We start from the raw sequence: 144179 nt of genomic DNA, 5'->3' as shown, positions 1-144179 counted from the left end.
ACCTACAAACTCTTCATTTCTAATCTAAAATCAACCACGTTTGAAAATTGGCAAAATTTCCACTCAACAGAGACCGTTAGATTGTCATTTCAGACATATAGACATACAGACATATAGTCAATAAAGCAAGCTATATGCTCAGGTCACATCACACAAAACACAATATGAAAGACTATGACAATATGTCCCTCACCACTACCAACCCCCCCCAAGTAAAATTGTTCTTCAATTAGAATTGCCTAGATGAACTCCAAGACAGAGAATTTAAGAGAAAAATTATAAACATGATAAAAGAATTCAAGAATTGTACAGAGAACATGAACTATTGAATGACCTTAAAGAGGAGAGGGATAAATTCCTGGTAAATGTCCAAGAAAGCACAAACATACCGCTGAATGAAATGATGGTGTCTTAGTTAGGGTTTACTGCTGTGATCAGGCACCATGACTGAGGCAAGTCTTATAAAGGACACCATTTAATTGGGGCTGGCTTACAGGTTCAGAGGTTCAGTCCATTATCATCAAGGTGGGAGCATGGAAGCATCCAGGCAGGCATGGTGCAGCCATAACTGAGAGTTCTACATCTTCATCTGATGGCTGCTAGTACTAGACTGGCTTCCAGGCAGTTAGGATGCACTTCCTCCAGCAAGGCAGGCTCCACCCTCTAAGGTTCCACAACCTCCCCAAAGAGCACCACCCACTGGGTGGGGGGTGGTCAAAGAGATGACTATGTACAACCAAGAGGCTACAGAAAGAGAAAAGAAAAGAAGTAATTACTACTGAAACACAAAATAGATCTAAGGACACAAACTGCAAAAGCCCACACCCACAGTGACACACCTACTCCAACAAGGCCACACCTCTGAGTAGTGCCACTCCCTTGACCAAGGATATTCCAACCGTGACAGATGGAGACTGTATTAGTTACTGTTCAGTTGCTATGATGAAAATACCATGACCAAAAGCAACTTACACAATGAAAGGTTTGCTTTGGGTTTACAGTTCTGGAGGGTACAGCAAGAGTCTATAATGGCAGAGGAATCATGGAAGCAGGTGGCCAGAGCAAGAAGCCGAGAGAACCATAAACATGAAGCAGAGAGAACAAGCAGAAGTGAGGCAAGGCCATAAACTCACAAAGCAAACCCTGGCGATGCACTTCCTCCAGCAAGGCAGGCTCCACCCTCTAAGGTTCCACAACCTCCCCAAAGAGCACCACCCACTGGGGGGGTGTGGTCAAAGAGATGGCTATGTACAACCAAGAGGCTACAGAAAGGAAAAAGAAAAAAAGTAATTACCACTGAAACACAAAATAGGTCTAAGGACACAAACTGCAAATTGCAACAAAATAACCATACCTCACAAAATGACAGCAATCAAACTTTTTCAAAAATAACTTTAAATATCAGCGGTCTCAATCTCCCAATCAAAAAGAAGTCCACTGACTGGGACTGAGAAATGAAAATCCATCTTTTTGCTGTCTATAAGAAAACCATCCAACCTTCAAGGATAAGGGCCACCGTAGAATGGAAGGACAACTAAATGGTACCTAGAAAAAGTGGGCATTGCAATCATAGTATCTGAGGACATGGGCTTTAAACCAAAATGTCTCAGAAGAAATAAACGTCTCACTCTGATCACGCGAGCAGTTAACCAAGAAGACACTACAATCCTAGATACCAATGTTCTAAACTCTGGTGCCTCCAAATCCGTACAAAGCATGCAGGTAGACTTCAGGACCCAGATTAACCCCAAATCAGGAATATCAGGGATTTCAGTACTCCACTTTCTCCACCAGACAGGTCACCTGGACAAAAATTAAATAGAAAAACATCAGAATTAAATACCGTCTATCAAATGGATCTAACAGGTATCTACAGAGCATTCCACCCAAACACTCAAGAATGCACACTTAAGTCAGCAGCCTGTGGAAATTTTTTCTAAAATATAATACATATTGGGACAAAAACAAATCCCCAACACAGAAAAACGTACAACGTCATGTATCTTATCAGACCACAATGCATTAAAGCTTAAAATCCATGGGTAAGTGTAGCTCTCACCCTCAACAACGGAACCTCTTTTTGCAAAATATGGAAGCTACTGGAGAGATGTGCAACTGGTCAAATGCAGAGAGTAAGTAAGTGGGTTTGGGTGCTGGCCCCAGTGGGTACAGCTAAAGCACAACCTCCTCGTGGAAAAGGGGACAGAAAGACTGTAAGACCCAAAGGACCAGAATGCTACTTTCTAGACATAACACGGACGTGCTACTCCCGAAATCTCAACAAGATCGTTGCCGGACCAGAACCTGCACAATGACACCATCAGTCGATATGCCAACATGGATGGGGGAAATTTCACAAGGCCCCATCCTTAGATGAAGAGCTAAAGGCGGCCAATGTGAGGAAAGAACCAGTTTTCTCCAGGAACCCTGATATGTTATCCATTCCCAGGTGGTCAACCCTAAGCACATGTACATATAAGCAACTAAACAGACTCAACAGGATCTGTGTGTGTGTGCGCGCGTGTGTGTGTGTGTGTGTGTGTGTGTGTTTATGTAACAATAATAATTATAGAAGAGGTCATGAATTCGAGAGGGAGGTGGGGGATAAGGAAGAGGTTGGAGGTGGGAATAATGTAAATATAGTACTCACGTGTGAAATGGTCAACAACATTGCATTTTACATTGAAAAGAGACAAAGACCATTCTCTAGGTCATAGCAAGAGAGTCACACTGTTCAAGAACAGCATGGTCATACCTGCCCCTCGTTTCCTACCTTCTGGCCTTGGTGCAGTTTAGTCCAGCCTCACTAGGATACACCATTGCAAACTACTATGCATAAAGGTGATGACATAGTCCCTGGCCTCAGGGGACTGGGGCCGGGGGGAGGGGAGCACAGACAGTTACTCTCCAACAGAAGCTCAGCAGATATTACGGGGAAGCCCAATGTTCGGAAGTTTCCTGAATACTCCAGAGACAAGACGCAATGTTAACGCACCCTCTAAGACAGCAGCACCTCCAAATGAAGGCTTCCAGATCTGAGCCTGTCACCTGAGGAAAACTGCTCACAAATGCGCCCACGAGAACTGGGGCACAGAGATGGTCTTCCACCTTCCTTGAGGCAGACGTGTGAGAACAGTGCTGCAGCTTACCCTCCAGAGTAACTTCCCTCCCGTAGAATATTACATTATATTAAAGGCGAAATTTCACCTTTTTTTTTTTTTGAACTATCCTTACCTTCTATCCCTGCGTTGCAGTTTTAGCCCAGCAGCATGCTGCCCCCTTCTGTTCATCTGTATTACTACAGCCTGCTGCAATGGGTTGAGGCAGAGCAGAGGGTCTGAGGTCCTCACTGCTTCACAGACAGGAGAAAAGAACTGACATAAGATGAAGTTACCAAAAGCATACAGATGGCAGCCATAATAAACTAGAATGTAATCCATCATTCTTTTTGTCCTCTAATGGTAACTTTTGATCAGGATAAGAGCTAACACTCTGTTCGTTACATATCATCATTTAATCCCCTCAATGTCCTAGAAAGCTCCCTACTAGTTTCTCTGCACTTATATCTATTTCAAAGGGTGAACGCATAAAATATCACATCATAACAAAGATCAATGTCATGCGGCATGCACAAAGGATTCTGGGACATAGGACCACATGGAGATGGTCAGTGTTTTGTTGATGTTATGTTAGCTGTTGTTAATAATGTCTGGCTAGGCTTGGGAAATGCAAGTTAAAGTGACATAGAGATCTATCCCGTCCCAGTTAAAATGGCTCTCATGACAACAAATGACAGCAGATTTGGTGAGGATGCTGGGGAAAGAGAGCCCTTAAATCCTACTGAGACTACAAACTCTCCCATGGAAGTTGGTGTAGAGATTTCTCAAAAAGTTAAAAATAAAACTATCGTGTGATCCAGCTCTTCCGATTCTGGGCATACACACAAAGGAACCTATGTCCTACGACAGAGATGTTTGCATATGCATACTCACTACTGCCCTGCTCACCAGACCCAGGGAGTAAGATCAGCTCAGATGCCGATGATGAATGAAAAGGTAGTGTGTGTACACAATAGAACTTTGCTCAGCTATGAGGAAAGCATGAAATTTGCAGGTAAATAGATGGAACTGCCTGTGCTCCTTCATTTGTAGATCCTAGTTTCAAGTTTTCAAAGAATGTGTTTGGTTTGGTGCCTCTGCAATAATCAGGAAATTAGAAAGGACGCATGATGGGCAGGTAGGCCTTGGGGTGGAGGAGCTAGTATGACACCCACGAGTTGGAAGCAGAGGTCGGCACTAAGGCTGTTAGAGGGTTAAGTACAGTGCCTTAGTTGCTTTCCTATTGCTGGGATAAAACAGCATGACCAAGACAGCTAGGTCTTCCTAGTTTGTAATGAATCCTGGGAACAAGGTCAGGCAACCACAAGGGGGCATCTTTTTCTGTCAGGGAGGGTATCTAAGCAGCTGATTATATGACTAAATTACAGAAATGAGACCTCTGCAAAAGAAGGCAAAGAAGTTCTGAGACATACAACGAACACGAAACGCCCTGGTTTCCTCACAGGAAGCAAAGGCTGAGTGGAGTCCACAGAGTTTCAGGGTGGGGAGAGTGGAGAGAAGGAAGGAAGAGGGCGTGGTGGGCACGGAGATCTGGGTAGGTATGGGGGTCAGGTGGTTAACCAATGTGGCCACCATGCATAGCTCAAGGGAAAGAAAGGCAGAAGAAATGAGGCACCTCCTGCAAGGTATCACAACTTGTGTTCCCATCTCAACTTCGTCCCCATACAATGCCAAGGTTTAGTTTCAAATTAGCAAATTGAGATTGGAACCAGGTATGGCAGTCACATATTTAATCCCATCACTGGAGAGACAGAGGGGATCCCTGTTTATTTAGGACCTGCCTGTTCTACACGGCAAGTTCCAGACCAGCTAAGGCTGCATAGCGAGACTCCGTTTTGGGGGAAAAAAAGTAAAAAAGAATTAAGGTTGTCTTTGCAACCTGAATTGCAGTTCCAGCTGTGCTCTGAAGGATGCAGAGAGACACAGTAGATCATTCAGGAAATGATAACACATTCGGGATGGGCATGAATAATTTAAGTCTAGATTTGAGGGAAAATGAGAAGACATATTATAGAATCTCGGTGAATGATTAGGTTTGCAGCTAGAAGTCAGTCGGTGTCGGGGATGACTTTTTCACTTAGACAATTTCTAGGTTCTCTTCCCCAGCACTGGGGAAGTTGGGAGTGGGAGACATTATAAGTGACAAAGAACTCAGTCTCTGCTCCTAGATCCTTTGGGCTCCACTGCAGCTCCTCCTTCTGTACCTGTGAGGGGATTTTCTTATTATTATTTTATTTATTTATCTATTTATTCTTTTCACATGTATTCACGTGTACAGGTGAATGGAGATCAGAGGACAACTTGTGGAAGCCAGTTCTCTCCTTCCAGTAGGTGGGTTCCAGAGATCCAAGTCAGGTTGTCAGACTTGGGACAAAAACACCTTATCTACTGAACCACCCGGCCTCATGCAGTTTGAGTGGGATGCTTGAGCTCTCTGTGTCTCAGTTGCCTCATCTGTAAGATGGAGAAAAATGAAGTCAGAAGGCTAAATAATAGAGTGCACAGAAAGGCTGAATTTTGGATAGAATCACTTTACAGAATAGAGAGAAAGTAGTGCCCATGTTATATAAGCTGCCTAGTGTGTTCCTCTTTGTTACAGCATCCCAGAAGAACTGAGACAGAGATGTTAGTGACTGTGGACTCTTCCTGTAACTAAAGTAACAACAGTAGTAAATGTATACATACCAAAGTAAAGTACGAGAAAGCTCCCAGCCCGGCTTATAATAGCCCTCGAATTGAAAATGACCAAATATTCATTAACAGAAGAACTGGTGAATAGTGATAGTCACATAAGGAATGCTTGGGGCTGGAGAGGTGGCTTGGTGGTTAAGGACACTTGCTGCTCTTATAGAGGGCCTGGGATTGAATCCTAGCTCCCACGCCCAAAACAAGCTGAAATTCCACTTGTGGCTTTCTCCACATACAGACATGCATGGAAGCAAAAAATTAAACAAACAACAAACAAACATTGTAGCAGCAAAATAAAAAAAATATATCTTAAAGGAAAACAATGAGATGAACTCTTTATTCTTGTCCTAATGAGTAAACTCTACGTTCATTGTGCTCTCCTCATCAGAGGCTGGAGAAATGGCTCAATGTTTAAGAGCACTGGTTGCTCTTCCAGAGGTCCTGGGTTTGATTCCCCATGGAACCCATATAGATGTGCATAACTTTCTGTAGCTCCAGTTCCACGGATCAGAAGCCCTCTACTGGCCTCCACGGCCCCAGGCACACATATGATGTGCATGCCTACATGCAGACAAAAATCTACACATAAAATAAAAATAAATATATCTTATTAGTTAATACATAAAATCCCAATCAAAATGTTCTGAGAGCTATAAAATAGCATGCAGCGGGGTTGGGGATTTAGCTCAGCGGTAGAGCGCTTGCCTAGTGAGCGCAAGGCCTTGGATTCGGTCCCCAGCTCCGAAAAAAAAGAAAAAAGAAAAAAAATAGCATGCAGCATATAGATTTGGGCACTAAAGAGAAGAGAGATTTGTTGCAAGGGATGTTTAAGCGAGGGCTTTGCATTCCTTTCCAGAATATCCCAATGGAATCAGCAGAGGAGTGAACCTGGGAGTTCAGTTGACCAAGCGTGATGGGTTATGACCTTTTCATTAGTTACTTTCTGTCGCTGTCATAAAACGACATGACCAAAGCAACTTATACAAAGAAGATGTCTTAACTGGGGTCTCTATTGCTGGGAAGAGGCCCCATGGCCACGGCAACCCTCATAAAGGAAAACGTTTAGTTGGGGCTGGCTTACAATTCAGAGGTTGAATCCATTATTGTCATGGCGGGAAGCATGGCAGCCTACAGGCAGACACGGTGCTGGAGAGGGAGCTGAGAGTTCTATATTCCCATCTACAAGCAACAGGAAGAGACTAAAACGGGAGGCTTTGTTTGAGCTTCTGAGCGTCAAAGCCCCACCACCACTACCACCACCACTGATACAACTCCTCCAAGACCACACCTATTTCCACAAGACCATACCTCCCAAGAGTGACAGTCCCTGCAAGGCTCTTTTCACTCAAACTACCACAGAAGGAAAATCTAGATCCAGGGAAGTGCACCTGTGCTTTCTATCTGAGATATATATGGATTTTTAAAATGGCAACTGAGGATCTATACAAAATCTCTTATAATTTTGAGTGGGCTTAGAACAGAAAATGAGAGTAAACTCCAATCAAGAGTGGGAAAGAGGGGTTGGGGATTTAGCTCAGTGGTAGAGTGCTTGCCTAGCAAGCGCAAGGCCCTGGGTTCGGTCCTCAGCTCCGGAAAAAAAAAAAGAGTGGGAAAGAAGGCTACTGGCCCCACCGAGTCACTCCAATGTAGAGCCTGCTGGGCTACGTTTTAAACCCAAGGATTACATAGAAACAGATGAAGCTTTGTTTCAGCTTCAAATCACAGCAATCACCCAAACAGAGCTGGGTGATCATATATTATTTCTTGTTTCAAGTATGCCTGCGTGCCTTCCTAGGAAAGTATAAGTCTCTCCAAAGGAAGATTATATAATCCCCAACCTCTGACTGCCACCAGAAGCAGGGAATGCAGCTAACGGTAGCCTATAGTGTGGCTTGACAAGCCTGGAGTCGGGTAAGGCTGCTACTTGGGTACAGCTAATCTGCCCAGTAACAAACCTCAAGATGGTTTGGAATGGATCAAACTTAGAAAATTTATTGATAAAGCAGAAAGACAAGACCTATATGAAGAAAGCCATGTGTGGATGTTAGAAGACAATGGATTGAGTGTCCCAGCAGGAGCAAGCTGCATGCTTGGGGCTTTAATAGTATCTGAACTAAGTTGAGGTTTTAGGAAAAGTGTTTTTCTTATTCTCAGTTTTAGCCTTGAAGAAAGACCTTTACGCTCACCGTCTCAGGGTGGAGAAGGGAGTCCTAGTGGACATAAATCACTCAAAGGGGTTTTAGTGATAAATAGGTGGCCAGTAGGTTAGGCAGAAGGCATAGTTGACGAATCATTCGCAGCCTCACTTGGGGAGTTTGTCTGAACCGGGGATACAGACAACCTTATCAGTTATGTCGAAATTCCTGGGTGTCAACCAGGGAGAGGTCGAAATCAGACAAGGAGAGGGAGAACCATTTCCATTCAGGTGTCCCTTCTGTTTCTTCATTATGGTGCCCTGAAATAGTCATAATTTTATTTCAATAACATCTGGTGTATAAGACAAATAATCAAGTATGCAAAGAGATATGGCTACGCAAACAAAGACAATAGAAAGAGACCTAGAGGATTCAAGACACTGGAGACACATAGACACAGACTTAAGGTTTGTTGCTACATAACAAACTTTCCCATTTCTTTTTAATTGAGGTAATTCACTCTTCCATAGTTGAGCTCAGATGTTCTGATGATCAGTTGGCTCATCCCCGTGGCTAGCTGGTGTGCACTGAACATCTCTCTCCTTTCCACTCAGCTGGGTGACACGCTGTTCAGTTGAAGGGCCCTCAGCTGCAATCGTTTGCCTCTGCTCCACATGGACTAACCCCACAGGGATCATCAGTCCAGGCTCTGGCGCCTGCTGTTCATGGGTAAGACTCCCTTTGCACGGGTGCTGTCCAGCTTCTCTTTGGCATTTGCTAATGCACTTTCACCAAAGCAGATCCAAAGAGCAGAGAAGTGGGGGGCGGGGAGGACAAAGTTCTATCACAACGGAGTGTACCAAAGGGAGGAGAGGCATTTGTGAACCTTGCACCAGACCGCCCAAGGGCTTGCCCAGAGCACTTGGAAACCTCTAGGCCTGGCTCTCCTAGAAACTCTGGTTAGAGTGACAAGCAGCTCCAGACGCAGTACACCCTATTTAAAAGGGAGAGCTGGTCCCACCAGTGACGCGCCATGGAAGGTGACTGGAATTCTAGGACTGTGGGGCAGTGCACTGACTCATCAGCCAAGGCAGCCACAATGAGAAAATAAAAGGTTAACTGCTCTGACCTGGTGAGCACAGTTTCACTTACCAACCAGGGGAATGGGGCCATCCTATGTGGAAGTCCAGAATGGCAGTCTATGTGGATAGCTTTGCTTGGGAAGGTGTGTGTTTCATCAAAAAACAAGAGCTGATATATCACACACACACACATACACACACACACACACACATATGTGTATATATATGATATATATCATAGATATCAATAATGAGGCAGCTTACACTACCAGCATACGTGTGTGTGCGTGCACACAATCATTATGTATCATTAGAACTTGCCTTAACATGTACAAAATTTGTCAAGTTATAGACCTATAAATTGTATACATCTCTACATACGTAAGTTACATTTTTTAAAAATATCTTCTGTGTTGATCATAAGTGGTCCAAGGACACACAGAACATGATTTTGTGAAGGTGACATGACCATAGAAACCAAGGAACTTAAATTCTAGTTCCTATGCTGCAGCTAGTTCATGGATGAGAAGAACTGTCAGGCTTTGAGTCCTGCTCATTCAGCTGTGAAATGTGGGGTTATGCTAAGTTTGACCTAAAACCACTGCTTAGTCTTGCTGTGATCTATCTGATTTGATGAGCTACCACCAGGGCCACTGACGTAGGCAAAAGAGTGAGATATATTCACTTCCTATCCTTGTGGCACCCACAACATAGAAACAACACAGCAAGACAAACGTATAAACACTCAGACACTACAGATGATCTGTGCTCTCTGACAGGAACAACAGCAAGAAATGGTCTTGGGGATGTATCCTGGAAATCACAAAAGACAAATAGGTGTTAGGTGGGCAAGGCACAGAGAGAGCGGCATGCATCAGGACGGTTATTTAAGATGGCGTGGCAGGTTTCAAGAAGACAAGACCTCCACAGGAACTGAACACAGAACTAGATAAGAGACTTAAGGAACGTGGCCCATGTATGGTCCTAGTTCTCGCTGACCCATCACACACACACACACACACACACACACACACACACACACACACACATCACTGACCCACACACATACATACACACATACATACACACACCACTGACCCACTCACACATACACACCACTGACCCTCCACACACACACACACCACTGACCCACTCACACATACATACACACCACTGACCCACTCACACATACACACCACTGACCCACTCACACATACATACACACCACTGACCTACTCACACATACATACACACCACTGACCCACTCACACATACATACACACCACTGACCCACTCACACATACATACACACCACTGACCCATTCACACATACACACCACTGACCCATCACACATCACACATGCACACTCACACATACATACACACCACTGACCCACTCACACATACACATCAACAATGGGTCAGTAAAGATGTTCACACCGCCCATACTCCTGAAACACACATACTGTGCTGTGTCCAGCTTTAGCCTCATCATTAAACTCACCCTACGGTATAACACAAGCTTGTAAAACTCCAGCACGCTACCCTTGAATGCCAGGGCCTGTTGCACTATCAACAGTTAGAACGAAGAAGGGAAGTAAGCTGCTGTGACATACATATCTGAAATGTTGACACTCAGAAGAATGAGGTGGGAGGGTTGGGAGTTCAAGACCAGCTTCACTTACAAAGTGAGGCTCTGTCTCCAAAAAGTAAATTTGAATCATTTACATAAAAAGAGTGAAAATAAAAGGTATGCCCAGAAAACAATAAAATCCCGTTTATATTACACTATCATAGGTGCTATGCCCTGAAGTCTTCTCATAATATAAGTCCCCTGATACCAGTCCTTAACTAAATTGTTCATTTTCAAGAAACTTGGCAGAGTTCACTGGGAAAGAGCTTGTGACCACACTGCTACTTTTCTCTCATGTATAAATACTCTCAGGTACTCATTCCCTACGGCTATTAAACCTCTTTGCTTTACCAAACTACTACTACTTGTGTTTCTTATTACAGGGAGGTTGTATAACAAGACACCTGCATGTATGGTCTCCATCCTGTCGTCTGCTCACCGTGTGTCCAGAGACAACCAAAACCATACATTGAAGACTATGTTTACTGTGCTAAGGGTTCTTTATACACAGTCCTGCTTCCTAATGTGACTCTATTACTCCTAAGGAAATGGTTGGTATTAAATGATATCTTCAGTATTAGGCTCTGGCCTGACAGGATTGCCTCTTACCTGAAACCCCTCAATCATGGATTCTCAGCCTCTAGTACTGGGAGAAAAAAAAATGTTCTTGAAGCCCCTATTTTATGGCGCTCTGTGGGCCCACATCCCACAGGGTTTGGAAAGGTTGGGGTGTTTGGATTGCTTTTACCCTGTGTCGATGCTGTTGGGTGCTGGGCCCCAGTGAAGCACAGATACACACTCAGGGGGGTAAGAAACTGCAGCCTAGAATGTGGGAGGCCAAAGCTGGGGTTCCCTGACTCCCCGACATCCAGTCACTGCTGGAAAACTTCATGGAGGAGTTGGGAACAGAAGATCAGGAGTCCCCAGGCCTGTGATGAGGAAGCCCTGTGATGGCCAGGGGCTCTCAAACTCCTGGACATCCAGGCACTGCCAGGTCGCAGGTAGTTGGGAACAGAGTTGGGGGCCCCACAGGCTGAAGACAATGAGCTCAGCCTGGGAGAATGGAGAACTCCAGCTTAGTCAGGAGTGAAAGTCCTTAGCTTAGCAGTGGTTGTCTGGGAACACAGAGAGGCCTTCTGCAGGAGACAGAAGCTGTGACTCTGTAGGTGAAGGCCTTCACCATGCTTCCCATGGCAGTTTTGATAGAAGAGACAGCTCTGTGTTTCAAACCATTTATTGATTGTTCATCATAGAAGATGGGTGCATACAACTTCCTCAGGCAGACCAGAAATTAAATAAGTTTTGCAGGGAGAAATGTCCAGGAAGGGGAGCTTATTGGTTAAACCTCAGGGCCTCTAGGTACCTCATTAGTGTGGAGAACTCTGTTCTGGGCTACATGACCACAAGTCATGCTTCCTTATGTGGGAAGTGTGGCACATGTTTCAAGCCAGGAATATGGTAAGGAGCAGGGAGCCGCCTACCATCTCAGGTGGGTGCATAGGTGCCAAGGACTCTGAAGCCGCTCAACTCATCAAGTTTCGTTGCACAGTGCACTCTCTCATAATGCTCTGTGAGCAGATAACAGTATACTCTGCTTTACTCCATTACAGAATACAGGATTCAAGAAGTGAAGGGCTTCGTCCATCTACTTCCCTGTTGTATCCTCAGAGTCTGAAGCACAGAATTGAATATTTGTTGACTGAATTCTCTAATTGAATGTAAAGTACTATGAAATAAATTTGGTACTTGTACTTGACATAAAGATTAATAAACTATATGAGTGTATTATAAGGTCATGATAAGCAGGGAAGGGCAAGATGTAAAGCACATACAAAATAAGGAGAAAGATGATGGGGAGAAAACATCTGCATATGTTAGTATTGGCTTCAGGAGAGCTGTGGGTGGGTTTCTCTTTTGGTTTCCACCACCTTTAATGCATTACCAACTTTTTCTGTAATGAGCATCTCTTCCATTTAATAGCCAAGGCTTTGGGTTGCAAATAGTCCAACCAGGTGATATCAGGTGATGGCTAACCCCACACTGAGTACTGCTTCCTACTCAGGAGTCCAAGCTCCAAGACAGTTTCTGGTATAGCTATCTCTCAAGTCTTCTGACCCCCTCCCCTCCCTGGGACCTCCCTTCTTATGACAGGGAACAGGAGGAATCAACAGAAACACTTGGATATTCTGTGTTATACGGACACATTGAAACTCTATATTATAAGAAGTCTCCATTGCATGTCATTAATAGCATGTCCACACTGTTAATGGAATGTTTGTTCTGAGTTCCATTCCCTCTGCCTTGGAAATCAGCAAAAACTAAACTCTGAATTTTAGGAAGTGCCTGAGCCCGGGCATCCCGGGCATGAGTGAAGAAATAATCCAGGGGGTGGCAGTGAAAAGACACATAGACAGAGCATAGACACAAGTCTCAGAAATGATCATCTGACCAGAGGACAAGCCCCAGCTCCAGAATGACTGACTGCCTTTGTTCTCCTTCTCCCCGTGTATCCTAAGGGCGACAAGAAAGATCTCCAGGGTAGAAATCCACGGCCAGTTCTGTGTGTCTAGCAAGCAGTTTTGGAGTCGATTCTTCTCTGCTTATTGGCTTATCAACTCATTTACTTTCTGTTCTTGGTCTACATCTTGTCTTTAGTTCTAATGTCAAGCCCAGATTCATTACCCTGATGGCTTTAACTCTTTGGATTTGAAAGCCTAACTCTGTCATCTTTGGGCTGTCTTTACAGTAACAAAGAAAGAGATGCTCTTTGTATCACAAGTGAATTATAGTTTCAGTTAGGGTCTGTAGTCCCAATAGTCTTTTCTTCCTGCCTTTGGGCTGCATTGCGGATATATTTGGGCATTAGTACAACATCATTCTATCAGGTTTCTGCGTTACCTGATTCTCTTGTGTCCTGCCAAATGCAGTGAGACCATTAAATGGGTTAGTTGAAGCTAGCAGAGGGTATTGTTAAACATAAGCCACACCCTCCTCAGAGGGACCCCAGCTTACAAAAAGTGAAGCCCTCCTCAGCAAACATCAATCATGTTTTCTCCTGCTGTGCATGCCTGTCTTTTCAGTGGGGGCAACTTGTGGTGATAACCAATAGTTCTCTGACTGGACTCAGGGCCTGATCAATAGGGGAGAAATCTTCCCTGCTACTGGAAAACTAGCTAACTACCTGAGTCAGTGAGGTCACGGCTCCTAGAGAAGAAGCTATTTCCACCACCTTACTAAACCAGCAGGATTACTAACTGCGTCCTAATTCCCCGTGCCTATACCCACAAATAAGTGTGGTTTTCACCCCTCATTAAAGAGAAGTCTCTTTGCAACAGACATCGTTGCAGAAAACCACAACTGTCCGAAAAGAGGACAGTGATTATGGGGTGTCCAATTCCCTGAAGGATACATCCATAACCTAGCCCCTGTACTTATAGTTCAAGGAACAGGGCAGAAGGCTGGAAGAGCCAAAGGACCAGGAAATGGCTGCAAGAGTGCATCTGTGTCTCATAAAAATGACAAGGAAGCTCAACAATGCGGAGAGGTCTACGGTGCTCTGCACACCACCACCAACTTTGAATTGTACAGAAATCGAGGTCTGGCCTTTCTCAAAGTACTAGGAGTAATGAGAAGGAAACAGCACATGACAACAGAGTGTCTTTAAACACATGGGGGCTTATCTGAAGCTCTCGAGACATTATTTTATAGATTATAGAAATTATCAGTGTTTTCTAAACAGAATTATACAGATCTACAAAATGAAATAAAACACAGTATCCATTTTCCAAAACAAAGTAGCTGAACAACCAGCCGAAACAATCAGCTAAGTAGAAAGGTACTGGCTGATAGTTTTCAATTTACCCATCAAGGGATGAAGGCTTGATCATCTCAGTCATGTAGCTTGCCCAATCTCAAGTCCCAGATCCTGGGAAGACACTGGGAAATGAGATTGCGGAAGAGCTAGATGATCCCTGGTCAGAAGGACAAGAAAGTGACATCTGGGGAAACAAGGCCCTGCTCTTTGTGGAAGGAGAGTCCCTAAAACTTTTTAAAGGAAGCTGGGAAGATCTAAAAAGGAATACTCTTTAAATATAGCTTACAGTGTAATTGGGGAAATGTAGCCGTCATAGAACCCATCCAGAGGCAGGTGGTCTTGACTAAGCATACCCCACACACACCCTCCAAGTCTCTCCCACAGCTTGACTGCACTCAACGATCTCTGGAAAGAGAAACAAAGCTGTCCCTTTACATGGGTTACTTCCCTATACAGAGGGCCAGTTGAATTTCCGGACCTAAGAGTGCTTACAACACGAGAGCGCTCTTAGTAGGACAGAAGCTCGGTTGTAAGGAGCATTCCGCAGGCCCTGGGCTCATTCCCTAGCACCCATTCCCAACGTTCTAAAACTGTCTGAATCGGACTTCTTAAAGTCCCACCTACTGCTCTCACTCCCAAACCGCACAAGGTTTCTGGAGCGCGACTTCCTGCCCTGAGTCTGATGTGCTGCTCTCCATGGTCCTGTCCGCCCACACTTGACCTTTCTTCCCAAGCCACTCAAACATCTGGACTGCCTCACTAGCCTGTAGCAAGCATTCCATTGGCCTTGGAGACCTTCCAGTCTTTCAAAAACATTCTGTGCAGTTTCTCTCTGCCCCACCCACATGAGTATTGGACCTCTTCTGCCACCCACTCCCTGGTCTATATTCTAATGCCTGTGACCTTGATGAACCCTGCCAAGTAGTTAGGTACTCTTGACAGCTACTTAGGCAGGCTTTTACCTAGTGTCCTGGCTCTCCACCCAACAGAGACCTGGCTCACAGGAGTGCTTAATAAATATAGAGTCGAATTAGCAGCCATAAAAATAATTGCTCAGTGAACCAACCACAAAACGGGACCATGTGTGTTTGTCTAAATGAAAACAAACGTTAAGGCCACTGTGCCACCACATAGTCTCCATCATGGAGTTGCCCTGCCTTCCGAAACATGAGCAGCTCCTTAGATCCTCTCCCAAACCACTTTGGGGGAAGTCTATCCTCAGATAGGACCTTCCAAAAATGTCACACTGCAGTTAAATTCAGTACCTCCACGTCCCTACTGTGGCATTCCCAGTGGTCTTAGACTATGTCTAAAATTATAGGCCATTATTCCATAATAATCAATACCCACAAATATCTTAAAGGCATCATCGTTCCCAGTTTCCCCCCAGAAATAGACTAGCAGAAGTCAAGTGAAATAGCAGAAATCACGCTTAGTGACTCACGGGCCTGACCCTGGGCATCCAATGAGTGAGTCAACCAGATGTCCACCATGTTTTCCTGGATACCATCTTTAGTATGTGCAAATATTGTACACAAAAAAAATAATTTAAAGTAACATAGAAGTGTTTTCTATTTCCAAAACAAAAGGATGGATCAAGTAATCAACCAAACCAGGGCTAGAGTAGCCCAAAATATCTCAGCAGCAAAATATACAGGACGCCAAACAACAGCAACAGCAGCAGCAAACATAAGATAATGTAATCATAAGTCAGCAAACTACAGACCAAAGGCTGGTGTCTAATATCATAAGCAGAACTTTACTGTAATTTCCAAAAGGCATTCTTCTACTAAAAAATCAAATTCACAGTTCCCTCAGTGCCAAGTGACATTGTGGGTATTGGTTCCCAGAAGCCACATCCTCTTAAAAATCGAGAAGGGCTGACTCCAAGGAAAGGGAGGTTGCTTCTTTGCCATCTGGGAGGGGCTCAGAGACCTTGAAAGCAAAGGCAGAAAGAAGGTTAGCTCTGGGGGGGAGTGAGGGACCACCTACCACCGGGAGCGCTAAAGGGGTCCTGTGGCTTTAAACCCCCGAAAGGTCGAAAGGTCGTAGGTTGCCCTGGGAGACAGACGCTCAACCACTGAGCCTTGCGGGGCTGCCGGCAGATATGTGGCGTCAGGGGTGTGCAGAATCCTGGAAAGAGCAAACCCAAAGTTAAAGGAGCAGAATGAAGCGTCAAAGGGGAAAGAGAAGATGGTGGAAGAGAAGGAGCAGGGGACGCAGGGGGAGCAGGGAGCATGGGAGGCACAGGGGATACAGGGGATACAGGGGGAGGGGATACAGGGGGAGCAGTGGGAGCAGTGGGAACAGTGGGAACAGGGGGAGCAGGGGGAGCAGGGGGAGCAGGGGGAGCAGGGGGAGCAGGGAACAGGGGAGCAGGGGGGGGAGCAGGGGAGCAGGGAGAGCAGGGGGAGCAGGGGGGAGCAGGGGGAACAGGGGGAGCAGGAGGAGCAGGAGGAGCAGGGGGGCAGGAGGAGCAGGAGGAGCAGGAGGAGCAGGAGGAGCAGGAGGAGCAGGAGGAGCAGGAGGAGCAGGAGGAGGAGGGAAAGCAGGAGGAGCAGGGAGCTCGGAGGAGGGATGATAGGGTGAGCATGCAGCAGTCAAGCCTGAGCGAGTTCCCTGAGTTGTTGATGGACGATGATATCTGGAAGGCGGTGGACCTCAGTGGAGTCTTTGACGAAGACTCGGGGGAACTTCGTCCCCGCCTAACTAGTGTGTCCAGCCCCAGCCTGAGCTCTACGTCCCCGCCCAGCCCGTTGTCCAGTCCCTCATGGAGCGAAGAAGAGCTGCCCCCGCCACGCAGCGACGGTTCTCGTGTTTCCAGCAGCATCTCGGTCCACAAAAGTAGCGTTGGGCTTCTCCTCCCTTGGGATCCTGGCCTGAAAGGCGGCCTGTGCTTCCCCCTCCCCCACTGCTCTTACACTATCAAGTCTTGGCTAACTGCTATGACAGTTCCTAGTGCAGGATGTAAAGGAAATCGTTCAGCAAAAGTGAAAGGTGGAATGTGGTCATCCTGGGGCACTAGTGCCTGTGGGGTGCTGAACTACTTACTGAAGCAGTTCTGCTGTAACACGGCCGCTCTCTCCTGTGCACTGAATGAACTCCCTTGCTGGGATCTCTGTCTTATTTTAAAGGGAAGCAGAGCATTTAGAACGAGCTTCTTGAACTCAAAGTTCACATTTTACTGTGGGCGGCGTATCTTTACTGTTGGGGGAAAGCATGGTGTCCTTGTGCATTCTAGGATATTTTGTTTATCAGCGTACACAAATCATACACACACCCCTGTGACAAGCACGCTGGTACAGCCCTCACCAAATGTTCTCTGGGAACAAAACTTGCCTTGGAGAAACTGTGGCACGAAGTGGCTAAACTGTTTAATGTTTCATTTGACAGGCTATCCCAAAATATTTCAAACATTTAAGAAAGACTTGTCTGAAGTGACTGTAGATAGGTAAGAAAATGTTTTCAATTGTCAGTATTTTTTTAAAGCAGATAATTGTTTACCTTTTTAGATAGACTTGTTATAAATAATCCAAGGAACTTACAACTTGCTTACTCAAAAGTGTTGGTTTTAGTTTTGGTTTTCCCAAGCATGCTAGGACTTGCTGTAATCCCAACGTTCCAGAGGCCGTGGTAAGAGGATCCCAAGTTTCGGGCCACTCTATCTTACATAGCATGAATCATGAAACGTAAAAACAAACAAACGAAACCCCTTACACTAGTAGGCACTTTGTAAGAGATAGAGATGACGTTCCTGTCTCCACCTTATTACCCAATTGTATGTTTGATGTGTCTGCTTATCAACGTGATCCAAAGTAAACGCATGCTGTGCAGACAATAATAAGTCGTGGGAGTGGAAGAGAGCTCTTTAGTTAGGAGTAGATGGAGTTGAGTTTCCAGCGCCCACCTGAGGCATCGCACAACTGCCTGTAACTCCAGCTACAGGCTCCGGCAGGGTCTAAAGCCTCTGGTTGCAACAGGCACCTCCACTCATATGTCCTCCTGAGTGTGTGGGTGTGAGATACATGTTTCCATGTGTCTGTGTTAATGCATAGGCCAGTGATCACCTGAGGTATCATCTTTAGGTGCTGTTTGACTGGCCTGACCTCAACCACTAAGTTAGGCTAGCTGGCTAGCAAGACCCAGGGGCCCATCCATCTTTACCACCAGCCTTTTAGATGTGGTCTGGGGTTGGAGCTCACAGCCTTGCATTTGCAAGGCAAGCACATTACCAGTTAAGCTACCTGTCTACCCCTTCAACTATAATTTTAAAGAACATTTTCAGTCGATTTATCAAATTCTGGCTTAAGTCTGGGCTTCCTTTCCATTTTTTTCTTTTCCTTTTCTTTTTTTTTTGATATTTATATTACTTTTAATTTCCTAGGATTCTGAATTGTAAAAAATTTAAACTTCTACTTTTTGGTTTGTCGGCATTAGTGACGATTTATAAAATATTAATACTACATCCACTACTGCTTTCTTCTATCTCTTCTCATTTAGTTTTTTTTAAATTAACAACAAATTATAAATATAGAGAGAGGAGTGCTTCCAAATTACATTAGCTACACGTTCATATGAAATTCTATTACTTTGCAGTTTTTATATTATACTACTTTTATAATGTGCATTGTTTTGTTAGCTACAATCGATCAGTAGTGCTTCGGGAACAATTTGCATTTAAAAGTTGAAGGGTAATAAACACACTCAAGTGCGTGCTGAGAAGCCAATATATTAGGTCCAAGGCCGAGAGCATGAAATCTGATGTTAGCAAATCCTCTTGTCTGAAAAAAAGATTTCCCATTCAGTTGAGTTCAGTTGCCTTCGCTTTTTCTGGGCTGAGCCAGTAGCTGCAGTCCATTGACTCCCAGCTTATCACCTTTCTGTTTGCTGAGGAAATTCTTTAGGCACATTTTTTTTTTCATGTAGTTTGAGTACTCAAATCTCTATAAACTCTTGTCTGCCTGGAAATGTCTCCATTTCACCCCTATGCTTTTACTTACTCTATTACTAACACCACCTAGCATCATGGAATGTGATTTCAAGCGTTGTCCTTCGGAGCTCTGAAGACACTGCCTCTTTGCTTTCCAGGATCCAGTCTTGGTGATCAGTCTAATTCCCTTCTGGTTTTCATTTCCTTCCTGTTGTCTCTCTTCCTCCCTTCAGAATGCGCACTGTGCCTGTTGGGTAGGATTCTCCGTCCTTCCTTTTTATATTTTCAGTATCTTCAAGATTTTTGATGCTTAAACGTTAGCGTATGGCATGTGCATGGACATTTTTATTCTGCGATTCATGGTTGTCATTCTGAGAACCATTGATGTTCAGAACGCTTTCTGACTGTTCTTTACTGTCTTTGAAGGCCTGATAATATATTAATATGTCATGCTAATGTACTTTTATTCCTTTTTCCATGATCTCTTTCTTTTCTGATATCAGTTATTTTTAAGTAATGACAGTCCTTAGTTATCTGTTGACATTTATAAATGAATGACTGGCAGGCAGCTGAAATGAGACCTTCCTACAGTGAGTGAGTACTTCACTTTTCTAAGGTAGGACAGCTTACAGGAACCCTGGGCAGATGAGGGAGAATATCACAGCTAGCATTCTCATTAGTCTGTGACCCCACCATTAGTGAAGTTAAGAAAAGGATGCTATATTTTGTAGTTAAAATTCTTTATGGTGGGATGCTCAATCTTCTATCTGCTCCCCCTCCTTCCCTTCCTCCCTCCTCTCTCTCTCTCTCTCTCTCTCTCTCTCTCTCTCTCTCTCTCTCTCTCACCTTCCTTTCATCCTAACTTTCTCCTTTCCAGTCTTTCTTTCCTAGAGCTTGTTGAGTCAGCAACTATATTCTCTGTTTCTCATTCAAGGGGAAAACTGCCCAGGTATATGACCATTTTTCAGCAACCACATTAACAAGCCGTTCTTTCCTTTCCTTTAGAAATAAAACTACTAGATCTGGAGAGATGCCTTGGAGGTTAAAAGTACTTGCTGCTCCTGCACAGGGTTCAAGTTCCATTCCTAGTATCCATGTAGTCCCTAACAAGCACCTGTCACTCTCTCCAGTTCCAGATGCCCTCCCTCTACTGGTCTCCAGGGACACCAGGCACACATGTGGTGCTCATGCATACATGCAGACAACTCACTCAGACACAAAAATATTAACATAAATTTTATTTAAAGAAAACTGACACCAGTTGCCTCATATAATGGGAGAGCAGGGAGCTTTGGGGGCTGGATTGTCCGGGGTCATTTCTTGACTTACGGTCACGATAGCCACCATTCATTTGGTTCTATGCTTGGTTGCATGAAGACCGAAATTTCTCAGAAATTCCCTTTTGGGAAAACCTCTTGTCTTAAGCTCCTGTACCCTCTGCTTTAGCTTTCCTCCTTTCAAAGCTAAGTATTACTTATATACCAATTAGAGCATATTTTTTAAGGCTGGACATTTAAGAGTCTGGTGTTTGTTTCAGTAAAATCTTCAAAGGGGAAAGAAAGGATTGTACACTGTGCCACCTTGTTGCTGTGCTTTTCAGCCATGCTATTTCAAGTCCATGGGAAGCTCTCTCTCCCAGACAAGCTTCTTGTGTCTCATAAATCTTTGTAAGATGATGGCTTAAAAGCTAAACACACACACAAATGTCAAAGTATTCTTTGCTGTGTGTGTGTGTGTGTGTGTGTGTGTGTGTGTGTGTGTGTGTGTGTGTGTGTGTGTGTGTGTTTTAATGCCCTAAAAATGCGGCCAACATCAGTTCAACTCTATTTTCACTTGCCTTACTGCTATTCTCACTGAAACAGGGCACTTTAAAGGGCAAATTGTGGTGGTTTGAGCGAGAATGGCTCTATAGGCTCACATATTTAAATGCTTAGCCATCAGGGAGTGGAGCTGTTTGAGAAAGATTAGAAGGATTAGGGGGCGTGGCCTTGTTAAGGAAGCGAGTCAGTGGGGGGCTATGAGGTTTCAAAAGCCCAGTCTCCTGTCCTCTCCTCTCTTCCCTCTCCCCTCCCGACTCTTCTACCTAAGAATCAGGATGTAAAGCACTCATCTGCCGCAGCATGCCTGCCAGTTTCCCACCATGTTGATCATGGACTAACACTGATTTATAGGCGTTGCCTTGGTTACAGTATCTCTTCACAGCAATGAATAGATACCTAAGACACAGGTGAATGCGACAAAATAAGTCTTGGACCCAGACAGAAGCCTTTCTGACTCTTTTAGACATCCCTTTGTCTTCATGGGCCTCCATTTCCTTGCCAGTGGAAAGGAAATACTAAGGCCTTGGTTAGCTTTTGTGAAGGTAATCAAAATATCGCAGGTAAAGCAGTATTCATTCCTACCTAGTATGCTCTCCACAAAGTGAATTCTGTGGCCATTCTCATTTATCTTCCACCCAAAAATTCCATGCAAAAACGTTGGTAGAAGACTAAGGAAGGCATGAATGTGTTCATTTTTGTTAGCTATTGCACTGGGGGTTGGGGATGGGGGAGAATACACAGCAAATGTCTTGAGATTCCCCTCTCATGTTGCTTTACTGGTAGTACCCACAGCTTGTCTCTCGGGAAGTTTAGATAAACAAGATTCCCTCAGAGACTTGCATAAGTGGCCTCCACAGAGGAGCTCTTTGCCTATTCCAGGACACAGTTGCTTCAGAACTGAAAAACAAAAAGCGCTTCACTGATGCAATGTGCCAGGAAACAAAGTGTCAAAATGACAGGGGAAGATACAGTTGAAGTCTGCAGGAAAAAGTAACAATGCTAAATTGAGGAACTGAAATAATGTTGTCTGATCATTTCAGAAGATGCAATGATTTAATTAAAATGCCAAGAAATAAGGGAGATTGGAAAAACTCATTTACTTGTTATCACTAGAGTTATTAAATTCTTACTTCCCTGCATTAATCAAATAGCTGATTAAACTACTCAGATAAGGAAAAGAAGTCTCTTAATTACAACAAGTTTGCCATAACACCAGCACTTTAAAAGTCTATGTAATGTCTTAGCATTCAGGAAATGTAGGCAGCCAAGTTCAAGGCTAGCCTGATCTGTTGAGCAAGTTTCAGGATAGCCAGGCTACACAGAAAAACCCTGTCTTGAAAAACAAAGCAAGGCAGCCTGGCCAGAAAGCTCAGCCCTCTGTAATTTTAAACTAAAGAAAATGAACACACTGTGCTAATTTAAATTTACGTAAATGTTCAAATGTGCACATCACTAGCACAAGCAAGAGAATTTTGCACATGCACAGATATAGTACTAGTAAATCCCTCCATGAAAAAAAACTCTGGGATCTAGAAAGTGTTAAGTTTGAGCTGGGCCTGCTGAGTCTATGCACACCCATGGCAGTCTCTTTCTCTACCTTGATGGTTGCCATGAAAGAAATGTCAGGGATTCTCCTGTGGCTGACTATGAGTCTATGGACCTCACTTCTTCAGAGAATGTTTACTAAGCATCCTAAGCAACCAGGAGCAACAGGTCACATCCTTTTTAATGGATAGTCACTGAAAAGCTAAATCTTTCCCACTTTCTCTGCTTCTTGAAAGTCAAACACAACCAATGTGCACTATGGTCTGCTTGCCACATCAACTCCTTGTTATGGAGCCTTCCCTCCCCCACTTAACCTCATGGGCCTGAATATTTTTACAACTCCCACCATTCCTATCTATGACATTACATAACTCCTAATAAAACTTTTACCCAAAAGGCCAGTTCTCATTGTCCTTCGTGGACCTCAAATCTGAGGACTTTCAGGAAGATTTTCCAAAGAATTTATTTGATCGAACATATCATGTTTAACTTTACTGAAAAGATAGGAACAGAAGAAATTATTTTAAAAGAAAACATCAGGACTTTCCATGGGCATATGTCATTCAACTAAAACTATACTATCTAGAGTAGACTTGCTAACAACCATATAATTACACTCTAACATTTTGATTTAAATTTCAGACTTATGTACCCAAGTTTCTATGAACGAGTTCAGATATCGATACAAACGGAAGACCAAAGTTGGCTTCAACGAATTTCTGCTAGAAAGCGAATAAGTGAGTCCCCTGATTATTTAGGTTTTATTGGGAGGCTGACTTGCAAACTGCAAGTTCAACTGGTATCGAACAGCAGTAGAGCTCATGCTGAATCTGGGCAGTCCACGTAAACATTGAGATACTGGGCAACATCTGTTAGCCAAGAAACAAGCCCTCCTGTGACACCAAAGCACTTCCTAGCATGCTGTTATAGCATCCCAAATGGACTAAGACAGCATGCCACCGTTCCACATCAGGAGTGACTGTTCCTCTGAAGTGACTACTTGGTAGTCCACTCTAGGGGCATGAGATGCTCCAAGGTTAGTTGTTTTATTGAACCCAAATAAGGCCTTAATGATAATTGTTGTGCATTGATTTTTATGCTTGAACTAGCACTTCTGTTTGTTGACATAATGCCTTAAAAGTATATTTAATGTTTTCTTCAGATAACACACACTCTCCCTGACAGATCACCTTCTAAGATCTAATGACTCTCATTGTCCCTGGTTGCTCTGGGACAGAGAGGGCTGTTACCTCTCAGGGCCGTCCTCTTGGTCTCTGGATTCATAATTCCAACTCTAGCTGCTTTAAACCTAGGAATGTATGCAGAGTGGTTGGTGGCTGCTCCCATTGTTCACCATTTCGGAAAAGGAGGGTAAATTCAAAATGAAACAAACACAGGCACTGGCTTCTCTGATCTTTTTCCATAGTCAACTTTGTTTCTCCTTTTTCAAGATCGATGATAAATACATACTTTGTTGTTTTCATTGTTGTTGTTGTTAGAAAGAATACCATCCATTGAGATAACAGAAGCGCCCCAAGAAAATCTGGCTTCTAAGTTAAGAGGTAAACAGTTGCTTGCTTCATCTTCTTTTGCTGGAAAAGACAGATTGTCAGTAAGGAACAAACCTGTCTTGCACAGCACTGGGGACGTACCCTGGCAAGCAGTGTGAGTGAAAGGGGCAGAGGTGCACGTATATGAATGTGTGTGTGCATGGGCATGTCGGGCATGCATGTGTGTATATGCATACCTATTTGTGCTTGAGTCCTAGTGGGTTAGGATGGGGGAGAATCTCTAAAGTGGAGAAAAATAGAATACAGTGCAAAATGGCTTGCAATTTTCCATCTTCATCCATACTTTCTCTGCAGAAAACTGGGTAATTAATCCTGAGGAGCCCAAGCTAAGCATTTTATGTGAGATGGAGGTAAGAGCTATTGGTCGTGATAACGAATGCATCGTTCTTGTAAAGTGACTTATTCGATCTCTAATGATTTTCTCTCTCTCTCTCCTTAATTTTTAGTTTAACGAAGACTTTGTAAATTTTTTTGAAACTTCTCTAAGGACATTACCCAGCATTGGGCCACCAACCATTCTGTCATACAGAAAAGAGTACTCCTGTATGGATGTTATCTTGAAGGTACTTCAATTCATGTGCTTTACTATTTCTGTAAAGGGCCATATGGGGCTACACAGTGATTTGTACAGTAGACGTGATTATACTTTAAAAGAATCAAAGCAAAGGGTTCCTTTACTTAAAATAGCACATGGGGTGACTTCCTAACTCCTCTCATCTGAACGCCGTAAAACAAAAGAGCCTCTGCCCTATGGTTCAGAAGGCTACAAGTCTGAATCCGGTTATCAACAGGGTCACCACTGTGAGGAGAGTCTCTTCATGTTCCTGACTTTATGATCTGGTGGACAGTGTGTAGCCATCCTTGGCTGGCATTTGTACCCTGCAAGTCTCTGCCTCAGTATTCACTGGCTTCTTGTTGGGTCCCTATGTCCAAAGGTCCTTCTCTACTGGCAACACCAATAATACTAGATTAAGACCTATCCCAATAACCCCATTCTAACTTGGTGGACTTCATAAAGACCAAATAAATCACATGCCCAGGTAACCAGAGGTTAAACAGTCACTGTACGTTCTGGGAAGGCACAATTCAACCAACAGTAGTGGCCACAAAGCCTGCAAATACAGGTGAACCTTTGCCATATTTAAGGATATTAAGGAACCAGTTAATGCCAGTATTTGACAAGCTAGATAAGGGTTTCCTTAGTAATTCCATGGGCCAGAGTGGTAAAGGAACGGCTGGAAACATGGCCATTGCCAAATCTGGGATAATATGTGACCATGTGAAGAGAATGCACACTCCCAGACCCAGATCCCCTTAATGATGTCTTTTGAGATGTACTAGGTGATGTCTTGTGCATAGTAAGAGTAAGTGCAGGGTTTTGTCCCAGTATCACAGCACATATGGGAATGTCCTGAATGTATCGCCATTATGCATAGCAGTTGAACTGTGTGGTACTAACAAAGGCAATACCTTAGACACCATATAACCTAACACCAACAACTATTTGATAGGCTGTTTATTCTGGTTTGGAAACCTGATAGTCACTCCATAGACTCTTCAGACCTGAACAGAGCAATCCCCTTCCTCTAAGCCGGAAAGGCTTATGTCCTGAGAGTTCTCTTGAGCTGGTGGGTCATACTCTTCCTCTAAGACTCAGCTACTCACTTGCCCAGAATCCTCTGAAATCATAGCTGTAACAAATACCAACATGGCCTGAGTGTAGTAACCTCTCATAGTTACCTGACTCATCCTGACTTCTGTTTTGTTTGTTTCCCCTCATCTGCTTCCTCTCCTCCTGAATTGCCCTGTTGCATTCAGAACTCCAAGCACAGGTACCCCAGGAAGGAAAGACTGGCTTACTGTAGAAAGTTGGCAATTGTACACGGTGAATGTCAGATGTCCCCCATAGGCTCATGTGTTTAGCTACCTGGTCCCCAGCTAATGATGCTGTCTCAGAAGGCTGTGGAACCTTTAGGAGGTGGAGTCTTGCTGGAGGAAATGGGTCCCTAGGAGTGAGTCTCATGAGTCACATAGACTGTCCCATTCAGGCCCTAGCTCTCTGCTTCCTGACTGCTGAGGCAATGTAACCAGTCACTTTGCATTCCTGTTACCAAAGCCACAAGGTACTACCTACTGCTGCCATGCCTTACTGCCATGATAGACTGTATCCTCTAAGTCACAAGCCAGAAGAAACCCTTCTTCATTAAATTTGAGTCTGTCAGGAATTCTGTCATAGAGACAAAACAGTATCAAACATGCATACAGTAATGACAAGGCTTTTTCTTACTAGCTTTTATGGGTTACGTAGCATATACTTCTGTCCATTCCAGAGGACTCTGACGTCATCCTTTCTGTAGCTTTCTTCTCCCATTTGCATATCGCCGAAGCACTTGACTTTGCTGTACAGAACTGTGCCAGAAAGCAGCAGTCAAAGTGCACTTCAGGGCTCCTTATTCCCTTCTAAGAGTGGAAATGATGTCACGTGCTAGACCATGCAGATCTTGCCAGCTTGGTCCCATCAGCTACAAAACCTCAGACCCTTAAAAGTTCTCCATCAAGTATTTCTGTTATGATTGTTCTCAAATAAATTGGCACATCTCCCATTGCCTTCATGGCCCTGCTGAGCATTCACAGCCCCACTCCTGTTACCCCTAAGCTGGCTGGGCCTTAGGACACTTCTTCACTTTCTCTCGCTTTCTCTGAAGGATGAACAAGAACTGGGAGCCACGTGTGAATTCTGCGGAAGTGATCTACAGTCACTGTTTTTTAATATGGACACTTCCCTTGACGATGCTGGAACCAAAGGGAAATCACATGTAAGTTAGTTCTAAATAAGATTTGACTGAGGAACGTGTGTTATTTTTAAACAGATGGAGTATTTTCTCCTGCTTCTTTCTCTTACATTATCATTCTTAAGGGTTAGGTGTTAACTGTCAAAGAAATGCCAACCACAACCACATCGCATCCACTAGGAAGCTATAACTTAAAAGACTGATAATAGTGTATTGACAAAGCTCCATAGGAACTGACAGTAGGTTTAGCCTGGTGCTGTGGGTCATACACACCATTCCAGGACTCAGGAGGTAGAAACAGGAAGGCTAAAGGTTTGAGGCCAGCTTGGTATACATAAGGCGCTGGGGGTGGAGGGGATGGATAGAGGGAGAGAGGAAAGAAGAGAAGAGCTGCCAGCCAACTTGCATCCCTCTGGTCCTTCAAGAAGTTTCACAATGGAGTAGAGAGCCTTGAATGTGATAGATTCAGTGATGGGGAGTCAGAAGTTGAGAATGACCATTTAAGGGCAATTATCAAAGCTTATCATCTCATGGCTACAAGTGAAGCTGACCAAACCAAACTAACCAACCAACCAACCAAACAAACAAACAAACAAACAAAAAACCTCAACACAGAACATTCAAAGGTCATTAGTTCATTCCACATTTGAAATAAGTTGGAAAGGTGGAAAAAAAAAACAACGCAGTAAGTGGATGCCCCATGAGAAAATAAAGAAGGAGGAAAAAGAGGAAGAGGAGGAGGAGGAGGAAGAGGAAGAAGAAGAAGAAGAAAAGAGAGATAGATAGATAGATAGATAGATAGATAGATAGAAAGATAGATAGATAGATACATACATACATACATACATACATACATACATACATACATGCATGCATACATACATCATTTTGAACTGATTCTATGCAACCTCAACAAACCATTTCTCAATCAGATGTTGAGAATCGAATAAACGTGGAATGTATCACCAACAACCAGGGATACCCAGCTTTGTGGCTAGACAAAAAAAAAAGTTCCAAAATACTTCTTAAAGGTACACTTACACCAAATAAAGGTCATAGCCAAAGTCACTGATGAGCAATCTGCTAGTGTTTTTGAATCTAGGTGAAACCATTGTACCTGAAGTGTGCCCAGTAAACTGGTAAGATGTTAAAAAAAAAAAATCCTCTGTTGCCATTCAAAAGTTGAGTGAATTGGGCTAGGAAGTTTTGCTTCATTCACCTGGGCCCTTGCCAAGTGACTGACACATCTCTAAACACTTTGACAACTTTTTCAGGAAAAACACTTCCACACTCGACATAATTTCTAAGAGTTTGTTGAGCACGGATTTTTAAAAATTATTTACTCTTCATTTAGATATTATATCCCGACTGCAGTTTTCCCAATCCCCTCATGCTCAACCGATACCTTAGATCCACACCTCCTCCATTTCCCTTCAGAAAAGGGCAGGCCTCCCAGGGATATCAACGAAATGCGGCATAACAAGTTACAATTAGACTAGGCATACAGCTTCATAGCAAGGCTGGACAAGGCAACCTTGTAGGAAGGAAAGGTTCCCAAAAGAGCTGATCGGATGCAGGGGATTATTTCAATTTTGCTGTGTCTGGAAATTGATTAACCTTTTGATACAAAGACACAAATGCCATTCTTGGAACAAGCAGCACAGAACCATTTGTAGTTAAGGTAGGGCAAAGAAGCCGGTTCAATCATGAAGGGAATGAGCCTGGTTTGTCTTTACTAGAAGATGGCTTCTACGCCTACGATCGAGGCAGGCTGGCTCTTCGCGTGGCAGCATGTGCTGTATTCCCAGTGCTTGGAAGGAGACTGAAAAACAAAATCACAAGTTCAAGGTCACTCTTGGCTACACAAAGTAGACTTGGATAAATCAGTTGCTGGCTCAAAAACAAAGAAGCAGATGTGTGATTTGTGGCCGCTCTGAGGATGGGGGTCCACTGTTGGTGGGTACAGGTTTCATCTGAACTGACTGGTGATGGGTGCTCTCAAGTATTGAAAAAACAGCTGAGGTGAATCTTTGAGGCTTGTGGGTTGTGTGGCGTGTGAACGTCCTCTCAGCAAAGCTAATAGAGGAAAGAGGAGTTTTAGCCTCTTGTCACCTATACCTCATTTGGTTTGGGGGCTTCATCCCCTGTGACCTTACTAACCATCACCGTGATGAGAGCATGGTCATGGTCTTTGTTTTTCAGAGGACCTGCTGTCTTCAGTTTCAAAACCTCCTTGATTATATCACTGAGGAAAGGCTAACCACCAAAAGCCCCGAAATGGAATTAATCAGTATTTCGCCTCACGCAGCGCATGGCAGTGATGCCGACAGACTCAAGGCAAAGGAGAAGGCTATGCAGAGGTAATGCAGGCCCTGGTGCTGAGCCAAATGGGATACACTGACTGAAGAGCATCTCATAAAATGAGCCTTGGTTTCTCAAAACACAGAATTATGAGAATATGTTCCTTATATAGAAATAGAAATGAGCTAAAGCAAGCACATTATAATTCCTGGTTGATGTTATGAGATTCAAAAGTTCCCACAAAAGCCAGGGATACAGTTCAGTAGTAGAATACCTCCTTTGTGTATACAAGGCCCCAAATTAAGTCCCTTGCAACACACACACACACACACACACACACACACACACACACACACACACAGATACTAAATAATAATAGTAATACTGATGATGATATTAGAGAGAAAAACCTAACAAGTTCACTGACTTTAAGTAGAAATTGTCAAACATAAATCAATTCAGAATTCTTATGCTGGAGAAATTTGCCTGTAGGTCCACTTGCAGGCTCTGACCACGTAAACTGGATTCATAAGTGATAAGAGATTAAAATAACAAAGCACGAGCAGGGGAAATGTGTAGGGCACTATTTCCACTCTGAACCGAGACATGGATTTATGCTTGGTTGTTTCGGTTTTGTAGGAAACAAGAACGTCAGATGGCCAGGCATTTCACAATAATACCAGAGCAGAGCCCCGTGGGAACTGAGGATGGTAAGACTTTTGTCATGGATGCCCTGCGTCATCAGAAAGCTCACATGCTGGGCCAAGGCATCAAATTGGCATATCTTAAAATAATGCTGAAAATGTTCATTCACAAGTATCATGCAGCCTGTATCTGGTAAAATGGGTCAAGAGATCTGGGGTCTGGGCCCTCTGGCTTTTAGAGGTTTTGGTCTCTGTCCTGTCATTGTTAGTTGAAATAAATTAGCAGCATCTCAGAATGCCTCTTAGATAGTGGCTGAGTACTAGCAAGTTTGTCTCTGTGTTAGGGAGCATCCATTGCACTCTGATCTCAAACTTGTATGTGGAAAATCTGTTGAAGGACCCCTGAATACTTCCTTCCCGGACTCACCAGGGCCGGTCAGTATAGGTCAGAACTGGAGCATTTGAAGGAGAATTGAATTTAACATCAGAAATCCTAGCTTTATGCATTTGATGGCCTCCTCGTGGACCATCTAATTTGGAAGAAATAACTTAGATTTCCAGTCAGCATCACGTTTCTTCTGTTATGGAAAAGATACTTAAGGTAATCAGTTCAGTTTGTATTTTTGTAACTAAACATGTAATATTGTAGGGGGCTTCTTGAAATTCACTGTTTCATACAGAAACTAAAGTCCACAGGCATGGCAGCGCACACGTCTAAATTCCAGCCAGGCAGGTCTCTGGGTTCTTGAGACCACCTTGGTCCACATAGAGTTCTAAGCCAGTTGGGGCTATATGGTTGAGATCCTGTCTCAAAAAAAAAATACAGAAAAGAAATGAAAGAAGAAAAGAGGAGGGACAGAGAGAGGAGTGGGAGAAGAAGGAAGGAAAGAGGGAGGGAGGGAGAGAGGGAGGAAACAAGAGTCTAGGAACTCCACATAATGAAAAATCTCTTAGAGGAATGTTCCTTTTTTATTTAATAGAAAATTTCATTCATTTTTAATCAATGAAAATGCCTCTCTAATTTTAATTTAACAAAGGTCCTTGTTTTTCATCCTTTAAAACAAATGTTAGATAATTCAAAGCATTTGCAGCAAGGGTTTGAATTTTTATTTTATTATAGAGCTTTTTTTTTTAATTCAAAGCACAAATATACCTTCTTGCCATTCTCCCAATAGATATGAAGCATTTGAAGACAATTTCTTATCAGCTTTCTGGAGATTACCTACAGGCTGTGCGCACTGAAGAAGTTGATTTTCAGATCACTAACATCTCCATCACTTGCTGTGATTCCTGGAAAATATGTGGGAAGGTAATTCTCGTACAGTTTTCATTTGTGACCTTTTCAAAAGAGATCAGTTTTGATTAGAACATATAGTTCTTCTTGTGGAGCCTCACAGGTGGCCAATGAGCTATCTCTCAAAAAGAATTAGTTCAGCCTTGATATTGCAACTGCTTCTACACTTTATACCTTATTAATGTTCTTAGTTAAAGCCTTTTGGCCTTAAAATTTGACAGCTACACATACATTAAAGACCATCTCGATAGCAAAAACTATCCTCAACAATAAAAGAACTCCCTGACCTCAAGCTGTATTACAAAGCAATAGTGATAAAAACTGTATGGAAACTGTATGGTATTGGTACAGAGACAGGTAGGCAGGTCAATGGAATAGCATTAAAGACCCAGAAATGAACCCACACACCTATGGTCACTTGATCTTTGACAAAGGAGCTAAAAACATCCAGTGGGGAAAAGATAGCATTTTCAACAAATGGTTTTGGTTCAACTGGAGGTCAACATGTAGAAGAATGCAAATTGACCCATTCTTAATGTTCTGTACAAAGCTTAAGTTCAAGTCAATCAAGGATTTCCACATAACACCAGATACACTCAAACTAATAGAAGAAAAGGTAGGGAAGAGCTTCGATCACATGGGCACTGGGGAAAATTTCCTGAAACACCACCAATGGCTTATGCTCTAAGATCAAGAATCAACAAAACTCATAAAAGTACAAAGCTTCTGTAAGGCAAAGGACACCGTCATTAGGACAAAACAGCAACCAACAGATTGGGAAAAGATCTTTACCAATCCTACATCTGATAGAGGGCTAATATCCAAAATATACAAAGAACTCAAGAAGTTAGACTCCAGAGAGACAAATAACCCTATTAAACAATGGGGTACAGAGCTAAACAAAGAATTCTCAGTTGCGGAATATCAAATGGCTGAGAAGTACCTAAAGAAATGTTCAACATCCTTAGTCATCAGGAAAATGCAAATCAAAACCACCCTGAGATTCTACCTCACAACAATCAGAATGGCTAAGATAAAAAAAAACCTCAGGTGACAACAGATGCTGGAGAGGATGTGGAGAAAGAGGAACACTCCTCCATTGTTGGTGGAATTGCAAACTGTACAACCACTCTGGAAATCAGTCTGGAGGTTCCTCAGAAAATTGGACATTGCACTACTGAGAACCCAGCTATACCTCTCCTGGGCATATAACCAAAAGATGCTCCAACATATAACAAAGATACATGATCCACTATGTTCATAGCAGCCTTATTTATAATAGCCAGAAGCTGGAAAGAACCCAGATGTCCCTCAACAGAGGAATGGATACAGAAAATGTGGTACATCTACACAATGGAGTACTACTCAGATATCAAAAACAATGACTTCATGAAATTCATAGGCAAATGAATGGAACTAGAAAATATCATCCTGAGTGAGGTTACTCAATCACAGAAAAACACACATGGTATGCACTCACTGATAAGTGGATATTAGCCCAAAAGCTCAGATTACCCAAGATACAATCCACAGACAACATTGAGCTCAAGAAGAATAACCAAAGTGCGGATGCTTCAGTCCTTCTTAAGAGGGTGAACAAAAATATTCATAGGAGGGGGATACAGAGACAAAGTGTGGAGCAGAGACTGAAGGGATGGCCATTCAGGGCCTGCCCCACATGTGGCCCATATACATACAGCCACCAAAACTAGACAGTTTTGATGAGGCTAAGAAGTGCATGCTGACAGGAGCCTGATATAGCTATCTACTGAGAGGTACAGCCAGAGCATGTCAAATACAAAGGCGAATGCTAGTAGCAAACCATTGAACTGAGAATGGGGTCCCTGTTGGAGGAATTAGAGAAAGGATTGAAGGAACTGAAGGGGCTTGCAACCACATAAGGACAACAATACCAACCAACCAGAGCTCTCAGTGACTAAACCATTATCCAAAGACTATACATGGACAGACCCATGGCTCCAGCCACATAGGTAGTAGAGGATGGCCTTGTTGGGCACCAATGGAAGGGGAAGCCCTTGGTCCTGCCAAGGCTGGACCCTCCAGTGTAGGGGAATGTCAGGGGGGAGTCGGGAAGGGAGATTGTTGGGGAGGGGGAATACCCTTATAGAAGGAGGGGGGATGGAATAGGGGGCTTATGGCCAGGAAACCGGGAAAAGGAGTAACGTTTGAAATGTAAAAAAAAAAAAAAATCCAAAAAAGACCATCTCAAACTCTTAAATAATTAAAAGGAAGAAAAATCTCCAAAGTTCTAACTACTTCCTCAAAACTGTGTTAGCATTTGAAGTGTTTATGTTTGCGGTGGCCCTCTATATCCCTGGAGTTAAAGAGGAAGAACTTTGAAGGGGACATTCTCCTCTTAAATGATCCAATGAAATCTCCACAAGGTTCTGAGAAAAGTGTGTTTTATGTGTATTGAGGGAAGTCTTCATAAGTTGCTTTTCAATTCTATGTAGACATATAAAGAACCTATCATTTCTAAGACACTCTGGAAGAAAACCAAAGGGAGATGTAGAGCACCACAGAGAGTGGGGCTTAAGCCAGGGGAGGGATTACATTGGGGGAGAAAGAATCAGGGCCACAGAACAGTCTATACCGAGACTTCACCAAGCAGCATCCCTGATTGATGACAGCTGTGCTGCCGCACGGTAGTGATGGAAGGATGTCTCTCTTACGTGTAGTTCTGGGCCAACCCCGACCGGACAGCCATATGCTTTATTAATATAATTGAAAAGACTACCTTGTACCATCATATCATATGTACAAATAAATTTTAAGGAGATCAAGTACCTAAATACAAAATACAAAACTATAAAGACCTTTTTATTTTTAAAATATATTTTTAAAATGCACTATTGGTGTTTTCATACATGCATGCGGTGTGTTTTGGTCATAGTCATCTCAGGCTCCTCCCCCTAACTCCTCCCCAATCCAGTCCTCATCCCTCATCCCTCATACCTCCCCACTTCGTGTCTTTTGTATTTAACAACTCAGTCCAGTTTCTGCTGCCACAAGGTATTTTTTTTAACATGGTAGAATGGATTTAGTCTTAAAACCAGTATTTGCTAAGGATTTGACTAATTAAAATTTAAAATTATTAAAAAGCTAAAACTGAAGAATTATTTAAATTACATATGGTATATCTTTATATATCTTATATCCTACATTTCTGAAGAACTTTTATAAATCAACATTAAAAAGTTCACTTTTCCAGATGTGGTAGTTAGTACACGCCTTTAATCCCAGCATCTGGAGGCAGAGGTAAGCAGATCTTGAGTTCAAGATCAGCCTTGTCTACATGTCAAGCTCCAGGTTAGCAAGGACTACGTAGTAAGGCTCTTTCTCTGCGAACAAAGTGAATCCAACAGAAAAGTGGACCCTTTCTCAAAACTTGAACAGGAACTTTTCACAAGTGAAAATGCAGACAACCAAAAGCACATGAAAGCCTGCTCAACCACTTAGTCACAGAGAAATGAAGACTCGTTCCATGGTAACCATGCTGGCAAGAATACAAACTCTGATGGTACTGAGCTTGGGGAGAGGAGCAAACAGTAGCTGACCAGCATCTGCCTGTGACATGCAATGTGACAACAAACCATAAAGAACAGTGTCCCACAGGAACTTACCACCCCCACGCACGTGTATGAATGTTCTCCTTAACCAGGAGAGACCCAGGGCCCCTCACCCACGATGAGTACTGACAAACACAAATAGAAAACCACAGATCACTGTACTGTAGCTACGTGCTCAGGGGAGGAGGGATCTTTCTTTGACAGAAAGAAGACACTACAATATTCAACAGATGAGCCCAGGCATGGGACATTAGAAGTGGGAGAAGCTAAGTGATGAACATACAAAAGAAAAAGGCACAAAAATTACCATAAAACCATGCTGCCAGCTACATCTTGGCTGAGTGTCGATACCGGGATTCACAAACTGGGGTGAGCACACTGGTCTGGGCACACTTGGGTGAGCACACCAGGATGGTTTTTATCCATTTGCCGGCTTGTGAGGCATTGGCTTGAGTGTTTGTTTCACAATTACCCACTGTAGAAATAGTGCACAGAAGAGCTCATCTAGAAAAATTCCCTATTTGATAGCTTCAGACATGAAGGGATGGGGCATCATTTCCAGATGGAACAGTAGGTTTGCAAAGTAACTGACACAATGTTTATCCAAAAACTTAGTTCATTTCACTTAGTTCTTGTGTCCATTTCAGTACAAATCAAGATCGGCAAAGAATTAAACCAAATCTTCCATTTATCTTAAATATTATCAGATACAAATTCGTTTCCACCCTAAATTCCCACATAAAAGTGGTTGAACTTAGAACCATAAGAGTCATGCACCTGTCTTTCTTCTGTGTCTCATAAAGAACAGAACAGCCCTGAACAGACACCAGGTGCTGTATGTTAGCCTCAATTGTTCTTCTCTTTATTCTACAGACAAGCTTACTGCTGGGGATGTGGTTCTGTGGAAAGTGCTTGCCTACTATGTGCAGGGCCCTAGGTTCAATCTGCAGCACAGAAAAACAAGAAACAAATAAACAAAAAACCTGAACGTATGAATACAGTAGGTCAGGTTTACGAGGTAATACTTAGATTTTTGTTGTTCCGCTAAGCACTTCCACAGGTGTATAAAATCATTACAGTCAGGATAGGAGTGTGATTGCTGTAATGTGACTGGCTTTTGCCCCCCTTTTCTCATGGTAATACATATGGAGCAAAAAATAAAAATTGTAAATAGGTGAGTGATAACCGAAGGGCTCATTACGTTATACGGCATGCATCAGGGACCGTCTGTAAATGATTGCTGCACACCAACCATCCATGCTGTTAAAGCAAGGCCAAGCACATTAAGTAAACAATCAGTTTGTATCACTGGTGCTCAGTGCATTCGCCCAGCGACTGGCAGTTACTGTTGCTCTTTTGTGCCTGTAGGTCATGGGGAATGAGCTCCTGGAGAAGCACTACAAGCACGGAAGCAAGTTTCTCACTTCCTTTCCTGATGGGACGATACAAATATTGTATCCTTTCTTTTCATACGTCACTGTATTAGTTTTACTTCACAAAAAGAAAACCAGGCAGGGCCTGATGGCATAGGCTCCTAGCCTGAGCTACTTAAGTGGCTGAGGTGGGGGAGGCTGAAGCAGGAACATAACAAGTCTATGACTTGCCTGCCCAATTTAGAGTGAGCCTATCCCAAAATTTGAAAAGAAGGGGGAAAAAAAAAAAAAAGAGAGAACTAAGGAGGAGGCCTTTGGTAGAGCACTTCACACGTGGAGAGGCCTTAGTGTCAATCCCATTACAGAAGGAAGGAAGGAAAGAAGGAAGAGGAAAGAAAGAAGGAAAGGAAAGAAAGAAAAGAAGGAAGGAAGGAAAGAAGGAAGGAAGGAAAGGGAGGGAGGAAGGAAGGAAGGAAGGAAAAGAAAGCAGGGGAATACAGGAAAATACATACTCTCAGAAAAGCTGGTAACATTTTAAAATGCACCTTCCTTTGCACTGCCTTCCCAATCTTCAAGCTTACAGTATAGTTCTTTGAAATCAACTCAAGCATATATTTAATTTTACAACTGGTTCTTTCATGTAACATTAAGAGTATTTAAAAGGCAACAAACACTGAGATCCAGAACTTTCTGTACTGCACAGTGCTGCGAGCCTGTTCCAGCAGTCAGGGGACAGCTCTCTGCCATCCCTGTTCCAGACTTACAACTCACTTCCTTGAATTAAGTATTTAGGAGGAGACCGTCTAGATAAGAAATTTGGACATTTTCCAGCTCTGGTATATCTTGACCCCTAACGCCCATGAACAAAAAGTCACTAGCCACTTCATCATAGGACATTGATAGCCAGGCCATGGAGTTTGGGCATAAAAGCCATCCAGTATCTCTTAAAAAATAGAAAACAAAAACAATTAAAAACAAAAACAAAAGAACAGAGACCCTTTTCACAGAGTGCCTTCTCATGGAACAGAGTCCTTTTTAGTTGATGTTCCAAATGTTACTCAAACCCAACAATAAGCCAGAAAAAATGAAGTCCATGGTCACAAGTGACAAGGCTGTACCTCACCCCCATGAGAAAGAATGGGGGTTCTATTTTCATTAAATCATTTGCCCAACTTTTATTGCTAGTTATTTCATGTGGCTCTTAGAGGTTGTGGCTGATTTTCAAAAGGTTCAAACTCAGTCTTGGTTTAACTTTACCTCTGACTGGCCTGCACATGAACCCGATTAACACCAAGATACTGTGCTTTGGGTTTAATGCTGTCGTGAATGGGGTGATTTTCTTAATGTCATTTTCAAAATGTTCCCTGCTATACAAAGCCAGTTGATTTGGTATGTTGGTCCTGCAGCCTACAGCTACGGTCTGCCTGAATTCATTTATTAGTTCTAAAATTTCATTTTGTAGTCCTAAGGACTTTGGTATATACAGATTCCAAATATGGTTTTCCCTCCCCTTCCAGTCAGATATTTTCCTTTCCTAAACTTCCCATGGTTAGAACTTTCATATGTAATTGACTAGAAGGGGCCAGCAAGATGGTGGGTAAGGGTACTTTCCCCCAAACCTGATGATATAAATTCAGTCCCTAGGACTCACACGGTGGAAAGAGAACTCAGTCCTTCAAGTTATCCCTCTATCCTAACACACACACACACACACACACCACACACACCACACACACACACCACACACACACACACACACACACACACACACACACCACACACACACACACACACACACACACCACACACACACACACACACACACACACACACACACACACACACACACACACACACACACCACACACACACACACACACACACACACCACACACACACACACATATCACACACACACCACACACCACACACACCACCACACACACCCACACCCCCCCACCCACACCACACACACACCACACACACACACACCACACACACCACACACACACACACCACACACACACACCACACACCACACACACACCACACCACACACACACCACACACACACACACACACCACACACACACACACACACACCCACACACACACACACACACCACACACACACACCACACACACACACACACACACACACACACACACACACACACACCACACACACACACACACACCACACACACACACACACACCACACACACACACACACACACACACACACACCACACACACACACACACACACACACCACACACACCACACACACACACACACACACACACACACACACACACACACCACACACACACACACACACACCACACACACACACAATTCACACACACCCATTGAGATGATCATGGTTTTTTTTGGCTTTTTATTCTATTAATGTGGTATATTAGTTGATTTTTCAGACATTGAAGCAACCTTACACTCTTGGGATGAATTTAATTTTATCATGAAGCACAATATTTCTCATCCATATTTCTAAATTCTATTTCTTACAATTTTGTTGGGAACTTTTGCATTTCATAAACACATTTTGATTCATATAAAAGCATGCGATTGTTTTGTATTAAAAGTAATGAGGAGGAAAGGCCTTTGAGGTTATGTTCATAATTTCCAAGAGCTCCTCATAAATTAACTTTATTCCATGAGTAGCCCAGGGTCACGAGTTTACTCAGAGGGCCTTATCTGATCTCAGCTATCCATCTGGAAACCTAGCCATTATCCGAGTGCCCAACAAGACAGATGGGTTTACTTGTATAATCCAAGAAGACACAGCCACCAGCCCTGCTATCCTGGCACTGTTTGACTCCTCCGGCAGAAGCTCCTGCTATCACCCCAATGGAAATGTCTGGTATGTTTCTCGGGTCCTTGCTATTTTGGTATTTTTATTATTTTTTTCCACAGTTTTTAATTGTATTTCTTTTCCTCTTCAACAACAATAAACACTTTAGAAAGATTTATTTAAGCTAATGGTCTTTAGATAATAATATAACTCGGAAACACATTATACTGTCACTTACTCTTCAGGTACATTCCTAAGTAGAAATTTTCCTGTCGCATGTCAGACAATAATACACAAACAGAACCCCTGGAGCCAGGAAGCCTGTAAAGGCATTTTCCATGCACATCTGACAACACCAGGCCTATTCCCGGAATCCACGGATGAAGGTGGAAGGAGAGAACTGCCTAGAGGAAATCATCCTTTGACCTCCACACACATGTCATGGCGCACAGGCAGCCCCTGCCCCATGTACTTCATGCATACACACTTAGAGAAAGATCTAAGTCTCTACAGAAAGATCGTGACTCCTTTTAATCTGCCAATATATACACTCTATGACTTCTTATTTATTTAATCTGGAAGAAAAATCTGGGTTCCAACTTCAGGTAAAATTTAAGCCTTTCAGAAAGGTATATACTGGGTTGGGGATTTAGCTCAGTGGTAGAGCACTTGCCTAGCAAGCATAAGGCCCTGGGTTCGGTCCCCAGCTCCGAAAAATAGAAAAAAAAAAAAAAGGTATATACTTTTTTTCTTTTTTTTTTGAAGATACTCTCTTACTCTATAGCCCTAGTTAGACTGTAATTCCCTCTACAGGGCTGACTGGCCTCAAATTTGTGACCCTCATCTTCTGATGTGCTAGATTACAGGTTTAAGCCAGTAATTACAGTTGGCTTTTCAAATCACGTGTAGGTACAATCTCACTCATAAAACTCTGCCAATCATTGGCAAAGCCTGAACCTTGCCATTGCTCACCAAACTGGGACAAGGTTAAGTATCTATTTCTAGTTCAAAGTAGAAATCAATCCATTAACACAGTGTATAGTGGTAAATTTCTACTTATCCTTCAGGATCCAATAGTAAGTCTGTGTTACATTGAGTGGAGTATTGTAACTGAAACCTGTATTAATTCAACAAGCTGTAGAGGGCAGTTGATTTCAGAGATCTTACAGCCCATGAGCTGAACTCTTGAGTATTCTGACTGGTCCTGGCATCCTCAAAGCCCTTTCTCTCTGCCTCTGTGCAGCACATCTGTGTCTCTGTGCACTGAAGTTCCTTGAAGGCATATCCTGAATCTTTATCCTTACACAGCTACATATATATATATATATATTCCAAGAATAAATGAAGAGCTGATTCAGATCAGTATGGTCGAATATTATTGTTACTTGAAAGACAGGGAAATCATTCCTGAAGGTGATTTCTGAATCCAGGAAGATATCTTCTGGGTTTTGCATTTCCTTTACTATCAAGTTAGTGTGAGTAGTCGTCAGTCAGTGCTGGAGAAACAAGATATTAGTTATTTCCTGGAGTTAAAAGGGAAATTAATTGCCAAAGTAAGCCACCTTCCTGTGAATACAGAACTCTCCTCACGGTAGGGACGATTACCTCTGCTGAGGTTACCTCTACTGACCATTCTGTTTGCCTTCAGGGTATACATCAACATCTTGGGCGGCCAATACTCAGATCAAGCCGGCAACAGGATACGAACTTGGAACTGGTCGAGTATCAAGCCTACCCCATCCTGTGTCTCCTTTAAACCTGTCCTTCTGGCCCTGAACCGTTACATTGGAATCCGCATCCTAGAACAAGACAAGGTCTCCATTCATTTTCTAGCAATGGGCCAACAGGCAACAATCTGCCTTGGGACCAAAGTAGTGGTATGTGTATTTATGAAAAATAGTTTAAGCTGGGCATGGTGGCTCACACCTTTCATCCCAACACTCGGGAGGCAGAGGCAGGCAGATCTCCAAGAGCTCGAGGATAGCCTGGTCTACAAAATGAAGTCAAGGATGGCCAGGGCTATTAACAGAGAAACCCTGTCCGAAAAAAGATTAAATCACTTAGAGTTTTAAAGTAAAATAATTTTGTTAATGTTATTATTAATTGAATATATTTATGTATAACCTATCTACTGAGAATTTTGGGAATTAACAATGAAAGTTTCCCGTGTAATTGAAGCAACCTTACATTTTCTTCTCTCTTAAAATTTCTTTCAGTTCAGATTTAAGTCCACAGAGCATCTTTGGGTGTTCGCTGTGTGACTGCGTTTGGCAGTCCCATTTTAAGGTTGATGCTGTGAGGTTTCTGTTTCCTCCCTGCTAGGGCAGAAAGCCCTAGGCTGGGCCAGGGAACCTGGGTTCTAACCTAGGGAAGAGCTTGGAAACACAAACTCTGACCCTTCGGAGACACTGCTAGACTAGACACTGCCTAGGTCTTTATCCAGTCATCATCTACCATGTTCTGAGTGTCCCACAGGCTTGGCCCTGCCCTACACTGGCTGAGCCAGGCTGCCTCTCATGGCGTCATGGCTGCCTTTGCCGCCACCAATGAGCTCCGGAAGGGTGGACCAGGCTCTCTCTCCTTCTTTGATCCTAGTGCCTAGTGCTTTTATCAAAGCGCACATTCCACGAAGGCCATAAGGTAGTGGTGAAGAGCACAGACATCAAGTTAGTCTGTGGTTTCTTTCTCATCTCAGCTCTGCCCTTGGCTGTGGGAGCGAACTTTATTTAGCTTCGGTTTCTCATCTAGGAAGTAAGGCTTCCTGTGTCTCAGTTGCTGTGAGGAGTCTGGAAATGTAAAGTGCTAAGCACAGAATGCTGACTCTGCACTCAGTCAACAAAGGCACACCAATGCAGAGAGATTCGCTGCTGTGTTTCCATATGCAAAATGACTTGGGGCACAGCTCTTAAACTCTCAGAGGCTTCACTCGCTTCACCTCGGCTGCTTTTAAAGGTGGAGGTGCATTTCATATGGAAACATGGTCTCAATACTCAGCATAGGCAGACCATCTTAGGACCAGCAAACAAAGGGAGATGCAGGCTCACCCTGGGGAATGCTCCGCATGATCCTAGGCCCCGTTAGTCAATCTGGCCATCTACCTGGGTTCAGCTCTCAATAAATCTCTTTCTTGGTTAGAAATGTACAGTGTGGATCAGCTAATGCTAGCATATATATATATATATATATATATATATGTGTGTGTGTGTGTGTGTGTGTATATGTGTATATATATATACATATATATATATATATATATATATCCTCTTTTTGGTATATTACTCTCACAGTAAGTACATTCTCTGAAACACAAAAATGTCCTCTCTTGGGCACCTTCACACACACACACACACACACTGCTTCTCTCCTTGTCTATTGGAAATTTCAATAAGGAAAAGGCATTTTGATGCAAAAAAAAGGAAGAATCCAGTGCTAAGGATTTTTATGTTTCCCATTGTTCTCAGTTGCTCTTTCTTTGGAGGGTAGGGTGAGAACTCAAAGGGCTCTTTGTGCCCCTGCATCCCTATCTGCTTGCCAAAGACTCTGCTGTTCTGTAGCCCGCCCCACTGAGGACAGATGCCCTCCTTGGTGGCCCTGAACTGCAGGCTGGAAGCAGCTCCCAAAGGAAGAGCTGAGGAAGGAAGCGGGCAGGGCAAGTACTTTTCCCCTGGGTCTTCAGAGCATCCATGGTCACCTCTGCCCTAGTAGGTACTTTCTAGAGAAGAGACGATTTAAGGTGGATTCAGTAGACACTAGTTTAATCTCGTGAATACATTGTAAGCTTTGACAGTGTCTAAAGTCCATTTGTTCTCTCAAGTCTCCACAGGACGATCTGTTTCCTCATTAGGAGTAAAATGCTCCCACTGCCCCACCTCCAGATCAGTGCTCAGGCCCCACCCACTAGTCCACTTCCGCTCATAGACACTCACCTTGCCCCCCCCCGCCTTTTCGCTAACAAGCTCCAGGATCCAGAGGAGGTTCCAACCCTGCGGTGCCTGAGTGGAGACGACCTTCTGCTGTTGGCCAGCTTAATAAAGATCCGGCGGCTGTTCAATAAGATGGAAGGATGCGTGAATTTCCCTGTAAGTAAGGCTTGGGAAAGACTGAAGCAACCTTCCTACCTTTCTTCACTCTCTCTAAAACTGCTTGCCCTCTGTCAAAATTCTGGCATACATCGAAACATAATGGAAACTGTTACAGAGCTAATAAAAGAAAACGAGTGAAGAAGTGCCATGGGGCCCTTTTTATTTTGTTAAGGGTCTTTTAAGGGACATAATGTACCCCTTGAGGTATGCAAGTGGCCATGCCCCTCCTCTGAGCATTTCCAACCACAAGGTTCCACCCACAGAATATCTTAACTTCCCTAATGGCTGGACCCAGCCCACACCAGAGTAAAAAGCCTAAGCTCTGGACTTGAAATCCCACCAATCTCTAAAGTATGAATATTTTAATAAATCCCAGGGCGGGGTTACTACCTGCCTCAATGGTTTATGTTCCCGAATGAAAGACACACACACACACACACACACACACACACACACACACACACACACACACACACCCCTTTATGTGTTACTATGCCTTAGGCTGCACAGTAGCTGGGCAGCTGCCTACCCTCCATGCTGTTAGAACTCCATAACTCCGAGTTAGTGCTCTCTAATTTCTATGTTCCGTCTTGGCTGCTCTTTACCCAATTGAGCAGCCCTCTGGACCACGTTCTCTTGACCCTTTTACATGGTGGCTCCGGTTCTCCGTCCTGCATGACAATCTTCGGTGAGGGCTCTTCTAAGGCTTGGAGGCTCTCCTTTTTTCCCTTCCTCGAGGTCTCTAGCCCTGGAAACCTAAACCCCATCTCCCTTCTCCCCAGCTACTGGCTGCTGCCATCTTTATTTACCAATCAGAATAAACTAAGGGTAGGTTCCCAGAAGCTACGTGCAAACAGTAGATCAACACTTAACATTACAATGACAGCAAAAGATTAAACCTTAAAAATCCCCACCCTGGAAAGCTCCTCCCCTTCAGAAATCCTACAGAAACCTTCTCTCCAACTCAGTTCTCTGCTGCCTCTCACCAGACACAGGCAGCACTCTCTTGAGTTCTTCCCTCCCAATAAATCACTTGTGTGACTTTGTGGTATTCCTTGGCTCTCGAATGTCAGGATACCTTTTCCCCTCAGACCTGTACAAAGACGGAATCAAATAACCAGGAAATATCAAGAAATACTTTATGTAAACACTTAGAATACACTGTGAGTCTTGCTGGTTTATATTCTCAGTTGGAAACAACCCACTTCCTCAACACCAGAAAATAAACATGGAAAAAAGAGTCATGTGTAGCCGGTACACAGCCGACCTGGAAAGCTTGGAAAGAAGTGGCCTCAACAGACTCATATGTTAGAAGGTTTGGCCCTTAGAAGCAGCACTATAGGGAGAGGTGGAGGGGAAGGAGGAGGGAAGAAGGGGGAAAGGATAACATTTGAATTGTAAATACATAAAATATCCAAGAAAAATAAAATTGAAGAAGAAGAAGAAGAAGAAGAAGAAGAAGAAGAAGAAGAAGAAGAAGAAGAAGAAGAAGAAGAAGAAGAAGAAGAAGAAGAAGAAGAACTACTATTAGTGTTGTGGTCTCGTTGGAGAAGTGACTTTGTTGTAGAAAGTACATCACTGGGGTGGATGTTGAGGTCTCTCACTCAAATTAGGCCCAGTGTGGTTTGCTTGCTCTTACTGCTGTCTGCTGATCCAGATGCAAAATTCTCAGCTACCTCTCAAGCGCCATGTCTGCCTGTGTGCCACCATGCTTCCTGCCATGATGATGATGGTCTAAACCTCTGAAACTGTAAGTCGGCTCCAGTTCAATATTTTCCCTTCTAACAGTTGCTGTGGTCATGGTGTCTCCTCGCAGCAACAGAGATCCTAACTAAAACAGAGGGTGTGGGGAGCGGTGCTTACCCATCCCTGAAAGGGAAGTCTAGAAGAAGAATAACACTTAGAAAGCCAGAGTCACTGTCCACAGCATCCATGGAGGATGGGCAGAGAACCTGGAAGCTGCAGCAGCATGGTTCTGCAGTATAGGAAAGCAAGACCCTACCATCTGCCAGACTTCTACCAAAGACAATTATGGGTCCTCCCCCTCTACCTGGCCAAATCAGTCTGGGAAACTGCATATGAACCAGGTGGCTGAGCTGCAAAAAAAATATGTATTTCCCATTTGCTTTGGTGAGGAAGGTGTCACAATACTGAATTCCTAGGGATAACACAGCACAGTCCCCTCTGCTCAATCAAGGTGACTAACAGAAGGAAGATCAGTGAGTATCCTGTCTTAGTTACTGTTCTGCTACTACAAAGAGACACCATGACCAAAGCAGTTTATAAAAGCAAGCATTTAATTGAAGGCTTACTTAGTTTCAGATAGTGGGGATCATGGTGGCAGGAAGGGAGGTGTCATGTTGGAACAATAGCTGAGAACTTAATTCCTGATCTGCAAGGTGGGGGCAGAGAGAAAGAGTGAGAGGTAGGAGCCTACGATGTGGGTCTCTGTATGGCAGGAAAAGCCTCTCCAGTCAGTATGAATAGCCGACATTCCTCCCCTTTTTGTTTATTATTGGTAAACCATCAGGGGTAAGAAAAGGGAGAAATAAATGGGATTGGGGATTTAGCTCAGTGGTAGAGCGCTTGCCTAGCAAGCGCAAGGCCCTGGGTTCGGTCCCCAGCTCTGAAAAAAAAAAAAAAAAGAAAAGAAAAGAAAAGGGAGAGATGCTAGCATTAGACTACTTCCTGCTTAATGGGGGCATCAAAATCCTTGGACCAAGCTTGATCTTCACCATCAGGATATAATCAGGGGTGCAGAACTCTGGTACTGTAGCTAGGGGCCGATAATCCTGTAAGAGCAGCTGATTGAAAATGTGGTTAGAAATTTTTTGGATCTGTTGTTGAAGATATCTAGACAAGAAGTTTATGAGGCAGGGTTATGACTAAGTAGGATTAAGAAAAGGAGAAGAGGATTAAGAAGAGCAATTATCCTGTTTCACATTAGATTGTCAATGATCCACTAGCTACAGGCATGAGCTGTTTCTTATATTTTTGGAGACCATCCGAGCTTGTCTTTTACTCTACTTGGGGTGTTAACATAGAGGCAACGTCCCTCCCTGAGGAGGAGACAATGATCACCTCTCCTTGTGGTTAGGTTAGTAAATCTAATCCTCAACGATTTTGTGGCATCATGGCATTCTGTGAGCCTATTTGGCTCTGGATGGTAAGCAACCTTACTTTGGTGATCCTTACCTCGGTGAGCCACCTTACCCACAGGATCCGGGCTCACCTTGGAGAGCCTGGATGAACTGGGAAGAAAGCAATTGTAGATAGCTAGGGAAGTAGCCAGTCCTGCTGTTCCTGTAGTAACTGCTAGAAAGGGTGTGGCCTGAACTGCTCTTTCCTGAGGAGTTAACAGTCAGGAGTTAACTAAAAGGAGAGATATGGGATCGATAAGGGGTAGTGATAATCAGATTAAAGCAAATAATGAGTGAGGTGAGAGAGTCTAAGAGGACAATGGGGGAGGCCACAGTGGTGGTCATGAGTTTGACTCAAGAGGGACACACAACCAACAACACTCCAAAGTGATCATGCCCAGGTGGAGTGCCATGGGTCCTTAATTAGCATATAAAAGATCCCCATTCTGCATAAAGGGTAGAACACCTTCCTGACTATGCACTATGTCTCCTACAGGATCAGCAAGGGCAGCTTCCATAAGCCCTGGCCAACAGCAATCCTAAAGCAAGCACAGAAGACAGGAGTTAGAGAGAGAAGTATCTCCCTTTGGCAACCTGCTTAGGAACAGTCTCCAGACCCCACCGTGAGAGTGCTCTGCTTGAGCCGTTAAGTATAGGTTTCCTAAGCCTTAATATAGCAAAAGCATAGAGGGGGAAAGGAATCTGAAACATTTCTCATCCCTTAAATCACTGTCACCCTCAGGACTTCCTTCAGCTTTGACAGCCTTAGACCTTCACACATTTCCTCAGCCTTCAGAACTCACTTTAGGTTTTACATTCTCCATCCAACCACTTACCAGATGCACAGGAAGTTATTACCGAGAGCAGTCATTGTACATCAAGTTCCTTTGAATCCTTTAGTTTCATTCTCCTCTCTCTCTGTCACAGTCGGGTGGCCCACCTAACATGGGACAGAGATTTTGGAGAAAACCTTTAAACAAGCATGCTTGGGACTAGAGGATGGGGTGCCATAACCCAACTTCAGAGCCAACTTTCCAATAAAACAGGACAACTTTAATTTTATCCACACTCAAAAGACATTTGAATCCCTGCTAAACTGAGTCCAGTGACCAGAGAACTCTGAGATAAATTCTGAGCCCTGACATGGGCTTCAAAACAGCCATGACATTAGCAGTAATGGCTGGTGGCAGCAGCAGCAGAGGAAACAAAAACAATAAACAGAGAACACAGAAAGGGCACAGGCCGAAGGGAGACCAGCAAGAAACAAAACCTGCAGTTGGCCACCATCATCCAAACATTCGACTGAGCATGACTCATTTCTCCTTCAGCTCCCATGTTTTCTGCACACCAGAAAACACAAACCCATCTGCATGCACATGTGGGCAGGCAGACACAAATACCAGGTGAGAAGGTGATGTCTGCTTTTACCCCTGATGGAAGTGAAAACATTTTGTAGTTGAATGGGGAGGGGAGGTTAGGCTTGGCCATAGGGAGGTTTTGGGTGTCCCATATTTGGGGATACACCTGGAAGGCTGACAAGGGACAAGGTATGTTGGGTTGTATGATTTGGAGGAGGGGGGACTGGTCAGTGAGGCTGGGGTCGATAGGATTGGGGGCATGAAGGAAATAGAGGCTTGCACTCTGGCTAGGAGGTCCTTTCCTAGCTAGAAGGCTGGGTAGGCTGGTACCACTAGGAAGGAGTGGGTAAGAAAATACCCCTAAAGATACAACTAAACGGTGGGGTTTGGTGAGGCTGGTAAGGCTGTCTGTCCCCCTACTCAGCCAATAGAAGAATAAGAAGAAGAGATGGGATGGATCCCTAAACCTTTGTCATGACCAAAAATGTGGCTCTTTGATGATGACCCAAGGTTCTCAGAGATGGCAGTGGTCAGGCCAACAGATCTGAACCAGCTAAATCACCCACAGCCAGACCTCGGAGAGCTTACTGGGCCTGATGTCTTCATATTGCAGGAGACATGGTGATAGTCAGTGGCTCAATTTCCCTCTTAATGGTACTGTGGGCACAGTTGGAATGATTTGCAAGGGTTCAGACAAACCCAGGTCCAGTGGCCTTCCGGTCTGCATTAAAGAGGGATCCAGAAGTTCTGGGGCTTTGGGAGTCAAGGGAGCCAGGGTAGTTGCTATGGTTGGCTGAAAGGCCTTAGTCAGTGTGGCAGTTTAGGTAGAAATGTCCCCCATAGATCTGTAAGTTTAAAGGCTCTGCACATAGGGAGTGGCATTATTAGGAGGCATGGCCTTGTTGGAGAAAGTGGCCACTTGGGAGCAGGCACTGAGGTCTCAGATGCTCAAGCCACGCCCAGTATGGCGGTCTTTTTCCTGCTCCCTGGCAATCCAAATGTAGAACGCATAGCTCCTTCTCCAACATCATGTCGGCTGGCACACATGCTTCCTGACATGACAACAAAGGACTAAACCTCTCAAACTGTAAGCCAGCACCAATTAAATGTTTCTCTTTCTAAGAGTTGCCATGGTCATGGTGGCTCTTACAGCAATAGAAACCCCTAACTAAGACCACCAGTATCCAGTGTTTCAGGCCATGGTGGAGATGAAGAAAACTGGGGACTCAGGGTTCCTTTCTCTTAGACATTTAAGTCTGGCCCTACTAGGGAAACTCTGGAAGAAGTAGGTCACATGGAGTTGTTTCCATCTTGGGTCTCTGAATTCAGATTGGTAGGTGTATTGTAAGAGGGCTTTTGTAAGGCTGTCTGGGAATTGATATGGGTTTTCTTGTTTGTCCTGGATGACCTCTTGGGTTTTTTCATAATTTACAACTTTAAGAGTGGCCTTGCAGGGACCAGCCAGAAGGCAAGTTATAAATTTATTCCTATCTAGGATGCCCCTGGGTTACTGTAATTCCACTCAGGGCCTAATGCCCAATTGGGCAGGTGACATTAGATGGTGGATTTTCTCTGCGTGTACTGTAGCCTGTTCCCAGACTTGCCTGAGATCCTTGGGAAAGATGACCATTGGTGAGAGTATGAACATCATGGAAGATGGGCTTGTGTGGTTGGGTAACATACTGGAATTCCTTAATAAAGGTACAAAAGTTATCAGTATGGGAACCGAATCTTTTTCTATTTGAGAAAGTTCATTTAATGAGAAGGGGACACAAACCTTGACCAAGCTGTCCACTCTGGCATCCTCCCACAAATGGAGAACTGAGGTTGGTTTAGGTATGGGAAGGTAATGGAGATCCCATGGCAGAGCAGAGGTGAGCAGCAGGAAGACTAAGGGCTGCCAGTGGGATAGGAGTGGGTGTCCATCACTGAGGAAGGAGGCTGGGGAGGGAAAAGGCTGGTTGAGTGTATTCTGGGAGGTGGCTACTTAGCATGACAGAAAATAGTGGAGGAACCATCTGGGCTGGGCTTCACAGCCGGGGGACCTGGTTTTCTCTCCCCTTGGTTGACTTATACCATGTTGTCATTTTAATCAATATGGGAATGAAGTCACATGGCAAAAACCTATCCTTTTCAACCCTACCAAAGATGGTAGTCAGCCATGTTGCTGCTTCCATCTCAATGGGGGAAAGCAGTCAAGATGGCAGTAAGCCATGTGTTTCCTTTAAGATTACTTATGTATCGATTTTAAACTATTAACGCTGGTGTTAAATTTTAAGTTAACCCCTTTGTTACAGATTTTACAAACTTTTAATCATACCCAATATGCTTACAAATCATGAAGTTTAAACAATAGTCTTACAAATCCTGGAATAAGATTTATTCCTTAACAAAATTTTAGAGAGTTAAACCAAAACCAAAAGAATATGAGGTGAGTTGCAATACTCCCTGTTGGGAACACTCTGTCCTTTTATTTTGTTTAGCTGTCATTTCTCTGCCACATAGTCAGGTAGCTCACCTGATATGGGACAAAGATTTTGGAGAGAACCTTTACACAAGTGTGGTGGTTTGAAAATGCTTGGCCCATGGGAGGTGGCACTATTAGAAGGTGTGGCCTTGTTGGAGGAAGTGTGCCACTGTGAGGGTGGGCTTTGAGGTCCTATACATAAGCTCTGCCCAGCATGGAAGAGACCCTCCTCCTGGCTGCCTGCAGAAGTCAGTCTCAGCAGAACTCTCTCAGCTCTCCCAGCACCATGTCTGCCTGGATGCTGCCATGCTACTCACCATGATGATAATGGACTGAACCTCTGAAACTGTAAGTCGGCCTCAATTAAATGTTGTCCATTATAAGAATTGCCTTGGTCATGGTGTCTCTTGACAGCAATAAAACTCTAAGACAGCAAACATACCTGGGTTTAGAGGAGGAGAAGCCATGCCACAACTCCTCTGAGTCAGCTTTTAATTGATATGGGACAGCACAGAACAATAGTCTAATGCCACTCATACATAAAAGACACTCAAATCTCTGTAAAACTGATTCTAGTAAGCTGAGAACAAGGGCCTAGAGATTGGAAATCTTTGAGCTGTGGCTATAGGCAGAGAATGGTGAAGAAAGGAGCTGAGAGAGGCACCAGTCAGAGAGGAGTGTATGCTGGGTGTGCATACTCTATAGCTGGCATACTCCTTTGCTTTCTCCCCTCTTGCTAGATCTAGCCCTCAGTTCCCAGTTTGTAACAAGATTACAGATTCGTAAACATTAACTTGAAAGACTGGAGTCTAAACAAAAACAAACAGGGCTTGGCGCAGAGAAAACTGAAAGCTTAGGGAATGCGGAATCTCTTTCCATTTCCCGATTGCTGACGGTATTTGTAAAGGTCCCACATAATATTGGGTTCTAGGGGTCATTAGGATCCAAGCATTTGGATGTATTATCTAAGAGGTACTGAGGCAAAATTTGACTGCAAAGGCAAAAAAATTAGGGCCTTTCAGGTCGGGTGGCAGGTATAGAAGCTGGAGATTTTCTAAAAGGCATCGCAAGATAGAATGAGAGGGTATGGAGGACACTGTTCCCACCGATGAGAGAGAGGACGTGGAGGAAACATGTCACTGCAGCCTGTAGCAGAGGGCATCCCCAGGACTCAGGCATCCCCAGAGCGCAGGGAGGACCAGAGAAAGGCCCAAGCTGCTCAGTGGGTCACCGCCACTCAGTTTAGGATGAGAGGATAACCTTTTCAGTCCATATAAAATCACTTGTATGTTTGTCTTCAAAGCTGACCATTTGGACTGGACATTATTTTTCATAAACCATTTATAAAATGCAAGATTTTCAAAAGCAATACAATGTCTCAAAATGTAAACATAGCTGCCAACTTTACAGTCTACCATGAAGCTTTATCTCTATATAGCCCCAGAGGGGCTGGAGAGATGGCTCAGAGGGCAGATGCTCTTACAGAGGACTCCAGCCACCTGTAACTCCAATTCCTAGAGATCCAATACCCTCTGGCCTCAGTGGGCACTTATACACATGTGGTACGGGTGCACACACACACGCACACATGCATGCATGCACGTAAATAAAAATAGTAAGTCTTTCTTTAAAATGCCTTCTGGAAATGAGACATTCAGCCAGTTCAAAACATGATTAGAAATACATGATTGAATAAAATGTAAAGGCAATGATTGATCAGATATTGATTAGTCTTAATTGATGCTATTATTTGCCTTGAGCATTTTGCTTTTCATTGCTGATTGAACTTCTAACTTCTAGAAAGAGAAACAGAAATGGTAAACTAACTTAGCTAGAATAACCCGTCCAGTGCTGAGAACACAGCACAGCAGAGCCCCTACTAGAAACTGTATTACACACTATGAACACTGCTTGGAAGGAGGCAGGCCCACAGCAGACACTGGATGAAGACTCAGACTGAAATTAGCAGAATACAGGGACATCTTTTACCAAGTTGCTCCACACTGACGTCCTGGGTATTATTATAAAATGTGTCTAATAAGTCACTATGTATTATTACTGTGTCTTTAAAAGTTCATTAAAAATGACACGCTTAAGTGGAAAACCTTTACAGATGGTCCCAGCTTGTTCTACTTAGGACTTCTCATCTTTATGACAGTACAAAAGCAATATATGTTCAGTTCCACACATTGCTTTATGGTGGCCACCATTCTTTATAACATTCAGCAGAGAAAGAAACACACAATCCAGTTCCTGAATGATATGATGCCATCACCCAAAAATAGTATCTCAGGTACATTGTTGTGTGTGTGTGTGTGTGTACCTATTTTATAACAAAACAAGAGCCAAAAGATAGGACAAAGTAATCTTCTTCTGGGGCACACCCTCCTTGCAAGTCTTGGTCCTATTAATAAAAGAACTTAAAAATGGGTTCAGAAAGAAATGTAAGACAATTTACTGGAGTCCAGGAGGAAAAAGGGGGCAGTCAAGATGGAGATCTCAGCAACTGTGTGGGGGATGGGTGGAAGAAGGAAAGAGCCTCATGGATAAAAAGATACAGTGATGAACCGAGAAAGCACACTGGGAGAAGAGGGTGGCAGGACGGAGTAGCAGGAGATGACCATGACCTTTGTCCCTGGTAGCTTTTACTGAAACGGCACCAAAAGAGCCTGAGGGTACCATGGTTTCAAGCATAAAAAAATCCGAAGCAATGAGAAAATGTTTGCCCTTAATTTTCTTTGATTTAAACTTTTAGTTAGCTCAGGACTGTTTTGAGTGACCTAGACCGCAGCGTGGGATTAAGGTAGGACATCTTGACTGAAAACATCTACATCACCTTAAAGCTGGCAGTTAGTTACAAGTGGCTGTCTCTTTATCTCTCCCTCAAAGACTAGTGCTGTGGTTTTAATAATGGTATGTGCATGGGTATTTGGGCTACACGTATGTCTGTGCATGACATGCATGCCTGGTGACTCAGGAGGCCAGAATGGGGGTTGGATTCCCTAGAGTTACAGATGACTACACGGTTGTGAACAGCCAGTGCTCTTAACTGCTGACCCGCCCATCTCTCCAGCCCTTCCAGTTCATTTGTAATCAAGCTATAGACAGGTTTAAGCTATAAGATTGGAGATTTTCCATTACAGTGCTTAAAGTCTGCCTTAAGTTTAAAAAACAAAATCTATCTACTAGGATATCCTGCCAGCAATCAATCACACTAGTTCTGTTAGAGGAAACTGACATATTGATATTCGTATGTCTCATGCGGTACCTAAGAAGCAGTTGGCTCTGGAGGGTCCTTTCATTCCTTTTCCTCCTGCTTAGCATCCTCTGTCACTTACAGTTTGAGACTGACAGCAATCCTGCTTATTTCTAACAATGGCACTAAGACTGAAAAATGGTTTGCTAGGGATGCCGACTCAATGGCAGAGTTCAGTACATGTGAGGCTCCGGGTTTAATCCCATGGCCTGGAAAAACTTTACATTTAAACGATGCTTTAGAGATCTCGGAGCATGCAGGTAACTAGGTGGCAGAGTCAGAACCCCCCCCCCTCTCTCTCTCTCTCTCTCTCTCTCATTTTTTTTGCATAATGCAACAGGGCGAAACTCTTTATTGTTCTTTATAAGTTCTCTTAGATTTACTCTTTTTTTTTTTACACATCAAAATCTATCAAGTTTATTTTTTAAAATTTTTTATCGGATATTATTTTATTTACATTTCAAATGTTAATGTTAACCCCTTTCCTGGTTTCCTGTCCACAACCCTTCTATCCTCTCTCCCCTTCCCCTGCTTCAATGAGAGTTTTCCCCCACACACCCACCCACCACTACCCACCTCCCTGCCCTGACATTCCCCTAAACTGTGGCATCAAGCATTTGCAAGACTAGGGGCTTCTCCTCTCATTGGTGCCCAACAAGGCCATCCTCTGCTACATATGAAGCTGGAGCCATGGGTCTGTCCATGTGTACTCTTTGGATGGTGGTTTAATCCCTGGGAGCTCTGGTTGGTTGGTATTGTTCTTATGGGGTTGTAAACCTCTTCAGCTCTTTCAATCCTTTCTCTAAGTCCTCCATTGGGAACCCTGTATTTAGTCCAATGGTTGGCTGTGAGCATCCACCTTTGTATTTGTCATGTTCTGGCAGAGCCTTTCAGGAGACAGCTGTATCAGGCTCCAGTCAGCATGCACTTCTTGGGACCAGCAATATTGTATGGGTTTGGTGGCTGTATGTATGTGGGCTGGATCCCCAGGTGGGGCAGTCTCTGGATGGCCTTTCCTCCAGTCTCTGCTCCAAACTTTGTCTCTGTATTTCTTCCTATGAATATTTTTGTTCCCTTTCTAAGAAGGACTGAAGCAACGGAAATTTGGTCATCCTTCTTGAGCTTCATGTGGTCTGTGGATTGTATCTTGGGTAATCTGAGCTTTTGGGCTAATATCCACTTATCAATGGGTGCATAACAAGTGTGGTTTTCTGTGATTGAGTAACCTCACTCAGGATGATATTTTCTAGATTATTCCATTTGCCTATGAATTTCATGCAGTCATTGTTTTTAATATCGGAGTAGTAATCCATTGTGTAAATGTACCACATTTTCTGTATCCATTCCTTTGTTGAGGGACATCTAGGTTCTTTCCAGCTTCTGGCTATTATAAATAAGGCTGCTATGAACATAGTGGAGCATGTGTCTTTGTTATATGTTGGGACATCTTTTGGGTATATGCCCAGGAGTGGTATAGCTGGGTCCTCAGGTAGTGCAATGTCTAATTTTCTGAGGAACCTCCAGACTGATTTCCAGAGTGGTTGTACCAGTTTGCAATCCCACCAACAATGGAGGAGTGTTCCTCTTTCTCCACATCCTTGCCAACATCTGTTGTCACCTGAGTTTTCGATCTTAGCCATTCTGACTGGTGTGAGGTGGAATCTCAGGGTTGTTTTGATATGTATTTCCCTGATGACTAAGGATGCTGAACATTTCTTTAGGTGTTTCTCAGCCATTTGATATTCCTCAGTTGAGAATTCTTTGTTTAGCTCTGTACCACATTTTTAAATATGGTTATTTGATTCTGTGGAGTCTTTCTTCTTGAGTTCTTTTTATACATTGGATATTAGCCCTCTACCAGATGTAGAATTGCTAAAATCTTTTCCTAATATGTTGGTTGCTGTTTTGTCCTAATGACAGTGTCCTTTGCCTTACAGAAGCTTTGCAATTTTATGAGATCCCATTTGTCGATTCTTGATCTTGGAGCATAAGCCACTGGTGTTCTATTCAGAAAATTTTCCTCAGTGCCAATGTGTTCGAGGCTCTTCCCCACTTTTTTCTTCCATTAGTTTGAGTGTATCTAGTTTTATGTAGAGGTCCTTGATCCACTTGGACTAGAGCATTGTACAGGGTGAGAAGAATGGATTGATTTGCATTCTTCTACATGCTGACCTCCAGTTGAACCAGCACCATTTCTTGAAAATGCTATCTTTTTTCCACTAGATGGTTTCAGTTCTTTTGTCAAAGGTCAAGTGACCATAGGTGTGTGGGTTCATTTCTGAGTCTTCAATTCTTTTCCATTGATCTACCTACCAATACCATACAGTTTGTTTTTATTTTATCACTATTTCTTTGTAATACAGCTTGAGATCTGGGATGGTGATTTCCCCCAGAAGTTCTTTTATTGTTGAAGATAGTTTTCACTATCCTGGGTTTTTTGTTATTCCAAATGAATTTGCAAATTGCTCTTTCTAACTCTATGAAGAATTGAGTTGGAATTTTTGATGCGGATTGCGTTGAATCTGTAGATTGCTTTTGGCAAGATGGCCATCTTTACTATATTAATCCTGCCAATCCATGAGCATGGAAGATCATTCCATCATCTGAGATCTTAAATTTCTTTCTTCAGAGACTTAAGGTTCTTGTCATACAGATCTTTCACTTGCTTGGTTAGAGTCACACCAAGGTATTTTATGTTATTTGTGACTATTGTGAAGGGTGTCGTTGCTCTAATTTCTTTCTCAGCCTGTTTATCCTTTGAGTAGAGGAAGGCTACTGATTTGTTTGAGTTAATTTTATATCCAGCCACTTTGCTGAAGTTCCTTAGTAGTTCTCTGGTGGAATTTTTGGGATCACTTAAGTATATTATCATATCATCTGCAAATAGTGATATTTTAACTTCTTCCTTTCCAATTTGTATCCCTTTGACTTCCTTTGTTGTCTGATTGCTCTGGCTAGGACTTCGAGTACTATACTGAATAGGTAGACAGAGAGTGGCCAGCCTTGTCTAGTCCCTGATTTTAGTGGGATTGCTTCAAGTTTCTCTCCATTTAGTTTAATGTTAGCGACTGGTTTGCTGTATATGGCTTTTACTATGTTTAGGTATGGGCCCTGAATTCCTGATCTTTCCAGGACTTTTATCATGAAGGGATGTTGAATTTTGTCAAATGCTTTCTCAGCATCTAATAAGATGATCATGTGTTTTTTTTCCCTTTGAGTTTGTTTATATAGTGGATTATGTTGATGGACTTCCATATATTGGACCATCTCTGCATCCCTGGGATGAAGCCTACTTGATCATGATGGATGATTGTTTTGATGTGTTCTTGGATTTGGTTTGTGAGAACTTATGGGACACAATGAAAACAGTGCTAAGAGGAAAACTCATAGCTCTGAGTGCCTCCAATAAAAAACTGGAGAGAGCATACACTAGCAGCTTGACAGCACACCTAAAAGCTCTAGAACAAAAAGAAGCAAATACACCCAAGAGTAGTGGAAATAATCAAACGCAGGGTGAAACCAACCAAGTAGAAACAAAAAGAACTATACAAAGAATCAGCAAAACCAGGAGTTGGTTCTTTGAGAAAATCAACAAGATAGATAAATCCTTGGCCACACTAACCAGAGGGCACAAAGACAGTATCCAAATTAACAAAATCAGAAATGAAAAGGGAGAGATAACAACAGAAACTGAAGAAATTAAAAAAAAATCACCAGATCCTACTACAAAATCCTATACTCAACAAAACTGGAAAATCTGGATGAAATGGACATTTTTCTAGACAAATACCAGGTACCAAAGCTAAATCAGGATCTGATAAACCATCTAAATAAATAATAGAATAATAAATAAAGAAAGAAATAGAAGCAGTCATTAAAAGTCTCCCAACCAAAAAAAGCCCAGGACCAGTTGGGTTTAGTGCAGAATTCTATCAGACCTTCGTAGAAGACCTCATACCAATACTTTCCAAACTATTCCACAAAATAGAAACAGAAGGATCACTACCCAATTCCTTCTATTAACCCACAATTATGTATAAACCACACAAAGACCCAACAACAAAAAAGAAAACTTCAGACCAATTTTCCTTAAGAATATTGATGCAAAATTCCTCTCTTGCATTTTTATTGGATATTGTATGTATTTACATTTCAAATGATATCTCCTTTCCTGGTTCCCCCCTCTCCCATCCCCCCTCCCGCTTCTATAAGGATTCTCTCCAGCACAACCACTCCTACTTCACCACCCTGGCATTCCTCTACATTGGGGAAATGGGCCTTCACAAGACCAAGGGCTTCTCTTCCTATTGGTGCCAGACAATGCCATCCTCTGCTACATATGTGGCTGGAGCCATGGGTTGCTCCATGTGTACTCTTTGGTTGGTGGTTTAGTCCCTGGGAGCTCTGGAGGGTCTGGTTGGTTGTTCTTCCTATGGGGTCTCTCTCTTGCCTCAGGGTCTTTCTCCTGAATACAGGGACAGCATGCTCACATTGGTCATGCAGACTGTCCGTGAGCATGTTCCAGTCCTCCACAGCTAGTTCTAGCTGCGTGGTCCCTGACAAGTAACAGCCTCAGTTTTCTCAGCTGTAAACTGAAAGAGATAAGGTCACTTTCTTGAGGAGCTAGCATAGATAGTGGCTGTCTTAGTCAGGGTCTCTATTCCTGCACAAACATCATGACCAAGAAGCAAGTTGGGGAGGAAAAGGTTTATTCAGCTTACACTTCCACGTTGCTGTTCATCACCAAAGGAAGTCAGGACTGGAACTCAAGCAGGTCAGGAAGCAGGAGCTGATGCAGAGGCCATGGAGGGATGTTACTTACTGGCTTGCTTCCCCTGACTTGCTCAGCTTGCTCTCTCATGCAACCCAAGACTACCAGCCCAGGGATGGCACCACCCATAATGGGCTGAGTCATGCCCCCCACCCACCACTTGATCACTAATTGAGAAAATGCCTTATACCTGGGACTCATGAAGGCATTTCTACAACTGGGGGTCCTTTTTCTGGGATAACTCCATCTTGTGTCAAGTTGACACGCAAATTAGTCAATACAGTGGCTTAAAACAGCAAGTATTCCTTGCCCTTCTGTGTTCTGAATCTGGTATCAGAGCTCTAGGGGGCTAAGGCTCTGGTAAGGGCCCTCCTCTGGAATGTAGACTGTAGGCTTTGTCCTGTTTTCTTGTGGTGGAAAGATAACTTGAGACCTTGACAGTTTCTTATATGCCTGGGTTAGTGGTAAACACCTGCCACCCAGAACTGAGGAGGATGAAGCAGAAGGACGGCTACAGGTTTAATACTAGCCTAGGTAACATAGTGAGATCCAGGCCTTCTTAAATAGGCAGACACTAAATTGGTTCATAAAGGCCCCTGATGATCTAATCACTTCCCATAGGCCCTGTTCTCAAATACTACTACCCTTTAACAGGTTCCCAGGCATGAGCACAACGATCACCATTGTGGAAGCACCATTCAGTTCACAAAACTCAGCTCATAGACAGCACACCAGCCAAAACGAACAAAGACCCAATCCATCAAAGTCTATAGTTCTGGGAAAGTCCCTAAATGTACTACTAACCTTGATTTTGGCTTCTGTACTTCTGTAGTTTGCTTCTGGCTAACTGTTCTTTTTAACTCAAGTATGTCAACCCAGGATGTGGTGTGTGTGTTGTGGGGAGGTAGTGGTTAGCAGCTCACCTTGACAAAGGCTTGTAACTATACTGGGATCCTAAACTGACAGTGTAGTAGCTAATAAAAACTTTCTGTTAGCTTAAACCCATGTTCTGAGCAGTCTACAAGCCCAGAGTTAGAATTGTACGACATGAAATGTTACAATAACTACAACAGTGACCATAAGAGATGACAGAACAATGCCACCTCGGCTGCAGACTGTGCTCACTGGTGGCAGATAGAGACAGTTCTCAACAGGAAATGAACTCACCTCTCTTCTGAGGATCAAGAGACATGTAAGTGTAAGTTATAGAGCTGGGGTAAATAATTAGGTGAAAGTTTTAATAGGAAGTAAATGTGATATCGGAATGGAATGTTTAAACATTAGTGTTGAGAGTATATTAGTAAGTGTTAGTAATGGTAAAAATAACCTATTAACATCCATTTTTTCCCTCTGCCAACAGATGCTACATCCATGTGATAAGCACACAGTTACGATTTTATGGGGCTTAGCACTCTTACATGAAATTATGAAGTATGGATCAGTTTCTGCCTCCTTTGTCCCTTATTACACAGGCACAGCTACAAGCCAGTCTCATTCTAGTGAATGACTCTTCACATCCAACCCCCCAGACAGGAACAAAAGGAGTTTGGCCAGACCTGTTAGCTTCAGTCTTTCCTTTTCCTGCCCTTAGGAGCATTTTGTGTGTGCTTTCGGCCGAGAGCCAGGTGTCATGGTCACTCCAAACCATCACAACAAGTATAATTTCTAATGTGCTATGAATCTTTATACTTTAAAATAAAACATTGCCTTTACGGCGAGTCCGTTGGAGTATACGTATATTACCATGAGATCTGCATTACCCACTTAAAATAGAGACAGCTCTGCTTTATGTGTTTTTGTGTTGCATGATATGTGCATCCGTGTGCATGCAAGTATGTGTGCATGCATATGACTGCCAGTGTCAGATCAGGCGTATGGAGGTCACAGGCAACATTGTGCAGTCTGTTACTTTTGGACAAGCTGAGGAATTGAACTCAGGTCACCAAGCTATTTTTTTTTTTAACCACTGAGCCATTTTTGTAGCCCCAGCTCTGCTTTAAATAGAAACAGTGTGATAGTTCTTTCTTTTTCTTTCTGAACATAAACTTTTATCTTCCTTCCTCTGAGATTATTGAACTGTGATATGTCTGAAAACCTATCGCTTCACTTCCTATGACTGTGTATTTTAGCTAGCATTATTAGCGGCACATATCTGATTAATATGTGACATGGGCCTGCAAGATGCCTCAGGTGGTAAAAGTGGCCTGACCTGACTTCAATCCCCAGGACCCAGAAAATGGAAGCAAAGAACTGACTCAGGTGCACTGTTCTCTGATCTCCATATGTACGTGCACATGCACACACACAGACATTCATGAACATGTGTACATACATACATGAACACATAATGGAAACGTGTTCTTCCACTCTCAGTGACTCCCATTTTACAAAGAACAAGAACCCCTTTTCATAGACTGATGCCCTATGGAGTATGCCAGGAATAGAGCCCTTGAGGGTACCACTCAAGAGGTATTTCTTTTTAATTTTAGTCTTTGAAAATTTCATTCTATATACTTTGATCATATTCTTTCCCTTCCCCAACAGAGGCATACAGACACATACAGTAAATAAGTACAAATATTTTTCAAAAGATAAATTCTGACAAATTCGAAGTAAAACATTAGTGACAATGTATAGTTGATTCTCCTTAAGTAAGATTAAAAGCAAAGACTTGTCAACCACTTAACACAAGCCACTCAATCTTTAGAGTCACTTTAAAAAATGTGTGCATGTCCCCACCAGTAGCAGCAGCAGCTGACTGGGAGGATATGAGAGCAGGAAAGATAAACCCACCCCTCACTGGCTGCAACACTTAGGGTTAGTGGGGGAGACAATATCATATACTACTAAATAAATAGTTATTGGTCAAAGGGGTCTCATAGTGCCCTCCCCCACCCCAAAACCATATGGAATACTGAGAAAGCTATTGGTTACCCTCCACAACCTGACAGTAAAACCTCGTTGCTAAAGACAGCACATGTTTATGGCATAGACCTGTAAAAGTAATTTTTATTCTCTTGTAATTGTTATCTCGAAGGCTTACTGCCTCCATCTGCTAACCTACACCTAGACCTGGAAGCTTCTAGCCTTTGTACAGTCTAATCTAGGCCTAGAATGTTCTCAGCCTTGAGACTTACTGATAAACATGTTCACTGTTTCATGTTCTAGTTCTTTCTGAGCTCTGTTGGCTAGTTCAACCTATCTGGTGTGGCTCAACCTTCTCTCCAAGATGACTGATTCAGTCTGGCTTCTCTCTCAGTATCTGACTGAACTGCTCTGCTTGGTCTCATACTAACTTTGGCAATGTGTTTTACTCTTCTGGCTTCTTTTTATCCTTTGGCTCTTCTGTTTTCACCTGTGTCTGCTTGTTCTCTCTCTGAAACCTGTCTCTCTATAACTGTCCCAGTAAAACTACCTCCTTATTTTTCTCTCTGCACCGCTCCCTCTTATGTGGCCTCTCTTTGCTTTCCCTTCTCATGAGAGTTGGGCATATCCTACTCTGTCAAATCTTTCTATGATCCACCACTTTGTCTACCATTTAATTAGACATTACTTTCAAAGATGGGCACTTCTACAAACTAACGTTACCTTCACTGTTTTGGATTAAGATGTGTACTCCGGGCACATCTGTTCCAGCTCCGGGGGATTAAAGGTGTGTACCAAACACTGAGCCACACTACAGCTAGAAACAGGGTTGTTGTGGTTGCTTTTTTTCTTTTTTTCAGTAAATAACACAATCTCGGGGTTCATAGTATGACTAAATATCGTACAATACAAACATGGAGAACACAAGCTGGCAGTCAACTGGAACGTTCACCCCTACTGAACGGTGTTCATGCTGTCAGAAAGTTCTACATGGTAAGGTACTCTTTAATCTTAAGCAGCCATGAACTCTGTGAGGCACAACAGTGATCTGTCTGCGAGATATTCTGCTGCAATCATGGTACAAATGTCATGGTAGCTAAGAAAGCACTTTTAAAATTTGAATTTAAAGGCTTCTCCATGGGATGGAACCCATACCTGACACTGCCAGTGAAGCAAAGAACCTGTTGTTCTGCTAAATGAACAATGACTCTAACGACACACTACCATACCTATAGATCGCCACAGTCTACCTACGAGATGTTTCTTCTTGCAGTAAGTGCTAATGAGCACAGAGTCCTACAACTAGACAAAGAGTGAGAGACTCTGGAACGCAGTCCCAGATGGGATGTTATTATCACACCTTTCCTCTCAAGACTCGGGAACCTCTGCACAAGGGAAGGCAGCAAGACTGTACCAGCCGGAGGTGGTGGAAGCACAATTCCCAGACACAACAGGACTGATGCACATAAGAACTTACAGCGACTGTGACAGCATGCACAAGACCTACACAATCTCCCGCATACAAAATCCCAGCACGGAAAAGGAGGAGTGGTCACAAAGCCCCAATCTTAACCAAGAAGACCCCACACTCCAAAGTAGCTGAGCAATAAAAACTAAAGTCTATGGTGTGTGTGTGTGTGTGTGTGTGTGTGTGTGTGTGTGTGTGTGTGTGTATTGTCCTTTTACCTTTGTAACAAGTTTATTTATTTTGTTTATTATAAGATACAGAACATGAAGTTGGATAGGTAGTGGGGGCAGAACCTGGGAAGAGTTGAGGGAAGGGAAATAATACGATCAAAATATATTTATGAAATTTTCAAAAGCTGAAATTAAAAAGCAAGTACCCCTGGAGGGCTCTATCCCTGGTATACTCCATAGTGAATCACTCTATAGAGTATAAGTCACTGATGGTAAAAGAACACATGCTTCTAGAGATCAACCAAATAATCCAATTAAACATGGAGGACAGATTTAAACAGAGAAGTCTCAAATAGCTGAGAAACACTTAAGGAAATGGTTGGCATCCTTAGCCATCAGGGAAATGCCAATCAAAATGACTCTGAATTCCACTGTAGAAGAGACTCCCTCTTACACTCATTAGAATGGCCAAGATCAAAAGCCCAAGAGATAGCACATGCTGAGAACGTGGAGTAAGGGGAACACACCTTCACTGCTGGTGAGAGTGCAAACTTGTACAGTCACTTTGGAAATCAATTTGGTGGTTTCTTAGAAAATTGGGAAACACAATTATACTACTCCTGGGCATATACCCAAAGAGCATTTCGTCCTATCAAAAAGACAGTTGAATCTACTGAGGGTGACGCTAATAAAAACTCCACACAACCAACCAAACAGGACTGGGGGAGAGGGGAAGAGAGGGGAGAGGGGGAGAAAGGGGAGGAGACGGGGGGAGGAGGGAGAGGGGGGGAGGGGGAGAGGGAGAGAGGGGGAGGGACAGGGAGAGGGACAGGGATAGGGACAGGGACAGAGACAGGGACAGGGACAGAGAACGCAAGCATGTAGTGACATTTTTGAGAATTCTGGAATTTTGATTTCTTTTAAAAACACAGAAATAAGAATATGCTTCCATTCTAATCTCAGGTGTAGGGATATTGGGGCTGCTTTGGACTGTCTGAAGCAGGTGACCAAAATTTGCCTTGTGCTTTAAGAGAAGTAGGATTTTGCCAGCTGCAGATAACTTCTGTGATTGTGTGAGGTTTGGAATTCTGGGATCTTTTCAGAGGGTACATAAATGTGAGGCCCCTGAGAGGTGGGTGAGCGCTGGTTGATCATTCTGGGAGGTTGGTTACAGTTTGTTAGTAGCTGTGACCAAAGAAGAAACAAAAGGACAGAAATTAGATTCAGGGCTGTCTGTCTATGAGGACTATATATCTATCGGTCTCTATCTCTTTCTCTCTCTCTCTCTCCTCTCCTCTCTATCCTTGTTTCTCTCCTATCTAGTGTTAGGAGGTAAAACAGGGGAAGGATAAAGGATAAGTAAAAGAACCCCAAAGTAGCAAAGACCAGCTATACACACACACACACACACACACACACACACACGCGCGCACACACACACACACACACACACACACACAGAGAGAGAGAGAGAGAGAGAGAGAGAGAGAGAGAGAGAGAGAGAGAGAGAGAGAGAGAGAGAGAGAGAGAGAGAGAGAGCGAGAGAGAGAGAGAGAGACTGACTCTTACTCTAGTTGGGCAGACAGGGGCCAATGAAGAAGCATTGTTAAACATTTCATCTCAGCCGGATGTGCACACTTACCATACATAGTCCTAGTACCTTGGAGATGGAGACAAAAAGGTCACAAGTTTAAGGCCAACATGAACTACTTGGTTTTTGTTTTGTTGTTTTTAAACTTGTTTTCATTTCACATTTTCATAAGCATGCTAGAATCTGGAGGGTAAAGCATGGGTTGGGACAGAGTCTCTATGTAGCTCAAGCTGCCTTGAACTCCTGAGTCTTGAGATTACAGGCATAAACTATATCAGGGCACATTAAAGGATGGAACTTTAAAAATATATAACTATACAAAATGTATTGTGAATGGTTTTAGGAGATACCAGAGGATGAAAAGGCAAGTGATCATTTAGGGAGACAGCATAACTAAATTCATTCTGCAGGTTGACTATTTGTCTCATCTGGAAAGACTCTTTCCCCAAAGTTGAGTGACACATGGCAGCTCTTCCATTTAATAGAGTTGTTAGCCAAAGGGGCTCCATGTAACCCCTACACACCTAAGGCTAAGTAAGCCAAGGCTATCAGTTACTCTGCATAGACTAATAAAAAGGCCCTATTGCTGAAGATGACACTTAACCTCAGTGAATACAGAGAAGTCAAGCTGCTGCCTACCTAGAGCCTTCACCCCTACTGAGTAGTCTCATGGAACTAAAATGTACTCTGCACGCCACCAGAAGAGAAACTTAACCATCCACTAGCTACGGACTGTGCCATCTATACAGTGGCCTGCCTGCAAGTGTGCTGGTGTAACAGTGGCACGAGGATTGTGAAGTGACCAACCACTCTCTGATTGGATTTAGGGCCCACTCCAGCAGATGGAAATCATGCATCCACTGCCCAGGTGGTGAGACTGAGACGGGATAGGCCATGGGCCCAGGAGAAAACCAACTACTACTGTTCTGCTAGAATGCAGCAATGACTTCTAGCATTGTTGTTACCCTCACAGATCAATGCCTTACTCAGACAGCATCAGAGAATCTTCCTCTTATAATAAATGGGAACATATAGAAAGACCTGCAACTGGAAAATATACAGTGAGAGACTCTGGAAAACTCAGTCCTAAAGGTAATGTCTTCATCAAATCTCTTTCCCCAGAGTTCAGGGAAGATGTGAAAAAGGAGGCAGAAAAAATTTAATGGCCAGAAGGAGATGGATGACTCCTAGAAAGCAGTACCCTCTGGGCACAGCAGGGACAGAGCACACGTGAACCCAAGAAGACTGTGGCACCTTGCACAGGGCTGCAAAGGTTCAAGCCAGATGGGGTCCCAGAGCTGAGAGTGGGCAATGGACATGGGCTCTCACTCAACCAAAAAGGTATCTGCAAACAGCACTTGATTACAAAAGAAAAACTAGTTTTCTCCTATGGAGTCTCACTGGGTATATAAACCACAGTTAATGGTAGGCCCCATACCCAACAGTAGATAGCCAACACAAGAAAACTAAAAATATTTGTCATATTGCTTTAAGCATTTTTTTACCTTACCAGTATTTTGCTTATATATTATGGTTTATAATTTACTGGGGTGTATGTGTTTATGTGTATCTTGTAAGGATTTTTTGTTGGTGGTGGCTGTTTGTTTTCTGGGGAGGTGCCTGTTTTTTTTTTTTTTTTTTTAATATCCCTTTTTTCCAACTTTTTAATTGATTCTTCGTGCATTTCACATCATGCACCCCAGTCCCACTCATTTCCCACTCCCCTCATATCCACCCTCTGCCCTGGCAACCTCCTCCCCAAAAGAAAGCAAAAAGCAAAACAAACCATGGTAAACATCTCCTTGGAGAAGCTGTAGTGTGTCACATTGTGTCCCACAGTGTGTCCACACATGTTCACTTGCAAATGGTCACTGCAATGAGTCAATTGGTCTTGATCCAGGGCTTTGGCTTCTGTGACAACATCAATATTGGATCCTCACTGGGACTCTTTCCAGTTATCCTGTTGTTGCCCTGTGTCGTGGAGACCCTGCAGCACTGGACCAGCAGGACCTCCCCTATCATGTGCTCCAACAGTTCACAGAAGTGTAGATGTTGGGGTGGGCAGACTCAAAGGCAAGGATCTGATTCAACTACACCACCAGGATGAGCTCTCCAGCACTGGCCCAGTTAGTTACCCAAAGCTACATGTGGGAGCTGGGGGGTAGGGGAGGGTGGCTCAGCTGCACACTGCTTCCAGAGCCAGCTCCACTGTGCAGCCCAACTGAGGGGAGGGGGAGATGTTTCTCCTCTAACGAGAGAAAGAAAAGGCATGGAGTTGGGGAGGTAGGATAGATCTGGAAGGAATTGGGGGAAGGAAAAAGTGTGGTCAGAATATATTGTATAATTTTTTTCAATAAATATTTTTCCAGAGCAGTGGTGGCAAAAACCTTTAATATCAGCACTCAGGAGGCAGAAACAAGTGGATCTCTCAGTTCGAGGCCAGTCTGGTCAAAATAATCAAACAGGGAAGAGGGAGCTTAAAAAAGTAATAGGAGTTGTGTTAGTTAATACTGTCAACCTGACAGTACTTAAAATTATCTTGGACACAAGGTTTATGCATGTCCATGTATGACTGTCTGATCAGTAGTTCTCAACCTATGGGTCATGTTCCCTTTTGGGGACAAACAAAATTTTTACAGGGTTCCTGTATCAGATATCCTTCATATCAGATATTTACATTAGAATTCCTAACAGTAGCAAAACTATAGTTATGAAGTGGCAAGGAAAATAGTTTTTATGGTTGGGGTCACTACAATATGAGAAACTGTATTAAAGGGTCACAGAATTAGGAAGGTTGAGAACCACTGGTGCAGACTAAATTAACTGAAATGGGGAAGATTCAGATTGATTGTAGTTTTCACCTTCTTTCTAATGATCTGGGGTCCTGGACTGGATAAAAAGGAGAGAGATGTACGCTGGCACCCAGGTGCTGCCAGGACTTCCCTACTATGAAACACTAGACTTTTGAGCTGTGGGCCAAAAATAAACCTCTACATTGCTTCGGCAGGCATTTACCACAGGAACACAAGGAGTAACTAATACATCCCTTGACTGAATTTTTTTTCCTGACAAAATTTTATGTTTTCACTGAGTAAAGATTCCTTTTTTACATAAACTCTATATCAGTAAGGGACTGCTGGCCTAGGATTGGGTTATATCAGAGTTTGGGTTAGGCATAGACTAGGCAAAGGACTGGAGTTATTTCTTTAGGGTTGCAACTAGGTCTAGATGTAGGGTTAACGTTCAGGTAGGGTTTGGACAGGAGTTAGGTTAGGGTGATGGTAAAGGCCAGGGCTAGCGTTCAGATCAGGGTTACATTAGAAAAGTTAGGGTTTAGGCCAGGCTACATTTAGGGATTAGGATGATGCAAGGATAGACTTGTCTATGTTTAAGATTACAGTTGGGGCTGTGGGTAGGGTTAGAGTTAAGTTTGGGGACAATGCTAAGCCTAGGCTAAGATAAGGGTTAGAATTAAGGTTAGTGCCTGGCTTGGCACAGGTTTCAGTTAGGGCTGGGTTTCTGGTTTAAGTCAGAGCAGGCTAGGAATATGGCTAGGAGGTAGGTTACAGTGCGAGCTGAGACTAGGGTTAGTGTTTTAGGTTTGTGCTAAGCCTAGTGTTAATATCAGAATCAGAGCGTAACTACAGTGGTTTTCCTATTAGGTTCAGGAATAGAGCTAAGACTGGTGTTATGGCCAGGATTATAAGCTAGGTCAGGGTTAGAATTAAGAGTTAAGACTAGGGCTGGAGAGATGGCTCAGTGGTTAAGAGCACCTGACTACTCTTCCAGAGGTCCTGAGTTCAATTCCCAGCAACCACATGGTGGCTCACAACCATCTGTAAGGAGATCTGATGCCCTCTTCTGGTGTGTCTGAAGACAGCTACAGTGTACTTATATATAATAATGAATAAATCTTTAAAAAAAAAAAAAAGAGTTAAGACTAGGCCAAAGCCTAGGGTTCAATCGACAACTACAGTTAGGGTTAGGGCTTGATTTAGGATTACAGTCAGGCCTATGACTAAGGATAGGGCTAGGGCCAAGATTACTCCTAGGGTTAAGGGGTTGGTGTTAAGAGATTGGTTTTAGGTTGTTAAGGCTAAGGTTAGGGCTAAGTGTGGGGGAGGTTAAGATTAGTGTTAGGTCTCTGTTAATGTTTAGTATGAAGACTATGTTCAGGCTAGAGTTACATAGTAGTTTACAGACAGACATCCATAAGACTTTGTGTGTTTTGTCAGAACTCATATCAGGTGTCTTTGGATGCCCAGGTACTGGAGTTACAGATGACTGTGAATCATCATTTGGGTCCTGGGAAATGAACCCAGGTCTTCTGCAAGAGCAGTCAGATGAGTCATCCATCTTCCCAGTTTGTAATTTAGTTATCTTTAAAGCAATCTCTTAGCTCTAGATTTTACAGGCTACTAAAGATAAAATTGAATAGCACTTGCTAATACTTCATAGACATTGAAAGCTAGCACAGTTTCCTGAAGTCTTGCTCTTAGCAGCTTGAGAATGATAAACAAAGAACCTGTGATTGTTTTCTATTCTCTTAGGAGTTGCTACGGCAGAGTCCACCAGATGACAGCCCAAGGGAGTGTCCGTAGCAACATGTCCTTGAGGCTCCAATCCTTTCTTAACCAGGGCCTCAACTGCTGACTCCACCAAGTGCTAGATAGTCCTCAACTGGATTAACTAGGTGTTTGACTTGAGCACCTCAGAACTAGAAAGCCATAGATCGATCAATCGATAGATAAGGGGACTGCATATCCAGTTATGAACAGAAAATATAGGGCAAAAGGTATAGTTTGATTGGTATGTGTGCTCAGCATAGGCAAAGCTAGATTGAATCTCATCCAGCAAAAATAAGATAGTACCAACGCACAGGGCCCTGCACGGCACTCCTTATCCATTCCTCTGCAGGCCAAAGGAGGGAGGTCTGGGCCAGCATAGCACGGAGTTCTGACGATTCCAGCTGAGTCCCTGAGGTGGTTCTACAAGACTGTTTAGTTACATGAATCTTTCTGATGAATTTAAAATAGTTCATATTAGGGTTCCCTAGCAAATAGGAGTTCTATTACATATAACTATATACATGAAAGCAAATGTGTGCACTTTTCTAAACTCAGAACTGTGAGAATTTGAAGATTTTTAATAGAATGACCAAGGTCAGCCATCACTACATCACTAATGTAATATAGGCATGTTGCTGCCTACTTTTCTAAGAAGATCTATCAATTCAAACCAGTTAAATTATACCAATGGCCATTTCCTTTTTACTAGGTACAAAGAAACTCACAATTCCCCAAACTCCAAAGACAATCAAATAGCCAGGAATAAGCTCAACCTGGACAAACAGGATTTCTGGCAGTGAGATAGAAGCCAGCATTCCTCAGGAACTAGCTCCAAAAGGATTAGTTTCCCTCGCCTTGGCAAGAGAAACACATGGCTACCAGCAGAACCTGTCAGGGGCCATCTCCGAAAGGCTTAGGCTAAGGCTAGCAGGGTAGCCTTCTAAGATGCTTGACCATGGACTGCAATGAATGAGCTCTTGGAGCTAAGGAGCAAGGAGATGTCCCAGGATTTTTTCTTTTTAATTTTATGTATGAGAACACTGCAGTGGTCTTCAGACACACCAGAAGAGAGTATCAGATCCCATTACAGATGGTTGTGAGCCACCATGTGGGTGCTAGGAATTGAACTCAGGACCTCTGGAAGAGCAGTCAGTGCTCTTAACCACTGAGACATCTGTCCACAGTCCCTCAGGATTGATTCTTGCTATTGATATGCCTTCCCTGTCATTATTAAATTAATATAACAGTCTCTGGGCATTAGCCTACCCTATTGGGCAGATTTTCTGCAGATCAATGAAGATGTACTTTCTTGTAGTAATGCTATATAGACAAATAGATTTAATTCCTAATGATGAGTCTATAAGAATTTATACTAGTAATTAGGCCCTTTATAAAAAGGTCTGCTATTAGAGTCCTCTGTAGTATGAATATTATAATTAGGATTCTGCAAGTCTTCATGTGTCATGGGCTAACTGCACTAAATAGAAAGCAGACAGATTCACAATTTAGAATACATCCCGTTAGGCAGTAAAACCATTAACTAAAGGCCATCAACTGGGAATGAACAGTTTTTTGTTAGGTGTAAGAACAGAAGGCAAAATATTGGCTGGGTTTATACAAAACTAAATGCTAACTTAGACATAAGAATTTTAGACTCTCAATGAACAAACCTGTAGAACAAGTGACAAATAATGTCTAGTTAGATAACCAGTATTAATGGAAACACATGTAAACATGTTATAACTCCTTATTCAACTTAAGATTTGAATTTGTTTGAACTTCTTGTCAACTTTTAAAAAAGGACGCTTGGAATACCATGTGATCTATTCTCCTAAGACATAAGGATTGAGGCATTACAGAGATGAGAAGCTAACATATAATGACAAAGTGAGAATTTAATAGATAGGAAAACTGAAGAGGAGAGTAGAAGCAAAACAGAAGCAGAGAGGCAGAATAAATAGAGCTGAGGTGAGAGAAGTAGGACAGAAGAGAACACAGAACACAGAGAACACAGCAGAGAGCAGCAGGCAGACTGCTTCTTACAGGATTTCTCTTAATAGCAGGTTTCTTCACACTGATAAGGACAGGGCTTTCTCATACTCAACAGAAAAGTAGATGCCTTTTTCTCTATGCAATAAAGGTTGAAGCTTAGTTTCCACCCAGAATGAGTGAGCTCTGTTTGCACTGGCACCTGCTCAATGAAACCTGACCATGGAGGCTTTTGCTCTATCCATTAAAAAAAATGCATATATATGCACATATGTATGTATATATATATGTATATATATACATATATATATGCATATAAGTAATAGGTGTGCGTTAAGTATATAAGTTGATGAGACAAATGGATGGGCCCAACAGGAATATATGAAGGTATATGAGTACGTGTGTATGAATGTGCGTATGACTGTGCTTATGCAATATTTGCTTGTGTAAAAGTCTTTATGCGAGCATGACTCTCTTCTCCTGGTTCAATAAGAGTTGCTCCAAGCCTCCCTCTTGCCTGGCCAGTGAAAAGGGCTTCTGGGCAAGAGAGGAGCACTAGCAACTAACCCTTAATCCCCTGCTGGATTTTTATTTTTCACTTTATTTTTTTTAAAGATTTAATGCATAGAAGTATATTGTAGCTGCCTTCTGACACACCTGAAGAGGACATCAGATTCCATTACAGATGGTTGTGAGCCACATGTGGTTGCTGAGAATTGAACTCAGGACCCCTGGAAGAGCAGTCGGTGCTCTTGCTAGTCCATATCCTCACTGTTTAACAATAGGGTGTTAATTTGCCTTCTGGCCTCCGAGTAACTTAGAGTCAGGACAGGAAAATGTTATCACATTAAGCAACTTATACTCTTCCAAGACCAGGTATGCAGTCCCCCCACCACCACCCCATGCCAAAGCTCCACCCCATTGGCTGCCTCAGTGCTTAAGCTCACCTGTCAGTATATCAAAGTCCACACCACCTTCCTAGCCCTTCTCTCCCCTAACGACTCCTTCAGATTCCCTGCACTTCTCACTGTCCTCTCGCTCCCTGCCTCCTCTCTGCTTTTCTCATCATGTTTTCTCTACTCACTATCCCTTGATCTTCTCCCCACTATGGAAGATACAGTCCTGGCTGTGTTCAGTCTACTTAACTCCTTCTGCTCTGGACTACTCCAGATGCCTCCGGCTGCTCTCTTGTTTATATCTACAGTAAAAACCTCCCCTAAACTGTACTATGGAGCAGTCAAGTTGTCAGTTTATACACTTTTAAAATGATCCATAAAAAAAATGAATCCATTCTATTTTTATCTTTCAAATATTAGTGTTTCTAATTTTATCTTCAAAAATTAGTTTAAAATATTATTTTTACAGGAAAGGATATGCTGCAGTCACAAAATATCAATTGGGGTAACCCTTTTAGAAAAACACCTCTCCTGTTATTGTTTATTTGAGTTACTATTTTACCAAAGACTTAAGTGTTTCTGAGGGGGAAAAAAAGCAAATTTTCCAGTTCTTCTTCTGGGCCCAATAATGACTCTAGAGTACAATTCTGCTCAGTGTAGCTTGAACTGACGATCGATGTTATCTTGAATCTTACTAAGAAATGCAAATGATTGGGCTGTTTCAGAATCTCCAGAGATAAGCAGCTGGCATCTGTCCTGGTAATGCTTAGGCAGAAACTGAAAGGGTAGTGTGGGGAAGACACTGCAGGCAGCACAATGCTTTTACTTTGCTCAAGCTTAATAAATGCAAAACAGAATCCACCCTGCTAGCTTTGGTATAGAATGCAAGGCTTCTGGTCTTCACACAGCATCTGAAACTACTTTGTGTTTTTCTGAGATAGTTTTAAAGCTGGACCTGATTGTTTATTCTGTTAAGTAAACATTTACTGATTTCCACTATTCTCAAAGAGGGGTGTGGGGAGACAGGGTATGACCCATTTCTGGGAAAGTTAAGTATTGGCTTAATTAAAAACAAAGAAAGTGACCTTTATTTTCTTCTAAGATTAATTTACTTGCTGGTCAAGACAGGAAAGGTGGTATTTTTCTCTTTAGATTTAGGTAGGTACTACATACATTTCTCAGGAAAACTTAAAGTTGAGAGTGAAAGATGGGACAATGTATGCTATTCTTTATGTTCCAGACAACAAATTACAATGTAGTCGATGGCTCAGGACTGTACCTGCAAATTATTGAGGAAAACAACTTTACAGTAAAACTGGTAAGAATTAGAGTCAGATATGGGAGTTAAAAAAGAAAAACCTGGCTGGCTTAAGAAGCCCTTAGAAAGCAGACATCACTGGATGACAGCTGTTAAAATGCAGGATCCCCTGAACATACTTACCACATAAAGTCACTAGTACAGAATTAGTCTCACAAAGCAGGGTTCCTTTCACATTGGCTTATTTATTTTCACAATGCCACAGAGAAGTCCCAAATCTTTACAATTCTTTACCTGCTTCTCATTTTTTAAAAAAGAAAAGCCCTAGAATATCAAATCATGTTTAAAAAATTTTTAACTGAATTATTTAAGTTATGACAATGATAGAACGTGCCAAGTCAATCAAAATTCCAAACTATTAAACCTTTGAAGTAAGAATGAACCATGACTGATCTCACCCCATTTCACAGCTCTTCAGGCTGAGCAACCATCACTAATGCTAGTACACAGCCAAAGCCACTCACATCTGACATGCTGAGGGTTAAAGCCATGTTTTACCAATGTTTTAACTGTGCAAAATCCTTCCACAATGGCAACTATGCTGAAAACTCCAGTACAGTAAGCCAGCCTGTTGATACGTCCTCGGCCTTCTGGTTAATAGAGCATAGACATGTTGTAATTATACAGTTTATAAGCAACTAATACATTTTGAAATGTTAGTAATATAATAAAGTTATAAATAGTTTACCTTCTCCTTTTCCTTATATATTTTTATATTCATGCATCTCATTTATCTGTCTAGTAGACTATTACATTCTGGATTTAAATATGACTAAGCATAAAATAAAAGAGATGAGTGTGAATGTCTAAGCCAGTAAAAGCTATTAACTTAGAGACAAACTCAACCCTAAGGCAAACATGGACAAAGTTGGATTTGACATTGGGTTCTTCATAGTTTGACCTGTCAAGTACACATGAACATCCATGGCTCAAATTATGAATGTCTATGTGCCATAAAGCTAACTGCATCACACATGGAATGTCCATTACTTGAAGAAAGGCCCCTCTGATGTTAAACTCTGCAAGGTGTGGAGTCTGAAGTGGTAGGCAACCATAGTAGCAAGGTTTTAAGATCTAGTCAATATATACATATATATGGAACTTCGTTTAAATTACAATGTCTATCACCAAAAGAACCTAGGCTAGCAGTGCTATAATCCTAACCAAAAGGGTAATATTCCATCCGTTTTCTTCTTTTAATCACTGGACTAACTTCCTGCTATCCGAGGATCACAGTAGGTTCCACTTTAGGCTGTAAGAGGCATTGCCTGAATGCACTCAGTGTACGTCCAGGAGTCAAGCTGCTCTCAACATCTAAGAGTCAGGTGGCATCAACATCATCACCCCTGCATCTCCTTCCCGTAGGCTCCTAACTTCCACTCACAGGTCCAGGCTATGTTTGCCTCTTCCACTTAACCTCTTTTCTGTTGCCACAGCTGCTATGTAACTGCTATTCAAAATTATTCTCTATTTCTGCAAAATCATTCTTATTGTCTTTATCAACTCTAAGTTTCTTTTTAGAACTCTGGAACAATATGAAAACATTAAAAATATTTTTAATTGTCTTTCAAATACAATAAAATTCTGATATATGATGTTAAGATAATTCAATTACTAGACAAATGATCTCCGTTTACATAATACATACTTTGTAAAGAGGTTTCACTGAATTGTTCTTTAGTGAGGTGAGTTTCAACTGTTCTAAAAACAGTAAATTAGCTCATTACTTGTGTGTGAATCTAAAGTATGTCCTTTATGAGATTATCCGTAAGTCAAAAACAAAAAAATTAGGCAGATGGTTATTAAAAATAATGCTAACAGATACACTGAACAATAAACTTTTTCATTTAACATCTCCTCAGTTTTTCTAAAATTAGTTTAGTATAAAGGGCCCGTTAATTAATTTATTAGATTGGTCAAGACAATTTGAACAATAGGGTTTTTAAAGCAGTTGGTTTTGCTGTTCTTGATAATCTCTCTCTCTCTCTCTCTTTCTCTCTCTCTTTCTCTCTCTCTCTCTCTCTCACACACACACACACACACACACACACTCACACTCACTCACACATACATATCATACTTAGTAGGCAACACACACACACACAACTTGGTAGAGTATTTTGGACATTGGATTTTCTCCCATAATCCTGTATAATTTTTACTGTTCACAATCTGCAGTGTTTTCAAAACTATGTATTAAACATGGCCAATTAGAGCTATCTTAAAAATTATTTGGGAACTTCAGGTGTTGCCCCATGAAAGCTGATGCTTAACTATTAAAAAAAATGAAAATTCATATAAAAACACAACCGACTTAACACACATGTTGAAAAAACTCAAGTTGCAACTCAATTCTGTACTTTCTTAAACATGACCAAGAAAAGAATTACAAGTAGTAATGCCATGTCAAGAAGAAACTATTAACAGTGGGCTCGGGGAAGCTACACAGTATCACTGCACTGCATGTATGTGCAGAGTTCAGCACGTGCCAGCATGGAAAACTGTCTTGCACTGAGGTTTTCCAAGAGGTACAACGAGCCTGCCAAGAAACATCTGGTCTGTACTAACAGCTTGCTGTCTTCAGTACAGGCCTTCATAATGTCAGTCACGCTGCTCTTGCAAAATCCCTTAGTGTCTGAAACAGAGAAGAATATCATATTTCAGTAGTCACTCTAAGACAAACTATTGGGAAGCTAACCCACTGATCAAAAAGGAGTTGAGAATGCCACTACTAAGCAAAAGCTAACCCAACGTTACATTTTCACATTTGCCCAATCTTAAATATGTTAAAAATAGTACAGATGCCTAGGAACTTAGTATTTGAAAGTAAGGAGAAGCTATGTATCTATAAACCGTAATAAAACACATCAATTCTGCTACTAGGAGGTCAGAGTTTGAAAGACATCTTTATGTTTCATTTTAAACTGGAAACTGAACTAGTAGATAGCATATTCTAGCATTTGTGGTAAGATTAATGGGAACCAATAAATAGATACTACATTTTAAACCTACTTACAAAAGAGTTTTCAGTGCTGATAGGTAGGGCTATGATCGATGATGTGGGATTGAATCCATATGCACATTGAGTTTCATTTCATTGTCAAGAATTTGAACAAGTTGTTGCATGGATGGAAGATGTCCAGATTCCAGCTTAGACCATACCGGTACATCTACAAAATAAATAACCAAACCCCCAAACCCACCCCAAAAACACATTAAAGATGCTTCCACAGTAGACATCGACCCCACAAATATTTATTGAGTTGCATACACAATTAGCGATACGAAAGTGTACTGTTTCTTCCTCTTAGGCGTTTTTGCTGCAGCAAAAAAACCAAGGGCATTACAAGTCACCACAAAACTACACTCGGGATTAAAACCCGACTGCTACAATGCTATGAGGAGCATCAGTTAAACTAGAGCTATAACGAAAAAGATAAGTCACTGAGGTAAAGGTTTGGAAGTTGAAAGGAGCACAGACCTGCACAGGATGTACAGGAGTTGTTCAAGAGAGACTGAAGAGGAACAGACATTTAGATTGGGATAAAAAAAAGAAAGACTGCATACAACCAACGAAGAAGGAAACATTTTTTCCTAAGGAATAGTGCTTGTCACATTCAACTTGCACAGCAACCTGAGGGCAGCGCTAGGAACACATTTTAAAATTGGGCATAGTTGTGTTCAAATAAAACTATTAGACAGACAACAGGACTATGGGACCAAATCAGATTTTGCAGGACCTTTGCTCACACTGAATACACTGGCATCATATTGAAAAAGAACTTACTTAAGGAGTCTAGACACTCAAGTGTAACAAGGAAAGCTTCATTACAAAGGTCACTGTGGCCAGCAATGATGGCACACGCCTGAAAGAAGTACTAGGAGGATCATGAATTTTACATCAACCTGGGCCATTCATTACAGAACAGAGAACAGATTTCTGTGAAACTTTCCTTGACAAAACTCCAATGTTTTGTTATAATCACAGAAATTTGAATTTCAAGTATTATTTTCATCAATTAAAAAATGGCCAGGATTGGTGGTATATGCCCTTAATCCCAGCACTCAGAAGGCAGAGGCAGGTAGATCTCTGTGAATTCGATGCCAGCCTGGTCTACAAAGCTAGTTCCAAGACACAGAGAAACCCTGTCTTAAAAAACAAAAAGCAGAAAAGGTAAAAGTCATGGTCAAAGGTCTTTTTGTCAACCTACTATTCAGAGACCATGTGAGGCCATGCGACATGGACCGGGGCAGGGGGCAGCAGCGAAGATAGGAGAAGCAGATCTAAGCAATGTAGGACAAAGAATTTAGTGAGTTTGGAAATCCCTTCACTATGGAATGGAGGTGAAATTAGATAGATAAATGATGAGACAACTGAACAAACCCCAGAGAACCACAGCAGCAGAGGGAACCTGAGCGAGCTGAGAGCTTATTGGAAGCTGGTTGTTTAAGAGTCCCAGGTAAGAAAACATCATCCTGAGTGAGCTAACCCAATCACAGAAAGACATACATGGTATGCACTCATTGATAAGTGGCTATTAGCCCAAATGCTCGAATTACCCTAGATGCCTAGAACAAATGAAACTCAAGACGGATGATCAAAATGCGAACGCTTCACTGCTTCTTTAAAAGGGGAACAAGAATACCCTTGGGAGGGGATAGGGAAGCAAAGTTTAGAACAGAGACTGAAGGAACACCCATTCAGAGCCTGCCCCACATGCGGCCCATACATATACAGCCACCCAATTAGATAAGATGGATGAAGCAAAGCAGTGCAGGCCGACAGGAACCGGATGTAGATCTCTCCTGAGAGACACACCCAGAATACAGCAAATACATAGGCAAATGTCAGCAGCAAACCACTGAACTGAGAACGGGATCCCGTTGAAGGAATCAGAGAAAGGACTGGAAGAGCTTGAAGGGGCTTGAGACCCCATATGAACAACAATGCCAACCAACCAGAGCTTCCAGGGACTAAGCCACTACCCAAAGACTATACATGGACTGACCCTGGGCTCCAACTGCATAGGTAGCAATGAATAGCCTAGTAAGAGCACCAGTGGAAGGGGAAGCCCTGGGTCCTGCCAAGACTGAACCCCCAGTGAACGTGATTGTTGGGGGTAGGGCAATGGGGGAAGATGGGGAAGGGAACACCCATATAGAAGGGGAGGGGGAGGGGCTAGGGGGATGTTGGCCTGGAAACTGGGAAAGGGAATAACAATTGAAATGTAAATAAGAAATACCCAAGTTAATAAAGATGGAGAAAAAAAAAAAAAAAAAGAGTCCCAGGTAAAGCAGTCAAAATAGGTGTAGAGTATCCTAATGAAGGCACTCAAGAATCATTAAACAGCTTTTACTTTAAAGCCATGGAATAGAGAATATAGCCAGAGAGTTAGCACATGGAAGCTAACTAATCCAGGAACCCTAACACCTCAAGTAGCAGTAAAAATTCTTCAATTTATAATTATATCAACTCTTTTATATGAGTATCAAAGAATTTCTCATGAAAACTAAAAGGCCTACTGTTGTTAAACATGTGAAATATCAAATGCATGCTACTCAGAACTTACCATTTAAAGTTATCTCGAATGCACCTGTTGACATACACTGGTTCTCAATCATGTTGCTCAAGAAGAAGACCATCATACATGCATAAACCTAGAAGTCAAACAGCACAATACAACTTAGTTTGTTTTGATACACAGTTTCAACCTTAGTTTAACAGTACTTTAATATACTTTAAGTGTCCATATAAAACTATCTTACAGGTTTAGATATAATCTACACATCAAGAAAAACTCACAGCTCTTTACCTGTGAAAGAACCAAGACACGACATTCATATCATATACAGATCTTCTAAAACATCTCAATAACTGAAGTTCAGTAGAAATGCCAGCTTCATGAGCTTTACCAACTTCACATGTACAGCGTCCACATTCACAAGAGCACAGGCATGCGATCACCAACAACTCTGTCTATTGCATACGACCTACTTACAGTCTTCAAAACCATTTTAAAACCATCTGTAGGTTTAGAGTGGCCCAGCATACAGAAGTACATGCACTCGACTTTCAAAGGCAAAAACTACCCTTTTCAAAACGAGGGTGGAGGCACTCATTGTGCTTTAATTTAGTGAACTTACTGGACTAAACATGGGATATGGTGAAGATGTAGAAGGAAATGTCTGTAAGAGAAAGGGCTTGCCTGTCTATTCTTTTTGAGCTAGGTGGTAGCTGATGTCACAGCTTTTTATAGGAACACAGAGGGCACTGTCATAAACTCTGTCTTGGCTCTTCCATGGCTAACAAGGAATAGCAAGTCTGTCTACAGAAGTCAACACAGCAAGCACAGCGTGCTGTAGATACACAAGCAAGCGCAGCAAGAACACTAGGAAGCACTCAGCTGCAAACCCACAGCTGCCTAACAACAGGGTAGAGATATACTTCTCCTAGAGACACTAAGGATGCTTATGTTAACAATGCCTTTTCTAGGAGAACCATATAGGAATCTGTTTACGATATTTAGACTTGAACTAAAAGGCAAAGCTAGAGCACTCCCCAGAGAATCTTGCTTTATAAAATTAGACCCATTTCCAATAAGGGAAAATGACTCAGAGGAAAAAGATTCTAAGTAAAAAGATAAGACGAATGAGCAGATTACAGGCTGCAGCCATACAGGTAATCAGTGTGCCTATTTGGCTGAATAACTAAGAAAAGCCAGCACTGAGAAAGGCATAACTTCTCCTTTCTCTTTCTCTATCCTAAGCATGTCCTCCTTAACACTTTGGACTTTCCATCAATATTTTGGGCTTCCTTACTCTTTCCCTAAAGCTTCCCTCCTTAGCATAAATATGGTTGCTGACCGATCATGGGTCTGACCTCCACACCAGCTTAAATGACCTGGCTTTTCCTCCTCTCCTCCAGCCAGCTGCTGAGTTTTTACAGCTTCTTTCTCTTTTGAATGCTAAATGTCCCCATGCTTTAATAAAAGATGATCTAAAACTGTGTGCTACAAAATTCTACAGATGAAAAACATAACATACAATCCCCAACTGTATCCATATTGATTCTTTGCAGCAGCTTGTCAATAGCCCTCCATGAACAGAAAAGTCTAAGAGTAAATCCTAAGAGTTTCGATAACAAACTAATGAGAGCACGCACCATTAACACTATATTACTTGGTAGAAAAGGCTGCATCACATAGAAATGCTCTCCTAGATATGATTTGATCTAAGTTATAGTCAAACTCCAGCAACAAATAGGTGTGTGCCTAGGTCTTCTAGAGAAACTAAAGGGTTATGACAAATGTCCTGCAAGGTATGCAGCATTCACTATGCAAACTGAACCCAAGGCAGTGAAGGAAGGGCTTCCCCAGAGACAGAAAATGGTGCGAGTTACAACGCATGGCAGGTCAATCACTAACAGTGACAAAATAATCACAACAACCATACATGCACACACATACACCACACACTCTCCCCTTCCTCCCCACACACAGAGTCAAAGTCACAACAACCTTAAAAGGCCCACAGCCACCAAAGCCACATACCTTATTTTCTTGGCCCCACTGCCAGATGCTAGGAGCTTGCATGCCGAAAAAAGCAAAAGGATCTTTGCCAACAATTATTAAGCCTATTAATACTAGTTTGAAGACTGACAGGAAAGATGCTATGTGTCTATCAAAAGAAAAGAAACAAATTAATCAGAAACTACAATTTCGTATCTATCTTGAAATAGTTAAAGCTTATGAAAAGACATTTTCTGGATATAAAATCTAAGTTATAATTATATTACATTTAGTACCACTGGTTTTTCTAGGAAATGTGAGAGGCCTGGGGTGTGGCTCAGTGGTAAGATCCATGCTCAGATAACAGCTTGGGTTCAATCTTAGCCTAATTCCCAACATAGATTACACAAGGAAATAGATTTTTAAAAGTCTTCATCCCATGTGTTATTTACAAAGTAGTATTCTCTGTATATTATTATAAGCAAACAAGAAATTACAAGAACCAGCAAAGGTGACTGAACCCATTTACAAAGCTTATAAGTTCAAAGACTATATTCAAGTTACTGAAATTCACTCACCTATAAATTGGTTGAGGGAGATAATTCTCCCCCTCAATGCGGATGTCTGGATACCGCTGGCTAATAACCCGCATGTACTCCTCAAACACCCGCCTGTACCCTCAGGATACACTGCCAAGAAAAAAACATGTTTCCATTAAGTGTTCTGAATGTATCTAGACTTAAAATCTAAGAATTACTATCAGATTAAACTTTTTCTCTGAATTCTTTAAAATTAATGACTAAACTTAAACAACGGATATATGGCAGGCTTTGTTTCTTCTCCCATTTTATACATTTTGTATGTTTATGTCCCCAACAAATCAACCAGTTATAACAGTATACTTCATAGCTTTGTGTTAGGCAATAACACTAATTTATATATGCATGCATATTGAACCCTCACAACAACTGATCCTCCATAAAGACTACAGAAAATAATGACTAAAATATAAGTGGCAGAGACCGTTTAGAACTGCTTACACGGGGTTGGGGATTTAGCTAAGTGGTAGAGCGCTTGCCTAGCAAGCGCAAGGCCCTAGGTTCGGTCCCCAGTTCCGAAAAATAGAAAAGTAAAAAAAAAAAAAGAACTGCTTACACAGTGCCCTGGATGTACATCTAAGGAGTTCTCAAAGTGACTCAGAAAAAAAAAAGCAGCAGGGCCTGTGAGAGACCAATTAATTAGGGAATCTAAAAATCCAAGGTCTCCCTCAGAGGTTTCTGATTCACATCTCTATTTCCCCAATAGAATGTATATATTTTTCTCTTCTCAGTCCTACTGAAAGATTCTGAATATCCTCCAAAGATTCTGGTATTAAATGTTACTTAATAGAGAATAACTTAAAAAACAAATCCACAGTTCATTTCTAGAGAAACTCCAAGCTATCCTCTGGTAGACATGCATTTCTGGAACATGAGCAATGATGGATCTCCTGTAAGTAGGACCTAACCCTCTGCCATGCGGGCTACGAAATTGGGAATGGAGAGGACAGAAGAAACGGGTGGGGAGAAGTCAGATTTTTTTTCCTAACTGTAAAGGCCTGAGATTTTGCTTCCTCCCTCCCTCTTCTTCCCTTTCCCCAATCCCTTCCCCTTCTGTTCCTTCCTTTTTTCCTCCCCAGGTGCTAGGGGCAAACCCAGAGTCTTCCTGGTGATAGATAAGCACTCCACTGAGCCACACCCTTAGCCTGCCCAAGTTTTACCCTGTAATTTGGGGGCAGTGAGTGGTAGGGACTTGTAACAGGTTTGGGTTTAGTATAAGTAGGTATATGGTCACAATGAGCAATCTAGCAGGGAAGAGAGAAGTAAAATAGGTGATATCCAGTCAGGCAACTAAACTGTAGAGTTGGAAAAGCACGGGGTCTTTTGGAACAGCATGGTCAAGAGACATTTCTAGACTTCCTAAGTCTAAACTTCCTAACTTTCTAACTTCCTAAGTTTCCAGTTCCATCGTGTGCATGAATTCTCCCCAAATATACTGTCGATGACGCCTAGGCCCATCCATAACTGTTCATCAGTGCTCCCAGAGCCGACTGCATACTGCAGTAACATGAGGACTGACATAGGTTCAATTCGTCTAAAGGACTGTGAATTTGTCAATCAGTTTTAACATGTTTTCAGATAGAAGTATTTAGTCTACAGAGATAACTGTAAATGTCAGAGAAACTTTTCAAGTCTACTTATTCTCAAATAAACCTTCCTAATCCTAAACTTACACTCCTCCCCAAAACACTACTACAGCCAACAAATGGTCCATTTCTTGTCACATCTCATTTATTCTCAAGTAAGAAACCTTTGATGTGCTTAACTCTGTTCCTAAATCAACTATATCACACACAAATACAAAAACCTTTCTCATAAAAGTCATGCTGGTCCACACCCCTACCCCAACCCCAAGCCAACTATTAAGTGTTCTGGTTATTCCATTTGGTTCATGGTAAGTCTCCCAACGGGCTCGTTAAAGTCTAGTCTGAATCAGCTTAAGAACGGCCAGCAGGGAACCTTGCCTCAGTTGTCACACAGCTCAGGAGTCTTCAGCACAGCAGCCAGCTGTCCCTGACGCCACATTGACGTCACATGCTTGCTTTGACTGTTAGCAGTCTGGCTTGTACTGATTATTACATTAGTGCCTGTGAACTCACTGTTGTGTAAATACATGACTTTTTGAAGTAGATTATTTCCAAAGGGTAGTAAGTTCAGAACCTGAACTGGATCAAAAATAAATCTGGTCAAGACAAAGTGCTTGCTGCTAAGCCTGAGCCACATGGCGCAGGTGCCTGGGCAAGAGCAAACGTGAACACACGCACCAAATAAAAATGTTAAAAGTTAAGCTAAAAGCACACTGTACAAATGACCTTTTAACTACAGACAAGAGGACGGACACAAGTACAGCCACCACCTTCAAATCTTATTTCTCTCTTGACTTCCCACAAACCTGATCAAAGAAGCAGGCCCTAGAACAAAGCAAGCCTGTGAGGTTTTCCCTTCCCTGCTTTAGACTTGAGGAGACTCAGAAAGGGTAGGCTAACTTGTTCATGGTCACAGGGCAGAGCACGATTGGAGACCAAGTTATGCAAGCTCATCAACAAACATATCTGACCAATTTCCACAAAGGTCAATAAAGCCAAGGACTTTCCAATAGGACAGATGCACATAACAAAAATGTAATGGGCCAGTGAGATGGCTCAGTGGGTAAATAGCACTTCCCACAAAAGCCTTGAAGGCCTGTGTTCAATCCCTACAGCCTATGCTGAAGGATAGCCAACTCTCTAAGGTTGTTCTTTTGACCTCCACACATGCATTGGAGCCCCACGTGTGGGCTGATGGACCAAGTCAGGAAATAGACTCTCTCCAACTATCAACAGCGCATTAACTTTCTTTGACACAGTATTCACTCTGGTCTAGTTATAATATTTGTACTATCCAACTCTCTCTGCATTTTGAAGATAACCATGTAAAAGTGACAGAGTATGTACAAAAGTGATTATCCCTATTACAAGAAAAATATCAACAGTACTTTAAATGATTATAGTTCTTAAGTCTCTTGAAGGAGTTTACAATCTAATTTGAGAGACAAATACACTGCAATCTCTGGAGAACAATTATAAGGTAACACACAAGGAAGCCCATGATTCAGCGCATAAACAAACGTGTTAAAGTGGAAATATAGCTGTAATTTCACTGTTATGTGTAACTGTCTACCATTCTTTTCTTAGGACATAAACTATCTAACTTCTATCCTTTTTCCTTTTTTTTTTGTGGAGCTGGGGACCGAACCCAGGGCCTAGCGTTTGCTAGGCAAGCGCTCTACCACTGAGCTAAATCCCCAACCCACTTCTATCCTTTTTCAAAAGCCATCTCTATTCTCTCCTCTTTATCAGCAATAATAAACACGGACTCACGTACTGAACATTAAGGCTGATCTGAGCAGTAGAGTCACGACATGAAGATAACTCCACAGATATACAACCACCTTCCAGATGAACTGGTCAGAGAAGGAGACCTCCACATAAGGGAGAGCCTGCCTGTGAGCGCCACAGATGCTAGGTTTAACACAAGTTCTGTGGCATCTGAGAGCAAATGCTGTGGTGCCAGGACACAGAACAGTGGCAGAGCACCCAGGTTTTGCTTTCATCCTGACAACAACCACTACAGGAATCTTTAACCTCAGTGACTCCTTGTCTTCTACCAGCCAGCATCACCGAAAACATTAAACTACTACTATGCAGGGAAAGCACTGTGGTACAGAGCAGTTCCCCAGTCTTTTCCCTTTGGAGACAGGGTCTCACGGTAAGTTGCCCACACTGTCTTCAGACTTGCCTTCACACTGGGATGGTAGGTATGTGCCATCACAACCAGCCTGAAAATGCTTAAAACAGCTTTTAGTACACAGCCCCTATCAAATTCTAATTCAAAGTCTGAAACCACAGAAATTCACATCAATGGAACATACTCAATACTAACAATGACTGTGACTAATGCAAGATCTGGAAGAAAAAACTGTGAGGGAAACAGAAAGGCCAAAATTGAGGAAAATTATCTAACATTTGCTTCTGGAAAATTCCTACTTGAAACTTCCCAGAGCTAAGACTTAAGAGAGACTGGATAGCTATCCTCACCTCTGCAAAGCGCCCCATCCCTAGGATTCTATAGCCCAACAGAGGGTTGTTTTGTAGGATTTATTCACTTATATGTATGAGTGTTCTGCTTGCATGCCAGAAGAGGACATGAGGTGCCATGATAGATGGCTAGGGGCCACCATGTGGTTGTTGAGAGGTGAACTCAGAACCTCTGGAAGAGCAGCCAGTGCTCTTAACCAGAGACATGTCTGCAGCCCCAGATGTTCAAAAAGAGAAACACTGGTGGGATTTAAGCAGTGTAGGTGCATCAGAGTATGGTGGGGAACAGGAAAAAATAGTACTGGTACATTCCAGTGAGATCTGGAGGCTTGGTTCAGTGGCTTGGACATAGCATATCCCACAGAGAACCATTCTGAGCTCAGCAGAGGCCAGCCAGGTAATAACCTATCCAACTGTGACCATCTCTACACTCCAGCAAAGGGTTAGGGGAGGGTCAGGGAGAAGTCTTAGGACCAACCGTGGCAGAGAAGAAGAAGTTCCGCCCGCTTTAGTTTTTGTAACAGACAAAAATCTACCACCAGCAATACTTCAACATCTTTCTAACAAGTAAGCCTTCATAGCAAAGACTGTTCTCTTAAAAAAAAAAAAAAAAAAAAAAAGAAGGGGGCGGGGAGGAAACCAAGTCTGCAGTCGTGGCTTTGACTTCAGCACTTTAGAGCAGAAGCAGAGACAGGTGAATCTCTGTGAGCTCAAGGCCAGCCTGATCTACAGAGGCAAGTTCCAGGACAGTCAGGGATAGACCGTGAGACCCTGACCTGCACTGGAGAGAGAGCTCAGAGAGCACACACCATGTTCGTCATTCCACAGCTCAGTGTCTAGACAGTCCTCACCTCCTGCCTTGTCTCTCCTTCACTGTATCCCTGAAGTCCTCAGGGCAATTTGGTGGCAGGCCTTGTCTAGATCTAATACAAAATGGCACAGCATTTGCACACCCTATGTATACCTTCCTGTACACATGAGTGTAGATTACTTTAATACTCAGCACAATGGACTAGTTAGCTGTGCATTCTGTTTGGAGAACACTGGTACAGTGCAATACCACCACCCCTGCAGCCCCCACCATCTGATGCCACCGCAAAGGTATTTTCAGAGATTGGCTAAATCCATAGATATGGATCTCAAAGATGCAGAAGGTCAACTATACGTCAACACTTCAAGCTGCTAAATTGCCTACCTCTTAAAGATCCCTCTAACCTCTGTGTATATCCACTACTATGTTTGTTTCCAAGTTTTATCACCTCTCAGTTGGACAACTCTAAAAAAACCCCTTCCCTTCTAAATATATTCCCTTCCATTCTTGTCTCTGGAATACCTTTTCTACAATAAAACTAGTTGGCTTTTCTGATCCTAGTTGAAACCTCAAGGGTATAGTCTACTCCTTCTTTAAAATCAATAACAGCCTTGGGCTTCTCCTGCAAAGTATATTTTCCTACAATAAGGCCACTGTCTACAAAGCCCTATGGAAACAAATCTCATTACTAGATCTCTGTTCAAGGGCAGAGGAGACGACTCAGTTTTGAAAACACTTTCCAAGCAAGCAAAAGTGCCTGAGTTCAATCCCTAACGCTAACAACAAAAAACCCAGGAATGATGTGTGTGCTTGTCTCGTTGGACTGCTTGTCTCATACGATGAGGCTCCTGAAGACCTGAAGAAAAGTGACAAGCTCGCCTCCATCCCTCCTCCCCTCCCCCAAAAAGGGAACCTTCTTGATCCCACACTGGGACTCTCCCTATCATTAAAACTCTCCCTTATAGCTCTCTTAACAGAATTGCAATTTTATGTGCTAGTTTGGTTTTGCCTATAAAAACCACAAAAGCACGGATTTAATTCTGTGCAACACATAAAAATTAGAGTAGGCACAGAAATATTAAAGAGTGCAGATATCAAGTGTCAATTCACTAATATGATTTATAATGTCTCCACTTCAGCATTTGGCTCAACTTGATCAGTTATTAATCAGTTTTGATTTTATATAAATCAATTTTGGTCTTTAAAAACATTTTAAAATTATGTGTATTTGTAAAGAAGGGGTATATATAGCTGCCTATGGAAGTCAGAGACATCAGACATCACTGGAGGTGGTTACTGGAAGTTAAAAATTGCCTGACATGGAAGCTGAGAACTTGGGCGGCAAGCACTCAACTGCTTAGCATTTCCTTAAGGCCCTCAAGTACGTGGTCAGCTTCTTTCTACTCTTCTATGAAAGCAAAGGCTGAGACAGCATACATTTAAATAAAAATCTATTTTCCTAATGCCAGCTTCAGTTATCGGAAAAAATGCAGGCAGGAGCTACCTATCCTAAAATTATAGCCATAAATAATTAAATTGCTAATTTGAAAATTCAGCATATTCTAATGGTTTTGAAAGGTTAACTTCATAAAATCTACTATTCTCAGTAATTCAATTATTTAATGCTCAAGGGAGTATTAACTGTAAAGAGTAAGAGTAACCTCTTTAAACTGTAGCAAATGCAGATCTGAGAAGATTGTTAAATCACGTGTTCTTAGAGAAAATAAAGGCCTACTGTGCCTATGGGCAGCTTCCAGAATACATCATTGATCCATATAAGTCAGAGGAAGGTAAGTGAGACAGAACTTTAGGCCAAGGTCTGACTAGAGAACTTCCCTTTTAACATTCAGTATTTAAACATCAAAATACTCAGTATGAAATCAATAACACCAAAAGAATCTAAATTCTACTGCTCAATCAACTAACACTGTAAACCAAGGGCTCAGATACAGAGAACAAAATGGTGCCATTTTTGGAAGTTTCCTGGTGGCCCGGTCTGGTATACTGTGATGGTTTGTATATGCTTAGCCCAGGGAATGGCACTATCCGAAAGTGTGGCCTTGTTGGAGTAGGTGTATCACTGTGGGTGTGGGCTTTAAGACTCTCATCCTTGATGCCTAGAATTATTCTCCTAGCAGCCTTCAGATGAAGATAGAGAACTCTCAGCTCCTCCTGTACTATGACTGCCTGGATGCTGCCATGCTCCCGCCTTGCTGATAATAGACTGAACCTCTGAACTGTAAGCCAGCCCCAATTAAACAGTGTCCTTATAAGAGTTGCCTTGGTCATGGTGTCTGTTCACAGCAGTAAAACCCTAAGACAGGCACTGACACAGCAGATACTGAACGATCAGTTGGTGGAAAGGCACGAGAACACAGAACCTGGTCATAAGCTTCATCTCTTTCACATTCAATTCCATTATGAATTGTGTTGCTATTTTGTGCTATTAGCAACTGCAAAAGTGCCCAGAAGGCAGGTATGCTGAGCTATGACAAATTTAAGAAAAAGTACTTACAATAATTATAAAACACAAAACTCATGGAAATAAACTTCTTTAGAACTGTTAAGCTGATAAAAAAAGAAAAACAAAAATCCTGAGTTTTACAGCACTGAAATTGCAAACTTGTTTTTTTTCCATGTGTTTATGTTCAACTGTATCAGTTTCTTCTCCGTTCCCAAACTTTTGAGTCAGAACCAGAAGCCTAATATTCACTTTATTATGAAGATTTATCCCAAGGAAATTGCAATAAGCTAAATTTAACAACTAGGTATGGTATTATAATAAAGATATTTCTGGTATATATATATTCTGAAATATCAAAGGGCTTAGAATGACAGCAAAACAAACATTTGACATTTTAAACAAGGCTGTACCTAAAGTACAAAGAAATGCTAAACATCAAAAGTTCGACTAAAGCAATTAAGGTCTTTTAAAAGTTTAGTATTAATGACAGCTTGCTGTTCCTTCTATTTGCTGTTTTTGTTTTGGGTTTTGTCATGATTTTTTTGAGACAAACACTGGAGTAGCTCAGGTTGGCTTTGACTTAGGTAGTCCGAGATAATCTTGAATATTTGATCTTTCTGACTCCACTGAGATTTCAGGTGTCACCTTAAGGAAAATGCATAGTAAAACTATAACAAGAGTCCAAATACAGAGAGACTTGGAAATTGGACCTGAGTTCAATCGCAAACATGATGGGGAAAAAAAAGTTTTTTAAAACCTAGTAAAATTCCAACCAACACATGGTCAGCTAGTAAAATATCTACCACTTTCTTAAGTATGAGGGACTGTAGGTGTTGGTCAATGGAACAGCTGAGATTTGTCATGTAATAAATACCACCATATACTGAAGGTCCCAGTGAAGTCACCAATTTTTCACTCCAAAATTAACCTTGCCGTCTTATTTTCTGATTCTCTGGTTTAAATGCCACAAATTTGATTTTTTTTTTATTTTAAATGTTTGCTTCTTCAGTGATAAAGCAAAATGATTGAGTAAAAGCAAGACTGGTACACGTTTTAAAAAGTCGGCGTTAAATGAATTCTGCACAATAACAACACTGAAAAGCATACAGATTCTGAAAAGAATTATTAATCTGACATCCCATCCTGAAAAAAGATCTTTTGAGGTTTCACTTTCTCCAGCCTTTTGATTTTTTTTTTTTTTTTTGAATCGGAGCTTTTTAAAAGCTGCCTCAACCCCTGCTGCCTTAGTAAAATGGATCCCTGTCCTACTTTTAATGTTCAACCAATCAACAGCAAAGTCGATTACTAACACATCGAAAACTGACGGGCTCCCTTCCTTTTTCTATGAATGAACAAGACCTTTAAAGGGGGAAAGCTGTCCGGGAAGCGTGCCGGTGCCGCGGAAACCTAGCGGAGCTGCGGTTTCTAGGAGCGGCGGGCTCCACCTCGCGTCCTCGCAGCGCTGCCGCCCGGCCCGGTTCGGCCGCCAGCGCACAGCGATGAGGAACCCCGCCTGAGAAAGGCCGGCCACCCCACGCCAGCACTCCAGAGAGAGCCGAGGGCCGGGGCCAGCGCCCCGAGGGAAGCGGAGGCCCGCCGAAGCGTCCGGACCCCGAGCCGCCCGTGTGGAAGGAGCCGGCTTCGCGCTCTCAGCCAAGCAAGCAGCAACCACCTAGGCCGCGAAGCCGGGGCCTCGGGTAGCGCACAGCCCGGACCGGGCGGCCGGGGGTCGACGCGCGTACTCACCAAATCTGAAACTTGAGCAGCGGCCCCGTGGCGTACTGCATCTTTAATCTCTTGCTGGGCACGCCGCCCAGGTTGGCAGAGGCCTCGCTGCGGACCACCGCCGACGCCGCCACCAGCAGAAGCAGCAAGAGCCTCATCTTAATTGAGACAGCCGCTCCGGCCGCCTTCAGACCGAAACTGCAGCCCAAAACCTAGCCACGAACTGCTCCCCACTGCGCAGGCGCGCTCCGCCAAGGTCGGCGAGGGAAGCCGGAATGCGCCTGCGCAGCCGGCGTCTGCGCCCATTCTGGGAAGGAGAGCTGGTCTGTTTCTCTATTTCATCCACCACCATCTTGGATGTGTGCAAACACTGACAGGATACCAGGGAGAAAGGGAGAAGTTTTGGTGGTGAGATATAAAAGGGGCCCGTAGTTGTTGCTCTTGGCAGATATGAATTCTACATCCCTCTTTTTGTTTTTAAAGACATTCTCATATAGCCCAGATTGAAGCCAACTATAGCCTTGAGTACCTGATTCTCCTGCCTCCATTTCCTAAATTTTAGGATTGCAGGCCTGCGTCTTAGCAGCAGCAGCAGCAGCAGCAGCAGCAGCAGCAGCAGCAGCAGCAGCAGCAGCAGCATCACATCCGTTGATCAATTATTTATACATGATAGATATGGACTGTACTAATTACTGAGCTATGTTCCCTAGCTCTTTTACATCCAAGGGAACGCCCACATGTGTTCAATGGCATTCCTTTCCTCTTACGATATTTATCTCTTCTAAAAGAATTTGTAAAACAAATTTTATGTTTCCGGCAAGATGTTTACACCCGCTCCAGATTGCATCTTGATCATCATAGACAATTGGTCTCATTTTGGGATAATAGCAGTTTGTCCTACAAGATTCCTGTTCCTTCTGATGTTGGCCCTTATCATAAAGATGTTTATTGCTTAGACGTGTCCCTCCTGGACTCCAAGGTGTTAGTATTTTGTCTAAGCTCCACCCCAACAGCTACCTGGGAACAGCCAGGTATGCTCCTCCCCACAGTCGCCTGGCCACAGCCAGCTGTGCCTGACACTATAAAAGGGGCTGCTTGCCCCCTCCTCATTCTCTCTTGCTCTTTGTTCTTCACTTCTCCGCTCTCTGGGTGTCCTGGAAGAAGGCATCTGAACCAGGCTGGCCTTGAACTCACAGAGATTCACCTGCCTCTTCCTCCTGAGTGCATGGTTATAGGCATATCCACTAAGCTTAGCTTTAAATTTTTATACTTACTTAGTGTGTGTGTGTGGGGGGGGTGCGTGGTGTGTACTTATGTGCACTGGGCAAGTGTGGAGGTCAGATGGCAAACCTGTTGGGTTGGTTCTCTTCTCCCACCATATGACTTCTGAGAATTACATGCATATTGTCAGGCTTGACAGCAGGCTTGACCCGCTGAGCCATCGCTCACCAGCCTGAGACCCAGCACTCAGCTTTTCATGCAGATGCTGAAGATCCAAAGTCAGATCCTGATTCTTGTGTGGCCAGCACTTTATCAGCAAAGCCATCTCTCTGAACCCCATTTTCTTATTTTGGCGCTGATGTTTAAATATTAAAGTTTGTTTGTTTGGTCTCGCTATGTGGTCCTTAGCTATCCTAGAACCCTCTATGTAGACCAAGCTAGGCTCAAGCCTACAGAGATCTGCCTGTCTCTGCCTCCTAAGTGGTGGGATTAAATGCCTGGACCACCATGCTCAGGTAATATTGCTTTTACAGCAGTTTGAGAGTCGTATAAGAACAGAGCATACATACTTCCCATGCACACCCATCACAGACTTTTGATGAACCATCTCTTGGGGCTTATGGATTCTTTTTTTCTTTAGCGGGGGGGTGCTGGGGGGAAGGGGCGGCAGAGATCAGTTAAGGGTTTTTCTATAAGTGCGTGTGTGAATGTATGTTGACATGTATGCTTTTTACTGTTTCTTGTCAGAATCCCGATGCCGTAAAGAGATCCCTCACTTCATGATTTCATTGAATACTAGTTACCCCCCCCAAACTTTCCATCTCCAAATACTTTTCTATTAGAGATTGAATTTCAACACCAAATAGTGAGGCAATGCATTCAACCCACAACACATCAAACATAAAGGTCTTCCACCAACTTGAATTTACATGCTCTTATGTGGAAATAATGAGTGACATTGCTTCCATCCTGTGGTCTCACAGATATATGTGGAACCAACCATTCTGTGCATCTGACATCTCATTACATTTATTGAAATAGCTGGACAAACAGATAGTGATAAAAGCAATACTGAAAGAGAAGGAATTATGCACATGCAAAGCAGAAAACACAGGGCATCAGATGCACCACAGGGCTGCTGATGGGTCCCAGGGTAAACAAAGAACAGTCACATGATATGAAATTCTGTAAAAAAAAATTTTTTTTTAAAGTTAGATACGTGTAAGAAATGAAGTCCAAAATAAAGTAAGTTGGAACTATATTTATAACCGGTTATGAACCCAAAAAAAGCCTGTAAGATTAAAAAAAAAACCCCAAAAACTTCAACTATAAGTCAAGGATGCTCCAAAGAGTGAATACTATGTCTACAAAACAGACTTTAAAGTATGTATGATGGACATGGAAGTAGGAAGGCCGACTGCAGATCTTCACATATCCTCTGCTCCTTTAAGTCAAAACCCAGTGTCGCAGCAGAACTTCTGCTGCAGACTACCTTCCTCTTGGGCACTCATCTGCAGTGGATCACCCATATCTTCTCCTCCAAACATCCTTCCCTTAACTCCTTGTTTGCCCAGCACCCAACTCTGGCAGAAAATCAATAGCCCCTCCCGCCAGTGAAGCAGGTAACCTAACTGCAGATCTTCACCTCTCCCTCCGTTCCTCCACGCCCCAGCCTCAAGTCTCAGCCCAGCTCTGCAGACTTCCACTGTGGCCTCTTCTCACTCGATGCTCCCACGAGACTAACTAAGCAGGTGGTGCAGGAACATCCTGATTTCCTCACTTGTGGGAAGCCTTTCCACCACCCCCAGCACATCTCCATTCCTAAGTCTGAGGTTCCAATACCAAGAAACACATTTTACCTGGGAATCCCCAGTGCTCATACTGATGAAGACACCAGAAGATTTTTCTACAGGCAACATTAGCCACCACAGTCTCCCAAGAATCAGAGGTGAAAAGAGGAACCAAGAAACAAGACACCCATCCAACAAAGATAAGACCAAATATCACTGAGAAATTACAATTTTCCCAGCCCCAGATGCCCAGACACCAGTGTGAAAACACAGTAAAGAACAGCCAGGACAATGTTCCCACTAGAGCCCAGCAAACCTACCACAATAGATCCTGAATATTCCAACACAGCTGAAGCACAAGCAGAAGACCTTAAAATAGCCTTATGAATATGCTAGAGGTGCTTAAAGAAGAAATAAATAAGTCCCCTAACGAAATCTGTGAAACACAAACAAGCAGTGGAATAAATGAAATAAAACCGTTGAAAACCTGAAAATGAAAATAGAATAAACAAAAAACCCAACCTGGGGGAAATCTGGAAATAAAATTTTAGGAACCCAAACAGGAACCATGCTTACAATCTTGACTAACAGAATACAAGAGATGGAAGACAGAATCACAGGCATTGAAGACCTGATAAAGAAATGGATACATAAGCTGGTTGGTTATGGCACTTGGGAGACAGAGGCAGGTGGATCTCCGTGAGTTCAAGATCAGCCTAGTCTACGGAGCAAGTTCCAGGACAGGCAGGGCGACACAGAGAAACCCAGTCTTGTAAAACAAAGGGAAAAAAAAGGAAAAGAAAGAAATGGATATATAAGACAGAGAAAATGTCAAATCTAAAAAGCTCCTGACACAAAAGATCTGGGACACTATAAAAAAATTAAATTTAAGACTAAGAGGACTAGAGGAAGGAGAAGAAACACAGGTCAAAGGCACAAAAAATTTCAACAAAATCATAGATGAAAATCTCCCTAACCTAAAGAGGATGATGCCTATAAAGATAAAAGAAGCATACAGAATACCAAGTAAACTGAACCAAAAAAGAAACTCATCGGGCTGGAGAGGTGGCTCAGTGGTTAAGAGCACTAACTGCTCTTCCAGAGGTCTTGAGTTCAAATCCCAGCAACCCCCTCTAATGGGATCCAATGCCTTCTTCTGGTGTGTCTAAAGATAGCAACAGTGTACTTATTTATATACATTACATAAATAAATCTTAAAAAAAAAAATTCAACAAACATACCCAACAAAAAAAGAATATGAAATCTGAAAAAAAAAAAAAAAATGGCCAAGTAACATAAAGGCAGACATATTAGTTGTGCTTGACTTCTCAGTGGATACTTTAAAGCCCAGAAGGGCCTGGACAGGTGTGCTGGAGACTGACTTTAAGAGACCACAAATGCCAACCCAGACTAGTATATCCAGCAAAAAGTTCAATCACCATAGAGAAAACAAAACATTCCACGATAATACTAAATTTAAGCAACATTTATCTACAAATCCAGCCCTACATAAAGTGCTAACATAATGAGGTAAACTACAAGAAAACACAGGAAGTAATCTCAGTTCAGCAAAACCAAAAGAAACACACACACACACACACACACACACACACACACACACACACACACACACACCACTATCACCAACACCAACACCACTGACAACAAAACAACAGGAATCAATAATCATTGGCCATTGTTAACTCTCAACATAAATGCTCTCAGTTTCCCAAATAAGACACAGACCAACAGGATGGATGTGCTTCTTGTATACAGCAGAAGGATTGAAATCAGAGTAAGGGTTACTTGGGAAGATGGAAAGACAAATCTGATATGTATTTACTTTTATGTGAATATTAGCTGCTAAGTCACAGCTGCCAAGTTGTATTCCATAGAACCACAGATGGTTGGTGTAGAGTACGGGACTAAAAAGAACAGGTAGTTCTTGTTAGTAAAGAGAAATAGAATAGATAGCTGTAGGTGGATGGGGGTGGCTGGAATGGAAGGATCAAGTGGGGAGTAGTTGGGGAGAGTGGGTTGTAGGAGGGAATAATGGAAGAGACAGCTAAAATAAGGCTAAAGGGGCATTTGAGGAGTAATTTAGAAATTTATACGGTAGAAACTTCCTAAAATATATACATATATCAAGGCCATCTAAACGAAGTCTTCAAAAATTTGGGAGGCATGTCAGAAGCCATTTAGGACAGGCTATGGCAAGCAAGTGGGTTTTCTGGAGATGGCTCACAATTTTGCATGGCTGCCATGGGTGCACTCTGAGATGCGGGGTCCTCTGAGATTTCATCCCCGGATGCCTCTTGCTACTTTTGCCTTTCCTGCCACTATTACACAGCCCAGTGATTCCTGGCATCAGCCCACCCTATTGAACAGATCTCTTACAGAATAAATGTGAAGATGTACTTTTATGTAGTAATGCTGTGTAGATAAATTGATGATGTCACAATTCCTGATAGTGATTTTATAGACTTCCTAGACTGACACAATTTCAAGTCCCCTACAGAAAAAAAAAGCTTCAAATAGATTTTTGTAAACCTTCATGTGTCAGTGGCTAATTGCACTAGAGAAAGAAGCAGGCTTGGAACAAATTTATGAACAAGGAAAATATCTCTTCTAGGTTAGGAATGAGGTCACTACCTGGTAACTAAAGGTCATAAACTGGTAATGGGCAATTCATTGAAAGTGTAAGTACAGAAAATAAATGATGGATTAGTTTTTTATACAAGACTTCAAAATAATAAGACACAAGACGACGAATGATTTGTTTCTTTACAAAACTGTGCTAACTTACGACATAAAAATTATTGTTTTAAACTTATAATGAACTTAGGGAGCTAGTAAGAGATAATGAATGTTTAATCAGGTCCTAGTCTTAATGGAAAGACATGTAAACAATTCTGCTGTAATTCTGTAAACTTTAAGAATCCATGACATGAACTATTGCATTAAACTTACTGTGAACTTACAGAATGTAAAAGTGCTTAGAAAACCATGTGACCAATTATCCTGAGAAAGTATAATAATGAACATCAATTAAAAGGTGATTTAACCCTTCTCTGCTTGATCCAGTATGCCTGTGTCTCTGTGCGTGCCCGACTCTTCTTTTCTCTCTAGCTAAGAGTTAAGGAATGCATCTCACCTGGCCACTGAGAGGTCCAAGTCAAGATCCAAAGTAATTAAGTTTCTTTCCCCTGCTGCTATCAGCAGGAGTTAAATTGCCAGAGGCCAGTGGCTTTTGGCCACAGAATAGCAAAGAGTTAAAGAATTACATTGTCAAAAGTAAGCAGCTTTTGGCACTGCAATCTCTGGTCCTGATTCCACTGTGCCTTCCTCAGGAGCTGGGTGGAACTCCTGGGGAGAAAGAGTTCCAAATGAAGCTTTCAGTACTGGGATTGGGTTATATCTAATTGAGTTATTTCCCAAAAAGGCTCCACAGGAATTCTCAAATAGCCCAGAGTGTTGCCAAGACTACAGTCTCCACAAACTGTCATAAAGGATCCACCGCTTAAGACAATACCTACACAGTGCACCAAGCATGGAGATGTTGACCTGGAGCCTACATAGAACCTTCACCCCTATGTTCCAGTGACTTTGGTACAGGAAGGTATTCTTCAGGCCTCCAAAAGAGAATAAGCACACACCTGGCTATAAAACCTTCGATTTACAATGATATACTACCTGCAAAATATGCTAGGGCAATGGTGGCACAAATTCATGGGAGTAATCAATCAACTACTGATTTGACTTAAGGCCCATTCTATACCCATCAATGTTTGGGTGTCAAAGAACTTGATACTAGATAGCCCAGGGACCTAAGGTAAAACTTAATACTAGTCAAAAAAAATAACGTAATGGTAAAGTGACTCCTAGTGACTTTCTGCTATACTCATAGATCAGTGCCTTGCTCAGCCATCGTCAGAGAAACTCCCCCTGCAGCAGATATGAACAAATATAGAGCAACACAGACAGAACCACTCCAGGACAGGCCTCACATTGCCCAAAACAAAACAGACTCTGTTATTTTGTATGCGTGTACTTTTATTTGGTTACAGTTTGTTTTGTTTTTCTTTTTTGGATGTTTTCTTTTTTCTTTCTTGGTTTGGGGAGGTTTGTTGTTGAATTGGATTTTGTTTGCTTTTTTTTTGTTTTTGAGAAATAAAGTTGAGTGGTTAGGGAGGAGGAGAGGATCAGGAAGGACTTGGGGGAGGGGAAGCATATGATCAAAGTATATTTATATTTAAAAGATGCTTTAAATAATAAAGAATAACAAAAACACCTAAAAAAATCACTGGCACATAAATGTTTTTGCTTACAAATGACACACCTCGGGCCAAATGATGTGATTAGCTGAAGCAAATCACTTATCCAGAATCCATAAGTCATAATATGAGGAGGTATAATTCCCTGACGTGCCCAAGAGGTGCAACCAATAAATATCTGAGATGGGCAAGATAGGTCAGTGGGTAAAGGTGCCAAGGCTGATGACCTGAGTTTGATTGCCAGGAACAACACTGCAGAAGGAGAGAACCAATTCTCAGTTTGTCCTCTGACTTCCACACACATAACAAAATAAGTATAATAAAACTCAGAAGTAGTTACTGGTGAAGATAATAATCCCACAATGAATGCCATACATACTGAATGCCTGTGAGTGTTTACTGTTCCATCCCAGGTCTTAGGTCTTGTTTTACCCTCATAGAACAACTTACACATATACAAATAAGTAGACCTACAAATAATGAAATTCTCAAGTGACACACATATACCTTTGTTACCTACACTCTGTCTAGTAAACACCTGAAAACATTGTTGCATAAAACTTGAAAAAATGCCAAGGTTATGTTAGTAAGCCAGATGTGTCTTTATGGTGTTGGTGGCTGAGAATGACAGAGCAAGACACCTGATGTAGGCTTCCTCCACTTTTGTCTTCTTCCCTGTAGAACAAGAAAAACCTCATGCTATAACTTTACTAAAATTAGCACAGGAAGTACCTCACACTCACCCCTATTATTTTACTAGTCACAAAACTGTTAGTTTGAGTGTGACTAGCCTGCAGACTCATATTTGAATGTTTGGTTTCCAGTTGGTAGCACTGTTTGGTGTGGCCTTGGAGGAGGTGTACCACTGAGTGGTCTTTGATGTTAATGCCTGTCTGCACGCTGCCATGCCCTCTACTATGACGATGGACTAACTCTCGGCAGCTGTAAGCAAGCCCTCAATTGAATGCTTTCTTTTCTCAGTTGCCTTGATCATGATGCTTCATCACAGCAAAAGGAGAGTTACTAAGACACAAGCTCTTTCTCGGTTTGGGATACTCATTTAGGGTAAACTGCTTTGAAACCCCACTTGAATAAAAACCAGCACCCTTGTCCTTTCTAGTTTCTTACTAACTCAAAATGCACACAATGCAGAAATGACCACCACACCAAGCACCCAATAAACCAATTTTCTAAAACCCAAATAAACCCAATTCTAGTATACAGTTAAGAGCCTATGCTTTGCTATTAAGCATGTGACTGAGTTTTATGACCTAAATGGGAGAATTTATTTAAATGCTACATTGTATCTGATTATTATGAATTATATATAATAGAAGGCACTGATATGGAATGATCTCCAAAATATTTTAAGAGAAAAGGGGTATAAAGGGGCATTTACTGAACTTTTCCTTTCTTTTGTATAGTTTTTGGCCTCAAACTTATGATCCTCCTACCTCAACTCCTAGCCCCACCCCTGAGCTCCTAGGATTACACTTGGCACAGAACAGGTTTTATATCCCATCATTTCTTTAAAATATATATGAACAAATATATTGAATATCATATACTTTGTATTTTTAGAACAAAAGAATTGATGAATGTTGCTAAAGAATACAAGTGAGAGATGTGTTTTTCATTTTATGTTGAATTTTTACCCCTTGAATTGTTAATAATGTGTATGCCTTCACTTCCTAAAGAATAGAAATATTAGTGCTTTCATGACAGCTCACTGGGTAAATGAGTGAGTTGATGCCAAGAACCCAATGAAAGGGAAGAATGGACTTCTGGGGGTTGTCTTTTGACCTCCACATGTGAGCCAGGGCACATACCCAACCACCAAAACACAATTAAACACCCAATAAACAAATGTTTACCAAAAACAAAAATGTTTGGAAAAATCAAATAAGAGAAATAATCAAAGGAAAAACAAACCATAAAATATGAACAACTGATAAATTTGGCAAAACACATAAACACCCCTCTAAACACATAAAAATAATATTACACAAAAAATCAATTGTTTTCTTAACTTGGCAAAATAAGAGGCCTTGTTACAGTCATCACTGATAAAAGTGAAGAACTTTAATGATGGAAGAACAAATTGCCAGAGAGTAATTTGGCAGTGTTCATAAGAGAAAAACAAATACACTCTATGATCCAGCAGTCACACTGCCCTTCAGCAGACTGCAGGAACCCAGCACATAGACCCTGGAGTCGGACTACTTGGGTTCAATTCCATTTCCTGACACCAGCAGGTTTCTTTCTTTTAAAAATATTTATTTTTATTTTAGTGCATGAATGTCTCACCCACATGTATATTTGTACAGGCCTGGTGCCCATGGAGGCCAGAAGAGGGTGTCGGATCCCCTGGAGTTGGGAGTTGGACATGGCTGCATGTGGTGCTGGGACAGCAGACGGTGTCCTTATCCAAGCAGCCATCTCTCTATGCTCCAGACTCCTTAATTCTCTGGACTTAAGTTTCTTCATTTAGAAAATAAAAATTAGAGTAACATATTTCATAGTTTTCTGGTAAGAATAACACATCCTGTAAATTTATAATAAAGAACTATTTATTTTTGGTTTTCTGAGAAAGCGTTTCTTTATGTAGCCCTGGCTGTCCTATAACTCACTCTGTAGACGAGGTAGCCACTGATCTCAGAGATCCACCTGCCCCTGCCTCCTGACTGCTGGGATTAAAGATGTCTGCCATTACAGCCAGGTTTTAAGAACTTTTTAACTTGGAGGCAAAACAAATTTAAAATGTCTTTATTTTTTTATATAGGAAATACTATTAACCATTTAAAAAAGTCTGTCAATTTATTAAGCTTATCTGGAAAAAATCATCTCTCTTTATTATATACTGACATGATACAGAATGCAGATGTAAAAGTCAATTGAAAAGACATCATTAAATAATTACACATATCAACCTTGGATAAATGGTTAAAGACATAGACTGATGTTAATGGTGGATCTGTGGTAATTCCATGAACACCATGGGATTAACAGACTTGCTTATAGTGTTTCCTGCTAACAAATTCGCTTTCTGTGAGTCTTCAAACTCCCAATTCCAAATCTTCAAGTTCTTGGAGAAGGGCTGTCTCTTTTTGAATTTTCTCCAACTAGAAACATTTCAAATGATAATGTTATTAAATAGAAAATAAATATGAACCTGTACCCAGGCATATAAAGGACAAAAGGTAGAAATGCAGTATTCTTACACTTTATCAGAGTCACTGGCAAACCCAGATTAGAAAGCAGTTCTACCCGGTTTTCGTTAGGCACTTAGGGGCAATGCAGAGCTGCCTCGCTGTCCCCTCTGGTGCAAGATTTCCTGCATCTCCTTGTGCTTACAAGTATGGAGAACAAGAGGACAGAGTCCAGCAGGCAGGAAGGAGGGAACTCTGGTTATTTACCTAACCCATAACTGTCACTACTGTTACAGTGAGAGCATTAGGAGTACAACTTAGGAGTAGTGACTCAGCACCGTAGTCTGGGCCAGTGTTCTGTGCTTTTCTTTCTGACGGAAGGACTGCCTGTATTAATGACTGTAACCAAATGGACAGCGAAGGCAGGCTCACCTGATTTTTCTCTAGCTGCTTCCCAGCGGCTGCCTGCTCTTTCAGCTGCTCTATCGCTTTCAGTTTCTGTGAAACCAAATATGGGGAAGGAGAAAGAAGAGTTACTTTCTATTGCAGATTCTTAATTTTTTTTTTATTAAAGATTTATTTTTATATGTAAGTATACTGTTGTTATCTTCACACACACCAGAAGAGGGCATCAGATCTTATTACAGATGGTTGTGAGCCACCATGTAGTTGTTGGGAATTGAACTCAGGACCTCTGAGCCATCTCTCTGGTCCAGCAGATTCTTGTATTAACAACAACCATACTACATTTCTTTCAAAAATGGTTTGTTAAAATGGAAGGATAAAGTCTTGTTAAAAGTTAAACATAAAATTATATTTTAAAAACACGGGTTTGGGTAAAATAGGTTTTGCAAGTTGTTGTTGTTTAGTTATCCTGTGTGAGTGTGTGGTGCCTACGCTGCGGGACACACATGGAGGGCAGCGGGAAGCTCTGTGGCGCCTCTCCCTGGGAGTCGGAGCCGACTTGGGCTGTCAGGTTTGCACAGTAAGTTTTTCATTGAGTGGCAGGTGTGGACTCCTAAGGCTAACACAGAGGCTGGCATCTATCTCAGCATCCCACTGCGGCAGGGCAGCATCTCTGCACTTAAGAGAAGCCTCCCCCCACCCAGACCATAAGCTCCCTTGTTTGTGTGTTCCTTTTAAAAACTGGAATAAAGTACCTGTCTATTTGAAAGAAGGCCTTTATCTCACTTAATAAGTGAGATGTCTCGTGTAGCTAACGAGATGCTGAGGGAGGTGCTCCAGGCTGGGGATGTGGCTCTGAGGAAGAGCACTTGCATAGCATGCACAAGCCCGGTGTTCATCCTCCAGTCCCACAGCAAAGACAACGAAACATGCCTTCCCTACACAGATGTGCCCCCATCATTCCGTGTTATTTCACAATTACACACAAGCAGTTCCATCATTAAAGCATTGGTGAATGGAACTAAGCTGAGATCTCTTCTCAATTACAATATTGTTATGGAAATGAAGCAACAATGAGAACTGTTACGGACTTTTTAAATCCCTGCTTTTAAGCACCTGAGTCCCACTCTTAATCGTCAAGTACATATCTGCTTTTCATCCAAGCCTCACCTTCTTTAGATTCTTAATTTTTTTGTCTACTTCAGGATCACCCGAAGCAGACTGGGTGACAGTGCTCCGTGGTGCACTCTGTGGGACAGGAGTAGGAGCCAGATCATTTCTTGCCTCCTAAAGGAAAACCAAGATTGAACATTTATTTACATTTATGTGTCTGAGACAAGCCGTGTGTAAAAGTGCCTGCTGCCAAGCCTAACAGGCAGAGTTCAATCCCCAGGACCCATGGTGGAAAGAGGACAGCCTGTCCGTGGTCAGGGCTCAAACGTGAGTCTGACCTATTAAAACACATTTCTAGAAATGGAATATACTAGCTGCACAGGGAACAATGATGCCTCAATTTCCAACTTTACAAAAACATAATGTAATTTCCCCCTTTGCAATAACGTAACTGGGCCAGTGAGAAGGCTCAGCAGGTAAGGATGCTCCTTGCCAAGTCCGACAACTTGAAGTTGATCCCAAGGGCCCACCAGGTGGAGAGAACTAACCCCTTAGGTTGCCTCTGACTTTACCGTGGCACTTTTTCCTCCTAGTGAAACACCCCTCCAGGAGAGGAGGAAGGAACAAAGGGCCACAGACCTAGGAAAGCGGGATTTGAAGGCCTCTCCGAGCTTCATAAAAGAAGCAAACAGCTGCAGGGTAGACTATGACCAGTCAGGCTAAAGAGATTTTAGATAGGGGAGCAGGCTTATAGCTTTTGTATTTCATCACCCATCTTATGGTGGGCTTTTCAGTAACTGAAAGTGAGCTGCTTTTTGAGTCATTCCTGCTCCATATAGTTAAACCTCTCACCCACAGTCCTGTTAGTATCCAATAAAATACTGATTCGCCAGGTTGGACGTTTGTACAATTGCTACTTTGGGTTGTTGTGGGCCCCATTCCTGAAGAGGTGTGTGTTGCGTCTCCCAGGAGAACTCAGGCAGGAAACACCCCACCTCTGTGTGTCACAGGCATTTGCTCAGACAAGTTCAATCTTCAGAGCCCACTTTAAAAGCCAGATACACATGGCCGGGAGGGAATCATACCCCGAAGCCCACTCATGTGCTAGCTAGCCTGAAATATACAGCACAGAGGCAGAAACAAGGACAGCCCGTTCAACAAGGCTGGAAGGGGGCTCCTGAAAGCTACACACATCCAGACTGCCACCACCTGACAAGATCACATGGCCATGACTGCTCCGACGTCGTGCCCAAGATTATTAAGTATTCTTAGGTGTCCTCCCCGATGGGACACAAAACAGAAGTCCTTCCCCAGAGAAGGAGTCCACCAGCACCTTGCTGTGACTCCAGCCACAAGGTTTGTGGGCGATAAGCTTCTATAGCTTAGAAACCATCTAACCTAAGGAAGGTATTTTGATCTAGTAAGTCTAAATAGACTAAAATATAATATGGTTATCCTGATTTCATCAACCAGATATTCTTAATGCAGTTGAACATAATATCACTATGAACCTATGAATCATATCACTGTAATTTAGATCAATTATCACAAGTACATAAATGTCTTTTGTTTAAGTATTGTCTTAGTTGGGTTTTCATTCCTTTTCTTCATTTTCTTTTGGAGCCAAAGCCCTGCCTGGTCTGGAGCTCATTATGTATCCTAGGTCAGACTGGGCTCCAACTCCTAACAACCCTGCAACCTCAGCCTTCTAAGTGCCGGACGGCAAGTATCTATGAACTGCCATGCCCAGCCCGCCCTCTCTGAATACACATGTGCCTTAAGGAAAACAGATACTCCAACACAGTCTATGGTAAGAAACACTACACAGTCCCATTGAAAGCTCAGGTTTCAAGGTCATGGTTACTTTCTCTGTCAGGTGGAGTTACTAGGGTGTAGTAGAGCTTCTGGAGGGCCTAAGAGAAGGTTTTCAGGTCACTGGGGGAATGCTCTTGAAGAGTACAGTGGACTTCTAGCCCATCACCTCTTCTCTCTGCTCCCTGGCTCATACATATGTGTGATGTATGTGTGTGTGTGTATACATACATACATACATATATACATACATAAACAGTTTTCTGCCACAAGCCCACAGTAACAGGGCCAATCAACCTCCAAAACTGATTACAAAGAGCTGAAGATGTAGGCCAGAGGCGAATCACTTGCCTACCATGTGCAAAGCCTTGAGTTCAGTCCTTAACACCACTAAAAGCAAAATGCTCATGGTAACTTCATGTTTATAAGGCACAATGGTACACATTTATCCTTAACACTTAGGAGAATAAAGAAGGATGTAGGCCCGGAAACCGGGAAGGGGAATAACAATCGAAATGTAAATAAGAAATACTCAAGTTAATAAAGATAAAAAAAAATTAAAAAAATAAATTTTACATAAATAGTCAAGAAAAAAAAAAAAGAAAGAAAGCAAGCTACCCAGCTATTTACATATAATTCTAACTACAATGTATCACATCATAATCATGTATTTAGAAATATAATTGTTAAAAATGTCATGGGTTAAAGTTCGGTTAATTAACTTTTTGCTTGGGTTTGAAGAGATCAGCACTCCAAATACCTGTTTTGCAGCTTTTTTAGCTTCATGCTTCCTTTGATTTTTAAGGGCTGTTTTTGATAATGGCTTGTCACTTGATGGATGTGGCTTCATATTCTGGGGAGGTTCCTCTTCATGCTACAGAAAATGTAAAACAAGTACTTCTGAGTGGACTCCACATGGTTTGAAAAGCATACACAATAGCATATTATGTACTTTTACTAGTATAAGATGATTTTATCCAAATTACTCAGGAGAACTGACAAGAATATTTCAAATCTGTTACTAGAGCAGAGCTAAATAAGGACCTCCCCATTAGCTGGTATGTATCTTTTCATTACATAAGCCCAGGCAAAATTCACTTTTGGTTTATAGAAACAATAAAATTTGTCTCAGGACTAGAGACATGTGATTCTTTTTTTTTTTCAGAGCTGGGGACCAAACCCAGGGCCTTGCGCTTGCTAAAGCGCTCTACCACTGAGCTAAATCCCCAACCCGAGACATGTGATTCTTATGAAACTGAGTAACAACAGCTTCTCTGAGGTCTTTTAGATGTGATTAATATCCTTAGGAAGTTGATGTGATTGATATCATTAGAAAGCATTTGTTTTCTTCACACCCTGAACCACGTGACATATCTTCACTGGTAAGGTCTGAAGTTGAAGGGTCAATCAATGTTGAAACAGAATATCTCAATAGGATTTGAGAAGCTTTAAGAAATTTTTAGTCACGAAGGAAGGATGCTGGTTTGTTTTTTTTTTTGTGCAAGCCAGGAGCAAGAAAAAAATTTATCTTTGAAAATGTTATCTACTTCCTTGGATAGTTTACTACTAGTTTATCAGCTTCTTTAAAAGGAATATTCCTAGGTCTCAGCTATGACATAGTCCTACTTTTCAAAGACAAGGTGCTCATGCTCGCAGGTCCTTCATTATTAACACCATCACAAAAACTGAGAGCACCGATTAGTGCTCTCCCGAGTTCTGAACTACTGTTGAAATTTATTTATATATATATATATATATATATATATATATATATATATATATATATATAATATCTACCAATATTCAGGAAGGTGAGAACTCATGGTCTGAAGACAATAAACGTGTTTCTAAAACCAACAGTGTTTGCGGTGGCTTGAATAAGAATGGCCCCATTGGTGTGCATGTTTGAATGCTTAGTCATCAGGAAGTGGCACTATTTGGGAAGGATAAGGAAGTGGGCACTTGTTGGAGGAAGTGAGTCACTGGGGGTGGGCTCTGAGGTTTCAAAAGCCCAAGACAGGCCAAGTGTCTCTCTCTCTTCCTGCTGCCTGTGGATTTGGATATAGAACTCTCAGCTCCTTCTCCAGCACCATGTCTGCCTGCATACTGCCATGTTTCCCACCATGCCATGCTTCCCATCGTGATGATAATGGACTATACTTCTGAAACTGTAAGCCAGTCTCAATTAAAGTTTTCTTTTATAAGAGTTGCCGTGATCATGCTGTCATTTCATAGCAACAGAATACTAACTAGGACAGTATTTTAAAAATTAAGACAATTTCATATACGTTTTCAGATCCATTTTGTCTTGAAAATCAACAATTTTCTTAGGGTGAACTGGCTCTAATCAATCACCCATGGGGACTCAACCATTGCTGAACAGCTAGCTGCTCAGCATGTCCTCCTGTTCACTACTGCCTTCCATCCCCAGCCTCGACTAATCAGCATCTGAATAAGTTCTGAACCTATAGTGCTATGAATCTATAGTGCTATGAACCTATAAAGCATCTTTTCTAGACTACTGCCACTGCTCTAAATCACCCATCATAAGTTATGGTAGGATCTCATTGCTGAAGAGACTGCATATTTTGGCTGAAGGAAATAAGAGGAATCAATCTCACACTGGCCAGGAAGTTTCCTCCCTGCTAAGTAGCATTCATATGCAGAGCACTGGGGGAGAAAAAGACATCAATAGTTTTACCTCGTACTGTATGCTGCATGGTGTAATACTGACTTTCCAGGCAAGATGTGCCTACTATTACAACAGTTGTATGCCTGTTATACAGTAACTACCTGCTGATTGGATTTGAGGCTTGTTCTATAGAAGAAAATTCCGTGCCTCCTACTGTATGTATAATCTGGTCAAAAGCCCTGATATTATTTTGCTAAATAGTCATGCTAGCAAATTGCCTTCTAAATTTTTATATTTATACCCACAGACCTCAGCTTTAGTCAGAAAAGCTTCCTTTTTCAATAGGCAGAAGTCAAGGGAGAGATGTATTACTACTGCTAAGAAAAAGAGATTAGTGCTTAGCCTGAAGAGGAGATGGAGTCAACCCCACCACAGCATCAGTGAACACTGCAGAGGAGCTGTGGCAAAGATCTTAAGAGCTGGAGGAGGGGGAGGAGTGCAGTGAAGTGCTGTCTCCTGGTTAGCACAGGGCTAATGCACTCAGAAGCTCACAGTAGCTGGAGTTACAAGAGCAAACCAGGCAAATCTGGACAGATTTGATGGATAATTTCTAGGCCACATCCCTTACTGAAAGTTATTGGCAACCGATAGTTGCTGGAGGAGGATTTGGGGATATGGCCACTGGTAGAACTCCTATTTGCTAATAGATGGCCTCATACCTATGCACATACGAACAGTACTAAATGGACTCAGAGGGTATTTTTCAAAGGACACAAAGTTGTATGTGAAGACAGGGTGGATATGACCTCATTTCATTGCATATGTATAAAATTCAAGAATAAAAATTGTGTTTTTAAAACTGTGAGCCCCTTTAAACTTTGCTGGCTTAAGACATAAGCTGCTTAGCATCTCCATCGTCTGTGGGCCGAGTGATCTCTCTGGAGAGTATCCTGTATATGTACAAAGCAACACGAGCAAAGAGAAAAAGGCCTGCAGAGTTCCACACAGGGAATCGCTTTCCTCTGTGCAATTGATTACTTACCAGCTTGGAACTGGTGACTGGTTTATTTCTTAAGGCTGGAGGTCTATAAGCTGTTGCAACTTTAGGCTCCTCACTAGGCACTTCACTTGGAACTGCTTGGTACGTTATCGTTTTTGCTGGAAATATTCCATCCAAAAATGGCTGCCAAGAAACCTGCCACAATTCTCCATTGGATGGCACATCATACTTATACAAGAGAGAGCCAGTGTAATGCCAAATCTTATACCCATTATTAACACGTAACCTAGGAGCACACGTGGCTGTTAAGATATGCTCACCATCTGGGCACCAGGCAAAATATGTAGAATCAGAAGCCACAGGCTTAGAAATAAGCTTGTAGTTTTTAACATCCCATACTTCCATTTGTCCTCGAAGGTTTCCAAATCCAGCCAGTACTAATATATGTCCATGAGGGCTATAGAAGGCTGCGTTGCGAGGACCAGTCCCAAAGTCAAACACAGGATCACACTTCAGGTTAAAAACTGTTGCTTTCGCAGGCATAAAACCATAAACAGCACAAAACTCCGTAGAACTAGGATTCCAAACTACATCATAAATTGGGCCATTTTTGGCTAGAAAAAGAATATAAGATATAAATCAGAAGTTTATAAAAAAGCCTATCAGCAGGTTCTAGTGGCATGGGTCCCTCACACTCACACTATATAGTTTATATCTTTACCTTTTCCAACCGTTATACTAAAATTTATGGCTTGGCTTTATTTCCATTTGTTTAATTACTGTTATCTTTTCATAATTAGAAGTAACTTCATTTGTTTTCTGGTAGACTGAATTTCCTGCATCTTTCTCATTTTTCTTTGCATTTATTAACTAGCCATTCAGGTAACTTGAGAAATTAAGAAAGCTTACACTTCGTGTGCTCATACATCCTTTGCTTGCTTTATTTTTGGATTTTCTTTTTCTGGGGAGCAGTTGGGATACAGTCTTTTGTAACTCAAGCTAGCCTTGAACTTGTATACAAGTGACCTTAAATCTCTGATCCTCAGCCCCCATCTTCCAAAGGTCGGGATTAAGGTATTCACTACCATGCTCAACCCCTATCAGCTTAAATTTTTTTTCTTCTTACCTCAGATAACAGATTCTTTTAATATAGAAATCTATATTTATGCATTACAAATTTATCATTTTTCTTAGCATTTTTGTCTTGTTTAGAAAAATCTTTTTTTAATTCCAAGATTATAAAAAAGTTTTCATATATTTTGTTTTAAAGTTCCTTTAAAATTTTATATATAATTGGTAAGAAAAAAATAACAAATTTATGTTCTAAATGACTGACCAATTTTTCAAGAACCACAAATTGAACAGTAAATATTTTTTTCACTGTTAAGTGCTAATTTTATATACAAGTATACAGATCTATTTTCAATATCTCTATTTTACTTTGACAGACATTACTTTTTCATAAGCTAGATCCAAATATTCTTAATTAAACTGTTTTACATTTTAGTATCTTGGAGAATCAGAATTGCACGCGTCCTAACAGCTTTCAAAATATTCTTGTGCTAATTGTTCATTACCAGATTTCAGAAAAGTTTATCTAGTCTAAAAACAAACAAACACAAAAACCATAGGTGGAATTAAAATTTTAAATTTTAGATTAAGTAGAAGAGAAATGACAACATTTAAAAGTCTTCATTAAAATTTAGAGTTGTATGAAGAGTTTTTTAGTTTTTATTCCATAGGTCTTTACAGTTGATATGTTTCTTGGTATGTATTTCTTTGTTTAAATGGCTGCTGTTTATACTGTGACTTCATTAATACAAAGACACAGAATTAAGTGTCTTCTTTTGATCTGCTGTACTTACTTAGTATTTCAGGTCTATGGTTTATTTCTTATTTCAGTGGGAACATGATCAGCTGCAAGGGATCCAGTGCCCCTTTCTGACCTTCCTGAGCAAAAGGTATGCATGTGGTATACAGATACCAATGTAGACAAAACACTCATATGCATACAATAAACAACTGTAAAGACATTTTTAGGTACAATCACTATTATTCTATAGTGAATTAGCTTATCAAAATAAGAAGTGAACTGGTAACATGTTGGATTTTATTCTCGTTTTTGTAGTTGTTATAAACTCAACGCCTCTACTTGCTGTGGCAGTAAAATGCTCAGAGAGCCACTACAACAAACCACGTCACTCAGATTCTACACGTCCTAAAGTAAACTGACTGGAGTCTGTCCAAGTCAGGTATGCTTAAGGATGACTTTAAGCTTCTCAATGAATACTACTTATTCTATCATCAACATTATGGCATTTGAGTTTAGGCACTTGATTAAGAATTTTGACTGCATTACCTTTATGACATTAAAACATATTTTTTTTTCAGAGCTGGGGACCGAACCCAGGGCCTTGCGCTTGCTTGGCAAGCGCACTACAAAGCGCACTACCACTGAGCTAAATCCCCAACTAAAACATATTTTTACCATCACTGTTTTCAGCCATAGGAAAACTGCTACTCACGTAATTGTACTACAGCACTTTCTCCATTTGTCGCAATGTAGTGCAGTGTTTGTTCCCCATAGTAGGAAGCGCCTGTCTTGTCAACATCTGTACTGGCTATTACCAGCACAGCAGTAGCTACAACAGAAAAACAGTATTCAATGAGATTTAAAACAGAAGTTAAAATCATCTAAATTCCTTTACTTATACACATGAATGATGAAATTAATATTTAATAACGAAGGTGAAAAATTATCCATCATACCTTTTTTATTCCACAGCATCGTAACCTTATCGGCTTTAAAAAAGCTTTTATTGGCCAGTGCGGCCTGGGGTCCAGCAAAGTTGGGGTACTGATATAATCTAACAAATGAAGGTGCACCTTTACTTCCGGGGACATAAACTGCGACCTAAGATGTACATATATAAATCAGTACTTAATTCTTAGAAGAAGGTGAACTGAGATGAATGTTTTTAGACATACTTTCTAAAAAAAGACAAATTCTATATAAATAAAAACAGGAATTACCTTATAAGGTTGGGTTCCAGGTGATAAATTAAAGTCATTAACTTTTTGCAAATGTAATTTATTTGTAATTGTGTCTAAAATGAGAGGAAATGGATTAAAGATGGATAAATTAATAAAACGTATCTAACTCTGAATTCATTATAAAAGGCTAGTATAACTATAAACTGTTTATTATAGTTTAATGTAATGAGGCAGAGCAATCCAGTAGAAAAGCCAGACAGAATTAGGCTTGAATTCCATTGACTCATTTACTAGATGTGCAAACTTGGGCAAGTAGTAAGATGATACTACTCATTATACCACCTATTTCCCAGGGATTGGCTTTAAGAATACACCGCCAAGCACAGGGTAAATGCTCCAGTGAGTACCCATCTCTATGTTAAAGAAGCATAGAGCCCATTCCATGGGAAAGATTGGCCTCAGCCTGCTAATGTAAACTGTGCATAGAGAAATTCTACATGATAAATAATAATAAAGATAGCTGATACTGATTACCCTATCCTAAGCAACAAGCATCCATGTTAATAACAGTGTTACCCTAGATAATGGGATAAAGAGCTATTCTCTTTACTCAGTTTCAGATATCACAAAGTATTCAAATGTACCACAACAAACTATCAAACTTGAGGCTTCCCTTTCTGTAGCAAACTAAGAAAGTGGGTGTTGGTTTTTGTCACCTTGATACAAACTACAGTCACCTAGGAAGACCTTTTTAGGAACTGTCTCTATCAAATCGGACTTAGGCAAGTCTGTGGAGCCTTTTCTTGATACTCCAGGCACATAGCCCTAGGTTCTCTAAGAAAACAAGCTCAGTCTATGGGAAGCAAGACAGTAAATAGAATTCCTCAGTCCCTGCCCCCTGGGTTCCAGCCTCGACTTTTCTTCACAGCGGACTGGTAGGCTGTAAGATAAAATAAGCTCTTTCCTTCTCTAAGGTGGTCACAAGCACAGGGAGCAAACTAGGACCCGCCAACAAACAAATAGGCAAGCTAAGGTATGTGCCAAGGCAGTAGCAGTATCAACAGTAGGGAAATGTAGTGCACACTCTGGTGTCTATAGTGACTAGATGCTGCATATCTTCTTTGGCACATACAAGCACAATTACCAATTCCTATTTTAGTATGATAAAATAAATGTTCAAGCAGACAAAGGGATAGAATTGTCTTTTCTTTATTCTCAGTGATTGTGTTATTGGTATTACTGTTACTATTATTCTCAGAATATCATATGGATAATGTGGAACACAGCAAATAAATACTTATGTGATTGTGATATCCCCAAATCATTTTTGTCAATATACCAAAGAAATAAGACTCCTGACATGGGTAAAAGGTACTACAGGTAAGGTTAAGTTAAATTCTGTATTTCCTTTAAAGGGGCTGGAAAGATGCTCAACAGTTAAGAGCACGCTCTTGCAGAGGACTTGGGTTCACTTCCCAGCACCCGATAGTGGCACACAACCGTTAGTGATTTTAGGTCCAGAGGATCAAGATGCCCTCTTCTGACCTCCACAGGCACAGGCTTGTGTATAAATACATGAGGCAAAGTAACTGCACGCATAAAATGAAATAAATCTACAAGTATTTATTTTATGTATGTGAATATACAATCACTGTTCTCAGACACACCAGAAGAGGGCATCAGATCCCATTACTGTGGTTATGAGCCACCATGTAGTGGCTGGGATTTGAACTCAGCACCTCTAGAAGAGCAGTCAGTGCTCTTACCCACTGAGCCATCTCTCCAGCCCCTTACAATTATTTTTTAATCTTGCAACTTTTAAACAGAAGTTATCAGCACAAACCTAAATACTGCAGCCTCCCAAAAGAAAGAGAAAGTCTAGATACCATGATTACCACAGTGCAATAAAGCCCTAGAGTCAAGGCTGTAGTCTGCAAATACTGCTTTCCATAAAAAGGATTCAGCTGTCTTGGATGTATATCAGGAAATGTGAGGCAGTCTAAAATATCTTATTATACAACAAAAAAACTATATCCAATTAGCAATTTATACAAGACTGAAAACATGTTAAATTAATGAGAAATAAAAGCAAACTTCAAACTATACAAAAACACAAAAGACAAATGATTTTTTGAAATAATCTACTGCTGCACAGGTATAGGGGTATAAATCTTTAATCCCAGCACTCAAGAGGCAGAAACAGGCAGCTCTCTGAGTTCAGGGCCAGCCTGGCAAACAACGCCAGTTCCAGGCTAGTCAAGGCTATATAGGGAAATGTTATCTTAAAAATCAAATACACACACACACACACACACACACACACACACACACACACACACACACACACACAATAAAAAAGAAACAATCTATTATAAGGGGTGAAAAAGAGATTGAGAGGGAACCTACTAAAAGAAATTTGAGAGATATCAAACTGATCTTGAGTTTTAAAACTTAATAGAACATTTGCAGTTAGAAGTTTGAACAATAATCATATTTAACTAGTTATGACAATTATATGGCTAAGTTTTAAAAATTAAGGGCCCACCCTAACCTTCAGTAATACTGAAATATTTGTTTGGCTTTAGCTTAGTAGAAAAATGATAATTGAGTAGATGTGAGAAGTTAAGATGTGCCGCGGTTGACAATTACTGAAATAGAAATTCTATAACGTAAGACACTTTAGGGCAGGTGTGTTAGCTAACACACGCCTTTAATATTAGCATTTGGAAAGTAGAGGTAGGGAGGTCACTGTGAGTTCCAGGCTAGCCTGGTCTACAGATTAGTTGTCCTGGAATTCACAATGTAGACCAGGCTGGCCTCCTACGCATAGATCCATGCCTCTGCTTCCCAAATGTTGGGATTAAAGGCATGGGCTATCACAACTGCTGTGGCACATGCATTTGATCCTAGAATTTGGAAGGTAGAGGTAGGAGGATCTCTTTGAGTTTCAGGCCAGCAGATCTGTGTAGTTTAACACTGTCTCAAAAATTAATCAGTTAAAAACGTTTAAAAATAAACAAATTTTAAAATTGTATTACAGAATTTCAACAGCAGGAACAAGAGAGGTATTCTAATATTTTAATAGCTATTGTCTATTACCTAATAATATAGTTATTGTAAAAAGAAAGTCTTTATGCTCTAGAATATCACTGGTATTCAGATTTATAAAGATTTATGCAAATAAATAAATATCAAGTATAAACACATCAATTATATTTAGGATGGTCCTATGTTGTCAGGTAGGAAAGGAAAACTATAGTCCTAGCACTAAAGACAAACAAATAAACTTTTAAAACTGTATTTTAAAATAACTAATAACATTATTTAGTAAGTCTTTCCATACTAAAATTGTTGTTCTCAAAGAAGTGAACTTCATTGTTAACATTCCGGGCACAAATAATTTCATCATCTGACCAGGAAGGACACCTGTGTCAAAAGAAAAAAAGAAATTGGAAAAAAGTAGAATCATATTAAAGCTTATGATGCTGTTTAAGATAAAACATTTACATTGTGTCTGCTACCAACGATACTAATAGTCTTATAAATTGTTGTAGCTTAAAAAATATATTGTCCCTTTTTACAAACTAAAAATGGTAATATTTTTACTATAATATATTCCTATATACTTAAAAACCCTTAAAGACCTAGATTTTGGTCTAACTTATTTTCCAAGTCAATACCAGAGAAACAAGTGTATGTGATGACATTAGCAATATACATCACTTTACAGGCTGTAGAGTGCTCAGAGGTTAAGAACACTTGTTCTTGTAGAAAACCAGAATTCCAGAAGACCTGAAGTCTTTTGTTGATCTCCAAAGTTAGTAGGCATACATAAGGTATAAATACATGCAGGCAAAACATTCATAAAATATAAAATTTCTTAAAAATCACATTTTTAAAGCATTTAGTTACCAATTCTGCATTTTTTTCTGTATGAAAGATTTTAAACATGTTCCAGTCTTCACGTCATAAAGTTGTAGGTTAGGGGCCCCAGCTGTGCCATCTTTAGAAGCTGCAACAAAAATATTTTATAGTGATTGTCTTCTAACACTTGTGACTGCTTAACTTACTTGGAAAACAAGATTCATGAGAATCCAAGCCCCTTGACAGAATAAAACCCTGAGGTTTATAACCAACAATGAACCATTATTATTTATTTATTCAAAAACTGTCATTGTTACAGAATGGGTCCCCCCAATCCCCTTATCTTTCCCTTCTTATTATGAGACAGGGTCATATATATACTGGACTGACCTCATATTCCTATGTAGCTGAGAGCGACCTTGAACTTCTGATTCTCTGAGTGCTGGAATTACAGGCTGTGACACCTCACCCAGTTTACACAGTGTTAGGGATCAAACCCAGGCCTTGCGAATGTAGGCAAGCACTCTACCAACTGAGTTACATCTTAGTCTCTAATAAAATGTTCTTAAAACAGCTTCCAAATAACGTTCCTATATTATGTCATGTATAGCTAAAGCAGGGCTTTATAGAAGTTCACATAGCATTACCATTAGATGGCTTTAAATGTATCAAAATAGCACACTGTTCTCTATTCTTTTTGTTCTTGGAGACAAAGTCTCATTCTAGCTAAACTCATCCCTAATTGACAATCTTCCTCTAGAATCATAGGTATGCAACACTACACACTGTTACAACAAACACTTCTTTGATAGCATATTTACTGTACTGTCCTTTTCTTAAAGTTGACTAATTCATTATTATTCCAGATCTTTAGAAATGTTTTCTAGCCAGTAGTGACTTATTTTCTAAATTTTCTTTGCAGTTCTTCTTCTCCTCAATCTCATAACTTACATTTTTTTCTTCATATCCTGAGGTGTTATTTACAATCAACCAGGACCTAAAAGTATTAAAAGTAAGATCCTAGATATAACTCAATTAGTTTTAAATTGGATGTCATCTTGAGCCATGCATTTTGTCTAACTGGAACACAAGTCTCTTTTTAATGAATCATCTTTTGAAAAAAAATTGTTAGTTTGAGTTTGAAAGAAGGTCTCTCTATATAGCTCTCGCTGTCTTGGTACTCACTATGTAGACCAGGCTGGTCTTGAACTTATGAGATCCACCACCTCCTTAATCATGTTTGTAGTATGTATATCCATACTAAATACATATGCTTCTACCCACCCAATAGCTTTCTTGGTTATTATATTAACTGCCAGAGTACACAGTGCTTTTTTTTTAAAAGAATTATGTATGTATGTATGTATGTATGTATGTATGTATGTATGTATGTATGTGAGTACATTGTTGCTCTCTTCAGACACACCAGAAGAGAGCATCAGATCCCATTACAGATGGTTGTAAGTCACAGTGTGGTTGCTGGGAACTGAACTCAGGACCTTGGGAAGCGCAGTCAGTGCTCTTAAACTTTAAGCCATCTCTCCAGACACAGTGCTTTCAAGTAATTTTTATTTTGCATAATGAGTAGAAATACAGAAGTGTTTCTATCTAGCAATTTAGATAACAAAAGCCAAGAGGAGCTGCCTTAAAGTGATAAGGTTAAAGTCCTTAATTATTTAATGTAAGCAAAGCTGCATGCTTAAAACAGTAAAGTTGGGTTGGGGATTTAGCTCAGTGGTAGAGCGCTTGCCTAGGAAGCGTAAAGGCCCTGAGTTCGGGTCCCCAGCTCGAAAAAAAGAACAAAAAAAAAAAAAAAAAAAAAAACAGTAAAGTTATGGACACAGTACAGTAAGTACTTAGTTAAAATGGAAAGGGCTGGGGCAGGGTCGTAGCTCAGTTGGTAGAGTGCTTGTCTCGGCCGCATGAAGCCCTGGGTTTAGACGGCAGCACCACGTGGATGGACAAGGTGCTATATAGCTGAGATCCCAGCATCCGGGAGGTGCAGAGGAAGATCAGAAGTTGAAGGCCACCCATGGTTACGAAGTTTGAGGACACCCAGGCTACTTGGTGTGCAGAGGGCTTAAGGGATGTGGCTCACTTGCAGTCTCAGTCTACATAAGATCATATTCCCTGCAGATGGTGGTGTGTGTGTGTGTGTGTGGGGGTGTGTGTGTGTGTGTGTCGGGGTGTCTATTTGACCTTAAATTACTGTCTTACAAAGCTATAAACCTAGTTTTTCTCCCACCAAATGTAATGCTCCTGTTAGAATATTTTTATAAGGGAAAATACTTACTAGTGTAAGGCTGCCACGTTGCCAGGACAGTGTTGTTTGGTGAAAATTCAAGGCAAACTGCTTTTGGGAGGTCAAAGGAGTGCAGTAGTCCCTTGTTAGCGACATTGATTATATTCACTCTGGTTTCAAAAGAAATTACTTCAGCAAAATTACCATGTTATAACAGCCAGCACCAACCCAAACATTCATACCTCTTTTCAAACATAGAGCACTTCATTCACTTTTCATAAAAGATACTTTTCAGACAGTTCCAAATAATACCAAGGCAACACTTAACTTTAAAAAATGTAAAATTTACCCCAAAAGTATTGAGAAATAGTACACAATTAGCAGAAAGATCCAGACATGATAGGACTTCCAATGGAGTGAGCACCTGGCCAGGCTGCAGAGAAGCTGAGGGTCATTAAATCAAAGGGAAGGCAGGCCTGAGGCAGAATGGAGATGCCTGCTTTTTAAATGTGAAGAAGTAGTTATAACAAGTTGGAGAAATCTGTAAGCCAGTCAACTAAAATCTCAAAAGTGGTCTAACACATAGGTCTGTTAAGAATTACTGTGGTGGGTTGGGGATTTAACTCAGTGGTAGAGCGCTTGCCTAGCAAGCCCAAGGCCCTGGGTTCGGTCCCCAGCTCCGAAAAAAAGAAAAAGAAAAAAAAGAAAAAAGAAAAAAAAAAGAATTACTGTGGTATAATAATGACAAAATGGCAGGAGTTGCAGAATAAAAGTTGTGCCCCATTCCTCACTTTGTATGCTTCCTATAGAACCCAAGCACAGGCCAAACCATGTTCTGTAAATCTATTGGATTCCTTACAAGCATCATTATGTTGATTTTACAAATAAATTCATTTAGACTAAAAAACAAAATCAAATGAGTTGATCTGATCAGCATATCAGGGATAAATGTTAGAGCCAGGCTTTGGGAATCAGTTTGTCCTGACGTACTTTCCTATATTAAGTTCCAGGGTAGAACTGCAGAGATAGCTCAGAGGCCAGAGGACCCTTGTTGGAGTGCCAGCACTCACATGATGAACTCCAGAACCAGGTATGATGGCTCTTCTGGCCTCCAAGGGCAGTACACAGATGAACGTGCGAGCAAAACACCTACATAACCCACATATATGTAAATAAATATTTAATTGAAAAACATTGAGCTGGGAATAGCAGCACATGCCTTTAATCACAGCACTCAGGGGGCAGAGGCAGGTAGATCTCTGTGAGTCTCAGGCCAGTCTGACCTACATAGTGAATCTGAGGATAGCCAGGCCTCTGTAGAGAGAACCTGTCTCTAAAACAAAACAAAGCACCTTTAACATTGTGGCTAAGGTTTAATTGTTTATATATAAAACAGAAGTATTTTATAGTTAGAATCAATAACTTAAAAAGTGAATCAACTAATTTAATGCAGACTTTAATAGTTAATTAAAAAAATCACATTTGATCTGACTTTCAGAAGATTTTATATTACCAGTATAAAGAACTGATCAGGGGAAAAAAAAAAACTATTCAATTCATACTTACAAACTAATACATATAGTTTTCTCTCTTTTGAAAAGCCTAACAGTATAACCGTAATGTGGTTAAAAATAACAAGAAAAATAAGCAACAAATGGTTGAACATTTTTTTGATCTGTGAAATATTGTAGTGATTTTATGGAAAACTCAAAAGAACTAGTTTTAAGAAAATATGACCATTTAAAGAATATCTTAAAAGGCCAATTTTGTAATATGATACTTTAAGAACACTATTTCAAATAACTTTTTGATTTCCTCAGTAATAGTTTTTCTGACATTAATTTTTAATTCTAAGTCACAACATAACTCAATTCCTGGCATATATATAAAAACACCTTGAAGATGTTCAAAGTACTCACAGTACACAAGAAATAGACTTTATCAATTATATCCAAATACATGCATTTCAAATCATGCCAGTTATGGTTATATTCATGCTGCACATAAAATTTTCAGCAAACGAATACTAACTTTTCTCCATTGCTCCAGGCAAACAATGTCCCATCCTTACTAAAAGTATAGACTTTGCAATTTTTTCCAGGTTCTCTGAAAAAAAAAAAAAAGTTCAAAGGCATTAATAATATGTCTTAAAAATCCAATTAAACTATCTACAATCCATTAATTCAATGTCTTAATAATTTACACAACTTTTAGAAAATATTCCAAAATGTTATTATCTATTTAAATATTTTACCTTTTAAAAATATAATGTTAGCAACCATTGTAAAGTATGCTGGAAATTGGTTTCACACAAGCAGGAAAACCTTCAGAAATAGATCACTTTCAGTGTGGTGGTTTGAATGAGACTGGCCCTTATATGCTAATGGACTTGAACATTTAGTCATTAGGAAGTGTTCAGATGTGAGAAGGACTAGGAGGTGTGGCTTTGTTGAAGGAAGTGAGTCACTGGAGGTGGGCTTTGAGGTTACAAAAGCCCAAGACATGCCTAGTGTCCTTCTCTTCCTGCTGTCTGTGGATCTGGATATAGAACTCTCAGCTCCTTCTCCAGCACCATGCTAAAAATAGATTTAACCTATGACACTGTAAGCAGGCTTCTGTTATGAGCTGTCATGGTCATGGTGTCTTTTCATAACAATAGAACACTAAGACAGTCACCAAAGAAGCCAAAACAATTAAACTGAATGTGAAGTAGTTAGCTGTCATTTCTGAGCAAGCTGAGGTCCACAATACAGAACTACCTACAAAACAAAACACGTGGAAAGAATGCCCTCGAGGACTCCTGCATCTGAAAGACTACACTCTCCATCAATCCTGTGTGGAGACTTAATGTATAAAAACAATACAGAGGCCTTAGGAAATCAATGTTTTATATCATCTGTGGAAATATGACCAGTGTCACCATTCTAGCAAGGAATGAAAACTGTGAAGTACTATAGTGCTCTATAGAGAGAAGACCACTATGAATACATGTAATGACAAGGAGGACCTAGCCAGCCGTAAATGTATGTGGGTAAAATGTACATGTTGTGATGGTTTGTATATGCTCAGCCCAGGGAGTGGCACTACTAAAAGATGTGGCCCTGATGGAGTAGGTGTGTCACTGTGAGTGTGGACTTTAAGACCCTCATCCTAGCTGACTGGAAGCCAGTCTTCTAATAGCAGTCTTTAGATGAAGATGTAGAACTCTCAGCTCCTGCACCATGCCTGCCTGGACACTGCCATGTTCCCTCCTTGATGATAATGGCCGGAACCTCTGAACTTGTAAGCCAGCCCCAGTTAAATGTTGGCCTTGAATAAGACTTGCCTCAGTCACAGTGTCTGTTCACAGCAGTAAAATCCGAAACTAAGACACATGTCTACTGGTGTAATGACATTAAATAAGAACTTTGTGGCAAACGATGTTTCAATTGCTAAGTAATAATACACCAAGAACTGATCAATAAATAGTCTTTTAAATAACACAACTTCATTGATTTACCTTAAGATTTTTTTGGTTTCTGTTTTCATTAATGGTAGCTTATACTGACTTAACAATGAAACTTAGAAAATACCTTTCCCTCAAAAATATCTATGAATAATGTTTTTTGTCCTGTCATAGTACAATTCATTCTCCAACCTTAAGACAGAAAATTTCTATTATCCTTATTAATTCCACCCATATTTTAGCCTGCTCCAATCTACTCATTTCTATCTTCCTCATGTTTGACTCCACAGTTATACCTTCATTGTTATAAACATGTTTGTTTACTGAGGCAAGGTTTCTCCAAAGTTTTTCTATGTAACAGCCCTAGCTGTCCTCAAACCCATAAGAGATCCTCCTGCCTCTGCCTCCCAAGTGTTGATGTTAAAAACTAATTCATTTTTTGTTGTTGAGATTTTATTTATTTTTATTTTAATTTTTGTTGTGGCCTGCCCCGAGCATAGCTATTGCCATGCTATTTCATATTATTGCTGTAATATGCCTGCCAGTCATTGGCACAAAAAATAACTTGACTCAGAGCAGAGTCATGCTGACCACATACCCTATTATGTTCTGTATGTTATGAGATCTGTTAATCTCAAGAAATTCCACAACCATAACCTTCACTTAGGGCCCATTAAATTGTCAATATAATTGTCCCATCAAAAGGTCAATATAGACTGTCATGTCTAAAATGGTTTGAGTCAGGGCAGACTACTGAGTAGCACTTCCAGCACCTGCGTATGAGCTCACTGTAGTTTTGTAGTTTAGCTTTTCTGAGTTGGCCTGAGAAATGTTCAGCATGCAGCTTTCAGTTCTTGAGTCTGAAGCTATTTTGCCCTGGTCGACAAATCTTTGGGTGTTCAACAAACCATTCCTGTCTGAGATTGGTGTTCATGTGGTTTATGGGGCGATTCCTGAACCCCAACAACTTTATGAGTGTTTTGCCTGAATGGAAATTTGTGCAATACACACATGCAGTGCCTGGGAAAGCCAGAAGAGGTCTTCAGATCCCCTAGGACTGGCGTCTCAGTGGGCTGTAAGTTGCTGTGTGAATGCTGAACTGACCATGGTCCACTGGAAGAGCAGCAGTGTTCTTAACCACTGTGTCATCTCTTCTTCCCTCACTCCTTTCCTTAATCTTGGTAAATGAGAAAACGTCATTATTTCCATAAAATATATCTAATAATAGATATAATTATAAATTATGCAGATATAATTTATTTTTGAGACAGGGTCTCACTATGTAGCCCCCCAGCTATCCTGGAACTCACTATGTAGACCAGGTTGGCTTTTAACTCACAGAGATCTCCATGCTTGTGCTACCCAGTCAGCAATATTTTTAAATAAAAAAAAAAACTTTAAATACAAATTATAAGCACTCATTGCCAACCTCAAATACTAACATGAACAAAACATCAGAGGCTAGAGAGGTGGCTCAGCAGTTAAGAACATTGCTTGTTCTTCCTGAGGGGCCTGATTTGATTCTCAGTACCACAAGCTGGAAAGACCGGCTGCCTCATCTTCTAACACCGCCACCTGTTTTCAGACACTAGAGGGGTGGAATTCACACTTGAACATGCTACTTCTACCCTCGCTATTCAACGTGTAGGAAAGGAGTGGCTCTGACATTAGATTACAAATAAACACTAAAGCATGCTGTCTAGTTACGGATGTCTTAGGGGTCCAACCACAAGCTAGGTACGTACTTCACTCAACTAAATCCAACCTTTTCACACAGCTGATATATCTTAGAGCTTGAGAGGCAATAGTCTAAATGCAAAGTTTCTTTCTGATTATGAAATGTTCTTCCTCCATCGACTACCACATCCTAGAGAGTCCGTACTCACCGACTATTCGGGTACTATGAAATGTGGGGCTTTTAAGCCTCGTATGGTGGCACATGCTTTTAGTCCCAGCAATCAGGAGGCAGAGGCAGGTGGATCTCTAAGTTTGAGGAGAGCCTGGTCTACAAAGCAAGTTCCAGGACATTGAGGGCTACCCAAAGAAATGGGAGATGGGGGCGAATACAAAGAAAAAAACCCATAAGGTTTTTGTACCATAGATACATAAGGTATGGAGGTGGAGATTTTTTTATGGAGTATTTATATCCAATATCTTTATTCTCCAGTATAATTTTTAATGTTCAAATCGGCCTTTTTAGGTCAGCATTAAACTCTTTCTAGCTGATTCCTGTGACTCTTTCATTACTGCCTTTTACCCAAACAAAACTAGGAATCAATGTTTTACTTAAGATTTATTTGTTCGTAGTGTACATTGCGGGTGTTCATTCAAGCAATGGGTAAATTGTTGCCACTGGAGGCTGGCGGGGTTGGGGGCGGGGGGTGTTGGATTTCCTGAAATCACATATAGGAGGTTGTAACCACTTACTGTGGGTGCTAGGAACTGAACTTGGGTCATCTTAAAGAGCAAGTGGCTTAACTACTGAGCCACCTCTCTAGTCCCACAATAATTTTGTAAGAAGCAATAATGAGCTCCTATGGATATACGCAAGTCTCTTTACTCATGCTAAAATAATTTAGATCCTGATGAAATTAATATAATTATTCTAATTGTTAATTTTGACTGTCAACTTGACTGGCTTGAGAAATATCTAAAAGATTAGCAAAGCACACTTGGGGGGCTGTGTAAATGAGATCATGTCATGTCAGCTCTCATCTACTGAATGGCTTAATCCACTGATAGGTTCAAAATGTGAATAGAGCATTGGAAAGTGGCCAAACTGGAGAAGATGGGCTCTTGTCGGTGGAAGGTCACTACTGGGCATATTCCTGGGGTTACATCTTGCCCTGGTCCTTTCCTGTGGCTGCTCTGTTCTGCTTCCTGGCTTCCGTAACATGAAAAGCCCCCTCTGTGACCTGCCACTATTATGTTCTGCACAAGTGTAAGGGACCAGTCAACCACTAAGTGCAACCCAAATAAACTCCATTCCTTTGCTTACTCAGTTATTTTGGTAATAGCAACACAAAGGTAGCAGAATTACTTTATGTTTCAATAGCCTCAAGGGACAATAACAATTTTTAGTAATTTTGTAGGTCTTTATAAAATTATACTGCCTCAACATAAGCTAAATTTACCTGTTTCATTTAGCCATTTTAATTATTCTATTCTTATCCAATTTTATTATTTAAAAAAATTATATGAACCAACATCAAAAATATATAACAAAGTTCATTCACAGTTTCCTGAATTATATATTTTGTCACATATTATTGGTTACCATTATTTTAAAAAGATTTATTTATTTTATGTCTGTGCATACACTGCCGCTGTCTTCAGACACACCAGAAGAGGGCACTGGATCCCATTACAGGTGGTCGTGAGCCACCTCTGCAAGAGCAGCTGGTGCTCTTAACCTCTGGCCATCTCTCCAGTCCCATTGGTTATCTTTCTTATTCAGTTTTGTGTTAACTTTCCTTGGTTTCTTTCTGGGAAGAACACATAGTATTCATACACATTATCCATATACACGTTATCCATATACACTCTCTTTTTTATGCCACTTCCATCTTCTGGCAGCATAGTGATCACTAATAGTGACTTTAATAATCAAATTTGCAAGTTTTTCTCATTCTAGAAGATGAAACTTTTCCAAAATGTACAAACTCATTTACATTAAGCCTTTAATTAGTTCTTTCTTTCCTGCTCTGTTTTTTAAAAGAAATGATCTGTTACATGTGTGTATGTGCAGAAGAGTGTTGTATCTACAGAAGCTAGAATTATAGGCAGTTGTGAGCACTTGATTGGGTGCTGGGAACCTAACTTGGATGCTCTGGAAGAGTAGTGTACGCCCTTCACTCTCTCCAGACCCTAAGACAATGATTTTCAAGTCCAAAGATTATTTTTCTTGATTAAAGAAATACATATTCTTCCCATTTTGTTAATAAAACACCCCAAGAAACTAGCATATCTATTATTTTTCTTTCTTAGTCAATGGGCTGGAAACATGGCTTCACAATTAAGAACATTCACTGCTCTTCCAGAAAACCTCACTTCAGTTTTTAGCACCTACTAAGTAGTTCACAACTGTTGTAACTGCAGTTCTAGGGAACATAACACGCCCCTCTGGTTTCCATGGGCACCACTCACCCATGTGTTGCTTAGACACATACATAGGGAAAATACCTATACTCACACAATAAAATATTTTAAGAAACACACCATCAACAAAAATCTTTCAGTGTGCATTGTATTTGATACAAGCTATACCTTGGAAGCACTGTGCTCTCTGTGAAGTGTGGTGGTCCATTCACCATGTACAGTCCTTCTGATCCTCTGACTAAAGAAACAGTGGAAAAAAGGTTGGTTACTGTGCGGAGAAACACCCAGCTTTATTATTGAATGTTACTCAAAAGCCAAAGGCTATCAAAGTACAAAGAATTCATGGAACATTTTTTTATACTATAGAATGTGAACGTTTCAAGTCTATTTTGCCTTTTCACATAAAATCATATAGCTGGATAGAAATAAATATGCAGCTTAAAAACCTTAAAACAATATCACTGTCAAAACAAAAGTACCTGTGTCACAGTAGAAAGGGTAGAAACTTAGCTGAATACAGTTAAGCAAAGAGAACAGTATCAAGTTCAAGCAATCCCAGGGAAAGATAAGAAAGAACATTAAAACCCAGAAAGTTTTGTGAGTAAGAGAAGCTGAAAAGAAAACAGGCTTCAGACCTAGAAGAATATGGAGATGGAAGTAATGTTGGTCTTAAGTATCTTAAGAAGAAACCTCAAGAGTTTTTCTTGCTGATTTCTAAAAGCAGATTGTTGTGGTAAAAATTTAAAAGGAAGGTTTTCTATCAGTTCTCACATGCTGGATCTGCGCGTTCTAGCTGCTACTCTGCCATGAGGTCTGCAAGCTGCCGTCTCCCTTAGTCCAGAGGTCCCTTAGGTGATAGTCGTCATCTTTGCGGGCATGTGTGTGTGTGCGCACACACACACACACACACACACACACACACCCCTCATTCTGCAGGCCCTGCACGTCACGTTCTCACTCCACTCAGGCTACAGAACTAGATCCACAACCTCCAACTGCCTCTCAGCCATTTCTTTCCTCTTTAGCCCAGTAAAGTCAAAGTTCCAGAAACTTGTAATTTAGCAATTAGATTTACATGTTAAATTCTCAATCCACAATACATCCACACAATGAACTTACAACCAATTGATAAGGATATAAACCACTCACCTAGATAAGATAAATTTGCCTACTACAGAAATCCATCCCAGGTACCTTAGCAATCCAAGACCACCCAGATCTGAGTCATCCTTCCAACTGTCTCCATCTTGATTCTCCTCCTTCCTCCCCTCTCCTGCCTTATAAAAAGTTTGTCCCCCCTCCATTCTCTACTGTCCAATCATGTATCACTTTGACATCAACCTACACATCACCCTTTCTGTTTAATTTAAAAAAAAATTTTTCTCTCAAATGTAAGCTGTGCACAACTATTACCATTTGAAAATTAACTAAATGACTATGTTTTCTCAAAGTTAATTAGCTTGGGTAGGCTATGAGACTAAATTAGTCTTCAACTCCGTCAGAAATCTGAGAATGACTAATATTACCTGAAATTATGAGAAGCACAAAACAGCTTCTAAAACTTAGCCAATTTAAAGAGATCGCTGATCACCTGGACAATCCCTCATTCCTAAAAACGTTGGAGCATCAGTCTTCAGCCTTCTGGCCCAGCATCATCTGACAGACCTTTGTAATGCAGAATTTTGATGGGCTGATAATTGTGGCTCAGCAAAGATCATCAGTCACCTATTCTGCATAATGTGTCCCTTTTGGGACAGTATTTGTCTGTAGATTAATTGAAGCAATTCTTGCCCAGTGGCTGTCTCACCACAATTGGAGCAACTCCACTGATGCTCAATTTCTTCTTAGAGTCCAAGAAGGGGTGTTGTCAGGAGCAGACAGGTCTCTAGTCAAATGATCTTTAACAAAGAAATGTCCACAAACGTCATATTCTGTGGACTTCGGCATTTTGAAAAGATCAATCTGGTTTAATGGAGAAAATGAACTGGATGTGGGGAAAGTATGCACTGCTCTCACTAAAAAGGGTATGCATTTTGTTCAGAGTGATGTCATGGGGATGAAAAGTGGAAATGTAGATGTAAGATGTAGAAAAATGTAACAGGACTTAGTGAAGAATTGCTACTTTAACAGGACTTTAAGCAAACAAAAGAAGAAACTATAACCAATGCCCACGGCTTCCACTACATTTGCATTTCTGCTAGTTAAAAGCTTCCCTCTTCTCTTAGTTACTAGGAAGCAATAAAGTTAATAGCTGGGATGGGGCTTAGCCCCAATTCTAATCCTTTCATTTCTTTATTTTTTCCAAGAACTGTTAAGAGACACTTATTAGAAAAACACATATCCCAACTGACTAAGAACTAACTAGTTCAGGTATCAGGTGGGCCAAAGGAACATCAAGCTAGAATGAAAAGCCACATCTTTACAGAGTTGCCAGTCTAACAATAGAAAACAAGTCAGTAAGCAAATGTAAGCAAACAAGTGGACACCACTTTCACCTCTAGACTACCAGCTGGGCTACTTTGGGAAGATAGTCCCTACTGATACCAGACAATAGAATGGAGCTAAGCTGCTTTGTACATTTCGAAAGGGAGACTGTACACAATGGCTTACAGACTATTTGATGTGCTTCTGTGTGCCTTCACTATGTGCTAAATGTTAGGGATTAAAAAGATGGTCTTCAGGATGATTTCTACTTGGGTATGATAACACTCACTTATCATTTCAGCTCTGAGGTGACTGATGCAGGGACATACAGTTTGAGGCCAGTTTGATCTACTGCTATAATTTAATCAAATGCTGAAGATATCTAAAAAAACTATAATGATACTTGTAAAATGTCCCGAGGCAAAATATGTCCTAGATTTTTAGTTCTGTAAATTTTTTTCTTTTTGGAGACAAGGTCTCATGATGTAGCCCCATATGGCCTAGAACTCTCTATGATGACCAGGCTGTCCTGGAACTCAGAGAGGCCTCTCTCCTAAGAGCTCCTATGCTCAAGGTAAGTAACATAAACACATTATAAACACATTGTTTTTGTCACTGTCTTGCCCTTTCACTTTGTGTGTGTGTTAATCAACTTTATATGCCTTTAGGGAAATATATGTACCATGGAGTTACCTCTATAGCCCTCAAGTTTTATTCTTTACAGCATTAAAATCCTGCTACCACTCAGGAAAGCAGTAGCATTTCTCAGCACAAATCAGTCAAACTGCTGCAATGTATAGAAGATACATTACAATTTAGAACAGGCCCCATTGTCTTAATGCTATAATTAATTTAAAAAAAAAATCAATATCTCATTATGTAGCTTTGGCTGGCCTGGAAATTTCTTAAGTAGACCAGACTGACTTTGAACTCACAGAAATCTAACTACCTCTGCCCTCTAGTGCTGGGATTAAAGGCTACCATACCCAGCATAAGTTACATGTTTAACAAACACTAGAGGAATAAACCACAAATAAAAATTTCAAATTAGGGAGTTTATTGAGATCATACCTTAGTTGTACATAATGTAGAAATTTAGCCAGTGTAAGGTCACGCTCACAAAGGTGTAGCAGAATATGACACACTAAGACCTTTTTCAGAATTTATATACGAATCTAGAATAGAATGGCAAACTGTCAGTATAAAACGTGAATGTGATCCTATGTTACTCTCACTAGCCCAAGTACATGGTCTTCAACTGATGGAGAAAGGACAGGAATGCTTTTCCTTACTGCTACCTGTACCTCAGCACTTTCTCAGCTCTAGTGACACTTTTCATCAGTAGCACAGAGCCTCTATCTTGTTCATCTCTGGCAACATTATGGGAACTCATGATATTCTAGACAACCAAATATAATTTGTATTTAAGATCTATACCTCATCCTAGGGCAGATAGTAAATGCTGAAATAACAGAGATAAGAAAAAACAGCAACAAGAGGAAAAACAAGACCCACATAAACCACACTCTCTAAAGGAAAGAGTTTGGGATTTCTGTTGGGAGTGCTAGCCAAATAAAGAAAAGTTCTTTTCTTTAGAGTCATTTAGCTGGTTGAATATCTGCCTGAGGATAAATCTGTCTCCTTTAATAAAAGAAAAGCAAGAATCAGGAAATAGAGAAAATAGATATTTTTTGGTTATGTGAATACTTAAATTTATTAACATTAAAGCTTTTTAAAACAAGTGTTTAAAAACTCAAGTTTCACGTGTTTTGGTCTTTTCTCATTTCTGACTTAGAGTCATAACAATAAAATTCACTGTTAAGCTACAATTATTTACAGGTCTATAAATCTTGGAAGTATACATTAAACAAGATTTAGGAATTTAAAATTTTACTTAAAACTAAGAATGGTTAAAAGAGTAAACTGTGTTTTACTGGTAGATAATAGACCATGGAATGGAAATATCTGGGTATAATCCTGACACTGCAAATATGTAATGTAAATCTGGCCAAGTAATCTTTGGGTATCTAAGAATATGATACTATGAGTGAGTGTCAGAACAAAGACTTTAACTTAGACTCCTGTGAGAAAAATTGTTACTCTGTTGATTTGATTATATACAATCTACTCTTCACTAGTTAATTAGCTTAGTGTCTTTTACTGGGTTCTGCATTAGGTGCTGAAAAGGTAGAGATGAATAAGACTTTACCCCAAACATCAAGAATTTAACAGTCTATCAGGGAAGGAAAATAGCTGAACAAACAGAATTTCCTTCGTGATAAGTGGAAAAGTAGTGAAAAATAGCTCACAAAGCAACTGTCCAGAAAGTGTGGGAAATTGCTTTAAGTAGCGTGCCAAGTCAACAGAAAGAATAGGATAATTCCAAAGAATAGCTTAAAGGGCTTTGACAACTCAGTACTGATGGGACATAAAATAAGGCGGGATGCCCATGCAATAGGTCAAGAGCTGTTCTAGGATTGTAAGAGATCCATATGCTGGGCTAAAGAGGATGGATTTTACACTGCCTCAGAAGGGCAGAACATTTAATCGCTTTTTAAAGTAAAATTCAAATATTCAGTTAGTATTAAACCTCTGAAGTAACAAAGTTATCTTTATGAAGTTAGAGAAACAACTGATTTAATTACAAAATCATCATCATTATATACAAAATAGTGTCAGAGGGCTGGAGAGATGGCTTAGCATTAAGAGTACTTGCTTTTCTTCCAGAAGAAATAAGTTCAGTTCTCAGCACTCACTTAAGGTGAGGCCCACAACTCTAACTCCAGCTCCAGGGACGCCCACACTCTCTTCTGGTACTCTTAAGACCCATGCTCCTGGGCTGGAGAGATGGCTCAGAGGTTAAGAGCACTGTCTGCTCTTTCGGAGGTCCTGAGTTCAATTCCCAGCAACCACATGGTGGCTCAAACCATCTAAAATCAGATCTAGTGCCTTCTTCTGGCCTATAGGCATACATGCAGGCAGAAAGCTGTATGATATATACATAATAAATACATGTTTAAAAAAAAAAAAGACCCTCACTCTTGTGTACATGCTCAGATACAGACACACAAATAAATAAATAAATCTAAATATAAGAAAACAATCTGGGGTTGGGATTTAGCTCAGTGGTAGAGCGCTTGCCTAGGGGAAGCGCAAGGCCCTGGGTTCGATCCAGCTCAAAAAAGAACTCAAAAAAAAAAAAAAAAAAAAAAAAAAAAAAAAAACAATCTGTCTGGCGTGAGTGTTTAGAAGATTATAACTAGCATTTTATAAATATTTGGTGAATAAATTATGGTAGTCTAACTGAACACGAGTAAGCACGGATCTTAAAGTGTATTCCTAGACTGGCAAGAAGTATAACAGTTTTGCCATTGCTCAGAAGGACATAACTTCCAATTTACAAAAGTAAGACTTATGTCCTAGTGATTTTATCTTTCTTCCTACATTGTTATCAACATTTTTTTTCTTTCCCAATTCTTTTCTATTTGAATTCTTTTGTTTATTCAAACTTACACACCCAAGCCCTACCATAATATATCATAGCACCTTTCCCGGTGTTGTCCAAGTTTGTTTGTTTGTTTTTAAATGTTTATTTATTTATTTTATGTGTATGAGTATAATGTAGCTGTCAGACACATCAGAAGAGGGTATCGGATTCCATTATAGATGATTATGAGCCACCATGTAGTTGCTGGGATTTGAACTCAGGACCTCTGGAAGAGCAGTCAGTGCTCCCAACCACTGAGCCATCTCTCCAGCCCTGTTTTTAAGCACCATAATCCGTGTCAGCTTCAAATTCCCAGATTCTTCTACTGTTCTACTTCTTAAATTCTCACAACTGCTTCACTTGAAAACATTAGACTATCATTATCCTGCTTACTTTTGCCACCCTAAGCCAATCTTCATCATGAAATCTAACTTATACTAGCAATGCCTTGCTCCCTATCGAGTTCCACAAACCTCATAAAAATAGGGAGTACATAATTTTTAAGTAACATAATTACTTAAGTTCAGATGAAATGATGTGGAGTCACGTTTCTTCTATTATACAGGCAGATGACTTAAGAAGGGTCCGAGCAGCACCAGAAGTCACACATCAAAATCGTACTTTCTGTTACCTGTCTATTCCTATAGAAGTTGAAGAACGACGGATGGATAACTGGGAGGAGGGAATATTGGAGACGGAGAATTCACTTCCCATTGGCATGCTATTGTCAAATAAACCAAAAGACAGTCTGGTCCTTCCAGGAGAAAATGCAAGCCAGACTTCCTAGGTCTGCTAAGTAATTTTCCAGCACGAAGACACAGAAAGAAACCACTGTAAAGAAAGAGTCTCTCGCGCTTTCGGAACTCACCTGTCAACAGCGGTGTGGACGGCGCCATCTTGTCCCGGAAAGAGAAACCCATGCGCTGGGGTGAGAGTTCAATAAAGGCCGAACCCGGCCTCTACACGTCTCCCCAAGCACAGTGACTGCGAGTTGGTGTTTCCGGCGCCGCCAGCCTCGGGGCCAATTCACTTCCGGTTTCCGAGCGCGCACGCGCAGCTCTGGCTCCTCGCTTTCCCGAGCGTGGAAGGGCCTGGCTGCAGCGGCGGCCGGCCCTCGCCCTCCTTCTCTGGAGCGGGCGGAGTCCATACTTCCGCGGGGCGGGGTCTGCCCAGTGCTGACGTTGGCAGCCGAACCCGAACTAGTTCGAGGTTGCCGGCTGCACTGTCGGGTGGTTGGACTCTTTCCTCCCGGTCCTGCGGCCCTCTCTCTCCGGCGCGCCGCCCCTCGGTTGCTCAGACCGCTGTGATCGGAGGTTGCCGGTGCTCCAGCGCTCGGCGTCCCGGCCCAGTGGCCGTAGGCGGCGTAGGCACCGCGAGCCGAGCCTCCCGGTGGCCCGGGAACGGCAAGCGAGCGAGTCCGAGAGGTTCTTGGGGCAGGTGGCGCCGCGAAGATGGTCGCCAAGCAGAGGATCCGTATGGCCAACGAGAAGCACAGCAAGAACATAACTCAGCGCGGCAACGTCGCTAAGACCTCGGTAAGGAAAAGCGGGCACCCTTCTCCATGCTGGGGCCGGGGACTGAGGCCCGCGCCGGGGCTGGGGCCGGGGCCGCGGCGAGTTCTCTCCAGACCCGCCTGACTCCGGACTCCCGCTGCGGTGGAATCTAGGGTGGGAGGAGAGATCTGTGAGTTGCTGGTCTGGCCATCTGGCCTGGGGTGCAGGCCATGGGAGCCCGGGATCCGAGAGTGGTTTCTCTGCATTTGAAACTGGGTTTTTCTTTTTGCAGAGAAATGCCCCCGAAGAAAAGGCGTCGGTAGGACCCTGGTTATTGGCCCTCTTCATTTTTGTCGTTTGTGGATCTGGTAAGTGTTTGGGGGCTCTCGTGGTTTGGAATGACGTGGATGAGTGACGAGTCTTGCCCGCGTGGTTTTCAACCCACCTGCTGAGAATTGTTTCTAGTGAACCAGAGTACTTGTACCACAGAGTGTGGTGCCCCAGAAATTCTCTTATCTTGATTTGTGTTCATAGAAGATCAAAAAAGAGATTATATCTTCCTAATAATCCCTTAGAAGAAATTAAACACCAAATAACTCTTGGCATGAGTGATTTGCATTGTAACTTTCAAAAATAACTTAACGAACATTGTGAACATCTGGATACTAAAACAAGACTGAACGGCATCCAAGGTCTCTATGTCAAAAAGTATATAAAGTAAGACTAGCACAAAGAATTGATTTTTCTGTAGAGGAAACATACCTGTTTAAAATTTTAATGTATGAGACAAGTGTTTTCAGGTAAAATTAGTTATTTAAGACAGCCTGCTCTTAAGGTGACAGACCTTTGCCTCTGCAGATGTATTACAGAATGCCTTTCTGCTCTGTGTGTCGATTTAATATGCAAACTCTTATTACTGAGGCAGATGCTTTTATTTGCCACATTCTATAGTTACTGAGGTTTTCAGTTGACATTTTCACTTCGCCTTTTTTCAAAACTGAACAACCGGAAGCTTTCTTGATGTGTGGCCAAGAGCCAACCAGTTTATGTAACACAAAGATTATTGAATTTCAGCTTTGTGAGAATGAAGAAATGTGCATATATTAGGAAAGCAGACCTTTAAAGATATGTTAGAAATAAACTGAAATAAAACCAGTGGTAGAAAAATGTTTGTTTTGGTGCTTTTGCCGCCCCCCCCCCCCCCCCCCCAGCTGAGGACCGAACCCAGGGCCTTGAGCTTGCTAGGCAAGCGCTCTACCACTGAGCTAAATCCCCAACTGTTTTGGTGCTTTTAAGTTATCTAAAATTTCACGTCTGGAAGCTCTCTTGTACGTCTTACAGGTAAAAGTCAAAGAGCCTGCAATTAAAGAAATAATTTGAGTTGGACGTGTAGCTCAGTTGCAGAGTACTTACCTATCATGCATTACCTACCATCCCCAGCAGCACAAGACAATAATCATTTAAAGGCATTTAATTGTTTAATTATGATAAGCCTGCTTTCACTTATTAGTAAAGTTAGATTAGCATTTGTAACTGACTCTACGATTACTCTGGATTCTCCAGCTGCTGTAATAGATTACTTTTTAGTTGAGAGGCCTGTTTTATTCAACTTATTTTAATATTTGCTCTTTCTCTCCACAGCAATTTTCCAGATTATTCAAAGTATCAGGATGGGCATGTGAAGTGACTGACCTTGAGATGTTTCCATTCTCCTGTGAATTTTAACTTGAACTCATTCCTGATGTTCGATGCCCTGGTTAAAAACAATTCAGTAAATCACCCTGCCTCAGAATGACTTTTTCATATCAACCTTCATGTGTCATTCCAAGGTTTCTTCAAGAGTCATTCCAGGTTTGCTAGTCCATGCCACAGTGCCTTGCAAAAGCACCACATGAATAAAGCAATAAAATTTGATTATTAAGTTCCAGTAGTAGACCATACTTATTCAGTACAGAATGAGTTTTATGTGGTTATTAAAACTTATGACTAATTAGATTAAATCTGTGTAGACAGGGTATAGATTTTGTTAACCCTAATGTGTAAATGCAATTAGCTAATTTAAATTTTGGAAACTTAAGGTTTTATATAGCTAGGCACTTTACTACTCTTGGATTGAAAAAGCACACTCCATTATAGGGACATGTAACTATCCTATAATCAGGTGCTTATAAATGGACAACTACACGGCCTAGTTTTACCACAATCATTGTCACCTAAATTTTTTTAAAAACTCCTAGGGCATATGTAAGTGGAGATGCTCACTGCTGCATCTGTTTCTAATGATAATGTTTCTGTTACACAGCCTTGAGTTTTGCATGAGTAAGTATAGTCACCTAGGATCCCATTTGAGACTGGGTTGAGCATTTTGTAACTTAATCAAAGTGACTGCAGTTTCACTAAAAGCTATCATGGTGAGATGAAATTAGGGGTGGTTTGCTGATGTCATACAGATCAGAATTAACAAGGGGTTTACTGTGTAGAAAAAAAGTTAAGGGGGAAAGTCTACAAGAAGTAAATACCTTGTCAAAATATGTGGAATCCTGTGTGCCATATGATATCTTAGCATGTGAATTGCACTTTTAATACCAAAAAGGCACATCAACTAAAAAGTTATGATTGAAATGCCCTTAGGGTTCTAGGTATGTCAACCTAAACTAGCATTTGGAGTTAAATGAATTTACTGATAAGGATCAGTCTAGTCTTCCTCTGTATGACTTAGTAGGTTGTGATTGGTCAGATTTCCTTTTTACTAACGGTAAGGGTGAGAGTGATGAGGCAGGTTTGAGGTTTTCTGGTACTATTGAAAACTGCAAGTCCTGACTATGCACTTAGCCAGAACTTGGTGTAGACACCAAGCAATATCTGTGTATGAATTGGAAGAAGCCTGCTTATGTTTGCTTTGTTCTTTGCCTCAGGAGATCTCTTTTGAAATAAGCTGTTTTCAAAGGAACAGAAGGGAAACTTGCTACCTGTTCTGAGAGCAGTGTAAACCTCACAGGACTTTGGATCCCCTCAGATGTAGAGGAGAATGAAGGAAAGGAGTAGTTAGGGATGCACAGGAAATTATCTGTCTCTGATCAGGAAAGAAAGCTGGCTATGGGTCTGCAGGGGCATGACTGATGGTTGTCTGCCTCTTTTCACCCTGTAAGTGAATCCCTGAACTGGATTCACTGAAGCAAGTCTTGGTTAACTAATTCTATTTTACTATAACTTTAAAAGTGAAAAATATTCTCTAAATTTATAGCAGGTGCCTTATTTCCTTTGAATCAAATCATTCCATACCAGAATTTCCCTTGGTTTACTATAGATAATTGGCTTTAAGGTACTTTTGTTTTGAAACATACAGTGTTTTAATTGATTTGTTAAATTGCTGTAGCCATCAATCATTTCACATTTGTAAAATTACATTCCCTTTGTATCATGTAATTTGCCTATTCAGTGCATTTTATATTCAGGTTGGGTTATGCATATTTGGGTCAATGAAAGTTGTGTCTGTTTGATTTATGCTTTAAAAATAAAGTTCCCTGGATATTTGATGCTTTTGTGGTAAATTTTTTGCAGAGTTCCTATTTGAACTTTTCATAGTTCATAGAAAATTATTTTAAAGGAATTCCTGTACTTAGCCTGACAGTGGTGGCACATGACTTTAATCTGAGCACTTGGGAGATAGAGGCAGGCAGATCTCAGAGCTCTAGACAAGCCAGGTCTACAGTGTGAGTTCCCTGACAGCCAGGACTACTACACAGAGAAACCATGTTTTGAAACACTGGAAGAAGAAAAGAAAGGAAAGTCTGCATTTAAGTGTCTTAGGGTTTCTATTGCTACAGCTAAACACCATGACTAAAAAGCAAGTTGGAGAAGAAAGGATTTATTTGGCTTACGATTCCATACCACTCACTGTTCATCATCAAAAGGAAGGCAAGACAAGAACTCAAACAGGCAGGAACCTAGAGGCAGGAGCTGGTGCAGAGTCCATGGAGGGGTGCTGCTTACTGGTTAGTTGCTCTTAATGGCTTGCTCAGCCTGCTTCCTCATAGAACTCAGGACTGGTTGCCCAGTGGTGGTACCACCTAAAATGGGCTGGACCCTCCCCCATCAATCACTAATTAAGAAAATACTTTATAGCAGGACTGTATGGGGGCATTTTCTCAAGATTTAGGTAGCTAGTTTGGTGACAAGTTAACATAAGACACATTAAGTCAAAAGAAATAATACCATGGGGTGCATGTTACATCTGTAATTAGGCTGAATGGTAGCAAGAAAAGGTATAAAAAGCCAGAAAATTCAATACTTAACCCACTTAGCATATCGTTACTAACCAAGTTTGGCTCAAGGCAAAAGCACATTTCTTTTATCCTATTTTCCTACTCATTTTATATTATCCTGTAATGCTGGATACAGAAAGGAAATTAATTTGCCCAAATAGTGATTTAGCTCTGTCAAAACAGAGTTACCATTTCATTGTATGTGCCTGGTTGGATACAATGTTGCTGGCAATCAGGTTTCTAAAGTAGCACACGGTTTTCATTGTAGCAGGATACAGTGTCTGGGGCTTTGGCTTACATTCTTGTGTATACCTCTATATTCAATTGTGGGGCCACTTGGGTTCCTGATGAAGCTACTGGTGGGATTTTAGAGATGTGAGACAATCACACAGAACTTTTATTTCAGGACTCATTACTAGGTCTATCCATAAAACAGTGCTTGACATCTGTTAACTTACAACATCATGACATTCTCTTTAGAAATCACCTTAAATTTGATTTGCTCTCCACCAAACTCTCTGTGCTTTAGTTTCTTTCAGATTGATGTGATGAAATACTCTGACAAAAGTAATGGAGGAGAGGAAGTGATACAGGGTTCCTTTCTGCTTGGTTCTATGTAATAGTAGCTGGAAAATCACAGCTGCAGGGACTTGAGGAAGTTGTTCATATCACATCTGTAATAAGGAACTGAACGATGAATACACATGTGCCAGTTCTTAAAAGGGAAAAAAGCCCCTGGTCTTTTGATGATTCAAACCCATGCATGTTGCAGAAACAAAGGCAGCAGAACTGTGGGAAGTTTACAAACAAACTGTGCATTTATCCAGTGATTACAAGTAATATGAGGTAGAGCTGTGACTAGAGTCCCACTGTCCATCACCAAAGGCATAGCTGTAATGGCTACAGTGGTTCAAAGGAAACATGTAAATGATGCATGAGAACAGCTTTGCTGGGGAGCAGAAACAAAGCCAAGGTTTGACTGACTGTACTCTCGAGAAACCACAGACCTGATTAACTTAACGTGCCTTTCACATATGCTTTAAGAAAAGCCTTTAATTTTTTTCAAGTTGCTAATTAGAAAGGAGAGTGAGCTCAGTTGACATTTACAACTGTTTTTTCATGTAATAGAAAAATAGAAAATTGCATCAATAATGCTATCAGCACGGCACATTCCATGGAACCTAAAAACTGCTACAACTTCCTTGTATTAAACTATTTTCATCTGTGATGTTGAGGAGTCCATAAAAAATTATTTTGAAAACAATTATTAGGAGCTGGTCATATGAGTGATGTATAATCCCAAGCACTGGGGAGGCTGATGCAGGAAAATTGCCTAGAGTTCAAGGCCAGCGTGGCCTGCAAAGTGAGACTCAGGAAGAAGATAGAATGTCTCCTTTTGACTTTAAAGATACGGAGCCCCATGATTTTCCTGAGGTAAAATTTGAAGATGCACTAAAGTTTAGGGGCGTCTCATGTCCCTTGCGATGAAGTAACTCTTGGGCCTTGGTTCTCAAGGGCACTTTGTGTGGCTCAGCTCAGCCTTTCAGCCTCGCCCTTCTCAGCCTCCCTCCTAGATTTGTTGTCTACAGTTTTCAGATGCCCTGCAATTTTGGTCCCTTTGAGGGTATACACATACATACACCCGTGCACACACTCCATCACTAGTTAACCTGCAATTTTGGTCCCTTCGAGAACACACACACACACATACACACACACACACACACACACACACACACACTTCTCAGATCAGTTTTCATGGCAGCCCTGTCCTGAACCTGTTAGAATTTAGGAAAGTGCCATGCTTATTAGTTTCATGCCTTACTTTATTAGACCAAGTGCTTTATTAGACTAAGTATGGGCTCCTTGAGGACTCTTTTGCCTCCTACTGCCACCGCTTCCATGTCCACCAAACCACCACACTCTGCATATTAGCTGAGTGAGAATGTGTTAACAGCTTCATCAGCAAGAACCTTACCTCTCTGCTGGCCATGGTGGTACATGCTTAGAATCCCAGCACTCATGAGGCAGAGGCAGGAAGAAGGTTAGAGGTCAGCCTAGACTATATTTGGACCTTGTATCCCCACTCCAAATAAACAAACTGTAGTACCATAACCCCGGCTACTCTGCTACGTTGAGAGTTCAGGCGTAGTCAGCAACTGAGCAATAACCTGTTTTTAAAAAGACTTAAGTGGAGAAAAAGCATATCTCAGTGTTAGATAGCTTGCCCAGCATGCGTGAAGCCTTAGACTTAATCCCTAGTCCCATCAAAGTAAAAACTTAAGAGCCCACTAAAATAAAACCTGTGTGTTCCTGTAAAATCCTCTAACAGTAGAGTTAACAGTCACCCCACAGCTTTAACCCTGGTGATCTTTAGTTAAGAGCTGTGCTTGCCATGAAAATGCAGTTTCTTGGAACAAACTCCCCCAGGATAGGCTTATAGGCTTGACATTGGGAGATCAACAACAGTGTGATAGTTATCCTTTAGTAAAGGTCGCATTAAAAACATCTAAAGAACATTTATCACAGAAAGCTTATACCTCACCATACCAGTCAGTCTGGTTATAAGAGTGAGATGTCATGAGTGTCATTTCCAGCCTGTGCCTGGGGGACTCAGATTACTCTCTGCTCTACTTCTATCTTTGGTACAGGAGCACACAAGGGTTCCCATGTGTCCTTCTCTGTGCAAGACCCCTGCAAGCCTGCTGGCTGAATCTTGTACCTGTCCTAGCCCTGGAATAGATAGTTCCTCTTTACAAAGTGTTCCTTACAATCACACTGAAAGTTACTATAAGTCACTATGATCTCATATATGGAGCAAAAGACTCTGTTGATTTGGAAAATACCTGGTGTCGGAGCCCCTGACTCTGCACACATAGCCCCAGGCGACCCAGACTTAAACTCCAGACTGTAGACTCCAGGTACAGCAAGGTTTTTGTTTGCTTTGTTTTTTATTTTGTTTTTGTCAATAAGAACTCAGCTACAAGTCCCAGAGCACAAATGTATCTGAGTTGGGGATGATAACTCTGACCAAGGCTAATCATGAAGGGAAATAGATCTCTAGAGTATCAAAGCATTCTAGCTCCAGCCCTGGCCATGGGAGCACAATTAATTGATTTAATTCCAGAGGGTTATGTGGAAAAGGAAGCTACCACAGAGGATGAAATCCATTTCCAAAGCTTTAAGTCATTCCTTCTTGCTTGAGAACAGTATTAAGATGTTTTCTGATGCAAGAACCTTTTCTTCTGCTAAGTTTGATGTGAAACTCCATACTCATTGCCAAGTGCTCATAGGGAAAGCCACGCCCAACCTAGTCTAGTTGCCTGCTACTTGGAACAGTGTCCTGTGATTATTGGTATTCAAGAAGCCTGTTGAAAATAGTGCCCTTCCCTGGCTAGGCCCTCTGAATCTGTGCCTAAGTTTTCCCAGATCCCCCACATATTCTGTCTGCAAACTGACACTGGAAAATGTTGAAAAAGACTAGACTCCCTTTCTAAAAATATTTTATATATGGGTGTTTTTGTCTGCTTGAATGTATGTATATCCACCACGTGTGGTGTGCAGTGCCCTTGGAGGGTGACAAAAGGCTGTCAGACCCCCTGAAGCTGAAGTCACAGACAGCTGTGAGCTGCTAGCTGCTGTGTTAGGAACCAAACCCATATTCTCTGGAAGAGCAGCCGATGCTTTTAACCACTGAGGCATTTCTCCAGCCTCCCACAAGACTAGATTTTTAATTCTAGCTATGGCACTAAATGGCCAGATGGCCTGAAATCTTACAACTGCCTCTCTTTGCCTGCCTGAGAGAAAGGAAAGCCCTCTGCCTCAACAGCTGTTACAAAATCACTAGGTAAAAGCACTTTGCATACTTAAAAATATTCAATGCAAATAAGGTATCACTGACTATGTGAACTTCAAAAACAAAGATATCTGATAGGCTTAGGGACTTTCCTCACTGAGGACAGCAGAAACAGTGGCCTTTACATGGGTTTCACAGGAACTTACCCTTCAATCTCTGGCTATGCATAAATTTTTTTCCAATGTAATTTTACCTTCCCAGAACGTTGCCTTTTGAATAACTACTGAAAACTTGCATGATCATGATTCATATTCAGTTATTTAGCCCACAGCATGAAATACATTTTGCTTGCACTTGGTCCTCAAAGATCTGCTGCACTGGGGGGAAAAAAGAGGAAGAAACTGGCAAGGGGGAATATTGGTTTAAACGTTTGTTTATTCAAAGGCCCTTATGACACCTCTACAGACTCAGGAAGAGAAAGCAAAACTGCTCAGAAGGAATGGACTGGGATTTGATACCACAACTACTGTAAAAAGAACCTTAGGTTTACGGAAAAGGAGCAGACAGGATAGAAAGTTCGTGTGTACCTTCTATTCAGCTGCCTTTAACATTGGCATCAATACTATGGTACATTTGTCGAGTTCAGAACTTAGCAATAGTCTGGCCTGGCTGTAAATGCTTGTGTCCCCTGTACTGCTCCAGGAAGGCTGAAGCAGGAGGATCAGTTCTGAAGTCACTCCGAGTTACAAAGAGTTAACACAAACAAGACAAAGTTACCTTGGGAACAATACTTTAACTCTGGACATCACTTGGATCTTACAGGGGTTGGTGTTACCGTTGCTTCAGAACCAAAGCAAAGTTACCAAATTGCGATTTAGCTTTCGCTCTTTTTGTTTTTTTAAATACGACAAATTGCTCCTAATACTGCTGTATCATTTGCTGGTGGCCAGCCTGTGATGTGATCTGTTTTCTGTGTTCTACCTGTTCTGCGCTTTAAAAAAATTGATCTAAGTACTAAGACTTGTGGATACTATTAAACTCATAAAAGGCTTATGACTAGCATAACATGTGTGCATGTGGCTGTATGTGGTGGCACTTGTCTTTAATCCCAGCAGTCGGGAGGTAGAGTTCAAGGTCAGCAAAGGACCCTTTCTTCCTTCCTCTTCCCCCCAGGGGCGTGGAAATGTATAGGTATAAATGTGCATACATGAGTAAATATAAGGTTTTTTCTTTAAATGGTAACTACAACCTCTCTTTGACTATACATTTGAATTGATTTATTTCAGTGATCACTGTATTCTCTGTGTTTCAAAGCCTTTAAAATGGAATTATTTTATTCAAAGAAGAGGTGTTTTAGGAATTTAGAAATAAAACAAAAATTGGGTTAAAAGTGGTATAAAGATATACATATAAAACATACTTTTCATAAAATAGATTACAGGGAATGATTTTGGATGACAAAGGATTTTATATGGGCAACTTACAATTAAGGGTACCTGAGAATCACAATCACATGATTTCACTAATTAAAATGATTCTGAGGCTGGAGAGATGACTTAAGAGCACTTGCTGATCTTCCATGGACCAGTGCTCAGTTCCCAGCACCCATGTAGGTGGCTCATAATCATTTGTAACTCATGCACCTGTACATGCCAATGTATGACACACATGCACACATGTGCATGTACATGTGAATACACACATACATATATAAAAATATTATTTAAAAATTTGTAAAATATTATTTAAAAAAATTCTTACAGAATGTGTTTCTTTTGTCCTCTTTCTTTTCTTAAGCCTTCAAGACAACCATTTGAGTCTTTTCTGAAATCCCAAGAGTAGAGAGATTTACCTGAGAACTTAGGATGAACAAAAGCCTTATAATTTAACAATGTGTGGCTAGGCAATCCTGACTTTTTATGTTATGCAATGTGTGTGTTTAGAACTCAACTTTTTAAAATAGGATGGGAAGTTTCATTATTAATGTTACTATTTGTCATAATAGTATGGTTGATTTAAAGGCGCCTAAGAGACTGTCGCCAAGACTCATTGCCTTGTTTTTAGCCATTTCCTGTAGCAGATGGGAACGAATACTGAGACCCACTGCCAGACAACAGGCATCAAATCCCTCCCCTCAGGGCTCAGGGAATGCTAAGGAAGAGGGGGCAGAAAGAGTGTAAGGGTCAGAAGGGATCGAGGACACCAAGAAAACAAGGCCTCTAAACCAACAGGACAGACACACATGAGAACTCACAGAGACTGAGGCAGCACCAGGCCTGCACAGATCTGCACCAGATGGGGTCCTGGAGCTGAAAGGCGTGGACACACGCCCCATCCCTAACCCAACCTTCAATTGACAGCCACTTGCAAATGAAAATTACGTTTTCTTCAATGAGTCACTGGGGAAACAAGTACTGCAAAGGATAGTCAGCATGCATTCGGTCAGCATGCATTCCGTCAGCATGCATTCGGTCAGCATGCATTCCGTCAGCATGCATTCCGTCAGCATGCACTTGGTCAGCATGCATTCCGTCAGCATGCATTCCGTCAGCATGCATTCCGTCAGCATGCATTCCGTCAGCATGCATTCCGTCAGCATGCACTCGGTCAGCATGCACTCGGTCAGCATGCACTCGGTCAGCATGCATTCAGTAGATGCCCGACAGAACACAAACTCAGTGGCATCTATGGAGGTTTGTTGTCTCATAATGTCACGTCAGTGTGGATTGATGTCTATAGGCAGGTGAGGGCAGGTACAAGATAAGGCAAGGCCTGTGATTGGGCAGTGAAAAAATAAGGAGGGCACAGAGTTTTAGAGAGGGGAGAGAGAGAGGGAGAGGGAGAAGGGGAGAAGATGGAGGATGAGGATGACCCAGCCTGTGTGGCTTTAATTAGCCACAGGTAGCTATGAATATCATATCATGGATGATTATAGGATAATTTGTCTTAGGTGGGCAGTTTATATCAATATCAATAGGCTCTGAATTTATTGTGTGGATGTTTTGTGGAGTGAGAATTTACTGGTACAGATTTGATTGACAAATTACAAGCTTCTAGAGTTTTGATTTTACCGGGATACTGGGAATTGTGACAATAACCATAGGGGGCGCATGCTGGGAATTCGAGCAGACTTCACAGCTGAAAGTTACAAGAGGGCGGCCACTGCTGGGGCCAGAGAGTAGCCTACGCCAATGTGGGGCTGGCCATGGAGGCAGAGAGATCACTGGGACAGAGAAAAGCAGTGGTATGATGCCCGTTGCCTCAAATTATTTTTAATATTTATGGCCACACATGAGGGCTCTTTTTATCTTATTTTTTAAAATTATACACATCAGTGATATATATGAGTGATATATATATTTATGTATATATATATATATATATATATATATATATATATATATATATATATATACTTTTTTCTCATATAATATATCCTGATTGCAGTTTCCAGGACTTCTGCAGTCACCAGGCATGTACATGGTACACATACATACACACAAGCCAAGCATTCACACAGATGAAGACATTTTAAAAATTAAATTCGAGTAAAACAATGAGATGTCAGCATGCCACAGTTGTTGAAATGCTGTCATGTTTGCTTTAAATGTTTCCCTTTACAGTAGAAACACCAGTAGGGCAATACTTCATTGTTCTAGTATCTTCTCAGCATTCACTAGGCTCTGAGTTCAGCTTTTAACATCATCGAATAGCAGGATAAATACACGAGTGCTATATAGATAGATATATGGAAGACAGACATATAGATAGACAAATAGATATATGGTTGATAAATTAGAATGCAAACACCCTTTGTCTTCTGAAGTCAGTGTGGGATGCCCTCACTTTTTATACTTCCACATAAACATGTATAACATAACACACAGCCAACCCTCATCTTGAAATAGCTGGTATAGATGTATATCTTCCTATGCAGCACTACGATTTGGTACTGAGGAGGGACATACAGCCCGGCACCGAGCATACTGTAGCCCAGCCCCCCCCAGCTCATGCTCTATGATTTTCAAGAGATGCTGAAATTCTTTCAATTTATTCTGGAATTTGCAGAATGTGGGTTATATTATACTCTCTATACAGAAATGGAAGTTTTAGGAATTGAATATATAATAATTTAAATGTACCAGTCAGAGCAAAATTACTCCATGAAAGAGTTTCTTTTCAAAAACTTAAGTTGAATGTGGAGGACTATACCCTTAATCCCAGCACTCAGGAGGTAGAGGCAAGTGGATCTCTGTGAGTTTGAGGCCAACCTGTTCTACATAGTGAGTTCCAGGACAACCATGACTACATAAAGTGACTCTGTCTTGAAAAACAAAAACAAAACAAAGAAGTAAAATAAAATTAGGGGACTGGAGTGTTGGAGTGGCAGTTAAGAATACTTTCTG

The 144179-nt window shown here is 41.4% G+C and overlaps 4 protein-coding genes and 1 long non-coding RNA gene across 7 annotated transcripts; 2 read left to right on the top strand and 3 right to left on the bottom strand.

The window, feature by feature from the left end:
- Positions 1-17035: 17035 nt before the first annotated feature.
- On the top strand, positions 17036-43521 carry Erich6 (glutamate rich 6). Its single transcript, XM_032898364.1, has 14 exons — positions 17036-17315; positions 17865-17922; positions 23409-23503; positions 24266-24328; positions 24632-24687; positions 24784-24900; positions 27043-27153; positions 29332-29489; positions 30070-30140; positions 31250-31383; positions 36327-36412; positions 39061-39216; positions 40796-41024; positions 43104-43521. The coding sequence occupies exons 1-14, from the start codon at positions 17063-17065 to the stop codon at positions 43365-43367; spliced, it is 1851 nt and encodes a 616-aa protein (XP_032754255.1). The 5' UTR covers positions 17036-17062; the 3' UTR covers positions 43368-43521.
- On the bottom strand, positions 31279-49661 carry LOC116896856. The gene is made up of 3 exons (XR_004387373.1): positions 49505-49661; positions 47206-47309; positions 31279-31364 (listed from the first exon to the last, which is right to left on the bottom strand). It is a non-coding gene; the product is annotated as an uncharacterized LOC116896856 (long non-coding RNA).
- A 23590-nt stretch (positions 49662-73251) lies between these two features.
- On the bottom strand, positions 73252-90512 carry Selenot (selenoprotein T). Its single transcript, XM_032898363.1, has 6 exons — positions 90291-90512; positions 81173-81283; positions 80637-80763; positions 78657-78744; positions 76103-76256; positions 73252-75721 (listed from the first exon to the last, which is right to left on the bottom strand). The coding sequence occupies exons 1-5, from the start codon at positions 90425-90427 to the stop codon at positions 76132-76134; spliced, it is 588 nt and encodes a 195-aa protein (XP_032754254.1). The 5' UTR covers positions 90428-90512; the 3' UTR covers positions 73252-75721; positions 76103-76131.
- Positions 90513-100304: 9792 nt separating this feature from the next.
- On the bottom strand, positions 100305-131202 carry Eif2a (eukaryotic translation initiation factor 2A). 3 transcript variants are annotated; one of them, XM_032898360.1, is made up of 15 exons: positions 131088-131137; positions 127804-127907; positions 124477-124546; positions 118797-118871; positions 116817-116935; positions 114572-114671; positions 114003-114085; positions 110699-110772; positions 110435-110579; positions 110191-110307; positions 107708-108279; positions 104794-104907; positions 102279-102395; positions 101136-101201; positions 100305-100676 (listed from the first exon to the last, which is right to left on the bottom strand). In XM_032898360.1, exons 3-15 carry the CDS (start codon positions 124521-124523, stop codon positions 100611-100613), a joined length of 1695 nt encoding a protein of 564 aa, XP_032754251.1. In that variant the 5' UTR covers positions 124524-124546; positions 127804-127907; positions 131088-131137; the 3' UTR covers positions 100305-100610. The 3 variants fall into 3 exon arrangements, with proteins under 3 accessions (XP_032754251.1, XP_032754250.1, XP_032754252.1); XM_032898359.1 differs by lacking the exon at positions 127804-127907 and having other exon boundaries at positions 131088-131202; XM_032898361.1 differs by lacking the exons at positions 124477-124546; positions 127804-127907 and having other exon boundaries at positions 131088-131162.
- A 67-nt stretch (positions 131203-131269) lies between these two features.
- On the top strand, positions 131270-135248 carry Serp1 (stress associated endoplasmic reticulum protein 1). Its single transcript, XM_032898362.1, has 3 exons — positions 131270-131754; positions 132005-132080; positions 133354-135248. Exons 1-3 carry the CDS (start codon positions 131671-131673, stop codon positions 133392-133394), a joined length of 201 nt encoding a protein of 66 aa, XP_032754253.1. The 5' UTR covers positions 131270-131670; the 3' UTR covers positions 133395-135248.
- The last annotated feature ends 8931 nt before the right edge of the window (positions 135249-144179 follow it).

Source organism: Rattus rattus, chromosome 3 (assembly GCF_011064425.1).
Source record: "Rattus rattus isolate New Zealand chromosome 3, Rrattus_CSIRO_v1, whole genome shotgun sequence".
NCBI classification, from domain to species: domain Eukaryota; kingdom Metazoa; phylum Chordata; class Mammalia; order Rodentia; family Muridae; genus Rattus; species Rattus rattus.
This window is presented reverse-complemented; position numbering and strand designations above follow the sequence as displayed.

Bases quoted from the DNA above. Each gene is read 5' to 3' on its own strand.
- Erich6 (XM_032898364.1), top strand. From the start codon at position 17,063: ATGCAGCAGTCAAGCCTGAGCGAGTTCCCTGAGTTGTTGATGGACGAT. The intron at 31,384-36,326 runs GTAATTCTCGTA...TTGTGCCTGTAG, and splicing joins CCTGGAAAATATGTGGGAAG to GTCATGGGGAATGAGCTCCT. The intron at 36,413-39,060 runs GTATCCTTTCTT...ATCTGATCTCAG, and splicing joins GATGGGACGATACAAATATT to CTATCCATCTGGAAACCTAG.
- Eif2a (XM_032898359.1), bottom strand. From the start codon at position 131,139: ATGGGTTTCTCTTTCCGGGACAAGATGGCGCCGTCCACACCGCTGTTG. The intron at 118,872-124,476 runs GTATAGCTTGTA...TTTTTTTTTCAG, and splicing joins GAGAGCACAGTGCTTCCAAG to AGAACCTGGAAAAAATTGCA. The intron at 114,672-116,816 runs GTAAGTATTTTC...TTTTTGTTGCAG, and splicing joins AACGTGGCAGCCTTACACTA to CTTCTAAAGATGGCACAGCT.
- Serp1 (XM_032898362.1), top strand. From the start codon at position 131,671: ATGGTCGCCAAGCAGAGGATCCGTATGGCCAACGAGAAGCACAGCAAG. The intron at 131,755-132,004 runs GTAAGGAAAAGC...TTCTTTTTGCAG, and splicing joins GCAACGTCGCTAAGACCTCG to AGAAATGCCCCCGAAGAAAA. The intron at 132,081-133,353 runs GTAAGTGTTTGG...TTCTCTCCACAG, and splicing joins TTTTGTCGTTTGTGGATCTG to CAATTTTCCAGATTATTCAA.